This window comes from Centruroides vittatus, unplaced genomic scaffold (genome assembly GCF_030686945.1).
Source record: "Centruroides vittatus isolate TY-2023 unplaced genomic scaffold, ASM3068694v2 scaffold_435, whole genome shotgun sequence".
NCBI lineage: Eukaryota > Metazoa > Arthropoda > Arachnida > Scorpiones > Buthidae > Centruroides > Centruroides vittatus.
Genome location: NW_027122708.1, coordinates 4397596 through 4509206, shown reverse-complemented (window position 1 = coordinate 4509206; position 111611 = coordinate 4397596). Strand labels below are relative to the sequence as shown.

At 31.1% G+C, this 111611-nt stretch overlaps 1 protein-coding gene across 2 annotated transcripts; it reads left to right on the top strand.

Moving 5' to 3' along the window:
* Window positions 1-806: 806 nt before the first annotated feature.
* On the top strand, window positions 807-88964 carry LOC136989053 (dymeclin). 2 transcript variants are annotated; one of them, XM_067287139.1, is made up of 16 exons: window positions 807-917; window positions 2128-2271; window positions 14936-15082; window positions 16733-16848; window positions 20429-20522; window positions 35174-35296; window positions 42168-42286; window positions 47225-47416; window positions 61612-61793; window positions 63180-63305; window positions 64852-64965; window positions 65925-66019; window positions 69628-69733; window positions 74468-74650; window positions 74793-74906; window positions 87861-88964. In XM_067287139.1, exons 2-16 carry the CDS (start codon window positions 2132-2134, stop codon window positions 88008-88010), a joined length of 2001 nt encoding a protein of 666 aa, XP_067143240.1. In that variant the 5' UTR covers window positions 807-917; window positions 2128-2131; the 3' UTR covers window positions 88011-88964. The 2 variants fall into 2 exon arrangements, with proteins under 2 accessions (XP_067143240.1, XP_067143239.1); XM_067287138.1 differs by having other exon boundaries at window positions 16733-16860.
* The last annotated feature ends 22647 nt before the right edge of the window (window positions 88965-111611 follow it).

Here is a 111611-nt window from a genome sequence, read left to right as displayed (position 1 = left end):
TAGTAAGTGAAAAAGTGTGATAACATTTTTATTTTTCGTCTCCGGTCCAAAAATAGGGTGCCGTTGAACTCGTCTCGGTCCCCTGAGTTCAAATATATAATCAAAATCCTGAAATTCCATAGGGAGTAATCTATAGTACACCCTAAAAATCGTATATAAATTTATTATTTTACGAATTTATCGTAATATTTCGTAAGAAACCAGTGTAAATACTCTGTCAGTAGTTGAAGTTTTCATATGGACAATGTCGGAATTCAAAATTAGCATTTCTGTAGAGCGGCAGGATCTCACCATAATCGCTCGTGATCGGCCGAGCGATTATGGTGGCAGCCAGTCTCTTTGTTGGGGACTTGAAATCGAATCCAGACAAGTCGATAATTTTTTTGGGATTAGTCTATCCGGATATATCGGATCCCGTCCCATTTTTGTCCTGGCCGAATCCATAATCGGCTTGCTAAAAAGAAAAAAAAAAAAAAAAAAAAAAAAGGTTTTCTAACTGCCCACAAAGCGGAAAGAGTTAAAAAAAACTGCTTTAATGAGAAGAAACAAAAACAATAAATCATTTTTCATTTCTTAAAAAATATTTTAAGATTCATATTAAATAAAACATTTTAATCAACAATTTCAAAACTCGACACACATTTTTATTTATTTTTTTAATGGAAACGAAAGATAAAATTAGTTTATAAAACGTTTATTTTTTCAAAATTAATTATTTTAAAATTGATTTATTAATATAATATTAATATTAATAATATTTTAATATTTTTTTTTTTACATTATAATTTCGGAAAAATGTGTTGCGCCGATTATCGGCTGTTTGATATTTCCGAAATGAATTGGCAATCAGATGTGAATTATCTCGTATGGTAGATTTATAATGTAAAATTACGTGGAAATTTTAAACTGAGCATTTTAGGTAAGAAAAGCGTTTATATAATCATACCATTGTATTTACTACAATTTAATCATTACTGTATGAATTTACGATATGTTAATTGAAGTAAGATGATATTTGTTGTTCTTATTTATTTTCTTTGGGACTGAAATATCATGTTATGTGAGAATAATTCGAGTGATAAAAGAGTACACAGAAAGTAGAAATGAATTTTTTATTTTTTATTTTTATGTTTGATAATGTTGGAAGATAAACATTGAAAGTGAAGGAAAGTTTAATGTTTTGATGGTGACTTAACATATAATTTACATTCTTGAAGTTTGTAAGTAATAAATTTTACAAATTACAAAATAGATGAATAATTTCGAAGCTCTACATTGACATAAAAAACTTTGTTAATCAAATGATATCAATGTACTGTCTGAAGTTATAGCAACTAATTTTTTTTGTATGCATTGTGGTAAAATTGCAATGAGTGCTGAATGAGGCAGTTGCAACCCCTATCAGAGCTCTACTTAAATGCCTTTAAATGTAAAAAAGTCAAAGGAACTGATGGTTCCGGATAGGCTGATTTTGGGGATTGTATCTTGCAAAAAATCACATGTAGCTGATTGGTTCTTTTGCCTTTTTTTACTTCTATGGGTAGGCATTGTCTATGGCAAGGATGGCGAACCTTTTTGAGTCCGTATGCTATATTGTAAGCATACTTAGCTTTAAAGATGTTAATGTGTGCCAAAGTCTTAGACTTCAAATAATGATATTTAAAGAAATTAAACAAATACGCTTTAATTCGAATAAATGTAAAAAATCTGATTGAAGAAAGGATGATTGAAAAGGACAGAAATCATATGATACATTACGTGCCAGATGATTTCTCGTACATGCCACTTTGGGTGCGCGTGCCATAGGTTTGCCACCCTTGGTCTATGGCCCTGGTAAGGTCCCAACTGCCTCATTTAGAGCTGCAATTTTACCTGTATGATATTCCTTAAATTATACTTCATTTGGAAGATACTCTAGGATATCAATAAAGATGTATACATTTCTTGTAAATCATATATAAAATTCAATAATAAGTATGAAAAATATCAAGAAAGATTCTAAAAGTGTTGTTACTTGTTGTACTACGGGTAATAGTTATTTAAAAATTCTTTGTTATATATTGTAAGAAATTATTAGACATTAAAGGCTTTTGAAGCTGAATAATGAATTGAATAATTATTTTTGAATAGGATGGGGGTTTCAAGTAGTTCGTTAAATGATCTTCAAAAGAATGAATATTTACATCGATTTTCGGGAAAAGAATCTATTTCTCCTAATGACCCATTTTGGAATCAGTTTTTGTCTTTTACTTTTACTCCACCTCAAACATGGTAAGAACTTTAATCAAAGGTCAAATTAGTAATAATTTTAATATCATTTAAAGTATGGTCAAACCTTGGTTTTTGAATGGTTTGTATTTTGAACACATCGGTTTACAAACAGAATTTCAAACTCAATTGCACTGGTTGCCTTGTGATAACTGTTGTTAAACAAGCTATTCGGCAAGAGCTGGCCACAGATTAGAGAGAGACAGATGGTCAACTCCCTATAATTCCTATGTTAAAGAAAGTCAACAGCTTGACAATGACAAGATTACTGATTCAGAAGTTAGTGGTGCAGAGATCACCTTGCATCATTAGATGTCGTGACATGAATTGTCGATGACATTGCTATTTAAATCAGACTTCAATGCACATTCAGGAAAGATACTAATTTCATTTTTCGGTATGCACTGCAGTTGAATTTAAATCAAATTAATTAATAAAAACCACATTAATTGACATTCATGTATTCTAAATGTCATCTAAGAATTTGTGTTTAATGGTACGAAAGTCAAATTAAATAACAAAAATTTATTATTAAATATAATTTTGTTTTAATTATTTCTCATTAATACACAATTGGCATTTGGAATTATATTTAATAATAATAATTAAATGCAATAACTTTTAATGAACATCTTTTAGAAATTACAAAATCATAGTTACTTAGGATTAATGAACAGGTTTATTATACTCCCAGCATATTTAATTAACCTTTCCAAAATGCATTTTCACCTTACTGGCTGTTTTCAATTAGATAACGTACAAAAAATTGTGTATGGTGACTATCTCCAACATTACAATCTACCATAATCCTATAATCCAAGCTATGATCCTAGTAATAATTACAAATTGTTACTAGGATTATAAATTATATCTAGGTCAGTTATAATACAATACTATACAAGTCTAGTAAAAAAAATCCATGGGAAAGTCCTAATAAGTTTGTTAAGTAGTCCTAAGTAACTATATTTTTGTAATTAATTAATACAGGCAAGAAGCTTTTTAATATATTATATCTTTTATAAAGGTAACGAATACTGCTAAAAAGGTAAAAAAAAAGTGTCTTTATTTTGGGGGTCAGAAAGAGATTAATCCAATTTATATTGTTTATTATGGAAAAATTTTTTTCGGTTTTAGAAATGAATTGTGTTAGAAATAGAAAACCAATGTTTGACTTTTATATGAATGATAAATTGTCTATTGATGTTCATAAAGTATATGAATGCTGATGGACAATTTGCTTTATTCTTATAAATTATATGAAGAGAAAGTATGTAAAAACATTATTTTTTATTATTATTATTTTTCAGTTGCTTTTGAATAATTGAAGCTACATATAAGTAAAAATTGAAAATAGGTTAGTTTAGTTTACATTGCATTTTTAACATAATTAGGATAATTTAATTTCATGCAGATAATCCATGGGTTAGGTGAAAGTTATACAGGTTATCTGTCAATTTTCATTTGCAGTTATGAGTTCATCAATATGTTCTTTTGTCTAAATTTACTATAGTGTATCTGTTCAATCTACAAAAAATTTTTCAGGTTTTCTAGACAATTTTCAGATTTTTTTCAAATTTAAAAGAGATGCAGTTTTTTTTAAGTTCTTATTAATTAAAAAATGCTTAGATTGGTAATTTTTGATGTTACTATTTTCATAACAGCATATAAGATTAAAAAATAATACATTTAAAATAGTTTTTATATAAATTTCCTTGAAATACAATTATAAAATATGTTAACACTTCAATTGAAGGGACTAATTTGGGTGAGGGGGTGTCTGTTAAAACCAGAAGTCTGTTATATAATAGGATAGGTTTTCTGAATGCATATATTAAAATATAATTAATTGTGTATTAGAAGTTTTATTTCACAGAAAAGTTTTCTATATATATTATTGCTTAGGGGCTGTCCATAAATTACGTAAGGGCGATTTCGGCCATTCTTGACCCCCACCCACCCCTGTGTAAGAAACTGTAATATTTTCTTTGATCCCCCTCCCCTTCCCTATCTTATGTAATATTTAGGCATGATTTTATAGAAAGATTTTAACAAAAATATTTTTTTATGAAACCCTAAAAACCTTACGTCCAAAATATATAATTATTAATTAGTTTACTAATATGTACTATTATTTATTAAATACTTTGTGAACAAATTTAAAAATATAAAAATTTAATAAATTTGAATGAACAATTTATTTTAAGAACATTATTTTTTAATTATTAACAATCTCTCTATTATTATCATCATTAATCAATGTCATAAAATTCATTTTTATATTAATTTTAATATTTACAATGGGACGCAAAAATCTTTGACAAATCGAGTAGCTAGTGCACATGTAAACAGAAACATCATACAAAATAAAACAAGAGAGAATACAGAGAAACCACATTCCATTGACATATTTACATCTTGGCTAACTTGTAAGGCCAAGAAAATAAACTATGTGCTGATAAAATGTGCTAGGTGCACCTGAGGACTAAATCATAAAGCTTGTAAAACTCTATATAATGGGGCAATACAACCAATGCTATTTTATGCAGCCTCTGGCTGGGATCATGTAGCTAGTAAAAATTCAGTAGCAAGTAAATTACTCTCTTCAAAGACAGTTTGCCCTCATGATTTCAAAGTGCTGCAGAACTGTCTACTAATGCCTCTTTGATTCTAGCAGAGCGCCTTCCTTTGTCATTATGTATTATAGAAAAGGTTCAAAACTACTACATCAGAACTACAAACATTGAGGCTCAACAACGGTCTCTGCTCCTATCTACGGCTGTTCATATGCAATTACCATATCTCTGATCATCACTCTGTAAACAAGGTTAACCCCAGGGTACATTTGGTGTCATCTGTTTCCTCCATGGATAACCATGCAGACATTAATATCTACCCAGATGGGTCCAAAAGCCCCCTTCTTGTCAGCTGAAGTATCTGTATCTTCCTCCAAACTAACATATTTCGCCCAAAATATGTTAGAAGATACCCCCACATATCAAGCTGAAGAAGATGCTGTCTACCAAGCTGTTCAGTGGGCCACTTCACTACCAAACAAAACTCTGTCTATCAGAATTTACAGTGATTCTTAATCTGCCCAAAAAGCTCTATTAGATCCCAATTGCAATAGCAATAAAATCACATATATCCAGCACCGTATTAAAAATCTTATAAATAAGCTAACTTTTATGTTTGTTCGTGGCCATACTGGCATACCAGGAAATGAAAAAGTTGACTTTGAGGCTAAGTCAGCTGCGAAGGACACTGACTTGGACTACACTCACAACCCTCTCTCACGCAGCAACCTTAAAAATTATATCTATGACAACACTATGCAAAAGTGGAATCAACAATAGTTGAGCAGTAAAACTGGTAGAATAAGACTTTTTCCTAGTGTTGAATGCAAGTTCTCATCACCACTTAGAGATTTAATGTTTGCTACTGCTCAACTACTTACTGAGCATGTATAAGCGGGCAGAAACTGCCTCTTGCTTTTGCTCTACAGAAAATCTAGACACCGTCAACCATATGATTTATCATTGTCCAATTTACGATCAATATAGACTTATTCTGAAATTAGAAATCTTTATGCTTGGTTTCAGGTGACCATGTCCACTCGACATGCTTGTTCAGAAGCCACTGTTTTAATGCTTTTTACAATTATGTTTAAAAATATGGAAGAAAAGACTTTATAATTTCTAATTTCTAGTTTTACATTTTAGTTTTCACTAAAAGCTAAATACTAATTTTATGTTAATTTCGGTTTATGTATTCTTAGTGTTATACACCCATAGGAGTGGTGCACTTATTCTAATAAAAAAAAGAGAGAGAGAGAGAAACCACCACACGTTCTTAATAGAAACCGCCAAATTGAAGCCTAATTCAAAACTCCACCACTCAACGAGATCAAAAAATAAGAATATTATGTAAGACGAGATCTAATATCCCCCTACCCGAGTAAGAAATCGTAAGAAATCCTTGACCCCCACTCACCCCAAAATGCCTTATGTAATTTATGGACGGCCCCTTATGTACTCACTATTCTGTGACTATAAGAAACAAGTATACAGTTTGAATTGAATTAATTAAACAAACATTTTTTGGAAAATACACTTTATGAATGGTGAATCATGAGTTTAAAAAAGAAAACCTGTCAATTTAATTACATATATTAATAAAAAGCATTTTAATATTAACGGGGTGTTAATTTTCACCTATTACATAGGGTCTGAAAATTTTGTATGTTAAATTGAGGTTTTTCCATATGTATTATTATAGTTATAACCAATTAAATGTATTTGAATTTATAATTAGATACAATATTTTAAACAATGTTTAAAACAATTCAAAATTGGAAAATAGAAACATTCCTTTATAACAAGATTTTACAGAATTATATTCTTTTTAAGTAGTTAGTTAAGTTTTTAAGTGTTAGTTAGTTTATTTCTGGTTTGTACTAAATGTTATAGTTTAAATCTCCTTGGAATACAATTATAAATAATTTATGCTTAGTTATAACACACTCATTGACAAAAAAGTTGCACAACCAGAAAGAATTGTCCAATTACAGCAAGACTGTATATGGCTATGTCCTAGATAGGTATGTAAATGTTTACTGTTGTGGTCTGATTGCTTGTCAGGTAATGCCACCAGAGTGCCTTAAAATTGCTATCCCAGTATCCTATAAAATGCTTGCAGAGGCTCACTGTGTTCAGAATTTTTCATGTATTTGTTGTTTGGAGATCTTTGATTACCATGCATGCCTATAAGATGCAGTCAAAGATATTATGCTCAGCTCACAGTTTGAGAAAGGCTCATCATTGGACTGAAGGAAGTAGTATAGTCATTCTTTTAAATTGCCCACTATCTGGGCCATTCTGACCTGAATATGAGTTGTTGAGATAGTGGATATTAGATGGCACACCCACAGAGTTACAGGTTTTGGAAGTTCAAGACATACCATTAGAAAAGATGATTATGAGACAAGCATGAACAACTGTAATGGTGTCTTTGTCCACTACCTAGTGACAAGTGTAAGTTTTGCTACAGAACTCCATCTCTTCCCATATCTTTGACAGATGATTAGTAGACACAAATTTGCATTTGTGAAACTACTACACATCCTGCCATTAGCACTCCAGTATTGTTGGCTTCATTTGCATTTGCTGTGACAGAGAAGCATGGAGTACTAAGGAGTGCTAGCAACAAATTTCAGTTCTATTTAAAATTTATTTTGTATACTAGTACTTTCTATATATTAACAGGACTTATTATACTGGAAATTATGGATGCGGATATTTAGTCTTACAGATCAAAAATAATGTTCTTTATTTAGTTCAACTGAACACATACACTTTAAACATGTGTTTCGGACTTGTTCGTCCCTCCTCAGCAGGCCTTTAAATGACACTTTAATTTCTGTATTTTCGATCTTCCTTCCTTCTTATAATGGGGGGAGGAAGAGGTGTAAAAGATGTGATGGGAACGTATTAGAATCGAAATTAAGTAGAAACGAATAAACAAAAGAAGAATGTGTAAAATTGTATGGTTGCTGTGGATCGTGAGTTTAAGTGGAAATGTAGAGAAGATCGGAAATACAGAAATTAAAGTGTCGTTTAAAGGCCTGCTGAGGAGGGACGAACAAGTCCGAAACACATGTTTAAAGTGTATGTGTTCGGGTGAACTAAATAAAGAACATTATTTTTGATCTGTAAGACTAAATATCTGCATCCATAATTTCCAGTGTAATAAGTCCTGTTAATATATAGAAAGTACTAGTATACAAAATAAATTTTAAATAGAGTTAAAAAGGACACAAAGGCATAATAATTAAATTTCAGTTCTGTTTGGGAACAGATGACCATTATGTTAGAGTATGGAGGACCACTGGTAGCACTTCAATCCTGCCTTTACTGTTGTGTGACACACTGCCCTCACTGTTGGCATGCTTGGTCTGGGAAGTTCTATGACAGTTAGTCATCTTTAATAGTGGTACAATTAACATTGATAGCATAGTGGTAAGTTCAGGAAATCTTGCACCCTAATATGTTGTCTTTTATGGCAGGGCTGCAAATAACTGTTTTTTCAGAAGATAATGCTTAGCTGCACACAGCTAGGGTTTCTTGGTAATGTCTTTGTCATGTTGCATACTTTCTTGTCTACTTAGACTCCAGAGGTGCAGAATATATCCAATAATGTGAATGAGGTTCAGGAGAAGTTAAAACAATTCTGGGGAAATTTCCAGTAGTAAAATAATATGGAAATTGCTGCAAATATGTTACAATAAACTGGAGTAGTGTCTTGACTAAACCTATAGACATTAATTAGAAAAATTTGCAAAAATGCAGGGAAACTATGTTTTAAAAGTAAAATTGAAGTATTGTTTACTTTGTTTTCGATCAGTTCAATCACTTGTTACATCACTGCTTGCTTACACAATTCCATGCTTGCAGTAAGGATGAGTCATCTTAGGTAAAGAACCATTTTTGGTTTTTACAAAAAAATAAAATTAAAACAGAGCTTTAAAAATAATCAAAAAAAGAAAATCTATTTTTATTTCAAAAGTCTTTTTCAATGCTATGTAATGAATGAAATTTTGTGTTCTCTTCAATTAAAATACAATATTTACTTGTTGCCTGCACGAAAAATCTTAAAAATAAATGCAGGTATTCCTTGCTTAATGCAGGATTTGATTAATGCATGAAATTAATTGCGGGAATTCCTTTGTGTGGGGCAGAAGTTTTAATTAATGTGACTTTACCAGCTATCTATACTTAACGTAAATACCATGTTTGATTAATGCAATATTGATATAGGAAGGATTAATTAACTGCATTAATCAAGGGATACCTGTAAATTGTGTTTAAAAACTTTTTCTGAATTGTTTTGATTAAACAGCTAAATAGAAGTTTTATCATCATTTTATAAACATTATTTTTTTTTTTAGTTTTTCACAGATTTATTATAAAACAAACAATATTAATGTAAAAATATGATTATTTACAAAGTAATAATAATGAAGTCAGTCAAAAACTCTAAAAATGTTTCCCTTTTTGCAAAAACTAGGTGCATTTCTTAAATAATATTTTTAGAAAAAGTTGCATGACTGTTGTTGTCATAAAGAAGTTTTGTATTTTTTGGACATTGAAAAGTCCATCAATTATCACCTCTTGCTAAAAATATATCATTCATGGTAATAATCTAGTTTTAGCAATGATCATGAGTCAGTAATGATTTCAATTTTCTTTCTCTTAAACAACATATTACACTAAATTTATAATTAAATATGCTATCCATGATAATGACATATGCTTAAATTAAAGTGCTCCTCTAATTTACAAAATTTTTACATTAATTAATCAATTTAGTGTTTTATGACAAATTATACAATAGGCTTATTTAATTATTTGTATAATTGAATTTGAATTTTCCAAACAACATAGTAGTAATTGTTAATTTATTCATAAATTGTTTTATTTTGTGTGCTAGTATGCAATAATTCTCAGGGAAATTTTTGGTTTTTAAAATATTCTGCATTCCTGCTGGTCTCCAGATTTGACTTCTGTTGGGCATTTGTGAGACCATATAGGATGCCAGCTCTGACCATCTATGAGTGTAAGGGATCTGGAATGGCAGTTGCAACATCTGTGAGAAAATCTGTTGCAGGCTAGCATATTTATGTCTGTATGCCTGACCATATTGTCACATGTATCCAAGAGTAAGAGGCCTTATAAGACACTAAAGGTTGATTTAAATTGTACCATTGTTCCACAAGAAAAAATGTCCTTTTGGTATGATATTTTTAATTACTTATTAACCACTGTTATTACATTTGCACTAATAAAGTTTCATTCAGTTTTAACACTTTCTTCTTGGTGTGTAACTTTTTTGTAAATGAGTGTAATTAAAATAATTATAATTCAATAATTATATTAATTGGAAATCATAATATAATTAAAGAAAAAATGATATTTTTTAAAACTTATAAAAAGTAAAACATTTCTGAACAAAATATTTTCATAGAACAACAATACAAATCACATTATCTTTGTCAACTTAATTAAAATGTGTTTTTCAAAACTGCAGTTTAATCTTTAAGAACTGCAACTTCATTGTGTACATTTTATAAAACCTTAAGATGCTTAGTTTTAAGTTGTTCAATCTCTCGAGCTATTTTCTTCTTTTCAGAAAGTAGCCAAGCTTTTTTGAATTTTTCCTTTTTTTTTTCTTGTCATTTATTTTTTCCAGTGAGTATAAGCATTTCATGCATAATAAGATTTTTTAATATCTATTCTGCTCTACTACAATGATTTACAATTGTAGCAATTTATAGCAATGCAATACAATTTAAAACAAATTGTATTAATAGATCTGGAATTTTGCAATGATGGAATTTTCTTGTATATTTTTAAAAAAGGCATTCTGAATTTATTGAAAATTTGTTTTAAATTTGCATTCTCATGAAAAATTCAGCATGAATACAATTTTGTCTCATCAAGAATATGTGACAACGTTGTAAATTCATTAAACTCTACTGGTGACATTTTCTATCCTGTTGTATGCAGTTTCTTGCTATATCCAATAATATTTTTTTCTGTTATGATTTTTAGGCAAATTGACAGCAATTTGTCTAAGTATTTTTTTGCTAAACTTAGATCTGAAACTGCTATTCTGGAATCAAGAAAATTCACAATTAGTGTAAGTTGGAAAGTTTAAGTTAATGCTTTATCAACTTTAAAACAAATTGTTTCATTGCTTATTTACAGTTGTCAAAAATATAAATGTTTCAATTTTCCATAAAACAGGGCAAGAATATAAATTTAAAATTAAACACACTAACCTTAAGTTTCTCCCCACAGATATGAAACCTTGTGGGGATTCAGATTTTTTCACTAATCTGAATTCAGTTCATTTGTATTGTCTTCCTTCTTAATTTTTTCATTAAAATCTTTATTATTTGTTAAATTGATTTTGATGTTTGACTAAATTATATGCCATATGCTTTACCAGGATCCATAAGTCCTCTCCTTTGACAAAAAGATATAGAACTCTATTCGGGAGCTAAATGCATAATTTTAGCTGGTGTCAGAAATCATAGACAATAGGAAGCTCAACTGATCTTCTTTAGATAAAAAATTGTATAATTCCATCCACTGACAATGTGAGAAGGTCTCACGAGTCCGACTAGGTGAACCAAGAAATGGACTTATCACCGCGGATTCTCACATTACATTTCGGTACAAAGTTGTATTGTTTCTCATTGTCTAAGTATTTTGGTCTCATTGTTTGGTCAATTGTCTCATTGTTTTTACATCATCTACAAATTTCTTTATTTTTTAGCAATGTTTTTAGCTCTGATCAATCCCAGTATTGTCAAATCATTGTATTAAGCAAAATTTCATAGAAAATACTTTAGATTGTGAATAGGATATATCAGGTGGACAAAGCCAAATCTTGTCACAATAGGAGCCAAATATTGCTTATTAGAAATACACGAGAGCCTCATCCTCTATGGCAGGGGTCGGCAAGCCATGGCCCACTGTCTGTTTTCAATCCAGTCTGCAGGAATGATAGGAATTACTAACTTGGAAGTCCAGTATGATGAAATACTGTCTCTCAAGAAACAATTTCATTCTTCACATTAGTAAAATTTTCACCATTCTATAATAAGTTCATTAAAAATGTTTTTATTTGTTTTTAAGTACAGTCAAACCTGTTTTTTATGCGCTTTTTTTATGTGCGATTTTTATTTGTGCGATTTTTTTAATGCGAATTTTTAATTTGTGCGATTTTTTATTTGTGCGGTATAGTTGGCGACTAGTCTCGTGCAATTCGTCATGTCTCACGTTGACTTATTATAGCTAAATAAACTTATTATAGCATAAATGCACTTATTATAGTAATATTATTGCATGAATATGCGAAAAATGAAATAATTTACTTTTTAAGTCAACAAAACACCACCTGGACAAAAATATGTAAAACAGACATAGACCAGACGATGCAGTCAAGTGCTGACATCTGTTGTCAATAAATTCTATTTCGTACGGTTTTGAGTTATTTTCTATGTGAGACTTTTTTTATGCGGTCCCTGTTGACTGCATAAAAAAAAAATATTTTTTAATTGTGTTGCGAAAACTATTATTTACAGCAATTCGTGAAGTTTTGTGAGATTTTTTTTAATGCGTTTTTTTTAATGCGGTCCCTATCCACCGCATAAAAACAGGTTTGACTGTATTAGCAATAATGTGTATAAATATTATGTATGTAAAAATATCACTTCCTAATAAAAAATAACATTTTTCTGTTTTTGCTTTATGAGTAGAAGTACCTATTTAAAAATATACCTATTTGAGTTTGCAACCTGGCCTGCCAAACCTGATTTTTTTTATGATCTGGCCCTTTTCTGAAAAAGTTTGCCGACTCCTGCTCTATATGTTACGTAATGTTATTTTTATAGTTTTAACTACTGTCTTATCCCCTGTAATGCTTCATAATGCTATTGCTCCTACCCAATCCAAAAATTACATAATGCATATCCTCAAACTTTTAATTGTGCTAAGGAATGTATTGTTTAGAAATATTGTTAGATATGTCAAAAATGTTCAAATTCAGATGGAACAGTTACTTGTGTACATTAAGAAGCTGAGGCTGCCCTAAAACAGGAAAAAAACATGTCTTCTTGAAAAATTTTAACAGTTGGCTACCTGAAAGTAAGCATTTTATAAAGATAACAACATGTGAGGTAATATTTGAATAATACACAGCATGGAATATTGAATGTTACATTATTTTATTAATTATAAATATTAATTATTGCATACAAAGCAGTGACATAAACAGTATGGCTTCCTATGCAACACTTCAGAGACAAAAATGAATTATTCTGTTATCCGAGGGTTGAAATTCTAGCATTGTGTAACTTTTTGTAATCATCTCACTCTTGTGACACAGCATAATCATTATCTGTACACACCCTGCTGCATCTGCATTACATAATTTATGCTCAGCCCCTATTGAAATGGTATATTATATTACACTAGCAGTAGAGCTGTTATTCCTCATATTTAAAGCTTATAAAACAAATTAAAGTAGATTGGATTCAAAAAGTTGAAACTTTAATTAAAAATAATGTGTCACTATGAGCAAATAAGCTTTGGACATTACTGCACATGGATTAAAAAGATAAGTCTGTTTTAAAAATAGGATAGCATATCTGTAGCAGTTTTTTAATGTTAATATTATGCACCGTTTTCTCATATTCATGTTTGTTACATTTCAAATATAATAATACAATCATATCTGAAAATAAATATGAATGAATAAATTATTTTATTTAACGACACGAAAGAGTTAGATCTACAGAGATGTCATTTTTGCTAAACAGGGAATGACATCACAACTTTTAATTGCTAATGATTTTCACAGGCCCATTTTTTGGAAACACTTGAGAAAAGGGTTCTGTTGTTTGTACAAGGAGCTATTTGTGTTAAGGGCTACAGGGTTCCTTGTGAAAATTAAGTCATTTGGATTTCTTTCTGGTCCTGTAGACAGTTCCCCTTTAATTTCTATAGTGAACAGACAGACACACACACACATTTAGAAATGTATATACAGTTGAACCTGTCTACCTCTAATCTCATGGGAATGAGAAAAAAAATTTGAAATACAGATTTCAAGATATAGAAGTTTGTATGCAGTAAACAGTAATAGGCTTGATTTGTGATATGGTGTTTTATTAATACAATGGTATGTACTGTACAGTACATACCTGTATTAGTGTTATTTTTACCAATACATTACCTGTATTGGTAAAAATAAAACTTTTTTAACATCCATTAGAAGAAATAGTTGGTCAATAATTTCTGATGCCTGACTTTTTTCACTAGACAATTTTTTGAAGGTAAGCAATAGCTATGAATGCATTTTGACTAATATATTCCTGACATTCAAGGAAAGTTCTCAATGTTTCAATGGCCTTTGCTACTGCTTTTGTGGTAATAAATTTAGGTGAATCTATCCAATCCTTTAATTCATTGTTGTCATCAGAAACTTCTTATGCATTTTCCACAATCTCTGTAGCTGTCAACATTTTTCACATTACTAGAGGATCATCATCATTGACATCCAAAAACTCTCCAAATGAAATATCTAAATTGTCTATTCTCTGTAACATATGAATTATTTGCTTTTATGTATTATAACATTTTACTCATTTTTGAAATATAATTCAATGTTTCTTTTGTTGTTTTGTTAATGATATTCCTAATTTTATTTGAATCAGAATCTGATTGAAATGTTATTCTTAAAACTATTTCTTAGCAAGAGAAAAATTTTATGATACAAATTATATCACTTTTATATAAAAATATAATAGGTAATGATTGGATTATGAATATTATAAAAGAATATTTTAATAATTAATAAATATTTTAAAGTTTTTATCATTTTTATTGGTAAATAGTATTGTTCTAGTACTGTTCTAGTAGTATAGTATTGTTTCTTTTTTGTCTTCATTCAAAGTCTGTTTTATTGTATACTATAATTTTTATTAAATTGTTAATGTATTAAATTTCATATAAATTTTCAGCCTTATTAGATATTCTTCTTGTTAATATTTATGAATATTTGAAAATTTTATAGTGTTTAACTATTTATTGTTAAATTTCAGTGCTGATTGTCGCCTTTTGGAAGAAAGTGTTCAACAAGTATTAAGGAATTTACTTACTAATAATCTTCAAACAAGAAATTTTAATTCATTAATTAAAGTGTTTCTTCTTCATGCAGCTGAATTGAAAGTATCTACACAGTGTGAGAAGTATGTATACAATATGTAATACATAATTAATAAATATTTATTTTAATATTATAAATAAATAAATTCTTGAATGCACAACTATGGCAAATTAAATTTTTGTAATATGAAAAATATAAAATGTAATATTGCATTGCAAATATGACAAAGTGAATAATTTTTAGAAGATTTTATACTAAATGAAAAATAGTTTACATTTTTTTTTAATGATAGGGCTAGATGCTTTACTAGAAACTAGCAAAAGATATTGTATTTTACCATTTTTGTTTATTGAATATAATTGAACTTTTATTTTTTTTTAATTATTAATTTTTTTCTTTTTCTCATTACTCAGATAAAATATACTTTAAACAGGTTTTTAATTTATCTAGATTTTTGTAGATTTGATATGCGTTGTTTACACGTTTCGGGCCTTATGTTGTCCCTCTTCAGTCAACAAGTGTTAATTTTTTCTCCGAAGCAACAACATATTTTTCCAGCCTCCAATCTCCCAATACTCTATCTGATACCATTGATTCACATCATTCCAATAAACGACAGAAATTCACTTCTGTCACTGCTGCTTTGGAGAAAAAATTAACAGAACTTAATAACAATTAACACTTGTTGACTGAAGACGGGCAACATAAGGCCCGAAACGTGTAAGCAATGTGTATCAATTAAATAAACAAATAAAAGGATAAAAGGATTCCTAGTGTTCGATTAATTGCACTTTACAGTGGTTAAGCAACAAAAAGTTATTATATACTGTAGGTAGAAGTAAGGGAATAGAACTGCCAAACATTCTGTTTTATGACATTTGTATTATTTTTTTATTTTGTTATTAATTAACAAAACTTAATACAATTATTTAAATATTTTTTTTACTTAAATAAAAAAAATTAATATTGATTTTAAACTCATGGTTTCTTAGGAAATATAAATACAGTATATAAAATACATATGATAAATTTAACCCAATTATCTATTTCATATATTTCAAAAATAATATAAAAAAGAAGCTTGATGTATTGTCATTTACATGTTAATATAGCATTTATAGCATTAAATTTCTCTTTGATTCTAAAAAATGATATATAATTGTTCTAAGACAATATAGAACCTATACAATAACTTTATGACAACTGAAGTTTTTTGATACTTTTACAATATGTATTGAAAGAAAGTAGATAATTATGGAAAGAAATTTATATTTTATTTTCTCATTGTAAAACTTATGCACTTAATCACTTAGTCAAAGTTTATAGATGAATAATCAGGGATCACCTGCCGGTCTTATATTAATTCTGTCAATACTTAATGACCAAGCAAACATCAAAAGATCTGCTAATTTTACAATTATATATTCAAAGATATCTCTGGGCATAAGAAAAATTTGAGCTTTTAGTTGGAAAAAATATGAAAATTTACAGAACTTAATTTCTTAAATACCATGTATTCTTAAAATTTGTTTCATTATAATAATAATAATTTTTTCTATAATGTATTCACTTTAAAGAAAGAATACACAATTGAACTAGATTCATAATTTCCATTCTGTTGTGTATTGTTTCATTAATTTTGAGTTTATTATTAAAACATAAATTCTTTAATTAATGAAAATATTTTAAAAATGAAAATATGAACTGAATTAATATTTAATTTTTTTTATAGTTCAGTATTCACATGGCAAACATATAATGCACTTTTTATACTTCGTTGTATCATCAAATATTTTATTGAAACTATAACGGAGGAGCATGTTATTAAACAGTTTCAAGTTAAATCAAGTATGAATATTGGTAAAAGAATTTTCTATCACATATTATATATGTATATATTATTATATATTGCAATATTTGTAAAATTGAACAATTTTATATATTTCGTTATTTCAAAATATTTTGGTTAGTTTATTTTATCGTAAAAGTGTGTTTTGTTTGAGTCTAGGCATTAATGACATTTTAAAGTCTAATACATTTACAGGAAATTTTGTATTGGTGATTAATTATTTTTGTGATGTTATTCTAAAATTTATTATTTGATGTTAGCATTTAATAAACTAAATATATCGGTAGAGAATAATTAAATGCAGAAACAATTTTGATTTGAATACTTTTATGAAATACTTATCTTGAATAATTAAGGAAATTACTGTTACAACAGATCAATTAATATTAGATTGAAGTTTAGATAACTTTTCATCTTTGAGATTAGATTTGTACTTTTTTTTCTGTATATCTGATATTTTTAGCATTTCAGAATTTTTCAGATAATATAAAACTGAGGAAAGTCATAAAAACTAATTACATGTTTCTGCCTCCTTAAAAACCCATAGAATTTTTATAGTTCTTTAAAAAAAATTCTTTAAAGACTTTCCATTATGAACTGCTTGAAAATGAGTGCAACTTAGTCATTAATTTTGAATGGTAAGAAATGGTATTAGAAGATTCTGATAATAGGTGTTAAGAAATTTTGAGGTGGCTCATTCTTTAACTTTTTGTAGATTAAATTTTCTAATAAAATGACCAACTATGAGATTATTTTCTGCCAGAATGTATTTTTTGCTGGAATGAATTATATCAGTTTATTTGGAAAAAGATATATATTAAAATAAAATAAAACAAATATACCTTTGTAATAGTGAAATTCTATCTGAATGTTTTAGCAAAACTTTTTTAAAAGAAAAATAATAAAAAATAAAGAAGAAATTATTTTTTACAAAATAATGACTGTTAAATTCTTTAGCATGATTTCTTCTGATTTTTTCCACAGAAAATTTTTTTAAAATAGTTGTTTTATTTAACCCAATATCTCAAATTTGGAAGAATTGGCTGGTACATGTTTAGTTAAGCTGCTAGATGATGGGTTAAGTAGTCTCCACTTTTAAATAAAAATAATTTCATTGTTTTGATATGCTATTATTTAGACTGATCAAAAGTTTTAGTTAGAGATGTTATAGAATTATAACTGATGTTTTAAAAGTAATATCAAATTGGTTGTATTATCGAAGCATGATGTTTTATACATGGTAAAAATAATACAGCTTTTACCTTTGCAATTTAGTCTGATAATTTTGTAGTAAATCTGAGGATTCATTTATTGGAAGATTATGGAAAACAGTTTCCAATATAAACATCGCAAAACTGATGTTATTAGGTAATGCCAAATGATACCTTAAATTTTAACCTTATTGGGCTATTTTTCAGCTACATTAATAATTAAATTTTAAGTAATTTGTTACTAGAGTGTTAGGTGTTATCTCTTATTTAATTTAATAATTATAATAAATTAATATTTAATAAATAAATTAGAATATTCTGGAAAAAAGAATCAGCCCAAAGTTGGACTTGAATTTGCAACTTCTGGTTACCATGCAGATGTGTTGCCAGTTGTGCTACACGAACCCGTGAGTGATTCTTCACTTCCAGACGTATTTAATCTCAGATATAACCATCCACAGTTATTCATGGTGCCAACTGGGGACAACTCCTATGCCCACAGCCTTATAATCATCCACTCTGGCACTTAGCTGACTACTGCTTTACCTCAGTGTGGTGTATATGTACTGTACATATATAAACATCTCAAAACTTGAGATGCTGCCTATCATCTACTCAGTAACAAAGTGCTTAAAATTTAATTATTAATGTAGCTGAAAAATAGCCCAATTTATTACAGTGTTGTTTGGCATTAATAATTTCTGAGTTTTTAATACTTAATTTAAAATATATTTTTGTATAACATAATCTTAGTTTGGTTTATTTAATATATAAATATATATTTATATATTTCATCAAAGTAAAGAAGTAAATATATCAATTTTAAAATATTGAATTTCTAATGTATATAGATTATAAATAAAATCTTAAAAACTTACATAACTCTCTTTAATCATTACACAGGAATGCATATAAATAGCAAAATAAAAATACAAATAAATTTATTTAGTCTGCAATTTAAAAATAAGTTTATTTGTAATTATTATTCATGCGGTTAATACATAACAATTACGTAAATAGTTTTTATTAACTCCTTAAATAATACATTGTATAAAAGAATTATTTAAATTACTAAGATTATTTTCCATGCTTTCAGTACTATTAATTATAGCTTTGTAGATTTTTATTTTTGTTTCATTGATAGAAAAATCAATCTTATAATCTATATGCTTTAAAAATATGATATTTTTAAAGCATATAGATTATCTGTAATCAAACTATCTATAACAGAAATACTATACAGGGTGATTATAAAGTCTCAATCCATTTTTGTGAAAATGGTGACAATATCATTTGTATGCAGGTTGTGGGAAACATGCTGATTCAAGAAGGGAGAATTGCTGTTGTTTGTGCATATTTTAGTGGATTAATGTACACAGAAGTATAAACAAACTTCACCCAGAAATTCAGGAAGTTGTTCTTACCAAGATAAATATCAGACTATTACCAAATTCAGGTGAACAGGCAATGTACTGTGCATGATTCTGGGAGACACACCATATTGAATGAAACGATTCAACACGTAGAAACTGCAATAACACAGTCTACATTATCAACCAGAGGACTAAGCTGAATGCTCACTGCACCATGATTGAACTTCCAAGTACGGGAGATCCTTCATTACAAACTCATAAAACATGTATAGTGTGTCCCAAGTGTTACATAAACTGGAGGAGGAGAAAGAGGACTATGCCACCCTCCAAGCAATGTGTCACAATCTCTTGAAGGCTATGGAACAGGAGGATTTGATGGTACTTCTCTGTACATTAATTCACTCAAACATGCCCAAACCATAGTAATTTGCTTTTCTTGGTCAGCATACTTCACATAATATGCAAATGATTTTGTACCTATTTTCACAAAAATGGATCAATATTATAATCACCTTGTATTTATTAAGAATTCTAGAAGAAAAATTTTTAATAATATTTATTAAATCAAAAAATTTATAGATCAGTTTAGCAACTGATTTGGTTTAGAGATTGTAAAATAGTAAATGTTTGAAGCACATTTATATTCATAGCCAGTAATTTTATTCTATGGCTTTACAGACATAAAAGAAGAAAAATACCAATCAATTTAAAATGAATACACTCAAACCTGTTTTTGTGCGGTCTTTTTTTGTGCGATTTTTTTATACGTGCAATGTGTTTTGTGCAATTATTTTTGTGCAGTATACCAATTTGATTGAAATTCATATACCGCGCACAAAAAATCGCACAAATAAAAAATCGCACAAAAATAGACCGCACAAAAACAGGTTTGAGTGTAATATCTGAGAATCAATCAATATTTTTCATTTATTCTACATTTATTTTGTTGTTTATTTTTTGAATAAAATTTATAACAAAATTATTTTATTTTTTAGAGGGAAAAGATGATGATGATGCTGATGACAGAGTTGAGCTGTTAGAAAGCTTTATAAATAGTCTTCTTGAAATTATAGTTGATGTCCCTGTTATGTATGTTGAGGTTTGATATGTTAATTATTAGTATTAAGTTAGTATTTTGTATAATTATGAAAATTATTTCATAAAATAGAATGTAGTCTGATTAACTTGAATTCTCAATAATTTAAATCTACTGTAATTCAAATTTCTCCCATGAATTTTCTCAATTCATAATATACTTGTAAGTATAGTTTACTTAACTTAAAAACAGTATGAGCTGGGCAAAAAATAGCACTTATTTATTGTGACATGTCACAATGTGGAGCTGCAATTTTTAATTATCTTTTAATGTAAATTAATTTAAATACATGCTATCAATTTTAGTAGTGCATTGTCCCTGTACATCATACTTTTCCTGATAACATTTGAGTTATACCAGTGTAACCTTATTCTGGAGAAAATTTTTGAATTGAAATCACATGACCTTCCGTTCATACTGGAAGTTCATATATAGTTAATTCAGACCTCTGGCCACTAAGCTTTCAATATCTAGTCTCAGCTTTCATCTACCTAAATCTGTTCTCAAGATTAACAAAGGACAAACTGACAGACACTGGTGGGAATTTATAGCTCTATTATTTGAAAATTGCAGCTCAAAAATAAGTGGCATTCTTATTTTCAAAATCTTTGAAAATAAGAATGCCATTTATTTTCAAAATCTTTGAAAATAAGATTTTTAAAATAATCTTATTTTCAAAATCTAGTGCATTATACAGTCAAACTTGTCTATATCAGGACTTTTATATAGCAAAAACCTGTCCAATATGGAAACGAGAAGGAAAATCAGACCTTATAACAAAATTCGGCATTCTCTTCCATGGAAAATTTTCAGTATTTTTAACAGCTGTTTTTACTTAACATAGATATTTAATTATAACTGTGATATTTAAGATATTTAATTATAAATTGTGAAATTTAACTCATTATTGTTAATGTGAGAATGTATCATTTGTTTAGAAGCTTATTTTATATTTTTTATTTCACATTTTGTTTGAATAAAATCAAGTTGAAATGTCTGCAGATAAAATGCATATCAGGCATATTATGCTGTTTTGTAAAGGTTCAGCCCTTAGCCCGAGATATCTCGGGCAAGTTGTATAGCGTTACAAAAAATGGGGTCCTTTAGGACCCCTAAAAAATTTTTTTTTTTTTTGATTTTTCGGATGTTTTCTAAGTCTCCAAATTTTTTGAAAAATTTTTACCCGCGCGAAAAAATTTTATTGCGAGTTTAATTAACCTTTAATGACACGCAATTAACGCTTAATGGTTTTTTTATGGGATTTTTTTATAAAACTTTATTCATCTTTCTAAAGTTCTAGTGCGTCGATTTTACTTCGGTAAAGTTATTTAAAGCTATTTTCTGATGTCAAAAACAGCATCCAATAGTTTTTTAATTTTTTTAATTAATAGATTTTATTATATATACGTTTAATTAAGTCGGGGGGTCGGAAATTTCAATTAAAATCGTAATTTTAAAAAAATATTTAGAAATATACCGCCATCTAGTATTCACCCTACTTTTTACCCTTCTCCTCCCGAGAGTTTCATGAGAATGTCCCGCGAAAGACGACACCAGCTGTTCTCAAGGTCATCCAGCTGTGTAAACAATGACACATCGGTGTCAAGTTTCGCGCTAAGGCGAGACAAAGGAAATTATACTTTGAAGCTTTTTCTTCAAAATTAACACATTTCTATAATTTTTTTTTCGTTTTTATGTTTAACTACATTAAAATTAAAAAGTATTTAATTCGCCGGAGTCCCAAGGAGTTAAGTTTTGTAAAGGATATAATGCTATACAAACAGTAAAAAATACTTGTAGTGTGTATGGGGAAGATGCTCCTAAACTTGAATGTATCAAATCTAGTTTTGAAAGTTTCGTTCAAGCAATTTTGAACTAAAGGATACAAAATGAATGGGGTACCCAAAAACTGTTGACAAAGAAAAATTGCATATAGAAATTGTTAAAAATAGACTAATAACAATTTGTGAACTTGCAACAAATCTTAATGTCATAGATATGTATGGTTGAAACACTTCATCCACTTGAAATGGTTGTAAAACATGATGTTTGTGTTCCACATGCATTAAGTGAAAAAAATGAACCGGATTGAGTATAATTTTGTCTGACAAAGGTGGGCAGTTCTTAAGTTTTATTTTATTTTTAAATTAGTTACTCAATTTTACTCTTCTGACTCTGTTATATATAATAGAGGGAAAGTATGGCAATCAGTCAAAAAATGACCCCTTAAGATTTTTACATTTTTGGACTTTGGATCTTGAAACATTGAGAAATTCAAAAAAATTCAGGGTTTTATTTCTGTATGTATGGATGTTTGTGTGAGGGGCATGATTTTGTTCATCCTCTTTGAAGCTTAATAACGTCTGTGCTATTCTGCAAAATTTCTGAAATTTTGCAGGGAGGTTTGTGTATTAGGGAAATTGATGCTATTAAGTTTTGGTGGTTAATGGTTGATGGGGTGGGGCAATATAAAGGGGGTCATGTGTCATACCTTGAATAGGGTTGGACTTAGTGTTTTTCCTCATTATCAGCATTTACAGTTTTTTATAAAACCATCCCTACCTTCAAAATTAAGCTTTTTGTCATTTTATAATAACTAAAAATATAAAAAGTTTTTAATAATAAAATATCATAACAGATGGCACCACCAAATGTTGCTAGGAAAGTTAAGCAACTTGTTGCTGGATTTTTATCACAGAAAATTTTTTTACAGATGACAAAATTAAAGTTAAAATAAAAATATTTGTATTAACTGAAAAGTTGTTCTAGTGAGCGATGATTGTTTAGTTGATTACTGAGATATTACTATATTTGATTAATACAATTTTGATATATGTGGTAGTATTAAGGGATTAATGAATCATGTTAATCAAGGAATGCCTGTAGTAGGTAACTTGTATATAGTGGAAACCTGTCTATTATAGAAGAATTGCTTGGTCCTGTGGGATTCCATTATAGACAGGTTTGACTATTTTTAAATTTATATGTAGTATACACTCACTCTATATTTGTTAATATATCTTAATTTGAAAAATAATTTTTGTTTTGTTGTAATGATATTGTAAAGTTGAAACTATTATAGCAGTTTGATACTAAGAATAATTCTAGGAATTTTTTTGTAGTAATTAGATTGCACTATGGTATTTTTAAACATACATAGTACACACATTATCTGTGACAATAAGACTACCAAAAAAAAAAAAAAGCTAGACAGGCAAATTTGACATATGGATATTCTAGACAAAAAAACTGGTACACACAAACTGGAACTATAAACCAACAAAATTCACACCTAAATGCTAATTCCAGCAGTAAATGAACAAGTAACTTTAATGTTCGAACGTTTTCAGCCATCTTTCAGAGACCCTCCTCAGGAATGTATGAAACACACAAAAACAAAAAAACAGTTTTATCATTTGAAAATTTCTAACCATCGAATACAGCTGTGTTCCAATTTTTAAATATTTAAACGATGTACTGTACAAATACAAAAATCGTTACGTTTACAACATAAAAATTAATTAGTTTTTAAATAAAGCTATAAATAAATTCATTATTATTATAGCATTGTAAAAATTAGGGTGATGTAAACAATGTGGAAATTGTTTTCTCTTACATAGCAGAAAGATGAATACATAATTACACATAAAATTATTGGTGTGCTTTGTGGCATTGTAAATAATACTTCCACGATTGTGGAACTGTGTGGCTAAACGCCATTATTGTACAGTTGTATTTAAGTTTATATTAGAATATATTTTCCTTTTCTTTCTTCTTCCTATTACTATTATCTCCCCCTTCCTGGAATTTTCTCCCAACTGGTGTTTAATGGCGTAACAGCAGGTGGTTTCTTAAGGACAATAGGACAGTATGTGGCCCTCAGGGTAGAATGGGGACCAACAAGTCATTCTTTGGATAGGACTGGACAAGGAAAGACATGCAAAAGGGAGCTCTCCACCACGTTTTTGGAACCGCGTGGAGACGACAAAGATGTGGGAACACCGGGAGGTAGGACGGAGTCGCACCTCCCTTTTTTTCGGCAAACAGGTCGGCAAGACCCACCCCACTGTCAAGGATGGCTAAATTTTTTTGATATCCCGACTTGTCGGGATTGGGTAATTAATTGTCAGGTCAAGTGGAGGAAGTGTGTGGGTTCGACGATAAGTTTACGGCGATATTCGAATAAACGGACCCAGGATGAAAACACATGACGATTTATTTAGACGGACAAACAAAATACAGACATCTAACGCGTCCCGTCCCTAATCGCGGGAGAAAGAGTTTACACATGTTGGGGGATCATATCTCGTCTTCTGATATCTCGGTTGGAATCGAAGGTGAAATCGTCTCGGCTCTCCGGTCGTGGAGGTAAGCAGGAGGATCGGTCAAGGCGGCTCATTGGCGGCGGGCTTCGGGGGTTCGGCCCTCGATTCTCGGGACTGATCCTATGGGTCGGGCGTCTTATGCAGACCTTCAGCGACCCCGTTCTCAGATATCTCCCCCCTTTTTATACTCCAGGTCTCGTCCGCTGCGATCACCAATCGCGATGGAGGGTGATGAGTCGATCTCCGTGACTCAGAAGTCGGATCCGGAGAGGAGGGAAGCAAGTTTGACGGCGGAAGGCTGCACATCCTTTGAATCTTGATCGCTATCTCCGATTTTGATCGCTATCGCCCGAGGGGATTCGAACAATAAAATTTTAAAATTGGTCCTCACAAAGAGGTCTGAGGGAAAGGAGTGAAAATCCCGATTGTGAAATCATACAAGAATATTTTCTTTGTCCAAGTCTGTTAAGTAATCCACGTTTTAGAGAAAAAGTTAGCATTCTCCTTGAATAGGAAGTGATCCATCCAACTTATATATATCACACCGTGAATAACGCCGAAATTCTTGGGTACCCCTTTCTTTTTTCTTTCTATTCTTTATTTTATTGTTCTAAATTTATCTATCGTCCTACATTAATTATAATTAGTCATAAGTTTAGTAGTAAGATGTACATAAATTTTAATTACCCTTAGTAGACTAGTTATTTTTGTAAAGAAGGAATCATTGCGAGATTTAAACTTATGTTGGTATTCTCTTTATATTGTCGGTTATTATACTAAAATATATATCAGGTCAGTCCATAAGTTCATGTGTATTTTTATCTACAAAAAAGCAGCAAAAAATTTTAATTAAATTTTGTTTCAATCTATAATGTATTCACCATTATTTTGTACAATTTCTTGCCATCTTGATGGTAGCTTTTTAATCCTGTCTTTGTAAAATGATTTTGGTTTTGAATCAAAATATTCAGAAATAGCCTTTTTTACATTGTTCTCATCCTCAAAAGTTTTCCCTTTTAAAAAATTCTGCAAACTGCAAAAAAGATGATAATCACTGGGAGCAATATCTGGCGAATTTAGAAGATTTTATACTAAATTTTATATTACTATAGGAAAATTTTACCTCATGGTGGATGAGGTAAAATTTTCCAGTTGTAGCTTTCAAGTTTCTGTACAGTTATTTTTGCAGCGTGTGGTCTGGCATTGTCATGCTGCAAGAGAACCTGCTTTCTGTTCACTGACGGTCGATTTTTTTTCAATTTTTCATTTAAACGCTCTAATTGCTCACAATACATTTGAGCTGTAATTGTTTGATTAGGTTCTAACAGCTCAAAGTGAATTACACCTGACATATCCCACCAAACAGACAAAAGAATTATTTTTGGATGCAACCCACCTTTCGCAGTTGGTTTTGGCTGCTTGTCACAATCTATTGTCTTTTTCTTGTCACATTATTATAGAGGATCCATTTTTTGTCTCCAGTAACCAGCCTACCAAGAAAAGGTTCTAAAGCAATATGGGATAAAAGAGACATGCAAATGTTTACACGTTGTTGTCGGTTAGCTATTGACAGTTCATGTGGGATCCATTTTCCTAGCTTTGAAACTTTTCCGATTTGTTGTAGGTGTCTATGAACAGTTCCATGGGATGAATTTAAACATTCCACAATTTCATCAACTGTTAAAGATGGTTCTGCTTCAACTAGTGCAGAGAGAGCATTATCATCAAAGTCAACGGATCTTCCAGTACAAGCCTTATCTTCCACACTAAAATCATTGTTTCTAAATCTTTCAAACCACTTTTGCGCAGTCCTTGCACTAATTACAATTTGATTATGTACAGTATTTATTTTTTGGCTGCATTTGTAGCATTCTCGCCACTTAAAAATAAAAAGTATAAAACATGTCTTTTATATTCATCGGTTACTTCCATTTTAATGAAAATAAACAACTGAAATGTTCACAATTCTGAATAGTATTATATGAATGAGATCCAATTTAACACTTCAGTGTAAAAATTATCACGTTAGACTGACATTTTTAACAGCAAAACAAGATTTTTCTCAAGGTCATAAAAATGCGCATGGACTTATGGATTGACCTGATACTTGTTGGGAATAGAGATTTTATAGCTGGCATCCCACAAAATTTCCTGTATCCTGTTATGCGAATTAAAGAGTCTGATTTTAAAAATTTTTAGTTTCTTTGTATACGGTATTTGCACACTTAACAACTGGAATATAATCGGAGTTAATGCAACCTCTCTTCATGCTTTCTATATAAATCTCAGCTTCCAACGAGAGTAAGTCATGTCGGTCAAAGGCCCTGTGTAAAAGAGTAGCTTCATCCCAACATGGAGAAACCCTGAGTTCAGTAGCATTCAGGGCTAGTGCAGTATTATACTTCCTCTTGGACACATCATATTTGTGGTCCTGTATTCTAGCCTCGGAATCATGTGGATCTGATGTATGTTATCCGACGATTGAAATGTTTGTCATGCAATGGGATGCAGTACATTCCTGGCGCTTTCTTGTCATCGGACTTGTCTTTAGCATTAGATAAGAGTCGGAAAATATTCTGTTTTTTCTTATACATTAAGCGCAAGTTCAAATCTTTTGTGATTCTATTATAAATTTGGTGAAGGGACGGTTTGTAAGTATAACCACCCGATTGTGCTGTGCATCATTAACTCTCGTGTTGGAGGTAGTTATTGTAGATTGCTGGTTGGCAACGAGTCTGTCTATTAAGGACTGGTGGTACCCATGTGCAGATGCTATACATTTGACTTGTTTCAATTTGCTGTCGATATCAGAAGTCTCCGAGCAATGGGAGTAAGCCCTTGAGACTAGGGCCTGGAATGCCGCTACCTTAAAAGGCCAAGGGTCTGTTGAGTTAGCAGGTATGAAGAGAGGACTGTATGTTGGTTTGCAGCAAATAGTTGTGGTTATATTTTTATTTGTCATACTAATCTTGACATCCAAGTAATTAATCTCTGTTTGACTTTCCTGATCTAATTCTAGTATTAGGCCATAGGCATTGTTAAAAATTTTTAACACTTCCCCTATATCAGGTTTGGTTTTCCATATAATTAAAATATTGTCTACATACCATGGATATTCTACTCACAATTCTTCATATTGGAGTGTAAATATATAGTACTAAAATATTTTACAGAACCTAATTAAATAAAAACTCCAGTAAGTCATTGCCCATAGAAAAACTAATGTTTTTGATCCTCCTTCTGGATCTTCCTCGGGTCAACAGTTGTGGAATAATCGGAATGCTTTTTTGAATATTGTTGCAATTTTTAAATGTTCCATTTTTCAAATGCATGTACAAGTTTATATTCACTGTGTGAAATTATTATCATAAAATAATAATCAATAATATGCACTAAGTGCAGTACATAAATTTCCAAGAGCACTTCTTACTGAGTACTCTTCAAATAATTTTGTTACAATTGCATTGGGTTATGGTTTTTAAAGTAATGTCTGGTATGCATAGGACTACCATTTCTTGCCATTGAAATTAATACTTGTTTTTTAACTTTTTAAATTTCTAGTGCTTCCAGAGCCCTGATGCTATCCAGTTGCCTGCTTTACCTAATGATGGAGTTATTCTGTAGATAAAAAACATTAGTCTTTCAGAGTAATGACTTACAGGAGTACTTATTTAACCCCTTGTCACCCCCTGAGTATTCAGGAATTTTTAATTTTAATGTAATTAAATATATAAACGAAAAAAACGAAAGAAATGCGTTAATTTTGAAGAGAAAGATTTAAAGTTGAATAAAGAGAAAACAACACCTTTCTTTCAAAAATTCCAGCAAACTTTAATCATATAAAAACGTTTTCAACTGATTTCATCAGTCTTCTTCAGTTATTCGAACAAAAAATAAAAAGAACGAACTAGTAATTCAAATTTACAAAATCATGAGAATGGAACGAATTTTCGCGATTGCGCAGAGTTATCCAATGAACGATTTCCAGGCAGATGACAGCCCATCTGCGTCCCTGTGGTTGATGCAATGGGACGTTAATTGTGCCCTATATATTTCTAATTTCTCCATGTGTCTAACGGCCTGTTTAGACCTAGTGGCTTTTATGATGGAAGCACTATCCCAGTGTACTGTGATCTCTTGTTGCTTAGCAAATGCTGCTAGGACTGTGCTGTCAATGGTCCTATTAACAGATTGCTTATGTTCTTTTATTCTCTGTTGTAAACTACGCAAGGTGGCCCCTATGTACACCAGATCGGACTTAAAACGTTGGTCCCTGATTGGAATCGAGTACACTCCCGTTAGTTCATTTGGTTTCTCTTTCCTCTTATCATTCCTTAATAGACGGTATACCGTCGGGTTGCGTCTATACACTATGCGCAAGTTCCTTTCCTTGGACACCCTCCTAACAATCTTGTTAATAAACGGAATATAGTCCATGACCACTGTTTTTCGGGGCTCAGTTCTGTGTGGTTGTTGTTTACATCTCTGCATACTCGTAATTAGCTGGTTTACGACCTTTCTCTGATAACCAAACTGTGTTGCTATACTTCTTATGTACTCCAACTCCCTGTATGTGTTGCAAATATTTGAGCAATGTGTGTAAGCTCGTTTTACCCATGCTCGCAAAGCCGCTAACTTAAATTGGTCAGGATCTACGGAGTTTCTGGGTATGATGCTAGGTTGGTATACCGGTTTCCTGAAGATATTCGTCTGTGTCGCCCCATCTTTACAGGTGATCGTCAAGTCCAAGAAGTTAACCCTAAAGTCACTCTCCTGGTCCAACTCCAAAGTGAGTCCGTACGGGTTGTTGTTGATTGTATTAAGAAAGCGACGGGTATTGCGATCATTATTCCATATGATGAATATGTCATCTATATATCTGGTATAGAAAACTATGTCTTCTTGGAATGAAGGTAATACATTGCATTCTAGGTTTCGTAGGACCAATTCACAGAGCATCGCTGATATGGGACTTCCCATCGGGACTCCCCTTCCCTGCATGTACGTTTTCTTGAATTTAAAGCCTTGTATCCCTTGATAAAACTTTCTCCGTGCTTCTGCGCCTTAAGGGACTTCTTATTTAACAACATCGTGAATTCATTCAAATACAACAGGCACATTTTGGAATTAGCTGATCTCATCTGCCATTCTTCCTTCTTTGAATTTCAAGAGAAAACGTACATGCAGGGAAGGGGAGTCCCGATGGGAAGTCCCATATCAGCGATGCTCTGTGAATTGGTCCTACGAAACCTAGAATGCAATGTATTACCTTCATTCCAAGAAGACATAGTTTTCTATACCAGATATATAGATGACATATTCATCATATGGAATAATGATCGCAATACCCGTCGCTTTCTTAATACAATCAACAACAACCCGTACGGACTCACTTTGGAGTTGGACCAGGAGAGTGACTTTAGGGTTAACTTCTTGGACTTGACGATCACCTGTAAAGATGGGGCGACACAGACGAATATCTTCAGGAAACCGGTATACCAACCTAGCATCATACCCAGAAACTCCGTAGATCCTGACCAATTTAAGTTAGCGGCTTTGCGAGCATGGGTAAAACGAGCTTACACACATTGCTCAAATATTTGCAACACATACAGGGAGTTGGAGTACATAAGAAGTATAGCAACACAGTTTGGTTATCAGAGAAAGGTCGTAAACCAGCTAATTACGAGTATGCAGAGATGTAAACAACAACCACACAGAACTGAGCCCCGAAAAACAGTGGTCATGGACTATATTCCGTTTATTAACAAGATTGTTAGGAGGGTGTCCAAGGAAAGGAACTTGCGCATAGTGTATAGACGCAACCCGACGGTATACCGTCTATTAAGGAATGATAAGAGGAAAGAGAAACCAAATGAACTAACGGGAGTGTACTCGATTCCAATCAGGGACCAACGTTTTAAGTCCGATCTGGTGTACATAGGGGCCACCTTGCGTAGTTTACAACAGAGAATAAAAGAACATAAGCAATCTGTTAATAGGACCATTGACAGCACAGTCCTAGCAGCATTTGCTAAGCAACAAGAGATCACAGTACACTGGGATAGTGCTTCCATCATAAAAGCCACTAGGTCTAAACAGGCCGTTAGACACATGGAGAAATTAGAAATATATAGGGCACAATTAACGTCCCATTGCATCAACCACAGGGACGCAGATGGGCTGTCATCTGCCTGGAAATCGTTCATTGGATAACTCTGCGCAATCGCGAAAATTCGTTCCATTCTCATGATTTTGTAAATTTGAATTACTAGTTCGTTCTTTTTATTTTTTGTTCGAATAACTGAAGAAGACTGATGAAATCAGTTGAAAACGTTTTTATATGATTAAAGTTTGCTGGAATTTTTGAAAGAAAGGTGTTGTTTTCTCTTTATTATACCAGTTCCAGTAACTGGTTATTTTTATTTAAAGTTGAATTTCCTTTGTCTCACTTTTGTGCAAAATTTGACACCTATGTGTTATTGTGTTTACAGCTGGATGACCTTGAAAACAGCTGGTTTGTCTTGGGACATTCTGTTAAAAGCTTCAGGAAGTGAAGGGTCTAAATTAGGGTGAATACTAATTGGCCTCTATTTCTAAACATTTTTCAAAAATTATGTTTTTTATTGTGATTTCCGACCCCCCCGACTTAATTAAACATATAATAAAATGTATTAATTTAAAAAATTAAAAAACTATTGGATGTTGTTTTTGACATCAGAAAGTAGTGTTAAATAACTTTACTGCAGTAAAATCTGTGCACTAGATCTTTATAACGATGAATGAAATTTATTAAAAATCCCATAAAAAACAATTAAGTGTTAATCACGTGTCATTAAAGGTTAATTAAAATCGCAATAAAATTTTTTTGCGCAGGCAAAAATTTTTTAAAACAATTTCAAGACTTAAAAAACATCTGAAAATTGAGAAAAAAATATTTTTTTTTTTCGAGGGACCAAATATCCATTTGTTTGTAACGCTATGGAACTTGCTCAAACTGAGTTTGAGCATGGCCAGAAAGGGGTATGTAAGAAGATTCTGTAAAATGTTTTAGTATGACATACAGATAGTTGAAATTACTGAAAGGGAGTTTTCTATGTCAGTTGTGCATATTAATAAAATATGTATCATTTGTTAGAGGAAAAAGAATAAGAAAATTCATATTTTTTTCTTTTATCTGTCAGGTCAGCTGTTTTCAAAAAATATGGTTGTAAAATGTTCTAATGTAATTCATATAGAAATATAGCACTAATGGCACATGATGGTATTGTAGCTGGATTGGGCATTTTCATATAACCAATTACGTGCTTTTTTTTTAAAACACATCTTAATATATACATGGCAGAAGTCAGAATATGTAACAGAAGAGAACATTACTAGTTTTTCTAATGTTATTGACATATATTTTACATTTTCAAAAACAGTGTTCATTAGAAAATTGTGATAGAAATTCTTTCATTTCATGTGTTCATTGTAAACAATTAATTAGTCTTAAACAATGTATTTTACCTTTACATGTACATTAAACCATAAGTAAAAATCAATCAAGCAGAATCAATCCCTTGGTATTCCCAGTCTGGCCACAATGTTACCACTGCACTGTCAGTACTATATTTCTATATGAATTACATAAAACGTTTTGGAACCGTATTTCTTGAAAATGGCTGACCTGACAGATGAAAGAAAAATTATGAGTTATCTTATTTTTTTCCTCTGTTGAACGATATACAGTGGAACCTCAGTATACGACCTTAATCCATTCCTGATGTTTGGACTTGCACCGAATAGGATGTATACCAAACCAACCTTTCCCATAAGAAGTAATGTAAAAATGATTAATCTGTTCTCATGTAGAAAAAACCCCTCTTGATATGGTATATTAATGGGGTTGTAAAATAATTTAAGCACTGTTTGAGCACATTAATAAAAAAATAAATTTTATTATAAATTTTTAAAGTTATTACAGTATATTGTATTATATTATTTAAATCATAAAATCAAATCAAACTCTCCTTAATAGTAATAATCTGTTTAGAAATTGATTTAACCCCTTTCGCAACGTTAGCAGATTTAATAATGTCTTTATTTCTCACGATTGTCGATATCGTCGTTCTCAGAATACAGTATGCAACAGTTAAATCTTGACACCCATGCCACCTTCATATTTCTCAACAATCTTTTTTTTCAGTTCCATTGTGATTCTAGTCATTTTTTTAGTCATTTGCCTTTTTGCAATTCATGATTAATAAAAATAATAAAATTTTACTTACAAATTAAAATCAGAAGAAATTTAAACAAAGTTATAAACTGTGGGACCACAAACATCTAGTCTGATCTAGTACACTGATAGTGCTACTTGTTCATAGATGGCATGTATAATTGGATTAACTCGTATACTAAACAAAAGTCATATACCGAGCAAAATTTGTTTCGTCGAAACAGGACGTATTCCGAATTGGACGTATTCTAAAGCAGACGTATACCGAGGTTCCACTGTATATTTTATTAAAAATGTAAGACTGACATGAGAAAACCTTATCTTATGAGTATTTAACCTTTATTATTTAATTTTTAATAAGAGAAACTTTTATTGTTGTAAATAGTGTTTGTTGTAAATATTTATTCTTAGGTTGTTTTTAAAATTATTAATTAATTTTATATCTCTAATTTGTTAATAGAATTTTTCATCTGTTGATAGAATTTGTTGTTGTTCCTTGTCTACCAGACTGTAGGTTGGAATATTGTTTTAAACATGAATTACTTTAAGATGGATATAGTATATATACTGAATGGAGATTAGACCATATCATAAAGAAATGTTTTCAAATATTAAAGCATATATTTTGTTAATTTTTTTATTCAGTAAACATTTTAATTACTTTATTAGTTGTTTTCATTTTATACAATTTCTTATTTAAGATAAACATAAACATTTAAACAACTGATATTAGCATATAATTAATTAATTGCTGGATTTTTCATGCTATACTTAAATTGGTAACTAATTAAACAAATTAAGTAATTTGGCATAATGATAAGTGGTCAGCAGTTAGACTGCCATTGTAAATTTAATAAGACGATAGTCTAAGCACTTTCCATACCATTATGCCAAATTACTTGATTTGTTTTTTAATTTGTAAATTACTTAATTATACTAAATTACTTTTTGTTTAATTAGTTACTAACTGAAGTGTAACCTGAAAACTCATGCAATTAGGTATTCTTACTTTAGAAGCTGCAAATTTTTTTTTGTAAAATATAGTATTCCATTCCAGTACTTTCAAATTATGGCCAGATTACTGAGGAGTTAAGATACCTACTGCTCTGGGGAACTCTGTTAAGATTATTTAAATTTTGTTTAATTTGTCTTGTGAAAATGAAAGCAAACAAATTGCATTTTCAACACTTTCTTCTTTTCTTCTATTGAAAAGGCAAATATGTCATATGAACAACAAAAGAAATATATGATTGGTAAGTGAATCTCATTGCTACACAGTGTTTGAGATTCATTTACCAATAATCTTTGAGACAAGAAGCTTTTATATACATAATACATGATGTTTTTGGTGAGGGTGCTGTAGCAAAATCAACAGTTTGAAAACAGTTTGCTAAATTTACAGCAGATAATTTCAACCTTGAAGATATTTCACGCTCAGGAAGACCGGCTGATATTGAAGGGAACCAGATAAAATAATATTAGATTACACCCTCGTTACACAATTTGAAAGATAGCAGACGGTGAAGTCATCAAACATTGCTATATTTTAACATCTAAAGAAGCTTGAATATGAGAATTATTATTTGGCTGCAATTTGAAAAAATTGTGGCCCTATAAATTCCCACTATCAAAGTAAGTGTGATCACAGATCCAAAATCGATAAAACATTTATTCTATAGCTAATGTTTCTGCAAAATAAGTAGCCTATACTTTCTGTCAGAACATAAAATGAATATAACCAAAATTTCATCTGGATTGGACAAAAATTACAGGAGCTATAAGGAATTCACACACAGACACACGGAGATGACAGCTTTTATACTGTTAATAGGATTCTGATAAGAAACATTTGAAATATAACATATAATGTGTATAATAATAATTGAAAGATTCAAAGTGATCTATTTTAAAATAGATTAAATTTCTGGTTCAGAAAAAACATGTTGTGTCCAGTTTACAGATGCTAGACTGAACTTAAAATCTTTTATTTACTGAAAGAAAAAGTTTTAAATAAATTATTTTGAAATCTGAAATAATTATTAAAGTTGAATTTGAAAATATCTTAGAGTTTTTAATCTTAAAATATTTTTTTTCTTTTCAGAGATATTACTTATGCTGTTACTGTTGAAGCTATAAATACACTCTTAGTTATGTTATCTGTGCAAATGTTTTCTAAATCAACAACAAAATCTATAATTTATAAAACTATAATGCAAGGAAAATGGTAAGAATATCTGATTTTTGTGAAATACTAAATTAATTTTTAAAAATTAAGTAAATTTTTTTACTTGTCCAAAAATTGTTAAATAAATACATTTTTGTGTCAGTAAAATAAATAAAATTTAATCAAATAAAACAGTTGTAAAATATTTTAAAAAGCTAAACAAATGTAATTTATGTTAAATATTTTGACTATTTATTTACGAAAATTGAACAAAAATTTTAGTTTATAACAAAACAAAAGGTTTTCAATCTTCATATCAATAGCTTTATTATCCACATTCAAGCTTTATTCAAATTGTAAGACAAAAAATGATGAATAATGTGCATTTAACTATTTATAGAGTTTAATGCTTTCTATACCAAATGACTCTTCCTTCATTACTAAACTCTATAAAAAAAATATAAAACAGCAGATGTGATGCATTTTGAATGTATATTAAGAAATCACATTTGTGTATTCTATGCAGATTAATATATGTACTTTTTTCTTTCAGATAATTTTCTTTCAGATAATTTTCAACATGCTTTTACTATTTTGACATTGAAACCTTTTCTTTTCTATTTTCTCCCATTATTCTAGAATTTTATTGCTTTTATTGAATTGATGTCTTACTAATGATATTCTTCACATCACTTGATGTAGGTTTTGAATACCACTAGGAACTGGTATAAGCCAAGCAGACATTTTACCAACACCATAATAAATGACAGAATAAGTTCAAAAAAGTTAAGTAGGAAGCATTTTCATTTTAAGCTTATATCATATACAGGGTTCCTATGCACCTGGAAAGTCATGGAAAATCAGGGATTTTCATTAGTGTTGAGAAAAGTCATGGAATGTCAGGGAATTTTTTAAAAATTGTCAAAAAGTCAGGGAATATGCTTCCTTGCCTGCCTTGTGATTTTTTTTTTCTGACAATATGTTTGTTTGACTAAGTGTCTGCAAGCAGCAAGAAGTAATGTGGTGCAATACAACTTATTAAAAAGGGTGCAGAATATTTTCAGGACACAAAATTTCTCCTCCCAAGTTTGCACAAAATTTTCCCAAAAATTTACAAAGTACCAAAATGATAAATAATTTAAATGGTATTATTTATCATTTTTTATTTTAATAATTTTGATTGCATAACAAAACAATTTCTGATTTTTTTTTTCCAGTTTATTAATATTTTTATAAAGTTCAGGAAATTTATTAAAAGATAAATTTAATAAATATATACTTCTGTATATGGATTATATAGAATTTGTTAATGAATAATAAAAAATAATTTTTTTTTTCAAAGCCTTGTAGATTTATGGTTGTGGATTAATAACAGAATTTTAATAATACATTTAATAATAGATAAATAATAGAATTAATAATAAAATTTTAATAATTCAGCAATTATAAAAAATATATAACTGTTAATTAGAAAAAATAACTAACTAAAATATTGGAGAAGCAAAACATATGTGCATAGGAAGTCAAATGCTATTTTATTTTGTCAATGTGCCATACTCTAAGAGACGTGAGGGTCAGGGAAAGTCATGGAAATGAAAACAAAAATTTGAGTAGGAACCCTGTATATAGAGAGCAAATTGCTGCAAAAAATGAAAAGAATATGTTGGCAGTGACATTCTTTTCAGTAAATTTTCTGTTTTGCAAATTACAGTTGTATTTTGGTATTTTGAACTTTTCTGCTAGTGAAAAAGATTTATTACTGTTTGGAACAATCAATTTCTGGAGATGAGAGAATTATTGCGTAGTATTACAAATAATATAGTTTCTAGTTATATTCTTACAAATATAATTTTGAAATTTTTGTTTGATAAAACAAATGAAGTAAACAAAAAAAAATTTTAAAAAATGCTGTTATTATCTTGCTTTAATGACATTTGCTGTTGTTTGCATATTATTGTGCATTTTGCTATTTTCTTACTATGAAATAGCAGTGGGAATCAAATTTACTATGTAAAAAGAAGTCAGTTTTACATTCTGCTGCTGTTAGCAAATCTGTCTGAACTAATGCTGAACAATAGAAATTTTTATACATGGATCACAAGATAATTTTGGTAATGTAGTGTTCAGTTTGGATAACAGTTAGAGAAACACTTATTGAGAATGTGTTGGTTGGATCATTGTTCTCAGAAGAAAAAAAGTATACTGTTCTACTTAATGCCTGTATGCCATGTTGTCATGTTTTTAGGTTGTTTCACATTCTGTAACCTGTTTTGCAGCAATATTTCTATTCAAAAACTCAAAAGCAAAAATTGTTTGAATATAACTAATAGGAATTGGTAAAAATGCTACTATTAATTCCTTGTTTGTTACTTTCCATACATTAAAACAAGATATTCAAAAACCCAAAGACAAGTAAAATAAATTTGGTAACTCACGCCAAGTTTTAACTGGGTTCTGGTAGAGAAATTTCACTGACTTCGGCGTTAAACTATTTCTTTTTTATTATCACAAGCACTTTCGACGAGTTTATTATCGTCGTCTTCAGGTGAAACGAATTATTTTAAAAACGAACGTGCAGAATGTTCTAAGGAGAACAGAATTTTTGAATTCAAAAACAGGCATCCGGTAATTCCGTTACGAACGCGCAAAAAAGATGTTGGCATGTTCGAAAATCATAAATCTACGGTGCGGGCGGCGCATGCGTGGAACTGACACCGCGATGGCGATACGATGTTAGGCGCGTTTCGTTGTTTAAGCGCCGATATAATGCTACCCACACTCCGGGTAGATCTAGAGTGGGGATATTACATGCTTCCGTAGTGGCTGTGAGAAGCGCTTCCCAGATGAGTACAAGCTTTCGATTGCTGCAACACTTTATTATTTCCGTTCTGGACCACAGGGGGTTGTAGCCTTGCTCGAGAACTTTTTTAGCGAGCTCTGTGGTATATTTTCCCTTTGCTACATCATCCTGATGCTCTGCTAGACGGGAAGCGAGCATTCTTGTTGTTGCTCCTATGTATCTTGTGCTAGCTCCCGTTTCCGGATTTTCTAGGTGTATTGCGTAGACTCCTGATTTTTCTAAAGTAGTTAGCTTGTCACGATCATTGCAGATGCACCTACGTAGGTTTGGTAGGGGGGTTATAGGTAGATTGTAGTTGTACCGCCGAAAGATGCGACTGATGCGTATAGAGGGTGGTCCGAGATACGGCAACGGAATCTGGATCGTGGATGTTTTTTCTTTTTTGTGCAGCGTGGTACGTGGGAATAGGGACTCCTTTACCTTGCGGAGTACATGCTCATATTTGCCACGCGTGAATCCTGCACGAGATACCGCTAGTCTGACGATGTCTAATTCACTTTTTATTGCTATCTGCGTCGACGGAAGTAATAGCGCCCTTCTAACAAGTGCAGCAATGGCGGCATTGATATATCTCGACGGTTGGAAAGCATCTGCTGGGATAATAGACGGTAACTCGTTAGATTTGTGATGAACTGCAAACTGCGGCCCCTCAACCGACTTTTTTATGCACAAATCCAAGAATGTTATTGATTCATCCTGCTCTTTCTCCCAGGTGAAACTGATCGTGGGATATATGCTTGCTAGTTGCTGCACAAATTTGAAAAATTCCTCCTCTGTATTCTCCCATATTATTAAGATATCGTCAACATAGCGCAGATACAGTGACGGATAACTGATGGCAAGAGGGGAGTGGAAGATTCTACGCTCGATTTCTCTCATAATGAGCTCAGCTAAGACTGCAGATAGCGGGGAGCCCATAGGAACTCCTTGCCTTTGCAAGTAGATGTTCTTGTTGAAAAGGAAATAGTTGTGCTCGGTGATGAAAGTTAGGGCGTCACGTATGTCTAGCACCTGTTGTATGTTAAAACCTTTTCTGATGATCAATGCGTTGGCAAGCATTACGGCCTCGAAAACAGGCACAGATGGGTATAATGACACCACATCCAATTTGTAGAAAGTATAGGAGCTTTGGGACGTTCCACTTGTGCTGGAAACAATGGCGGACTTGGCAGCCACAGATGATGGGGTAACGTACGGTGAATCTGGAAGGAGTTCACGCAAGAACTTTGCGAGCGCCTTTTCTAGGAAATATGTAGGATGCGATCTCTTATTTACCAGCGGACGTAGCGGCCAGTTTGTTTTGTGCGTTTTTGGTTGGAAAAATAGTCTAGGGCATGCTACGTTTGTGGGAGGATCGAGGCACCCAGTTAGGGTCGAGGCTACTCCTGGTGATGCTATTATTTTTCTTGCTCTTCTCAGTACTGTTGGCGTCGGGTCGTCATTTATTACCTGCGAGTGTGATTGCGATAGGAATTCATTTGCTCTAGTAATAAAATCCTCCTCCCTGCACAGAACGAATCGTTTGTCTTTGTCAGAAACTAGTAGCCTCAAGTCGTTCCTAGCTAGGAATTGCGTTACCACTTTTTGGTTCGTGTGACGCTTAGGCGCACCAGATATTTGCTTCACCACCGTCGAGATATATCAATGCTGCCATTGCTGCACTTGTTAGAAGGGCGCTATTACTTCCGTCGACGCAGATAGCAATAAAAAGTGAATTAGACATCGTCAGACTAGCGGTATCTCGTGCAGGATTCACGCGTGGCAAATACGAGCATGTACTCCGCAAGGTAAAGGAGTCCCTATTCCCACGTACCACGCTGCACAAAAAAGAAAAAACATCCACGATCCAGATTCCGTTGCCGTATCTCGGACCACCCTCTATACGCATCAGTCGCATCTTTCGGCGGTACAACTACAATCTACCTATAACCCCCCTACCAAACCTACGTAGGTGCATCTGCAATGATCGTGACAAGCTAACTACTTTAGAAAAATCAGGAGTCTATGCAATACACCTAGAAAATCCGGAAACGGGAGCTAGCACAAGATACATAGGAGCAACAACAAGAATGCTCGCTTCCCGTCTAGCAGAGCATCAGGATGATGTAGCATAGGGAAAATATACCACAGAGCTCGCTAAAAAAGTTCTCAAGCAAGGCTACAACCCCGTGGTCCAGAACGGAAATAATAAAGTGTTGCAGCAATCGAAAGCTTGTACTCATCTGGGAAGCGCTTCTCACAGCCACTACGGAAGCATGTAATATCCCCACTCTAGATCTACCCGGAGTGTGGGTAGCATTATATCGGCGCTTAAACAACGAAACGCGCCTAACATCGTATCGCCATCGCGGTGTCAGTTCCACGCATGCGCCGCCCGCACCGTAGATTTATGATTTTCGAACATGCCAACATCTTTTTTGCACGTTCGTAACGGAATTACCGGATGCCTGTTTTTGAATTCAAAAATTCTGTTCTCCTTAGAACATTCTGCACGTTCGTTTTTAAAATAATTCGTTTCACCTGAAGACGACGATAATAAACTCGTCGAAAGTGCTTGTGATAATAAAAAAGAAATAGTTTAACGCCGAAGTCAGTGAAATTTCTCTACCAGAACCCACCCAAAGACAAATTTTACTATGAAATCAACCAAAAAAAATATCATAACAGATGGTGCCACTTGCACAGTTTTAAATGCTGCTGGGAATGTTAAGCAACGAGTTGCTTAATCTGAACTAAGCTTGGCATTTTCCATAGCAAATAAGAGCTGAGTGGTCGATTCTCCATTCCCTTCTGTCATTGGATATTACAAACTTTCAAATTATTTTCTATTTAATTTTTACTGAGTTTATTTTAACACTTATTATTATTGGGCTGCAATATAAAAAATTCCTATAAGTTCCCACTGTTGTTGATTTGTCCATTCATCTGTATTTCCTTAATTTCTAGAACGGTGTTTGATAAATGAAATTCAAGATCAGATATGGAAAGCTTAGTGACAGGAGGCACCAATTAACTATATATGAACTTCCAATGCAAACCAGAAGTCACATTATTTCAATTTAAAAAATTTTTCTCTGAAAGCAGTTAGATAGATGACTAACACAACTCTATTGCTAACCATAAAGTATGATGTACAGGGGCAAGACACTACAGTACTAATTTGAAATGGAGAGCATATACAGGGTGTCCCAAAAAGATGTACTCACTCTTTGATTGTCAAATATATAAATATTTTTTTGTAAATAGACATGTCTTGACAAACACACAGTCCTAAGAAGTTAAATCAATAAACAAATAAATAAATACATTAATTTAAAACCTATTACTAAATTAAAAAAACATATTATTAATCGTCTATCAAAGAGTGAGTACATCTTTTTGGGACACCCTGTATTTTAAATTAAATAAATTAAAAATAGCACCCAGGCATTGTGACAATGTCACAATAAATAAATGCTTGTTAATTACTAAAATAGAAATGAAACAATATGATTAAAAAAAAAATTGTTGTTAAATAGGCATTTTGTATCTTTCACATACGAAGTGAATATTTACTTTTAGTATTCCTCTTTTTTGTTTCACTTGATTTATAATTACAACTACAATGAAGTGTAATAGAAAAACAATGTTTTAATGTTTGAAATAGTACTTTCTGAATTAAATACCAGTGTTGTACTTTCAATGGTTACTCTGAAGGTGCACAATATGTGGTAATGAGGATTATGCAAAAGTTTTATTTCCATTTTAGCAATAACCTGTGGTGTACATACTACCACAGGTTATCTTATGAAAATATGGTAGATATAAATATTTTGGTGCTATAATATATATAATAATACTATAATATAGTACTATATTATGTTATACAATATATAATATAACATTTTAGTACTATAATAATGAAATGTGTTTTTGAATTTCTTATAATTTATTCTATATATTCTAGCTAATCTGTTAATGTGTGATATTTTTATGTGATTGAATTATCACAAATTTATTATTATTTTATATTGAATAAAATGTGTGTAAAAATATTTCAAAAATTATTTAGTAATTTGCTCTTTCCTTTAGTGCCATTCATGCATTTCTAGTAATAAAGGTCTTATTACAACATTATTATCAACAGCAGAAATGCCCACCCAATTTTCATTCCACTTCAAGTAGTGGAAGCATTATTCTTGGCTTGGCATGTAAGTTATTAATTTTAAGGCATTAATTTACTGTAATAAAGTATTTATTTTAGACAATTTTATTGTTTTTTATGCTAAAATCGTAATTTCTTTTATTTCCTTAATGTTTCAAAAATGTTAAAGAATAAAACTAATTTTCATCTTCTAAAAATTAATATACAGTGGGTGATTGGTTAATGAACACTTTCACGAAAGATTTTTATGTTTGAACAACAAACACCTCACAGAACAAACACAAGAAGAAGTGACATAAAATAATGAATACCGATTGGTCTTCCCTTGTCTTCAGGCAACAATTCAAAACTTTTCGAAGCACGGAGAGACGTCGACATCAACGCTCAACCTGGTTGGATAGTATTCCTCCAAACTTTGAAACTCTTCCTTGTAATTCTAGCCTTTTATTTTTCTGACAGAAACAATTTTTTTATAGTATTTGTAAGACTGTCGGGCGGGCACTCATTAAGTTTTGCTTCGGTTTTTATTTTCGAAAGGTGAGAGTATAATACAAAAGGTAGAGAGTGGGCAGAAGATGTCTGATGTTACTGGGCAGTATGGCTTGAACAGGTTTACAGTAGGCTGCAGTTCAATCTTATCTAAGAAAGATACTGTATTATCAAGAAGACTCAAGCAGCTTAAGGAATAACAAAAATCACATCTGAGAAATAAATAACATTGAAGAGCTCATAATGAAAACTAATCTGATGACAGAAGAACTCTTTAATAAAGAACACCAAGAAACTCGGCAAGATATTTTTTTTTTCTGAAAAAGAGAATTAATGTCGATATCTACTATTAAACATGTTTTGAAGAAGTGGGAGAATGTCAGATCAATGGTCTTAGAATGGCATCCAAACCAGGTTGAGGTTAATAGGCTTGGGGATCTCTACAATTTCAATGCTATTAATTACTTCTGAAAAATCCTGAAGAAGCAAGAAAAGCAATTGACATTGGACAGATTTTTAACCCCCACAAATGGATAAAACATGACTAATAAAAATGCAAGACTGTATATATGTATTTTTATTATTACATATAAATAAACTTAGTAAGAAAGTATATATTTTTTTTATTTTTCAGTGTCTCCAGAACAAATTAATCAAATTCCCATAAAAACCTATGGTAAATTGATAATCGGTTAATGAACAATTCAGATAGCAAACAGTCTTGGAATGGATTATGTTTGTTAACTGATCACCCACTGTATAATGAACAAGAAACAAATCATATTTTTCAATCTTGTTTGTCTGATCTGTTTCTAAAAGGTTGAATCTGCTTGTGTAAATATTAAATTACTATAATTCTACATTATATAATCAAATTTAACACACAAATATTTGTCATTTGTAAGATACCATCAAATGGATTCAGATTCAATTTAGAAGTTTTCAATATTTACATAGAGCTACAGAATAACAGTTTTTAGATATTGAATATGTATATTAAAATATGACATATTTGTAATGTGGATTACATATTTAACTATTTATAATATGCAAATTATAAAATGAAACAGAAAAATTTTTTAAAAATAAATAACTCATGTTTTTTTTACCAAAGAGGTAGATGCCATACTGTCTAATGTACTATTATTGCTTGAGCAGAATTTTGCTTAAGACTCAACATAAGTCCAAGACAATGATAATCATTAAAAGTTTACAAAAGCCTTCACATATATAGTCAAAAAGCCTAATGGTAAACAAAAACATGTCCAGACATCCCCTGTATAATACAGTAGTTAGGTTTCAAAAAAGTGCCATGTTATGCAAATCTGTGCTATATGGTCTGATTTTTGATGATACAAAGGACTAATTCCAAAAGTTAGCAAAAGTATACTATTCTTTTTTGTAATTAAGAGAAATACATTTATTAAAACAATCAATAATTAACTAACAATTGCAAATAAAAGTATTGGATGTTAATAATAATTTTTCTCTTCACTGCTAAACACTGTTAAATGAAGATAGCAATATTTTGCCAAAAAGAATTTATCTTTTGAGCTTTCCTGTTGACCTTAATCTGAAGTATAAGCACACTTCATTTTTTTCCTACTTTATTTTCATAAAATCATATTTTCGTTCGTTTGCATTCACCTAAGAGATCTTTAATAATTTAATCCTTTATTGTAGTAACTTTTAATTTAATCTATAAAAACAAAACACAGTGACAGTTTTTAGGCTGTTGTTGGTGATTGTGCTACAAATAGCATTATCACCAACAACAGCAACATCTGGTTTATAGGAAAATTAGAATAGGAAGCTAGAACAGGAAGCTAGAACAAGGAAGAAAAAGAGTTGTACAGTTGGTTCTCATTAAAGAAAACCAAGTGAAAGGAATAAAACAACATTTTCCATGGATTTTAGAATATTGAAATTGTCAAATATGAAACAACATGCATGCTTCCTTGAAAAAAAAATCAAATGATGGTGTTTGCACTTAAAAACTGTGACATTTTGAACCAAAATATCTCCAATTTTTGAACCGTGTTAGAGCCAAACCGAGTTTTAAGAACACTGTTGTACAGGGGATTTTTCAAATTCTCAAACTGTGTTAGAGCAAAATTGTGTTGTACAAGGGATAACTGTATATGCCAACAAAAAGAAGTTTGAGGAAATGTGAATGCAATAGGTGTTATTTTACTTTGCTTGCTGTTAAGCCATGGTCACACCTTGTGATTTCCAGCTGTGCAGACAACTGCAACTGCGACGGCTGTTCTTGTTAACTAGCAAACCTCCTTTGAAAACCAGCACAACTGCAACTGCAACTAGAAACCAAAAGTTTGTTTTATTCATGTCAATTACAAACATGCATCCGATCAGCAAATGCCTTTGTACATTATACAGTGGCAACTTTAAAAGTAGTTATCATCATGGCAAAAAGTGAGAATACCGACTGGTACAGCATTAGAATTGAGGTTGATCATGCTTATTTGGGCTTACGAATACCTGTGGAGTTTTAATTCTTCATTTTATCAAAGAAAAGAACACAGGCATGAGATAAATGAAAGTCTCTCAATTGATTGCAAGTATCATTTTTAGATTTTTGATTGTTTTTAGTTTTAGTAATGACAATATTATTTTAAATGTAGCTAAAAAACTAAGTAGAAAGTACCTGATTGTTTGATTCGAAAGTTCAATGCCAACAATATTCATTCGCATTAAAGAAAAACAATATAGCAGACGAAGTGGCGGTCACGTGTTTGAGTTGCAACGCCAACAAACAATGTGACCATGACAAGACACATGAAAATCGCACTTGTTGCAGTTGCAGTTGCCTGCATGACTGGAAATCACAAGATGTAACCACGGCTTTTATATGTTCTGTTATACTAGTAGCTCGGGATGCCCCCTAGTGGGTGTTCTTAATATATATAAATATATATATATATATATTTTTATCTTAAAAACTAATCTTAATAAATAAGATTAATATATAGGCCTATATATATGATAATATATGTATGTGATAATATTACAACATATATATATATATATATACAGATTACTGTAACAGGTGATGTATTGTGCCTTATGTCTTTTTCTGCCACCCCCCTTTGCCACATGGTGGGTCCAACTCAGTGGAGTGGAGGTGTGTAAATCAGGGTGTGTATCCGGGGTTGAGTGGATACCGTTACAGACACTACAGACGTGACACGACAATGGCTTATATATATAGATGTAAACAGAAGGAAAGTATAGTGATTGGTCAAAAAATGACTCCCAATATTTTTACACTTTTGGACTCTGGACCTTGAAATGTCAAAAATGCAAAACAAAAATTGGAGGTTTTCCTTTGTGTGTGATGTATGTGGGTGGATGGAAGCACAGTTTTGTTCTCCCACTTTGAAGCTTAACTCCTATGCCATTTGTTGAAAATTTCTGAAATTTTGCAAGAAGGTTTGTGTATTGAGGAGATTGATGCTAATAAATTTTGGTAGTTAAAGACAAGTAAATACTGTATATCCACAAAATTTTGTCTAAATTGGTGGCGAAAACCTCCCAGGTTTCCTTTTAGTAAAGGAGTTAACAAAACCTTACCTTGGGATTACTTGGAACAAGAAGCTTTTGAATAGATCAAGACAATGCTTATAACTTCATTGTTATGAGTGCTTGGTCCTCAGGGAATGTTTGTTTATGAATGCCACACAGAACAGCAATAGAATGAATTTTAAAATAAAGTTTGTTCCATTACTGTTTGGATTGTTTTCTTCAAATGTTTTTTAACTGAAGAAGTTTAAATAAAGTAGGTGAAAGTACTTCTTAATATGAAAAGCTTATAATGCTGTTCTCTATATCATACACTAATTTAATGATAACATGAAATCAGTTCTACATAAAAATTGCTATCCTTTGATTATGATCTTTGATTCCTTTATCTATGAACATTCATTCAAAAACTCAATTTATTGTTAAAGCCAAATGAACTGCTGAATTATTGAGCTATAATATGGCTATGTAATTAATTAAATACTAAATGATTTGTCTAGAGGTAGGCAGTTATGCCTTCATCTCATACTAGATTCAGTAATTAAAATAAACCTAGCACAAGATAGCAGCATAACTGCCTGTCTCTAGACAAATTATTTAGTATTTAATTAATTACATAGCCATATTATAGCCTGATAATTCAGAATTTATTTTGGTTTTGATTCTTTTGAATGCAGTTTACTACCCATGTATTTATAGTATTTTTTTTTTTTTTTAAATAATTGGTATTTGTGTATAAATATTTAAAATCTAATGTTTTTCATAAATGTGTTATATAATTTGATATGGATTCTTACCTAGATCTCATTCAGAATGAATCATTTATAACAATAACTGGTTTTTAAGATTTGAATGTGGTTAGTATGTTGCATACCTGAATTTGAATGATTTAACATAAAGAATAATATAAATGTGATTATTATAGCAAGTAATGCATATAATTTTGTTTTTTTAGCTGGATTATGGAATGTTCTTACATTTGGTTATGGTAAAGGATCAGGAAATGCAGGAAAATCTGTCATGGAAGAAGCAATGCTTGCCAAACAAAGTTTACTATTACTATTAGTTTTAGTAAACCACTGTACAAATGAAAAAGAATTTCTTAATCCTTATCGTCAAGCTTTATTCTCATTCACTAATTCTCAAGGTATTTTCTATTTTAAATATAAACCTATATTATATTCCAATTATTTAATATTTTTGTTTTTACCAGAGTTTTTGCAAATCAATATAAATCATTTATAAATTTATTGATAAAAATATACACAAAAACATGGATTAATTATATGCTATTGATTTATTATATTAACCATAAACAAAATTAACTTTTAATTTTAGTTATAGTATTAAATTTAAAATAAAATTATTACTTTTAGTCATCATTAATTTCAGTTTGTTTGGTTGTTTAACTCTATTCTATAATTTGCACATTCTGTGGGGCACTTCAGGAGTCAGTGGCGTTGACATGAATTTTGTGTGAGTCTAACTTGAGAAAGAAGAAAGATTATTTAATAATAATTTTGTGGTGATCTCAGGCATATTCATTAATAATTACATGGATTTTGATTGATTTGATTGATTTTTGTGAAACCGTGTTGTATTATTCTTAGAAGTCTCAAACACAAATTCGTGTTAATAACAACCACATGGCTTTTTTCCACCTTTATTTAGTTGATACGATACACGTTTCGGGCCTTATGCCCCTCATCAGTCAACTAAAAAAATATAAAACAATGTATACAGCGTTTTTACCGACAAGTTATATAAACATTTAAACGTATATAACATACCAGTTCTTCCCCAGTATGGCACTTGTACACGGTAAGTTTGGACATTACAAACTCAAGAATAAAAGTTATAAAATTCTTGTACATCTATTTTGAGTTAAAAAGTACAACTATTTAATATAACAATAAATTTAAATTAACTATGGATAAAATCGGGACAAGTTCTTACTATTTGTTCTCTTGTACTTCTTAGTAGAGATGGTTAATGCACAGTACATTTTCAAAGGTCGTTCGAGCACTTTTGGCTCGTTTATGTTGAAACGGATTCCAGAAAATTTCCTTAAAGACAAAATTGTAGACAAACCTTTGGTATAAGTTTTAGTCTGAACTTTCCCCTGTTGAACATTGTTTAGGTTATGTGACAGTTAAAATTTGCATAACTACATGTAGGGGGTTGAAACAAAGTAAGCCCCCTGGTGGTATTTTTTGGTAAAATATTAAGATTTATTGTATTTTTAAATAAATATTAAGATTTATAATATATTTAACCAGTTTTTGTTTATATTTATACTTGTATTTTTATTTATACAATTTTCTGAGTTAATTATAGCAAAACTTTCTTTAAACTTTCTATTATATATGTCTTTTTCTTTATACAGAATTTTGGTGTTGTCTTTATCAATATTACAATTATTTATTAAGCAGTGGTCGTGGAAAACGGATTGCATCCTTTGGTGCTTCATATCAGCTATATGCTCCTTTATTCGTATTTTTAATTTCCGCTTTGTTTCTCCAATGTAGGTATGTGGATCTTTGCAAGAACATGGTATTTCATAAACGACGTTTTTAGATTCTTCGATGTTTTCATCAGGTTGTTTTTTTCTTTTATTTATTATTCGTGATTGCAATTTTTCATATTTCGGCGCTAACTTTATATTTATTTTTCTCATTTCTTTGTTTATTTCTTCATACAGTCCTTTTATGTATGGAAAACTTTTGTATTTTATATCTTGGTGTTTTATTTCCAGGATTTGTTTTTTATAGGTTGACTTTTCTATTTGTGTTTCCCATGTATTTATCAATCTAATTGGGTATCCGTCTAATATGAACTTTTTCTTTAAATTATTTAAATGCTTTTGAACATTTTCAGGTTTACTAGTTCTACTTTTAATTTTTTTGTATTCCATGATGAAGACGTTTTGTTTTATATACAGTGGTATTTGGGAGCTGTAGTTTATAGTTTTGGTTATAGCACAAGGTTTCTTGAAGGGTTCAAATTCTAGGTTATTTATATTTCTTTTGATTGTAATATCCAAGTAATTTATATTATTGTGTATACTATCTTCTTCTTCGATTTTGAACTTAAAATTATTATGTATATTATTTATGAGCGTATTTATTTTTTCTATTGTAAATGAAGTATCATATATAATTATTATGTCGAATAATTTCTGATTCTACGTTGAGTTTTATTAATTTTGGTTCTATTATGTCCATGTCTGACGGTCTGATATGTATCCGTCCATGACATGGGACATAATAGAACCAAAATTAATAAAACTCAACGTAGAATCGGAAATAATAAACTTAATAGAATTCGCTTATAAAAGCAACTATTTCGAATATGAAGGCAATTACTACACACAAGAAGAAGGCATAAGTATGGGTTCAGTTATCGGTCCAAAGCTCGCAGAAATAGTAATGATAGACATCGATGAGAAGATAAACAACATACATGGAATAAACTTTTATAAACACTACGTAGACGACATAATAATTATATATGATACTTCAATTATTACAATAGAAAAAATAAATACGCTCATAAATAATATACATAATAATATTAAGTTCAAAATCGAAGAAGAAGATAGTATACACAATAATATAAATTACTTGGATATTACAATCAAAAGAAATATAAATAACCTAGAATTTGAACCCTTCAAGAAACCTTGTGCTATAACCAAAACTATAAACTACAGCTCCCAAATACCACTGTATATAAAACAAAACGTCTTCATCATGGAATACAAAAAAATTAAAAGTAGAACTAGTAAACCTGAAAATGTTCAAAAGCATTTAAATAATTTAAAGAAAAAGTTCATATTAGACGGATACCCAATTAGATTGATAAATACATGGGAAACACAAATAGAAAAGTCAACCTATAAAAAACAAATCCTGGAAATAAAACACCAAGATATAAAATACAAAAGTTTTCCATACATAAAAGGACTGTATGAAGAAATAAACAAAGAAATGAGAAAAATAAATATAAAGTTGGCGCCGAAATATGAAAAATTGCAATCACGAATAATAAATAAAAGAAAAAAACAACCTGATGAAAACATCGAAGAATCTAAAAACGTCGTTTATGAAATACCATGTTCTTGCAAAGATCCACATACCTACATTGGAGAAACAAAGCGGAAATTAAAAATACGAATAAAGGAGCATATAGCTGATATGAAGCACCAAAGGATGCAATCCGTTTTCCACGACCACTGCTTAATAAATAATTGTAATATTGATAAAGACAACACCAAAATTCTGTATAAAGAAAAAGACATATATAATAGAAAGTTTAAAGAAAGTTTTGCTATAATTAACTCAGAAAATTGTATAAATAAAAATACAAGTATAAATATAAACAAAAACTGGTTAAATATATTATAAATCTTAATATTTATTTAAAAATACAATAAATCTTAATATTTTACCAAAAAATACCACCAGGGGGCTTACTTTGTTTCAACCCCCTACATGTAGTTATGCAAATTTTAACTGTCACATAACCTAAACAATGTTCAACAGGGGAAAGTTCAGACTAAAACTTATACCAAAGGTTTGTCTACAATTTTGTCTTTAAGGAAATTTTCTGGAATCCGTTTCAACATAAACGAGCCAAAAGTGCTCGAACGACCTTTGAAAATGTACTGTGCATTAACCATCTCTACTAAGAAGTACAAGAGAACAAATAGTAAGAACTTGTCCCGATTTTATCCATAGTTAATTTAAATTTATTGTTATATTAAATAGTTGTACTTTTTAACTCAAAATAGATGTACAAGAATTTTATAACTTTTATTCTTGAGTTTGTAATGTCCAAACTTACCGTGTACAAGTGCCATACTGGGGAAGAACTGGTATGTTATATACGTTTAAATGTTTATATAACTTGTCGGTAAAAACGCTGTATACATTGTTTTATATTTTTTTAGTTGACTGATGAGGGGCATAAGGCCCGAAACGTGTATCGTATCAACTAAATAAAGGTGGAAAAAAGCCATGTGGTTGTTATTAACACGAATTTGTGTTTGAGACTTCTACATGGATTTTACTCATTTTGGTTGAAATTGAACAAAACCCTGGGCCTTTATCACATTCTCCGTTGAAGAGAGGATTGCCTGCATTGACCAGAACTAATGCTGTTAAGGTATCTAAATCTGCAAATGTGGAAACTATGTTTCGTAAACAACCTGTATCTTCTAAGGATATAGACAGGAGTGAAAAAGTTTATGAAGAAGATAGGGAAAATAATTTTGGATCTATGTTAGTAGATTGTTTTGAGATGATGGAGGAGGATGATAGCCCAACCACAGCTAGTTTACGACAGTTGTCAAAATTAATTTAAGCCTCACATAGTTCTATAACTGAACAAATTATGGAAGTGAAAACAGAAGTTAGTTCGATACATCAGGATACTAAGGACTTTAAGACCAAACTTGTTTCATTGGAACAGAAGGTTAGTAAATTAGAAACAGTATTACTAGATGTAGACAGGAAATTGGAAGCTCAACAGTATATGGCAAATAATATCTTAATTATAACCAATCAACTTAATTTGATGGTATTTGGCTATCTGATGAATGATAATGTGAATATTAAAGAAAGCTTAATAAATTTCTTTATGGAGATGTTGAAGTTGACTGAATTCAAGATGGAGGAAATTACAAGTACTTATATTATAAAAAAGGAAGAGCCCACAATTCTAAAAATTACTTTAAGTACTGTTTAAAGGAAAAATAATATATTATCAGTCTTTTACAACTACAAAAATCTATCTTGTGATGAGAATTATAGCAATTTGCAACTATTTCCTGATCTCACTCAAGAGACTAGGGATCATAGAGCAAAAATTCTTCCATTTTATATTGAAGCAAAGAAAAAAGGTAATGCAAATTTTATTAAGAAATGATTATGTCATTTATAAAAATAAGAAAATTACTTATAGCTTCATAAAGAATTGCTTGGTCAATACTAGATCTTTTTTGGATGTAGAAATCAATTGACTAATTTATTTAGTATTGTGAATACCAATGTTAACAACAACAGTGGTAATAACTTCATCAAATTAAATTCAGCATTAGACAAAGACTCTGAGATCAAGGTCATTAATTGGAATACTCAAGGTGTTAGGAATAAGTTTTTTTCTAATTATTTCAAAAAACTATTAGAGAATTATGAAATTATAGGTTTGGAGGAGACGGATTACTAAACTATCTGTAAATGAGATAGATCTCCTCCAAGCATCATGTAATTATATTTTGGTTCCAGCAATAAAAAAACTGGGAGTTGGTAGGCTAAAGGGAGGAATTACGCTATTAATAAAAAAATCCTTCGGAAATTTGGTTTATTCACATTGGAGTACTTACCTAATATTTGTAATGGTTAAATTAGAAAATTATGAATTTAATAGGTCTCCCAATGGATATTTGGCAATTCTTGTTAATTATTGTCCTCCCTATGAAATACTCCAAACCCCATTTCAGGAAGTTGAGATCTTTTTGAACTGGTCTCATTTCACCTCACTGTGGTTAATTCTTGGGGGATTTCAATGCCAGAATTGGAAACAAATGTCATTCTAATTATAATGGGACTAATCAGGTGGTTTATGATGTAAGAAGTTCTGATAAGGGAATCAATAAGAAAGGAAATTTACTAATTAAATTTGCTAAAAGCTTTAATTTTTTTATTTCGAATGACCATATGGTTGGGGACTATCCTGGTAGACATACTTTTATTTCGACAAGAGGTGCATCAGTGATTGATTATATATTATGTTCTGAATTCATTTTGGACCATTGTGTTGGTTTTAGGGTAATTGATAATAATTTATCAGATCACTTTCCAAAACAGTTAACTATTAGATCAATTACTAAGTTACCAACTTCTAATGAGAAGACAAGTAAAGGAGTCAATTTACAAATGAAGAAATATAAATATAACATAGAAAAATTTGAGTCTGAAATAGGCGACAGAATGAAACTAGTTCAAAGGGTGGGTTTCAGTCAGTGGCATACCGTGGGCGTCAGCCACCCGGGGCGGAGGAAAATTTCGCCGCCCTCTTAAAATTTCACCCCTCCCTTAAATAAAATATGGGGAATCCCTACAAGTCAGTACAGACAGTGTAGTCAGTCACTACAATGAGCAAGATGTCATTATTATACATTCATTTAAAGAAAGGGAATTCCCCAGTTTTGTCACAGAATAAGTAATGAAAAATTCCATGCTCATTTCAATCAGTCCGAATCGTAGGTGTGACAAAAATATGAAATGAAATGGTTCAAATTTTTACAAGATATTATTACTACTTATTGTGAAAAAATGCCACCCCCTAAAAGTGCCGCCTGGGGCGGGCCGCCCCCACTACGCTACGCCACTGGTTTCAGTGAAATTTATAATGAAATAAACAAAATTTTTAATGACTATATTATTGAATTGAGCCCTCATAGAATTAAATATTTAAATAAAATGGCATCCAAGTTTAAACAGGAGTGGTTTGATTTGGACTGTTATAGGGCCAAGAGACTCAAAGAATATACTCTGGCTTTATTTTGTAAAAATAGATCAAGAGAATGTTTAATTGAATATAGTGGTTCAAAAAGAAGATATAATAACCTTGTAAAGGCAAAGAAAAGAAGTTATTTTAACCTGTTGAACAAAAAAACTATTATTAGACAAGAATAACACTTACTTCTGGTCAATAGTGAAAAAATATCATCCAAGGACCGGGATGGAAAACCAGGATCATATCGTTTTTGTTAAATGGTTTGATTTTTTCAAGGAGAGGAAATTGAATATACCAATTAATTTAGCACAAATAGATGTAGTCAAATGATATGGTGATGAATCTGCCAATACAGGCCTCTGAAATAGTAAAAATTATTAATAAACTAAGTGTGAATCTACTGCTGTTGGACCTGATTTAATACCATTTGGTTTCCTAAAATGATTGCCAATTGAAGTGGCTGAAGTTTTGACACTTAGCTACACTTATATACAGGGTGTTTTTTTTTATCTTGAGACAATGAAATAACTTACCTTTTTCTCAAAATAATGAGATCCAAGTATCTAGAAAAGTTGTAGGGCTTCGAAGGCCCAATCAATTGGTGACCTTGGATGTGACCTTAGACCTTGACCTACAAAGGTCATTTGAGGGCCAAGTCTGTTTTTTCAATGTGAACACACATTTTTGACCCTGGCAATGGAAAGAGCGGGAAATTTCACAACCAGATATACCTTTGACCTTATTGTCTAGGTCAAAGGTCACAATTATTTTAAGGTTTGAATTATAAGCTTTTTCTAATGGGAAACCATACTTTTTATTACTGGAATGGGCAGGGAGGTAAAAGTTACATTTTTTCATGACCTTATTACTTTGACCTTTAAAAGCATTCATTACTTTTAGCACTATCCAGGAGTAACAATGTGGAAGTAGTAGTTTTCTGCTCCCTTTGAGGTGCTTATTTTCAGTGAGTCCCTTTGCCTCTCACTATCGTGGTGCTTGTTTTTTGTGAGTCACCTTACTTCTTGCCAGTTGAGTGTTTTTGGGAAAAATTTTATAACAAATCTTCAAAATAATGCCCTTCCACTTCAATGCATTTGTTGAGCTGCACTTAAAATTATCACACTTGAGATGACCTTCAGAGGTCAAATTTGGGATACTCAAGGTCATGGCTGATTATGAAATTTCCCGCTCTTTCCATGTAAATGTAACTTTTATCTCCCTGCCCATTCCAGTAATAAAAAGTATGGTTTCCCATTAGAAAAAGCTTATAATTTAAACCTTAAAATAAACCTTAAAAACAAAACCTTTGACCTAGACAATAAAGTCAAAGGTATATCTGGTTGTGAAATTTTCCACTCTTTCCATTGCCAGGGTGAAAAATATGTTTTTCCATTGAAAAAAAAACAGACCTGGCCCTCAAATGACCTTGAAGGTCAAGGTCACCAATTGATTGGGTCTTCGAAACCCTACAACTTTTCTAGATACCTTTTTCTCAAAATAATGAGATCCAATTAAGTTATTTCATTGTCTCAAGATAAAAAAAAAAACACCCTGTATATGAACATGATATTTTTCTAGTGTCGTGGTGGTCGACATATTTTCGGATGATATTCAAAAGGGGCGATGGGCTAAATCCTAGTAATTATAGACCCATTGCTATATTATCTACATTAAGGAAAATCTTTACATCAGTTCTCACAAATAGGTTTGATCAATGGACAAGAGTGAATTCTTTAATATCTAACTCACAATTTGCATTTGTCAAGAGGAGTGGAACGAAAGTTGCAACCTTTGTATTACTCTCAAATATTCAAATTCATCTTTCTGGAAGAAAAAGACATAAAGTCTATGCAGCTTTTTTAGATCTAGAAAAGGCCTTTGATTTGATATCAATAGAAAAACTGTGTGCTAAATTAAAAATACATGGGGAGGATTCAATATTTATAACAGCAATAACATCTTTATCTGGTCACTATTTAGTTACAATTAAAAGTGGTAGGAATACTTACCCTCCTTTTGACTTATGCTGAGGTCTCTTGCAAGGTGACCCAATATCACCTTATCTACTTAATTTCATGATCCATGATATTGATAAACAATTGAACAGAGAAGAAGATGGAATTCCAGTGGGAAATCAGACAGTCCATTGAATTCAATATGCAGATGATGTGGTGTTAATTTCAACTACTAAAATTGGTCTACAGAGAAAATTAAATCAAATGCAGAAATATTTTTCTGAGTTGAGAATGAAGATTAACCCAAATAAAACTCAAATCCTTATATTTCAAAGAGGAGGAAGAATGGCTAAACAGGATCACGATTTTTACCTTCTAAATGACAAATTGAAAGTAGTTGAAGAAATTTCATGTTTAGGAATTCATTTTACTTCAACACTATCTTTTGGAAAACATGTCCAACAAGTACAAAGTAAAGCAAATAGAATAATAAATAATTTAATCTTTTTATTAGTGAAAATGAAAATAAATTTTATACAAAAACAATTTCAGCTCTTTTCATCAATTGTCTTAAATTCGATATGTTATGCTCTCCCAGTGTGGGGCATGGATTGGTTATCTTATTTTGAGAAAATCCAATTATTATTTATAAGAAAACTTTATTGTTTGGACAGGGCTGTACCTGGTTACGCAATTCATCATGATACTAATAGGTTACAATTGGAGCCATATATGGTTATAAGGATTGAGGTTTTATAAGAGAATGGCCAACAGTGAGAACATATTGATAAATACAATATTGAAAGTAATTAACTGAGGTTAAAAGGAATTACACAAATAATTGGTATAATAAATTTAGTCTTATGTTGACTAGATATGAGATACCACATATTTCATTTAACAATATGGAAGCCGATTGGAACTTTGGATTTGTTACTTTAGTGGAAAATATGCTTAATAACTCAGTTGACCAAGAAATGAAAAGATTACAGAATTCAAAATTTCATCCATGGTATATCAACAATTTAAACTTTCCTCCTTTGAACAATTATATTAATTTTCAAATCCCATTTAAGATGAAAAGATTTTATATGCAGCTTAGGTTGAACAGTTTATATGTAGTAGTCAACGCAAAGTATCTAAATATTAAGAATAGTCAATGCATAATGTGTCAAGATCAATTTTCTATCACTTAATTTGTACATGTAATGGATATATAAATTTTAGAGATCAATTCGGTATTTCTACTTTGGAGTGTAAATCTATAGAAGAATTTTACAACAATATTTCAAATGGGTCCAACTATGATAACTAGAGTATACAATTTTTTTAACAAATGTATTAAATTGGCAGAGTATTACAGCAGTAATATAGAAAATGAGTCTCAACTCTGAGTTCACTGATTTAACTGTGTCATCAAGTGCCATGGAAAAATTTCCAACATCATAGGAATTATATTTTTATTGTTGTTCACTTTGTTTATAGTGTGTTAATTTATTGTAACCCCCTTGTAACTGGATAAAAATTCCATAATACATTAATGAATTTGAATAATTTGCACATTCTTAGTAGAAATCATATGTGATAAATTTTTAAATTTTTAATAAAAATAACTAAATTAATTATAAGGATCTGGTAAGAAACTGCAATAGAATAAATAATATTTATGACAGTCAAATGGCCAAGATGTTTGAAGAAGCTGCTCTGAAGAATGCAAATTCAAATTTGAGGTTTTCAGATAGTCATTAGTAAGGTTAGGCATTTTTGGTGCTGTGCCAATTTTGTATTTGAATTGGGTATGAAAAAAAGAAGATAGAAAATATCATTAGTTAAGTTATAGGTTCCTAAATAGTTGAGAAATCTGTACCATTTTAGCTGTTTCAGTTTCAGTGCAATCACAGCACTCAAATCTTGGATGGGAATTCAAAAGGCAGCCACAAATCACAATTACATGTCAGATTGGGCAAAAAGTAGAAGATTGGATTGGGCTAATAAATAAAGCTATTTTTGCTATTAAATTTTTGTGTTGGATTATTTGCAAATTTTAGTCATTAAAAATTCATTTTAAAAGGCTACAAATATCATAAATTTGTTGTTGACAAGACTATGTCTTGTTTATAAAATCGTACTGCCTGCTGTCTTATCAGCTTAGAGGTATGAAGGAGTACATGTCGGGTTGAAATTTTGCACAGAGTATTATTAGGTGCCAAAATCATGTGCGCATAAAAAAATCCAGACTTGTAGGTAGTCAGGGGACCAGAACCGAAACAGAATAAAATACAAAATGGCGATATTCTCTACAAACACGAAGTAGTGCGAGATTTGCACATGCATTGCTTGTTGGTAAGTTGGAAATACGAATATCGTGAAATCAAATTTTGACAAACACGTGCGTTGGGAAGTTCTAAAAGCGAATGTTGCTAAATCGAATTTTGACAAACAAATCTTTGAAAAAACCCATTTACCTGTCCCATATTATTCCCCACATTTCTGGTCGCCACATGCTAATCTTGACCGATTGACCAGAGATATCTCATTTCATCATCGGAACTTTTTGAAACTAGATGGTGCGTTGTTATAATTATATATTAAAACTAACTTCCAAAATAGAATTATTGTTTTTTTTTACATTTATTTATATATATATATATATTTTGTTTGTGCAAAATAAAAAAAATAATTGCAAACGATACAATAGCCACTATTATTTTTTTCAAAAACGGGAAATTTTTTCCATTGACAAAAATTCAACCTGGGGCATCATGCAATGGAAAGAAATTTCAATATTTGATAGGTTAATTTCAATGAAAATGCATCATGGAAGACCTCGTGGTCATGGCTGTGGCTGGCGAAGTTTGAATGATCGTGCTCAAAACCAGCGATACCAAAGATGATTGGAGAATGAGAACGAGACCCGTCGTGAGCGTTGAAGTGATCCCGCTTAGTAGTGAGTCTCCAAGACATAGTCTTGTCCCAAATATGGCCTTGCCGTTTTACTTGTTTTTATAATGTCTTGAATGAAAAAAACTGATTTGCAAAATTTGCTATTTAAATGTTATTGGGCTGCAATTTGAAAAAATTGTAGACCTGTAAATTCCTACTGTCCATCTGTCTTTCCTTAATCTCAAGAAGAGTTAGATAGATGAAAGATGAGACCAGATATGGAAAGCTTAGGGACAGGAGTCCCTGATTAACTATATACGAACTTCTGATGAAAACCAGAAATCATGTTATTTCAATTCTAAAAATTTTTTTCCTTGAAAGATGTTGTATAGATGACTGGCACAACTCTGTTGTTAAAGGAATAGTATGATGTACGTACAGGGACAAGCCACTAGTAATTTGAGATGGAGAGAATATGTATTAAATTAAATAAATTAAAAAGATGATTAAGAATTGAAGCCAGGCATTGTGACAATGTCACAATAAATAATTTCTCATAAAATATAATTCATCTTTTAGTATAAATTATGAAAGCTCAAGTGATAAAGATGAGTATTTTGTAAAACTGTAAATTCGTTTTTTTTGGAATTATTTTTACTAAATAAAAAGCATATTGTATATAAAATTGTACACTTTGTAACGTAAAAGATTTGAAAAAATTTTGTTGGATATGAAACTATCATAATTATCATCGGTTGTTACTAATGAATTAATAATGAGTGACTTATGAGGCAAGCATATTTGCATCGATTTTGCCCCCCTTTTAAAACTTACTTTACTATTTTGTCTTTTTTTTTTTTGTCTTCAAATGCCTAACACTACTTATTAGAAATTACTCAGTGTTTTGGCTTGGGTATGTTAGGTTCCATACTTCACCATCTGGGACAGTTTTAGAAACACCTCATATCGTAAGTTGCCAGATGCAAAAAGTTGTATTTACAAAGCACATCATAAGCTATTGTATTGTAAAAAGTCTTGTAAATACTACAATATTGCTTGTAAGCTGATGTACTGGGAAATGTGGTGTTTGAGTATTTGGTTCTGTTGATAGTCAATCATTTTTTCTGATTTGTCTCTTTGAAACTTCTGAGATGTTAACAAAAATAAAACTAGTTAAATAGCCAAGATAATAATTACATTTAAAATTTATAAGAAAATGGAAAAAAATAATTACAAGAAATTAACAGAAGAAAACACAGGGTTTCTTCATCTTTCTTTATCCTACATCCTTTCCACACTTCAAGAACAGTCTTATGGTGGAATCGACCTTTTATTGTATGCTCTTATCCACCTCAATATGTAAAACGTATAAAAATTTTTCATTGGCAATGGCTAAAATTGTAAATGTGTATGTATATATTAACATTACTTATTTTACTAACTTTATTAATCTTGCAAAAATTTAAAAAAAAAATTTATTGTAAATTTTAAATGTAATTATTGTCCTGACTATTTATTAATTTTACTAATATTAATTGTTACCAATCTCTCTTGTTTTGCTGTAGTGCTATGATGTATTTTGTGAATATGAAATGTAAAATATTGTTAGTTTCTGGTAACTCTATGATATTGAAAGAATAATATGTTGTATCTTATGAGACATTCATGAGTTCAGGCCCTGGATGATATTTAGGTTTAAGATTAATTTTTCAAAGAAATTTTGTTTTCTGTAGAGACAAATGTTTTTATTTATTCAAATTAAACTTAAGTTTTAGGAGAAAGCTCAATTATGACAACTGACTATAAATATAAAAGTTCACTCACTTGAATAAAGAAAGGAAGGAAATGGCAATGAACTTTACCTTGCAGTTTTCAAATAAATACATGGATTGATAAAAAAAAAGTTCCATATCGAAAAGTTCCATATCAAAAAAAGTTTGGATATCGGAGCACTTTTTGTATAAGTACCTGCAATGAAGTTTCTAAGGAAAGCAATTGAGAGCTTGCTGCATCAATTGTGTTTGTGTATTGATAAATAAATGTGCTGATTGTCTTTATTTATTGTGTATTCAGTGTGCTGTATTGAACAAAATGGTTATATGGCCCATGCTTGTCATTCTCTGTTATCTGGTCCACTGTGAAAAGGTTTGGTCACCCCTGGTTTAGTGTGATAGCATATAATTGTTTTTATTATTTGACTATTTATTTATTATTTGTGGAAATTTGATTATCCAAACTTCATGAGTCCAAGAGTCTTTCAGATAAACAATAATTTCAGATAATCTAGAAATTCATTTGTTTTTGTTTTGGATACATCATGAAATTTTAAATGCAAAGTGCTTGAAGCATAAATACTGTAATGCAATTACTGTAATTGAAATGAACTTAATTTACTAAAATCTAATGTAATGTTATATATATGGCCTAGTCTTTTATTACTATAAACAGATGACATAGTAATTTCTTGTTATGTGGAAAGTTTGGTCTCTGTGGTATGTACAGTAAAGTAAGTACATCACTATGCATTCTAGTTTTTTAAACTAAATTGGATATTTGAGTTTCTAGTGTATTAAAATTAACAAGAAATTGCAATATATTTACCCATTATTATTATATACATTGCAATTTCTTGTTAATTTTAATACACTAGAAACTCAAATATCCAATATGGTTTAAAAAACTAGAATGCATAGTGATGTACTATACTGTACCACAGAGAATAATACACAGAGACCAAACTCTCCACATAACTACAAATTACTGTGTCATCTGTTTATAGTTTATTATCTGTCTATTATTATAAGTTGATAACTTATAATAATAATAATAATTTATTCAACTTATTAGTAAAGAAAGTTATTAACTATTATTTCCAAATGAAAAGTAGTCCAAATAATCTGGTATAAATTTTGTTATATTCAATTGTATTGAGAAAAAACTTCTGAATAATATAAGTATTTTATATTTGATTTTTAAATTTCAGATTCGTCGAATACAAGTCTTTCAGTTGCAATTCCAACTTTCAAGCTAGATTATACTAAACTTTATTCAACACTTTCATCGACATTAAGTGATGATCAAACCACCCTTTTATTATATTTGTTACTACATCGCAATATACAATTTAAAAATTTCATTTTATCCAGGACTGATGTGGATGCTTTAGTAAGTACATTTTTTCTTTGAAAATAGTTATTAAATTCTATAATTTACATATTAATTGAAACTATTGTATTTTGATTTAGTTGTGTAAAAAATGTTAGATTTGGAAACTATATCCAGGGCTGTGTAGACAGTACACATGCTTTGACTCCAACTTCAAATCCTTGGTTTATGGTCCCTTTGACTCTGATTCATTCATTTATATATCAATATAGGATATAAATAATAAATATACTAATTATTTATTTTTTACATCAATTGAATGCAAGATGCAAGGCATTGCATCACTGTCAATATGAATCATTAGACTACTTGTTAGAATCATAATCTGTTAAAATTTGGAGTCAGTCTACTTTTACTGACTCTAACTCTGACTCCACAGTTCCATTTATAACAATGGAGAATAATTTTCTTATTTCAAAAATGGAGAGATAGTAGTTGACTTTCCAATTTTTAAAGTTAAAACTATATTATTACAATAGAAACTTGATTATCTGAAACTCTGGATATACAAAATGGTTTTCAAAAATTCAATAGATCATGTCTGAGAAAATGTGGTGTTTGCAGTATTTGGTTCTGTTGATAGTCAATCATTTTTTCTGATTTGTCTCTTTGAAACTTCTGAGATGTTAACAAAAATAAAACTATAAATACAAAGATAATTATTCATTTAAAATTTATATAGAAAATGGTAAAAAAATAATTCAAAGACAATTCAAAGAAAAAGTTTGCATTCATCATTCAATCAATCTTTCCACATGAAAAACATGTCATTAGCATTTTGTAACTCATTTATTTTTTTAAATAACCTTAATAGTGATTAAAAATCCATCAAAAGTAACAGAAGAAATGGGAAAAAAATAGATTTTTATGTAAACTATGTAAAACTTTGCAAACCTTATTGAACTATAAAATTTCTTTTATCACAACATTTTGTATAAGGACTTGTGTTGTCTCTTAATAATTTGTCCTATTCTGAATCTGAAATATAAACTTTTAAAATTTTTACTGTTACAGTAATGTAATCCTAGCTTATCCAATTTTATCAATTTTTGAATTTTGCTGTGCACCATCTGGCAAAATTTGACTTGTAGAAAATATCTTTCACCATGGGTAACTTTATTGAGTGAATTTTGTTAATGGTGAATATTCAAGGTATAATTTTATAATAATTTTTGAGTTTTGATTCTCTTACATTTAAGAAAATCAATTATTTCTGGTGCTATGGCCCAAATTAAAATGAACTAAAGTGTACTGCAAAGTGCATTATACTGTATTAAGTTTTATCAAATGATAAGAAAAATATAATTAGAAAGTTTAGTTTTAATGTACAGTATGTGTTATTCTAATATGAAAATAATTTTTTAAATGAAATTTTTTTCTGTTAAGGTTATACCAATATTAAAAATATTATATAATGCTCCAGAAAGAAGTTCTCATAATATTTATATGGCATTGATAGTATTACTGATTCTTAGTGAGGATGATTTATTTAATGAATCTATTCATGATATTGTAAGTATTTTTATTTAATAATTTTCTTTTAAATTTTATTATATTATAATAAACATTCATGTAATTGTTCTTGATAATTATTACTAAGTATTATCACAAAATTAACAAGTTTAACTCTAATTAGTCATGAATATTTGATAATTAAAATAATAAGGCATTATTTCTAACCTGCATATGAAAGCAAAAAAAAATTTTATTTTTGATTATAAAATGTTCTTTTATCATTTTATTTTATTTACTTTTATTTTTGTTTTCTTGTTGAATTTTAATGTTAGAAGAAATTTTCTTCTTTTTCTTGAAAATGGCATTGATTGTATTTATATACTGTTAAAGTTTTAATGTGTGTTTATGAAAAAACTGTCTGCTTGATATAATTTTAACTTGATATTAGAAAAATAATTCAAATTGAACAAGAATCAAATTTCAAAAATAATTAGAAGTTGGCATAAAATGTAACATTAATATTGATAATGATTATAAGAATTTAAATTGAAAAATTATGATATCCAGAAAATTTTGAAACAAGTAACATTTAAAAATCTTATATGAAATTCTTTTAAGTTAGTACTTGTTTTTCACATCTTAGGATTTTTTTTTACAATATTAAGATATTGCAAAAAAATGAAATGTTTTAATAGATGTGCACAATGATTCCAGTTGAAACAATTAAAGAGTTAAATTAGCTCATTAAAAAATGATAACCTTATTGATAACCAATCTCAAAAATTCAATAGATTATTTGCATATTTTTATAAAATATATATTTAATTTAGTTAATCACATCAGTTTCACGAATTTTTACAAATTTTTAAATACTTAATTAATTAATTGATTTATTATACTATTTTGAAATTGTTCAATAAAAGCTTTTATTTTAGTTTGTATTGAAATATTATTTAAATTGAGATGCAATTTGATATATTAAATAACTAAATGAATTACATGAAAAAAGATTGATTTTTCAAAATATTTAAATCAATTACATCAGCTTTATATGTATTGCCAAGTTTCTTCTAGTGACCCCAATATAATCTTTTGTCACTCCCAATTGCTGATTCTCAAAAGGAATTTTATAGACCCCAGCTTTATCTTGCATTCTTACTTCATCTTTATCATTCCTTAGCAGTCTGTATAGACGAAGTAAGAATGCAACATAAAGCCGGGGTCTATAAAATTCCTTTTGAGCACAAATATGATGTGAATAAAGGACATAATAACACCGTTTTGGCAGTCATGGCACATCAGCTTTAACCAAATCACTTTTTAGATTAATTTAAAAATTTTCATTAACTTTAATCATATAAATTCTGAATATGTTTTTGCAACACTGGATTTATATTCTAGAAATTAATATAAAATTATGTATTAATAATTATTTATTAAACCTTAAATAATCAGTAAAAATTTAATGTTGAAAAAATCATTTTTAACATTAATCATTAAAATTAAATTTGAATATGAAATCTGCAGACTTTTATCAGAACCAATTTTTTTTATTTAAAATGAAAGAAAATTAATTAATAAACTTTTATTTAATTTTAATTAGATATTAAAAAATATTAGCTGGTATACTGAAAGAACAATATCAGAAATTTCATTAGGAGGACTCTTAGTGCTGGTAGTGATTCGAACAATTCAATATAACATGACAAGAATGCGTGTAAGTAAAATTTAATTTTAAATTACAGTTTATATTGTGGAAATTTACTTTTTTCGATTGTTATAAATAAACTATTTTTAATTACATTACATATGAAGTCTTAATGAAGTTCAAAAACTTCAGAACATAATTTCAGTGCTTTTATATTTCAAGTTTATGAATTGCTATATAATTTATTTCTTATGAAAAGCTTTATCTTATCTATATCATTTTTTTTACAAAAATGAGGTAATACCATTGTTTACAAAAGCTGAGTACCAAATATTTCAGTTTTTCTTTTCATCCTTCAGCACTAAAAGGACTTTTTTCATTTCCATTATTGGTTCAGCGAGGCCCACAATGAAGCCAATTAAGTGGTGGGGAGAAGATCCAACATATTTGGATCAAATTACCTGTGAAAATTTGTATTAATGTTAGTTTTTAGAATAGAGAAAGGATTAAATAGCATATCTTGTGTTTAATTTCATGTAAAAAGCATGGAGACTTGGCCTAATATACTTATTTTATATTTCTTTTGGTTTTTTTGTAATCAAGCTATGTGCTTACTTAATATGGATTGAAGGATTTTTGACATTGTTGTCTGAAACATTTTATCTGATGATGATTTTGCTAAACCTTAAAAGCACTTGAATTATGAATTTTTCTGAAGAAACTCCAGTAAAAATTATTTTGTTTTCTTATATTTGATTACTCTTTTACTGTAATGTTTTATAAAGTATTTTAAGTAAATTTGATTGGTAATTTGAAAATATTGTCTTTTTAATATAATATTTTTTTTTACAATTCTATGTGCTGTAAGCTAGAACTTCTAGATAATAATAATAATAACACCTTTCTCACTTTTTCTAGCAAGTTTTAATAAAATGAACTAACATTATTATATTGATAATTTTTTGATATATGTTTTAAGTCTGCTTTGTTTTGTCTGAACTTTATTTTAATATTAAAAAATTTTTTAGGATAAATATCTTCATACAAATTGTTTAGCAGCTTTGGCAAATATGTCAAATCATTTCAAAAGACTCCATCCATATGTATGTCAAAGATTTGTTAGGTAAGTGTTAATAATGATGATAAATGAGTTAATATAATCAGTAAAAAACTTTATTGATAAATTTATTGTTAGATAAAATGAAAACTATGAAATAATTATTTGCAAAATAAATGTATGATGATACATATTTGTATTAATGTATAATATGTAAAATGAATTTAAAAATAGTATTTATACTTTTATATGTATATACAGTCAATTCCGCTTAATTGGGACACGTTGGGACTAATCTATTTTGGCCCAATTAAGCAGCTGCCAAAATTAAATAAACTAATAATAAATTCTAAACTAAAATATGTAATATGTAGGTAAATAAATAAGTAGGTAAAAAATAATAATTAGGTATCTATTTTAATGCTTTATTAAACCAAAATACCAAAAATATTTGTACTCTAAATTATCAGACTCATGATAATAGATAACTGATTCGCATCATGCTACTGTTGCCAAATACAGTATTAGTAGTGACATACACAAGGATTGACTGTTCAATTTGTTCCTGATCAAACAATTTTTCCTTTCTCCCATTTTAGTTAGAACAGGTTCTATCTAAAAAGGGAGAAAGTAAAGGGTTCTTAAGAGTTCAAAAGACACCTTAATGGTTTTCCTTTGAGCATGGTTTCCTTTACTTGGAAATGGGCCACTTTGGTGGGAGCATCTGTAGAATTCTCCAGCTCCATATGCTGGTCTCAACTTTCAGATGGCTGCTATCCAAATCTAGACAATCATGCATATAATATCTTCCAAGGGAACTCTAGCTGTCTTCCAACTTAGTCAAGAGACCTCGAAAAATTGTCTGGGGATCTTTGTCCCTTCGCTTTTAAGGGGATCATTCGTCCAATCTAGAGCAAGGTCAGTAGCTCACATTCAGGTCCACCTCAGTCCTGGTGTGATATGTCCCACTATGCTGACTCCCTCTGAAAAAAAAAAATGAACTGCCAAGCGAAAGATAAAATTGCTTTGTCTCTGCCAACCGTTAGGCCTACACAACATTAGTGTATGTAGTGTTGACATATTTTTGGAAGATCCCTAAAATATATCAAAAATTGTTAAATTCCTTTTCTGCTACTGCACCAATTAAGTGAAAAGTTGTCCCAATTAAGCAATTAAATTATGTATTAATTTATTAGTTTGGTTTCTGTTCTTTGACATTTGTGGCCCAATAAAGCAGCTGCCCCAATTAACCGGTGGCCCAATTGACTAGACTGATATAATCAATAATAGTATGATTATTAATAATATTGGATGATCAAATAAAAAGGAGCTTATGAGAAGTAGAGTAAGTGTTTGGTGAAGTCTAACTGACTCATCCCATATCATCACTGACTTTCAAATGTATTGTTATTTAAATTAAATATTATGTAGAGATGAATTATTATCAAAAATTAAGGTGACTTCTCTCTCTTTGTATGTATGTATTATATATATATATATATATAATTATATTTTTTAACATCCATTTCACTTCATATATATATAATTATATTTTTTAACATCCACCATTTCACTTCATTACAGTTATCTTTTGTAATTACATATGTAATTACAAAAGATAACTGTATATATCAGGTGTAGCCAAACTTTTATCTCTTAGGGGCTACTTTTTCGGTAAAATATAGTCTGTGGGTGACTATGAATATGGGCAAACAATTTTAGGATTTTTCAAATTTTTCATAGATATTTTAATAAATAATTAACAAGAATTTCAACTAAAAAAATATTATGGCAAATAAAGAAAACAAGTAATTATATTTTTTTATTTTATGAAGCACAATAATATTTATTAAATTTAAAAAATTACAATGTAAAGAAATAAATACACAAAAAAATTTTAGCAAATAAAGAAAAAAATGTTAATTATAATTTTTTTATTTTTTGAGATGAAATACTTATTAACTTAAAAAAAAATACACTGTGAATAAGCAAATGAATAAAAATGTTTAATTGGACGAAATCTGACATTGCATAAGTGCAGCAAGTTTTTCAAAATTTGGCGATTGCCATTTAGGTTAATGTGAGCCTAGGTATACAAAATGGCGGCGCTTCCGGTCGCCAATAACCTAAACGTGCTTATATTTAAACTTTTTTAAAACTAAAACATTTTTAAAACGTAAATTTGCTACTTACTTTTTCCCCTGCTTTTGGTTACTTTTTCTACTCTTGGACCAGAAACGAAAAATAAAAAAGTCACCATACTACCTATAAATTCAATCGATGCATGGACGAAGTGAATTACGAGATTCTATACGTCAGTGGTTTGAACAAAATTTGCCTGTATTGTACATAAATTTTACTCCTCTTAGGAACTGCAGTCTTACGATTCACATCTCTCGCCTTTTCATCTACGATAGGCAGCATCTCCATAGAGGGTGCACCTGCAATCCACGGCCACCTAGCCTTCCATGTGTCATTCACGTTGACTTTCGGGTCGGAAATCACTATTACATATCCTTGGTTATGACAAATTTAACTCGTTTAACACATTTGCACACTTTAAACTCACAATTGAACCACATATAAACCCTTTACAAAATTTTTACCTCACTTACACAATGTTAACACACCTTTAATACACTTTTATGACATTTAACATGCATTAAACACATTAAGGACACGTTTAACATGCATTGAACACATTAAGGACACGTTTAACATGTTAATTACCATTGATAAACTTTCCTCCTCGATAACTTTAGACTTTGAGTAAATTGTACAAACTTTAAAAAAACATACACTTTTAAAAATTTAACAACGTGCATAATCTGTCTACATCGTAACCAAAATTCGAAACTCACATTATTCCTCATGTTTCCTGAATGGAATTTTTTGATGGATATTTGCATATGAAGGCATCATTACTATCAGCGCCATCTACATTTCTTTTCTAAAAACACTTGCCATCGAGGTTACCGGAAGCGCTGCCATTTTATATACCTAGGCTCACATTAACCGCCATTTATATGCGCATGTGTTGCGACTACAATTAATTTAAAAGTTAACATTCATTTGCATTGTTCATCGGGATAAATACAAACAGTATGGGTATGTTGCACAGACAGTCTATTATTGTAAGAATAAATTATCGAATTAAGATTTTTAAACATTAATTTAAGTGAAAGCAAATTCACCTTTAGCTTCGCAGGCTACTTTCAAAACCTTTGCGGTCGACCAGTCGATTGCGGTCTATGTGTTGGCCACCCCTGGTATATATGCTATATAACTATATATATAATTTTATGATAACTTTTATTCCATTATACTTTAATAGATACACAATACTATTATAATATTGATTTTATGTGTCCTATAATAATCAATATTTTCTGAGTAAAAAAATGTTTTATTATGTATTATGAAAAATTTGTTGCATTTGTATTATTTAATATAAATTGCTAACAAATTGTTCACATTTTATTCAATAATATAATTATTTGATAGAAATGGATGCTTTCTATATATAGGAAGAAATTTTTCTTTTATCTTGCATGTAATGTATGAAATTGGGCATTAAACATTGTATTTTTTAGTCTAATTTAATGTATAATACAATGAATGAAAAATGAAAATTTTATATTTTACATTAGTTTTGTGCATTATATATATTTCAGTTTATTTGAAAACCTAGCGAAACGATTGTCAAGAATAATGTATCAATTTAGAACTAGTAATGAAAGTGCTAGGATTGATATAGATGATAATTTCTCAACAGATTTGGTATGTGCTGTTTTTATAATTTAAGATTTTATTTTATTAATACTTTTATTAAATGGGAATTTTTTTAAAATTAATATTATCAACTTGTTGCTGAATTTATTCATCAAGAAATTATTTTCATATGCACTTATATGATTATATTTCTCTCAAATCAGTTAATGAATATATTACTAATTATGCTTTCTAAAGTACATATTTTTATTGAAGTTAAATTTGTTCTTCATCAATGCAGATAACAAGAAATAAGAATTTCTTTCCTAATACTACAGACTGTGGAAAATAAAAAAATATTAATTTCTGAAGCCAATTGTTACATTAAGCATATTATCAGTCTTAAACATGTAACTTTCAAGAAAAATATTTAGTATTTTATTATTTTTAAAATTATGATATCAGAAGGCAATTTTATATTAATTTTCAGTACAAGAACTGATAAATTCTATTCATTAATTTATTTTCTAAAAGCTGATGCACATGGACAACAAAATTAATGTTGCCTTAAACATTGAACATCAAATTTTTATAACTTTAAAGATCATCATAATAAAATAAAAAGTTTGTTTAAATTAGTACAATATTCTTCACCTTTTATAATGGAGCAAACAATATTCTTCACCTTTTATAATGGAGCAAAATGATAGAATAGAAATACATTCAACGAACACATGCTATACTGCATTCAAATAGTTAGATATACAATATTCAATATTTAAATAAGTAAATAAACAACAACCACTGATCAAACTGTAATAACCTGGTGCCACAATAATAAAGTTTACACCTACCTGGAAAAAATACAAAAAAGTAAGTATTATGCATAAGGATAAGCAACAGGTTGTCACAGTCTTCCACTATTTTAATTATCAAGGTCAAAAAAGATGGTTGATGGGAATAGTTGTTGACATTCAATGTTGCTTTTATTTTGTTTCTTAAGATGCCCTGACTAGTTTCTTTAAGTTAATTGTCATATTGGCCTCATAATTAACTGTCCTATAAATAGAACACTGGGCAGATACAATATCTCATCAATATTCACAGGTGAATTACAAGTGATGAAACAAGTCTGCTAATGTTCTTGTTTCTAAACTTTTTTATTTTATTTTACAGTAATATAAAAACAAACTTTATATAGTAAAAAAAACAAAGAAAGTTAATTATTCTGTAGAGAAATTACCTTTTCAGAACATTATCTCTCTCAAAACAGTTTGAACACAATGTCACATCACATTTTTTACAATATATGAGAGGTTTACTTTTACAATTTTTATATTGGCATCTCCTTCATGAAATGGTATTTACTGCAAACCTTATTTCTGGAAGTATGTAATTATGTTTCTGATATCTTGGATGTAGAAGGTGATTGATACTATCTTTTCTATTTTCCTGTAAATCTGTAAAGCATTGACCACAGCCATATCAATCATTATCATCATCAGACACCGGTATCACTTTTTTCCTCTTATTGGTTTTGAATGCTTTAAGAGCCAGTCATCACTTTCCCCATGCATTTGTTGTAATTGAATAATATTCATGGCTGATTACACTCAAATATTTCATTTGGCACCATAATTTCAAAATGTCCTGGGTCATCCCAAACATCAATTTCATCAATTTCAATTTCATCGTTGTCAGTAAGTTCCTCAACACCTGTGGGATTGCAGCTAATTCAGCTTCCAATTCTTCAGAAAATAAGTAATCAACAGCATTGTCCAAATTTACAAACACCCTTCTATTTATTTTCTGCAAAATTGAAAGATAATCTAAAACTTATATTGTTGTAGGTGTTGTGTTTCATCCTATACATAGGATGCTAAGTTTGAGTGTAAATAAAATAAACTGAATATTTGTGTACCATAATGACCATTTACAAGTATTATTATTACATTACCAATAACATATAGTGGAAAAACCATACTTACCAGATATTTAATTATTATTTAACTGTGAGGGACTTCATATTTTCTGCAATTTTTAATTCATTTACAAGCATTTTAATTTTTGACTTTAATTTTTAATATTGTTAAAGTTCTAATTTCAAGGTTTTTAATTACAAATTATAGTTTTACATCTAAAAATGTCTTAAAAATTTTTTCAAATATATAGAAGGAATTTTGAAGAAACTTGAAGCATATTCAGCTATATTATTTTTGCTGTCATTATTTCATTGTAAATATATTGATTGTCGCCAGTTGTCTTTTGTGTTTTAGCCCTTAAAAAATCTAGAATTTTTACTTTTTTTCAATCACTAGAAGTCTTTAAATTAAATTTGAACTTATCTCATCTACTAGTTCTTTATCAATTAACAGGACTTATTATACTTGATTTATGGATGGAGCAATTAGGTCTTACAGATCAGAAATAATAATGTTTATTTAAATCACCTGAACACATACACTTTAACATTGTCCCTCATCAGCAGGCATTTAAAAGACATTTTCTGCAATTAAAATAAATTTTGTTACAATCATAAATAAACATAAAATTCTTACAAATTCTGGGTTTTTAAACACATTCCTAGTTCCAAGCATATTCAAAATCAATATTAACCAAACAATTCCATATGTAATCCTGTTTTTTAAAACATAAATGATTAAATTAAATAAATTTATTGGTTTACAACTTACACTGAAAACTTACATCATTGATTGTTCACATTCACTTAAATTTCACCCCAATCCATTCCAATCCTTACTTTTATACATCTCCCCTCTCTTCCGCAAATAATTCCTCTCCATGATTGGTGTATCTCTCTTCCAGTATTGTTATTTATTCTATCCGTTTGTTTAATTATATTGATGTGTTCATATAATTGTCTTTTATAATTATTTTCCTCTTTTTTCTGTATTATCACTGTATTCAAATCAATTTCGCAACCTTCTGAATTACAGTGTTCAGCCACTGCTGAATTTGCTTATTTTCCCCTAATTGCTTGAATATGTTCACTTAATTTTATTTTTAATTTTCATTTTGTTTCACCAATATGTTTTTTTTTTTTTTTTGGTTACAACTATCAATTAAATGAATACACCACACCTTTTTCTTCTGTTATGTCATATTTTTTTTTGTTTCTATAATACAGATATTTTTTAGTTGAATTTATTTTTTCCAGTATTAAATTAATTCTACTTCTTACTACTTTTTAAATTCTTTCAAATAACTTTGGAACATACCTTAATTTAACAAATTTTTTCTCTTTATCCATTAATTTTAATTGTTTATCATCATTTTCTAATTTTCCTATACATTTATTCAGTAAGTATTTTGGTTAAGCCAGAATATCACCAACTGCCGTAAGTAATTGGGCTAACTTTTGGATATATACGATTAAAGATTATAAATAAATTTATTTATAATCCTAATCGTATATATCCAAAAGTTAGCCCGATTACTTACAGCAGTTGGTGATGTTTTGGCTTAATGTTATCGGGTTTAGTGAGTGTTTATTTGTATTTTGGTTAATCATTTAAAATAAACATTTTAATTATTTCTTCTTCTTGTTTTTGTGTTTCAGTCTTGCTTGTCCTTTGTCTTATTTTATTCATATACATTTTAAATATGTTATATTTCATACTAACGAGAATGACTGATTTGTAATTAATTATTTTGGGAATTTGTATAGGTTTATATAGAAATAGAAAAATTAATCACTAGTAGTCTGTTTCTGGCCTTCTATATTAGCACAGAAAAAAAAACTATAGCACATTCCTTCATTGATTTAAATCCCTTAGCACTTTTATGGTTAAACATATAACTGTGATCAGACATTGCATGAAAATAAAATGCTATTTTGTCTGCATTGTAGATATTCCTTGCTGAATATTCAGCAATGCAATTTTGGCTGTTCTGGCTTTATCCATAATTCAGCTAATGCATAATCAGAACTTCTCATTATGAGTGCATCTGTACACAATGTTCTCTCATTTTCTCCACTGGTTGAACCATCTACTGCTTGCAATAAAATCTTTCTTTTTCACATTTTTAGCTAATTCTTCTGCTTTATGTTGCATTAGCAACCCATTAATAGGTGCATTTATTCACAAACATTACTAAAGCAAAGCTTCAAAGCTAATTCAGCTTCATTTACTTTTTTTGATTGAATTTCTTTTGTGAATCATCCACTTGCTTTTTTTCCCCTAACATTTCAAAATCTTGTACATAATTGGCTATGGAATTTTTAACTGTGCAGAAGCATTGCATTGACTCATTTTTGGCAACTTATCTTAGCATTCCAAAATTTTGTTTATTTTTAAAGAACAAATCTTTGAATTTTTTATTTTTTTCTGCCATTATGCTAAGGGGTATAGTACAGTACTATACTTTAAGTAAATAATAATGAAGATTGATCTTCAACAACAGGAAACAGCTAACCTATGAAAAAAGTAACAAGTATTATAAATTGAAATTTAAACTATAGCACTGTATACAGTATTGAGTGCAAGATAAAATAAATGTTTAACCTACTAAGAGTAAACATCTTATTTGATTGGATGATTTAAGTTGATTTATGTTAATGTTTTTATTGGGATGATGCAGCTTGTAATTAACTGTTTTCTGTTTTGTCAATTGATCATTATTAATCTAAGTAAATTCAAACTTATCATTAGTAACATAATGATAATTATGAGTGAATTTCTGATTACATTAAGTGAAAGTTTTGTAATGTTGTTTAATTTTTTATATTTTGGAACACACAAATATAATATACAAATCAATTATTATATATTATATTTTCAGATGCAAGATCTTTCTATTTTAGAGGAAGTATTACGTATGGTGTTAGAAATCTTAAATTCTTGTTTAACTGCTCAACTTGCACATAATCCAAATCTTCTGTATACTTTATTATATAAACGTCATGTGTTTGAAATTTTTCGTACTCATCCAACTTTTCAAGATATCATTCAAAATATAGATACAGTATGTGTTTTTATTAAACTTAAAATCTTAGTACTTAATATACTGCTTGGAATATAAAAAAGACAAATATATTTTTTTGAATTTTTAATGTAGGAAAAGAAAGCATAAAAAGTAAATTTTAAATGTTATTTTTCTGTTTCAGGTTTTAGTATTCTTTTCATCAAAACTAGAAACAGCTGATAAAAATTTATCAGTAGCTGAAGTTTCTGAAATTATAAAACAGGCTACTTTACAATGGCCTTGTGATAAATTAAAAGTAAGAATTATACTTATTTTGAGTTTTTATTTAATATTAGCTGCTAAACACAAGTAGAAAGTTCATTCAAAGCCTAAACAAGTTTTTTGTTGAATAAATACTTCTTAAAAGAAATTAATATTTTTCATTCAACAAAAAAAATTTTGAAAAATTACTCATTTTCAAAAATTTAATTTCTTGAAATTCACAAATGTTAACTCAAGATATTCATGAGCTAATACCTATTGAAGTATATCGTAGGCATGTAGTAGAGAGAATGTGATTTTGCTTCTACTTTCATTAGCTGTTACATAAAATATTGCTATACTAATGAAATATAACAGTAAAAAAAGGCAATCTTCTATTAAAAATGAACTGTTTTGGCTACATATGATTATGAAATCATAGTTGATCAAAAATGATTTTATAAATCTGTTCCTATTTGACAGAATCTTTTGAATTATTTTTACATTTAAATATAATATTATTTAGAATGTTTGTTTTTTTAATCTTATGTATTTTATTAACAAAAATTTTTGTTTGAGGAATAGTTAGCTTTGATGATTCATAATTTTGAAATTAGTTACAATATATGGAACCTAATGTAGTTATCATGTTAAAAACCAAAATGTTAAATTTATGCAAAAATTATAAAAAATTAGACATAATAAAATCAGAATAAAATTAACATTATCAGGGCTGTAGTAGATGATATGTAATGGTATTTCATATATCCTGTCTTTTTTCCTAGAAATATCATATATGTCTAGGAGTATGCTTTATTTATGTCATCAGAAGATTATACTTTCCTGATTATGTATATAATCAGTAAAGAATAAATTTAAATTTCAATTAACTATACAAACACTTTTATTTTTTTTATAAGTCTGTACTTTTTTTTTGTTATATATTCTGGCGAATGGATGTCATAGAGACTAGTATGTACACAAACGTTATATCTCTTCAATATCTGTTTTTTTTTAAAAGGAACTAAGACCATTAAGTCAACTTTAACAACCTTTAATGCTATGCATTTTGGATGGGAAAAAACATCTCTCTTTGGGCTTTTTTTTTTTTTACAGTGAACCAGTTCATTTTATTGCTTTATTGATTATGCACATACAAATTATCATCTGACACCACTTCACTTACAACTTACTACAGTATACAGTAGCCAGAATATGTAACAAGATTATACATTGCTTCCATAACAGTTATTTGAAATCTTTTTTCTAATATTAATTTAAATGTTGAAGGAAAATATTCCAAAGTTAAATTGTAAAGTATCTTATTCTGTTTGTTTGTTTGTTTGATGCTAAAGATGGCCAAAATTAGTCAAAAATTTTTCATATCTACTATATAAAGCTGAAAAAATGGGCAGTCTCTTTCTATCACGGTATGCCAAAAATGGCCACGAGGGGCACCCTAGCTATTATTTAAATTAACAATATAAATTATTTTATATTGTTAATTTAACACGTTGACTGCCACGTGAGTTTTCAGGATTTCGGTGTAAAATGCCACCTTAATTTAATTATATTATATTATTAAAAACTCTAATCAGAGTACATTTTAATAATCAAAAAGCATATAGAATGCGTTTAAAAAAAAAAAAAAAAGATTTTACGAATTATCTCGTAGTTGGCTTATGTAACAGAAAGCTCTTCCCTAAAGCCAAACTACAAGTTAATTCGTGCACAGACACGATTTGTCCTGTCACTTTGCTACAGCCAATCAGAGATGTGTGCCTAAATTTGTTAGTAATAAATCAGATACAGGTACTCCTCACTTTACGACCAAGTTCCGTTCCGACGACTACATCATTAAGCGAATTGGTCGATAAGCGAGGAGCTTGCGTCAGGAATATAGGATCATTGTAAAATTATACAAATTATGCAACAAACTTCAAATTTATTCATAAAAAGACTATTATAGTACGCTATTAGCCTATTATAGTACTATAAGACTATTATAGTACGCTTAGTGCACATGTCACCATCCGTCACTGACCAACACTCAAGCTGAGAAAGGGGATTCCCCGAATTGCAGGTCAAAACTTGATTGGTCGTAAGTGCGAGTGGTCGTTAAGCAGATAGGTCGTAAAGTGAGGAGTACCTGTATAGAGTTGAGCACATCACATTTACGTCTTTTTTGAGTGTGTTATTTTTTTTACTTATTTTTATAATCAAATTATAGGTACCTCAATATGAATAAGAAAAGTCCACTGACTAGAATGTTCAATGAAACAGAATATAATTTGAGATTACAATCATGGAATCTCTGGCATTGATTGATCAGATCAAATGCTATTGTACTGCACAGCTCTAAGAAAGACTATTAGATGGCCCAAAAAGGTTGCATTACATATTATAGAGATATATATACACAATGTGCACAAACTCTTTTAAAAAGCAACTTCTTCTAAAATAAAACTTATAAAGTTTAGAGAAGCATTCATCGAAGCATTGATTGGAAAAGAGATTCAACCAATTTTTAAAAAAATTAGATTGCAAGAGCTTCACTACTTACAGAGTATCCTACCTACTGAAAAAAAACAGCCTCCGACAAAGCCATGTCAAATTTGTACCAAAGCTAAAAAAATGCCGAGAAATGCGTTATTTCTGTCCCATCTGTCCAGAGAAGCCAGCTCTTTGCATGGAAGATTGTTTCAAAAATTATCACAAACAATAAAAATATTGTTTTGCTTTTGATTTTGAATGAACTTTCCAGGATTATATTTTCTGTTAATTTATTAATAAATGTTCTGTTCATGTAAGCCAAACTTGATTTTCTGTTCTTGCCCCTGAGGCTATCTATTCATATTTACACTGATATACTACGAATTACATCATAGCTGCACAAATATGGCAAGGAAACAAACTACAATATAACTCGTAGGTGGCATCCTAGGCAGTAACGTAAAATACGAGTCATCTTGTAGTTGGCAGTAAATGTGTTAACAGTATATTTTTACAGTATAATACTCAGTATATTATTATTTTTATTTGTAATTTAGTATGCCCCAATGCCTGCATCAGGCCTTTCAACTTGTTAAATACATTTTTTGTTAACTTGAAAATAAGATTTTTTAAATTAATATTTTAATAATAATAATGTAAAATATTAATGTAATTATTTAAATTGTTATGCTTTAGTGATTTTTAAATGTATTATAAAGATTGGAATATTTATAAAATTTAAATAATGTTGTTATATTCACTTTGTAATATTGAAATTGCCTTTGCTATATTAAATTAAAAAGCACATTAAACAACTTTTAGAAATTTTTATCATTATCAGATACTCTAAATTTTGAGAGAGAGATTTGAGGATTTCAGTTATATTGAATAATAATCAGATTTAGAACAAAAAAGGACATATTTTAATTTGAATTACTTCATGTAGATAAATGATACAGTATAATAAATTAGAGATCTAAAAAATTAAATTTTGATTAAGAATTGAGAAAATATACTTTGTCTTGTTTAAGATTTACTTTATGAATTTAGATTGTGTTTTATGTTCAAAAACATAGTGCCAACATTTACTTGTTCAAATAATATAGAAATGTTGAATTGGTTATATGGATAGTTGAACGTGGTATTGAATGTTTGATCAATGTTCAAATAAGTTGCTGTTAGTAACTGAACTAGATGGACAATATTTTTCATTGTGTTGTAAGACATTCAATTTACTTTTGCATACAAATTAATAAGAAATGGATAATCCATTTCTTATTTGGTAAATATAATCTCTTAATTGATATCTCTTACTCATAATTTCCCTATATGTAACAAATAGTGAAGAACTTTGTATAGCAATACAGCTTATAGAGAAGACTACTCATTGATTTTAGGATATTTTTGATTTTTAACTGTTTTTGGGATCAGTCAATATTAAAGTTCTTTATCAATACCACAGTTATTGATTAAATATCCAGATTTTAAGTTGTTTGTTTTACTTGTCAGCAACTTCCAAGATGACCATTCTTATCTAGATGAGGGCATTCACTGAGCATATTCATATTAATTAGACCTAATTCATATTAGTCTAGAGAGTTTTTATAGAGTATTAAAATATAGATTTTATCTAAAAGTTTGATTACTATTTTAATTTAAATAAAGAGATCATTACAGATGCAAGTTTGTTTATTGTTTACGAGAGATTTTAGATTTAAGAAAATGATGAATATATTTTCTTTAATATTTTGGTGGATTTTATTAAATTTGTGTTGTGATTATTGTACTTTATATATATAAAATAATAAGATTTAAAATCATCACAACACTTTTCTGTCATGAAAAAAACAAAATAGAAACAGTGGTACTGGGAATCATCACAAAATTTTTGAACAAGTGAGAGAAGCAAAGGCGAGTGGGCCAAGCAAAGCAGGGTAATGGGGTGGGCCAAGAGAAGAGCAAAGATAATAGTGTGATAGTGATAGTGTGCGAAAGAAATGGCGTACCCAGGGGTGTTGCCAATAAGAAAGGGGGGTGATAGAGAGGGTGAGAGAAGGATGGGGGAAGGGAATGGGATGGGGAGAAAAAAGGGGGGAAAGAATAGAACAGTAGAGCGATACGCAGGGACCAATTGGATGGGATTCTGAAAATAAAGAGTGGTGCTAGCAGTACAAATAAGCGTGTAGTAGACAGAGAAGAGTACGCTCTGAAAAGTAACAGTTGTACAGTAAAAAACAGATGTCCGCCCACTAAAAAACAGGATTGATAAGCTGGGGCAGATTGGAGCAGGACACAAAGGGGCTAGCCCTTATAATGTAAGCAGTAATAAGTCCGACAACTAGACTATCATTCTGGGTCCGTTGTAAAAGTTCATTAATGGAAGATGCTTACAGAAGTTTTTTAGTCCATGGAAAATCCGTGCTGAGGAGAGGAGGACACTGAAGTTACAAGGCCAATGATGACCTTCCGCTTGCACTACGTTACGCAGATTTCCGCGGTAGGAGGTGTACTTAGGGCAGGTGAATAAAACGTGGAATGGATCCTCTTCTTCTACGATGTCACAATTGCACTTACCGTTTCCTTTCTTGAGGAAACGATTAAGGTACGCCCGGAAGTTCCCATGCGCCGTCATAAGCTGAGTGATGGCATGGTTGGTGTGGAAGAAGGATAAGTTAAGACGTGTGCTGACACTTGGGAGAAATTTGTACGTGTGCCGGCCGGTGGTGCCTGTATCCCACTCTTTTTGCCAGATGGTAGTGAGTAGTTCGTGCAGTTCTCTGCGAAGAGTAGAGAGAGGAATGGCCTCATAAGCATAGGAGTCAGCTATCTTGTGGGCATTCTTAGCCAGCCTGTCGGCCCTTTCATTACCAGGATTCCCAGAGTGACTCTGAACCCAATAGAAATTGATGTTGGCTGAGTTATTGATTTCATTAAGGAGGTTAAGACTTTTGTCAACGATGGGCAGTTTTTGGTTCCGATTCTTTATCTGATGGAGTGCCACACGACTGTCTGTAATGATGTTGACAGTTTTTCCCGAAAAGCAAGAGATATTTTGATTGATATGCTTCAGCGTGGCAAGGATGGCCAGGGATTCCGCCTGGTTGTTAGAGCATTGATTACGCAGGCGAAGAGCAGTTTGCCAATGATGTTTCTTAGTGCTATCGACCAGGCAAGCAGAGGCGCCCACAGCATCCCAGGTTTTTGAGCCGTCAGTGAAGAAATTTACTCCAGTAAGTGAGGGTGGTAAATTAAAGTTAATCCTATTGGTGGGAGAAATTGCAGGGTGGAGCCGGTTAATATTGCAGTTGAGGTCAATCCCGTAGTTAGAAATGTCATTAATCAATTTGTTGAAGGAGTCGGGGAGATGCATTTTGGAGATCAACTTTCTTAGTTCAGGTTCAGTGATGTTACGAAAATGAAGTTTCATAAGTAGATTCCTTAGATACCTTGCAAGGATTACCAGGTGAATAGGAAGGAGCCCAGCGATGACCAGGAGGGCATTGGTTGGAGCGGTCCTATAAGATTTGGTGATTGCAATCGCAGCTTTACGCTGTGCGGAGAGCAGTTTCTGTCTGATATGGATGTTGTTGGCTGCGTAGCCCCACTCCTCGCTTCCATAGGTTAGAATCGGTTCAATTGCACCCGTATAGATGAGCTGGCTGGTTCGATGATCAAGCCCCCAGTAGTTCCTGGCAATACTCCTGAGGGAGTGGGTGACACGAATTGCCTTATTGTACACATATTGAGTGTGATCCCTCCAGGTCAGTTTGGGGTCAAGGATTACCCCAAGGTATTTCATACTATTGACACATTGAATCCTTTGGCCCTTGATACGGATGGTCGGTTTTTTTACGTAATGGATTCTCTTTAGGAAAGACCATACAGTAACTTTTATTATGGTTAATGATGAGGTAATTGTCCTCACTCCAGTTAAGAATACTTTGTAGGAGATTGTTAGTGTGCTGTTGAAGAACCTCATGATTTTGGTGAGAAAGCAGGACGACAGTGTCATCTGCATAACCTTGCAGATAAGGATTGCCAGGGAAGTCAGAGGTATTGATAGAGTTGAGAAGCCCATCGTAAAGAATGTTCCATAGGGGAGGTTGCGTTGAGTGAAAAGAACAGCAGTGGGAGGGCTGGGCTACCCACCCAATGAGGGATAGAGCAACCGTCTACAAGGAACCACCCCAAGGGGGTTGGTTCCTTGTGGAGGGTTGAACATCACAATTTTTTGTTATGAATAGTCTATATGAGATATAAGTGTTCCAAGCAAGTGAAGAGTTAGGCCATCATAGACATTAGGGACAAAGCCCTGTAGTATATACGAGGTATATATATATATAAATGAGGATCTTTGTTTGCTATGCATTCCTATGCCATTCAACCAATTGCTACAAAACTTGGCAGTTATGTTTTTTACATACTTCTAACTTAGATAATTTCATACATTCCACCACAAAATATCTATTGGATTTCTGTAAATCAATTAATTTCTATCTACATTTGATTTGCCGATTTACACACAGCACCATCTATTGGCAAAAAATTTTAAAAAATAATAAACTAATTATAATTCTTATAAAAAAGGATATAATTTTAAAAAATATATAATATATTCACTTAATTACTGTGACAATGATATAGTATGAAATAGATGTGCTATATCATTACTGCAACAGGTAGCACATAGCACTTGCCTGCGTGGAATCAAAAGTGTAATCCTATGAAAAGTCTATAAGTATTTAATTTTCCACATCTAATCACTTGGGTTTTTTTTTATTTCTGAATGGTACTTTCTTAATTCTAATAAGTGCCTTCCAGTAGCCGAGTGCATAAAACCACCAAACTCTGGTAGTTAGTTCATCGGGCATGGCCATATGGAGTTTTCTGGGTTTTCTTTATTTTAGTAACACCTATATAGAGTTCAGCTTCCCATAAAAGTCTTCCTGAGATGCATTTCCCTCAGCAGATTGCTCACATGTCACATTGCTGTAACCAAATAAACCAAACTATTTTTAATGAGCAATTGTTTATTAACAATTAACAATTTTTTTAGTGGTAGTCTTGCCCCTATATGTCATACTTTTCCTGTTAGCAATAGAGTCATGTCAGTCATCTATCTAACTCTGTTTGGGGGGAAATTTTGAATCAAAGTAATGTGGCTTCTGTTCCAAGTTGGAAGTTCATATATAGTTAATCTGGGCCTCTTGTCCCTATGTTTTCCATATCTGGTCTCAACTTTCATCTTTCTAATTTCTTTCTTAGGATTAAGGAAGGACAGACAGATGGAATGACAGTCAGAATTTATAGGTCTACAATTTTTACAAATTTCAGTCCAATACTTTCTCTATAAATGCAGTTTTTACAAGAGCATACTTCCCATGTAGTTTATACAATCTGTTGCCAAAATTTAATCACTATTATCACATAAAAGCAATTATTCTAGCATTTTTACAAGATTTTGTAATTTAAACAAGTTTTATATGATACCTTTCGGATGTTAAGGTTAGCAACTTTGATCACATGCGGGACCACCACAACCTGTCTAACATATAGGGTTTGTTGGTTTTTAGAATCCAGTTTTGAAAAACCGGCTTTTTGAAGAAATTTATATAATTTGAAAACTGGGTTTTCCCAAATAAAAAAATTTGTTTTTGAGTCTATACTTAAACATAAAAATTAATTAATTATTTGATTAAAAACATCAACATTTTGACACAAAATAGTCTCTGGCATAAAACAGGAATATTGTTAAATACTAAGTTTCATAAAACTAACTACAAAAACAAAAAATCCTCCTATGCCTAAAAAGCAGTCCAATTCTCCTACAATAGGGAGAAATCTTGCAACAATGAAAAAACGATAGAAAGATTTGTGCACTTAAAAGAATGTGTTTTTTTAGCTTTGAATGACATTGGTGCTTCTCACATGTGGAATGAAGCACAGTATTGTAAAATTGTAGAGATCCTTAAAGTTTTAGGACCAATACGTTTAGCAGCTGATGCCTTAGGACAACAAGATTTGCATCTTGTCGTCTTATTTATTAACGAGTGAAGGCATATTTGAATTTCTGTTATGTGAATTGAAAAATTTGAAAACTGAAATTAGTTTCAAGTTGTTACATGCTGTAGAAGTACGAATTCAAAAGAGAACACACTGGGATTAGTAACACTTCTCCTTTATTTACAAAATCCACAGAACATTTGGATAGTCTTCTAGCGTATTTCTTCCACTAGCTGCAAAATCTGATATCATTTAGTTATGTGGACAAATATTATTGAGATTATATCCAAATTGTTCTATAGAAGATGACTGCGATGATTAAAAAGTGGCAAAGAAGAAAATCAAGCCAGCTTTAAAAAATGCTATGGCAAAATCAATATATAAATACACTAGTCTACATGATTTTTGGAACAGATACATCAGTGATTTTTTTATAATGTATTTTTCGTGCTGAAATGGAAACGGAAAGTGTGATCAGAAATGCTCTATCACGTCACGTTATTTAGGTTTTTGATTTTAAGGGCAGTCAGATGTTCAATCCCAGCCCATGTAAAAATGGCAAGCTTTGACTTGTTCCTTTGACATTATGACACATGCTACTTCTGTTTAATAAACATCAGAGGTTTCTCTGCTAAAAAATGAAAGTAATATTGTGTATCCAAATATTCCATTGGCTATGAGTCCAGTTCATCATGGAGAGAATTTACCTATTCCCACAGCCCCAGCTTCTTGGCAGGAGATTTCTGATTCTGAAGAGGATTGTTCTGATGCAGTGGCACAAGGTTCAAGAGACGAAGATTTTATACCAGAAAAATCAAATAGTGAACCACATCTCATTTCACAAGTAGAACTAAACGATTTGGTTCACGACTTGCATTTACCAAAACAGCAAGTAGAAGTGTTAAGGGCATGTTTAAACCAGTTGCAATAAGGATACCAAAGTTTCATTTTTCAGACACAGAAATAAGGATTTAATGAAATATTTCACTATGGCAGATCAGTTGTGTTCCTGTTGTGATATAAATGGTTTGATGTCTGAGTTGAATATTCCTTATAAAGCTGATGATTGGCAGTTATTTATAGACTTATCAAAAATGAGCTTAAAAGCAATGCTACTGCATAATTCAAACAAGAATTCTTCTATACCAGTAGCACATGCTGTTGGTTTGAAAGAAACATATGAAAATATGTCATTAATTTTAAAAGCAGTCAATTATAGTGTTCACTTATGTCATATCTGTGGCGACCTAAAAGTTATTGGTCTTCTCAGACTGCAAGGTGGCTTTACAAAATACTGCTGCTTTTTATGTCTGTGGGACAGTTGTGCAACAAGTGAACATTATGTGGTTAAAGATTGGCCTAAAAGAGACACTTTCACTCCTGGGCAAAACAATATTAAGTATGTTTGTTCCATTAGTCAACCCTCAACAAGCAATTTTGCCCCCCTTTACATATAAAATTGGGGTTGATAAAAAATTTTGTTAAAACACTGAATAAAGAAGGACCAGGATTTAAACATGTAAGCCAAGTGTTTCCTAGGTTAAGTGAAGCTAAATTAAAGGAAGGAATATTCATTGGACCTCATATTAGAAAATTACTTAATGATGAAAATTTTGACGTGAAGTTGAATAACATAGAGCTAAAGGCATGGAAATCATTTAAGGATGTAATCCATGGTTTTCTTGGAAATAACAAAGCACAAAATAGTGATATTTTAGTAAAAAATCTCCTGCTGAACTATAAAAATTTAGGCTGCCAGATGTCCTTAAAAATTCATTTCTTGCATTCTCATCTGGACTTTTCCCCACCAAATTTGGGTGCAGTGAGTGATGAGCAGGGTGAACAGTTTCACCAGAACATATTGCAAATTGAGCAGCGTTACCAAGGGAGATGGGACGAATCAATGATGAGTGACTACTGCTGGTTTTTGCAAAGAGAAGATCCTACCCTACACAAAAGGAAGAAGTGATTATCCGACTCCAGTTATAAAAAAATTTCAGGTACTTTTTATGCCTGTTTTAGTTATGTTATACAACAGTTTTTTATGTAATCAGCAAAATATTAGAATTTGAAGTATATTAGAAATTGAGTATTAGAATTTATTTAGCATTGCATGAAATTTAATATACCAATAAATTTGGTCACTGTGGGAAATTCAAATTTTTCATCAATGTTTTAATGGTATATAATAATAATGTGGTGGGTCTGAATCTGAAAAACTGGCTTCATTTTCAGATTCAGCAAACAAAATTCACTTATTGCTGTTTCTGTTCCGAAATTTTTTTTTCAATTTGTAGAGTAGGGATATCTTCAAGAACCTGAAAAAGTAACTTCTGTCCAGCCCTAAGACACTAAAAAAGGAGTTTTCAGTATTAGAGGGTACAAACAGAAGAACGAAAAATTTTAGATTTATTATTAAATGCTTTAAAGACCAGCTCAGTCACAAGTGAGAGAGAGTTTTTTCTATTTCTGGCAATTGTGTGTGCAAAATAAAGACATGGTTGAGCAATAGATCTATAGATGTTCCTTGCTGTCTAAAATCACAGTTTCAAAGGAAAAATGAAAGATAAAATATTTTGTAGGCATTCATTGTTATTCGTTTTTCTTTATGGTTTTCTATGGAGTAAATTTTATAGTTTTATGTGATAATATAGAATTTTTTTTTTTGTTTTGTTTTGTGTAGACGTTTATTGATTTTATTTTGTTATATTTTCGAAATCTTATAAATATTAAATAAATTTAAAAGTTTTAAAATAAGTTGTAAATATCCTTTATCTCTATTTTTTGGGGGGTTGAGATTCAAAAACCGGTTTTTTTAAAAAGTCGGTTTTTGTATAAATCCTACTAACACAGATCACTTTTTAAATATTAATAGTAGACCAGTATTAATTAGTAGTAGTTGAACATCCTCTCTTCTAGGAGGAGGTCAATGACTACTTTTGGTCAAATTACTTGGACTTCCTCCTGCAACAGATCATTCTTCCTGTCAGACCAGTGGTATGGTGGTATTCAAATAGGAAAATTACATAATACAAGATTACCGGTGAGCACAAAATGTTTTAAGAGGTTTTTGAGGATGCCGAGTTTAAATATTTAGTCCGTTGTTTGTGAAATTTGATTGGTTGGCAGATTACCATTTGATGTTCGGCTTTGAATGGTACAATTTCATAGAGTTAACATTAGGAAAAAATATGATATTTTAAAAAATTTTAAAATCATATTTTCAATTGGTGTCTACTTGACCTATGGAATTGTCATTTTGTACCATTTAAGTTTTGCAATAAATGTGACAATGATAGGCTGAAATAACCAAACTCTTTATATGGTTTTTGTTTTAATGTTTGTTTATCATAAAGGTTATCTTATGTAAGGGTTTTTCACACCAAGTGGCCAATCTAATACATTTTAAAAATTTTTTATTCCTCTACTGTATACAATTTAAATAATTTTTAAAATGTGTTAGATTGGGCACTTGGTGTGATAAACTCTTACATAAGATAACCTTTGTAAATATAAATCAAATATAATAATATAATATAATAGAAAGGTTAGAAGTATGAAATATTCTAATAATCTTGATCTTTGCTGCTGTTATTTTTTGCCCGAGCAGTGCCAGGCTCATCTACTAGTTTATTTTATTTTATATGTTATGGACAAAGTGATTAATATGGGTGTTATGAATAATAACCAACAAAATCGGGGATTGTAATAAATTTCAATAATTTATCAAATTGACCAGTCATTATGAATACTGCTATCATCTAGTTGGGCAAAGTGATGATAATATGTTGAGGAGTGATCATCCAAAATACACTAGCCAATCAGCACTTGCATCTGAGTTGTGCGTGTGTATTGCATTTACTACCGAATTTGGCAGCGGTCTCAACTGTTTGTGATCTCAACGGATTCCTCACAGAGGGGAGCAGCCGGCAGGCCGTTGATTGTTTAACACCACTAGTTATTTATTCATGGTAGTTCTTGAACACACATATCAATAACTAGTATGTATCAATATCTAGTGACTATCATCACTTTGCCCAACTAGATGATAGCAGTATTCATAATGACTGGTCAGTTTGATAAATTAATCAATATTTATCACACTGCACACCCTTTCTGGTCATTATCCATAATGACCGGGTATTATGAATAATGCCCGATTAATCACTTTGTCCATAACATATATATATAAAATTTTTTCATTTGTGGTTCCTCCTGCCCTGTAGGCATTAAGAGGGATTTTTTTTTATACTATTAATATTATGGGCTTGGCCAGGACCATAATACGTGGTAGCTGGGTGGTGAGGAGCAGGACCAAAATATTTGGGATAGACTGTCCACAAAAAATTCTTGGGACTTTTCACCCAGATTTCATTCTAAATTCCCAAAGCAGCATTTATATCTATTTTAAAAAATTGTTTATGATGCAATTTCAATGTCTCAATGTCTTAACAGATTATAAAAAAAAATTTACTGAAAGGTTTGTAAGTAAATATATATATATACATTTCAGAAATTTCCTGAGTTGAAGTTCAAATATGTTGAAGAAGAGCAGCCAGAGGAATTTTTTACTCCTTACGTTTGGTCATTAGTATTTCAAGCTTCAAATTTATATTGGAATCCACAGCATATAACTTTGTTTAATCCAAATAAAGAAACATGAATGAAATTGGATTATATTATTAAATTACAGAATCTAAAGGACTGTTAAAAGTTAATTCATTTATCATTTATATATTTATGATAAATCTTAATTAATACTGTTATTTTTATATAATTAATATTTAATTCTTTGGATTACTAAAAGTAGAAGGACAAGAATTTTTTTATTAAACAACTTTAGTAATCTACATTATTACTGTAATATTAATACAGAAATGTTTTATTAGTCTATGTATTCTAAAAATTAGATCAAAATAATATATAATGCTTTTATATTTCTGTAAATAGCTTACATTTTTAAAAATTCAATAAAAAATTATATTTTTCTCTTTTCTTTATAAAATATTGTTTGGAATAAGTTTATTTGAAGTTCTAATGAGAATTTACAGTATAATTTACACAGGCATACTTTGAAATAGATTATTATCCATGTGTGTAAGTTAGAGTTTGGATTTTTAAATCAATTTTTATTTATTACATTGTACTAATGGTAATAATATAAAATAAAGTACTACCAAAATTTAAAATATTGTTAAAAATTTGGTATTTAAACATTTGTAAATTAATAAAATATTTTGTTAACAATTTTTTATAAAATTTGTTGTTAAATAATTAACGCATTTAAGTAATGAGAAAATCCAAACATATTCAAGATGTGAGGTAAGGTATTAATCTAATATAAATTAAATGTTACATTATATACAATATATCCATTTTTAAATTAGCTTTGTTTCTCCTTTTGTAATAAAATAACTGTTTTTAAAAAGAAGTGCATTTCAAACTGCAAATTATAATTGTTAATTAAGACAAGTAAGCATTTTATATTGGATAGAAAATAAGTGAAATCATATTACATGAAATGTAGTTTTTGGAAGGTATCTTTGATATTTGATTTTCTATTCTGATGCTATTCTGAATTAAAGGATCCAAGAATAAATTTTTATTAAAAAAAATACACTCTTTTATACAGAGTAGTCTATTTAATCAATCCACTGAAATAACAAAAAATATGCATCCTACAGAAAAATACATTAAACTAAAAATGTTAGATTTCAAGGAGGCCATAAAATAAGGCTATTGATTTTATCATAGATCGAAAGATGCCCTTATCAGAAGTTATGAGCAGTTGAAGTTTTAAATGCCATTTCACTAAGCATGCATAAATCTGAATATTGATAAAATCACTGAAAAAAAAATGCTAAAATATCATATCATTACAAAACCATTATTTGGTGGAATCATACAAAACTAGTGTCACAGATTATTAAAATCATCAAGCTTGTGATAAAGATGATGATCTTGATTCCATTTTGGTTCTAGCTGTCACAAGCTGCATGCATTGGTACTGTAGGAGTTTTGAATGTCACTTTCAATAATAATTTTATTTCTTACTTATTGTTGGTTCGTCAGCTCTGAACTTTTCAGGATTAAATAAGAAGAGTTTTTTTAAATCTCTGCCCTGTGGGCACTAAGAGAGCCTCTTAGCAAGCTCATTATGGATTCAGCCAGGCGCACAATGGAGCGGTCGGGTGATGAAGGACGGGGCCCAACATATCCGGGTGGACCCCCCGAAAAATTCCTGGAGATTTTTTGACCCGTCCAGATTCGATCCCGGGTCCCCAGAGAGATAGGCTGCCACTCTGACCACTCAGCCATTATATGAAAAGGTTAAGAATGTTTGGTTTCCCAAAAATGAAAAAAGAAAGAAATGGTTAATTAGGTTTGTTTGCCAATGTGTGGTGTTACCATAAACAATCTGTCAAGGGGATGCTGCCTGAGATGATTTACTATGGGAAACTGGCCCCTATTTAGATGTTTAAAAAATGTGAAGAAAATCCAGAAAACTCCATGTGGCCAGCTTGTGAACACACGACCAACTACCATTGTTCAGTGATGGCCAAGCGGCCGGGGTGGCAGTTAGGGATTGCAATCCAGCAGTGTTTTCAATCCAGCTGGATTTTTGCTGGACCAACATCATTCCAGCTGGATCCAGTGCAGATGTATTTTTGGTGCAATAAAGTGTTATCTATCTATCTCTATCTATCCAGCAATTTATGGTTTTTTTAAAGAAATAAAACATTTTTTTCTAAATGCTTAAGAAACTTTTATTATTTAGACTGGTCACTATAAATCAGTAAAACTTACACATTTAGGTAGTAAACTTCAACTTTGGTTCGGTTTATCACTTGAGATAGAGATAATTAACTTTAGATTATAATTATAATGTAAACATTTAACTAATCTTTAAGTTAAATAATAGCAAAAGTAATTCTACTAATAAATTTGTATTAATATAATATAATGTAAGGACGGATAATCAGTGGCTAAGTGGCTATCAGTCTTGCCAGTTTTCTTATATAGGCTCTACATATCAGTCTGTAGTTATTTATAAGTAATTTAATTATTAGTGTTAGTAAAGTAGTGAGTAAGTAATTAGTTGTTATTATGACAATCATGAATCATATACATTAATATCATCATATATCTAAGATACTGATACTCATTAATTTAATTAACAATTTACCTAACTAGGTAGTCTGTTTCTCACCAATTTTCACAATAAAATTGCCTAGCCTAGTCCACTAACCACTTATAGAATAAAAGTTAAAAACTCCTACTTAATAGAATTAGAGTCGAAGTTATAAAATATTAGTCTAGTCAATCACTTCTGTTATTATTAATATTTATTTATTTATTTTTTTTTTGACTTTTCTGGACGTAGGATCTCAAGAAACAAATGGTATTGATGGTGTTGTCTCCCAACCTATTCTTAATGAATTGCATATATATCCCGCTGCGGAAAAGGCCCTTTTTGCCTCTACGCTAGTTGGTTTTATGGTCATCAAATAATCATAAATCGTTCCGTCACGTGATTCATTGACGTCACAATTGACCGTAAATTAGAATTATGCACCAGGACTAGTAGAGGGATTACTTATTTTATTTAGCGAGAGCGGAAAGTCAACTGGCAATTAGATTCGCAGAGGTAAAAGGGCGGGCGGTGCGATGTAGTGAGGAGGTGTAGCACATGCTGCACTGAACGGCAACGTCACTCTCGCCGCCGAACGATAGCGCACGCAGTAAAGCGGCAACGCCGACAACGTAGACTTTTGCACCATTATGTAGAAAGTTAATTGAGTATTCGCGGATCCGCAGCGCTGGATCCAGCTGGATTGCTGGATGAGGGATCCAGCAATTGCAATCCCTAGTGGCAGTCTACCGTTCTGAGGGACCCGGACGGGTTGAAAAATCCCCAGGAATTTTTCGGGGGTGGTCTGTCCGAATATGTTAGGCCCTGTCCCTCACCACCCGATCGTCCCATTGTGGGCCTGGCCGAATCCATAATGGACTTGCTAAAAGAGGCTCTCTTGGTGTCCACAGGGTGGAAAGAGTTAAAAAAAAAAAAAAAAAAAAAAACACTGTTCAGTGGTTTTATCCACTCGGCCACTGATGGATTGAAATGGTTAATATGTCTTGAACCAATTCGTGAGCTCTGCGGGTAAAATCAAATCCGTGTTTAAGAAAAAAAAAAAACGAAAAATATCTAGTCCAAAAGTCACTGAAATTTTTCATTTGTTACTTCTTCATCCTCGAATACGTTTATTTGGATCGGACCAAAGTAGATCGCAGTAGTAATCCCCTATCAGATATATCAGCAGGTCTACGAAGAGATGCGGCTTAATCCTCCGTGATGATAAAATGTCTTGTCTTCCATGATAACAGCCAACAGAAAAACATTTTAAACTACTTATAAATACTTTTTATATTTTTGTATTAAATTTCTGTCGGTGTTCTTTATGAAATCCGTAAATTCCACTGTAAAACCACTTAAAAGGAGTTTCTTTGGACGAATAAACTAAAATGTTATGTCCGACGGTCACCCGAGTTCAAGAATTATTCAGAAACAATTAATTTCATTTAAACCCTAAGATTTGTAATTGTCTTTTAACGGAAGGAACGTATTTGATTTTATTAACAAATAGAAAACATTGTTTTAAACGACACTCTTCCTCTGTCGACAGTGTAATCTCCTAAAGAAAATTACTTTTAGGTGAAAGGCCACAGAACTCAAAAAAACACAACCTGTTTTGGTGCTGTCCGAGAATATTATTAGATATCGAAGCTTCCGTCGAAATATTCACATATTTTGGTGGGAGCTTCGATTCCTAAGAACATGGATTGACTCAAAAATATGTGTTTAGAAATTAGCCTAAACACAGTGTTTGAATCTCTTCTGTAAGTGGGAACTTTCTCTTGTTTGGAAGTCATCGAAATATGCAGAAGACGTGATAAAATGTCACCAATATTAATGTTGTTTGTAAAATTTGAGTGACGATGCTATAATTAGATTAATTTTAAAAATAATGAATTTTCAGTATTGTTGATCATCATCATCATCGAGAATCACGACAATGGCTTTGTACCAAGTAAAAAAGTCATTGACTGACTGTAGGCTTACATACACGAACCATGGTTGCCAATTTTCGGGGATCGATTTCTCCGCCCCAAACGCCGATTGTAATTCTGAATATCTCGTTCGAATTACGATTGTTTGCGTAGGTAGTGTGAAAAATTTAAGATTGTTCTATAAAAGGGTTGCAAAAATATAAGCAATCGAAAAGTGCAAAAAATCTGTATTATTTTCTTCTTTTCTTCACCCGGCGCTTTAAAAGCAAAATGTAGGAAACAATAAAAAAACTTGTGAGTACCGCTTCGAAGCTCCAAGCTTATCTTTACCAAAACAAAAAACTAAAAAAAAAAAAATTTGACTGTTATCTAAATTGTCATAAGTTTTTACTTGGCGTAATTTTTTTTATTTCTCAGACGTTTTGTTTGGATTAAAGTACAGTAGCCTATGTTTATGGCATAATTGGTACACTCCGAATTTAATCTGCGGATTGATTATTTATTCAAAATTTTAAATAAATTTTATATTTGACGATGATAAATGTTTTGTCAATTTGTAATATTGTGTATATAAGGGGATGACGAAGCAGTTAAAGTGGCAGGACCATGGATCAATTCGGACGGGTCGAAACACCACAGGAATTTCTAGAGGAATGGTCCGTCTGGATATGTCGGGCCCGTCCTTCACCATCCGGCCGCACCATTGTAGACCCCGCGGAACCCGTAGTAGGCTTTCTGTAAAAGGCCACCTTAGTGCCCATAGGGCAAAAAGAATTTTAAAAAATTGAATATACTTTGAATATTTAATAATCGTGAATAGTTTAGAACCGCATAAACAACCATAATTAAGGAACAGAATAAAGTATTAATAAAATAGGACTCAAAATTCATAAAGCAGACAGTATCGATACCGAAAACCATTTTGGTATCTCACTCGCCTTCGAGTGATTATTGAAGATGAAGTTTGGTGTTTCTTTGTAAGCACTACAGAGCAAACACATCTTGCAAACAGAAGCCCCCTTTCGACATATATATCAGCCTTTATATGGGTCTCTGTGGACTTGAGACAATTTTTTTCTGTTTTGGTAGGCAGAGAAGGTTTTGTCTCGACAGATCCAAAGAGAAAGAAACGTTTCTGGCTTTTTTGATGCGAAGGCTCTGGTGTACGCTATAAAAATGAACTTTTCACAAATAAAATTTGCTACGATATAACATTTCCAAAACAATATTTTTAAACTTTTAGTATCGTATTGTTCATTTATTCGTAAACTCCTGATTGTCTATTACCAAGCCGATTTTACGAGGAAAATAGTTGTATGCTGTATTCAATAACAAAAATTGATCCTTTATATTTCACACGTTAACGGAGATTCGGGGAATGGGTGAAAACACCATCAAAAATTATTTGTATTTTATAATTCTAATTTTCTTTATTTATTCAATTGTTCATCTAGGTTTCTGAGAGAACTGGAGGACCTGGATTTACCCTTCTGGTTGCTGAGAAAGATCCAGGAGATATTTGAAGCCGCCATTTCTACTACCTATCTAGCAGGGGAGAATTCTCTGGGCTTGCTTAGCATGCCCCGCATGCCCCGCATGCTTAAGAGAGTTATGACTGTCAATATATTTTTTTATATCAGAACAAATATGCCAATAATAATTTATTCTAACGTGTAAACTCTTTTATCATTTGTGTTTGCTTTTACATTGGCAGCTAGCGGCTAGCCGTTTTAAGTCAGTGCCATGCTTGCAGAAACTCGAACGCTTGCTCGTGTGGAGGTTTGCCGCGGCAAACAAGTGCGCGCGCTCGACGTCATTCGAAACATTTAACACAGATTGTATCGAAAGCTTGCGGTACCCAGTCAGCATACATGTATTGTGTACAGGGGCGGATCTACATAGGGACTAATAGGGCTTAAGCCCTGGGCCACAAAAATTAAATTATCATCATAAATTTTAAAATTTTTTCAATATAATATATTTCATGTGTAGATATAATGGGCTTTATAATAGTCCATACTTTTTTATTCACACCAAATAATGTTTCTGCCTACTGCTAGAGATAGGCCTATTATTCTTATTATAACTTTCAGCACACCAAAAAGTCGCTCCTGCTATCTAGCAAACTTGCTTGATTCACGGTTTACTGGCGAAAAACTATCCGGCCGAGTAGATTGATGATGTCATTAGTTTTTATCCCCAATCCATGCGATATTATTAACTATCGAGCAAGAGCCTTTCAAAAATTACCTCTTTGGGAAAGTCCTTACTATATTTGTCAAGCCTCTGAACTGGTGGCTTTCCTTGCGAGACTCGAATCCAGAAACCTAAGCTCTCGTTACCCAGCTACAAGTTCAGTAGATTCATCATGTTTAATGTTAATAAAACTTTGTTCAAAACACTAATATATTGCTAAAATATATTTCAAAAAGTGTTGTACTATGTTTTCTCATTATCCTAATTGTATTCTTAAATGTTAGTTTTTGTGTTAAGTGTTCATTAATCAATCATTCAATCGATAATCATCGTCATTTGTTAAGTTTTTAATAAAATGTGTGTATATGTCTGTGTAAATAAACTAAATAATAGTCTGTGTTTAACAAATATTTAAACATTATAAACTAAATAATATTGTACCTAGAAAATATACGGGTATTATTGATTTTTTGTAGTATACTGTATAAAGATACACGCAGGCTTGCTAAGCTATGAATACTGTAAGTTAATTTTAAAAAATTTTTTTGTTAAAATATTATATGTACTATTCTGTATAATGTAACCCATATCTATCTCTTTTTCTTTTGTAAATTCTGAGGACTGAAGAGGGGTCATTAAGATTCGAAATGATCGAGGGGTCATTAAGATCCGAATTCCTTTAATAAAATATACATAAATCAACTGTTCCTTGTGTGATGTGTTACTGAAGAAAGAAAGCCACTAGCTTTTAATTCTTTAAATGCTTATTGCAGTGCCGTAACTAGGATTTCGGACGCCTATAGCCAAGAATAAAAATGGCGCCTTTTTAATTTTTGTTATTAAATAAAAATAAAAATGGTGGTTTATTTCTGAAATATATGTTGGTAGAAATTGCAGATAAATACTATATAAATATAATTATAGAAGTTTTTTTGTGTTATTAATTTCGAATACATATAATACCGAAACCTTCTCGTTGGCGCCTTTATTAAATCGGCGCCTATGGCGGAAGCCACGTTGGCCATACCTTAGTTACGGCTCTGGCTTATTGTTATTTAAAATACGTGTTTTAAACTTAAATGTTTTCGTGCTTGTATTTTAAACATTTGTTTTACAATAAGCAACCTTGATATTTCTCAATTTTTTTTTCTTTTCTTTTCCTAAACGAACGCTAGATAATGGGAAATTTCAAATTACAACTTTATTTACAATTTATTCAATTATTCATTTAATACAGATTTATTTCTCATTTACCTTTATGTTCAAATTTATACTTAAATACATGCTCTAACGAAGAAACATTGGAAGTTGATAACTGGCGAGCTCTGGCTGATAACCATCGTCAGGATTTCATTCTTGCATTTATAAAGCTTTATGCTTTCTCGTATAGCCATATTAATCTTTGTGCATTGGAGTTTTTGCACTCTTCACTTACATTATTTGCATAAAGCTATCTTACAAATACCGACCGACATCTTAGCATAAATAGCTGACTTATCGTTACGTTGTAGTTAGAAACTCGGCCATTTTAATGAAATAAATTATATTTGAGATAGAATTTGAGTTTAAATTATCCCTTTCTATGATTTAAATTTTGTTTTATTCGACGATTTCTATTTGCATCTCTAAATGCTTGAAAATTCCATAAATAGATTATTCCAAAGTGACATCATTGCGTATAAGAAATGATGATAAATAATTCTCTATAATTGAAATTGTTATTTGGAATGTATAAATTTCAATGTACGAATTACTTTATAAACGATCGCTGACTTTCTTATGAAAAAATACGAATTACAATCATATCCTTTAATCGACATCATCTACATTGGTGTTGATCAATGGTTCTCAATGGTGTGCGCATATTACTGTGCCCCAAATTTCACATAGAAATGCCACGTAACTTCAAAAAATAATTTGGAATGCCAATTATTTCTCTACTTTTTAATATTTGTTTGTTTTTATATTTTAAAAGTGCAGATCTTTAATGTCACCTTTCGTTCATACATATAAAAGTATCTTTGCCATCGACAGACTGCTCTGGGGGTATCGAATCCGGGCGAGCAACCGCAGAGATTTATCCTAGATATGTCAGGCCCCATCCTTCACTACCCTAGGCTAGTTGAACCCATGATGGGTATGGAAAAATGCCCTCTTAGTGCCCACAGATCGGATGAGTTAAAAAATGAAGAAAAGTTTCTTTGAGACGACACCGACTCGTTAGTATGCCATCAAGAATTGTGTAGGCCTTTATTCAAAAAGATTGAGAGCCGCTGCAGAATGGATCCTCAATAATCATGAGTACAGTACATACTGTATGTAACTTTCTATTTCAACGTTAATAAAATGAAGACTAGCATATTGATACATTACGGTCTGTGGTTTTTTGCACTTATTAGTAAAATCAAATACCTTTATAGAGTGAAATTATTCAAAAATGGACGACAAGAAACTCGTTAAATTAAAAAATATTATTAAGTACATTTTTCTCCTTTCAATGAACTTTTTACAAGATAATAGATTGCAGTTTTTGAGGAAAACGATTGCTTTAAGCTAACTCTTTCAAAAGATTACATTAAAGTTTTCAATGGAAAAATTCAAAAAAATGAAATAACTAATTTCTGAGAAGCGAAATCATCTGTTTGCTACTTTTAATCCGTATCAAATAATCTTAATATTTAAATGTATGGATTTGATGTCTCTATCCTCAACCGCGTTATAGTCTTTTGGATAATTTATCCAAGGCGTGCACTGTACCAAATCTGATGTTTCAAGATGTCCTGAGTGCTGGATTATTCTGAGTGTTCGAATAAGAAGGAACAGTTAATTGGCCGAATGGAAGGACTGTGGTTTTAGGAAGTTTGAGGGCTTCTTCGTATGAAGGTGGAAGATCTACTTCCACATTGTAGCTGATAGAATATGGATAACTTGGTGGGTCTGTTTGGTTTACATCCTGGAAGGAAAGAAATAAAAAGTACAAATTAGACATCTTTCATTATTACGAATGAATGATTTTATTAAAATGGAATAGATAAACAGTCGTAACTATCTTTTAGTGCAAAAAGTTCTGTGCAAGAACTCTTTTTTGGGGGGAGAAATAACAATAATAAAACAATTGTTTATAGGTAATTTTTACGTGCACAAGAAATAGGCAATAACATTCATGTGTATTTATAAACAAAAATACCGTATTTACTCGCATATAAGGCGAGGTTTTTATCTATTTTTCACTGCTTCAAAAACCTAGGTCGTCCTATACGCGCCAGCGAAGGATTCTTTGCGTTTTTGCAATAATTTTTGCGAACCGTGTGTTCGCATTTTTTACCGGATGCTCACTTTCTGCTGTTTAAAAACAAAAATATTTCATCTGGGTCGTTTCAATCGTTCTTGTGTATTGTCAGGAGTAAAGATGATGGAGTAAAGATAATTCTTTGTGAGGAGCAAAGATGAATAGCAATAAGAAAAGCAAAGCTTTTGAATTGAATTTCATAGGTTTTAATCCATTCCCACGTGAAAATAGATGATTATTAGGAAATCAGAATTCGAGGAAACTCGTAAGAGTAATCGACGGAGAGTGGATTCGACTGTTAAGAATTGGCAAAAAAGGTTCCCGATTTCCCGATTGTCCAGCTTTACGTGAACAAATTATGTCGATTTTACATGATTTTTCCTTAAAGTTTAAAATGCCAGTAACTTTTGAGCGACAATGTGTTCATTTACGTGCATTTGACATTTTATTTGTGATTAAACGAAATAAAATTAAATTGTATTAATAAATCTAATTTTCTTTATTTTGATCTTTAAAGTCACACCTCCTCCTATATGCGAGATCGTCTTATAAGCGAGTAAATACGGTATTATTACAGTGTATTTAACAATTATTTTTCAGTTCTATTTTGAGGCCCCTTTGTCCCAAACCCTGTACCTGTATACCTGCGTTAGTTACGGCACTGGTGAATAATATTGTCTGCTTGAGTTGGTGAGAATTTTAATTAATGTAATGCTAGATATTTATAACATTAAACTTGAAATACTTAACGAAGTGATTGAATAGTATTTTCCAAAAAGTGGAGTATATACAGTATATCCGAATTATCTGACAATACTTCAAAAAAAAGGCCAAGAAAATTTTTACACTAATGAAAATATTAAGATTTCGGAAACATCCAAATTAACCAGACACAATTTTATGGGTATGCGACAGTTGGGCTGTGACAATGACTCGTCGCATTCTGTATATAAATGAAATTGTCGGTTATAAATCCTTTGTTCGGTTCTAGAATGTTCCAAAGCCCATTGTTGCGTGAAGGGGCAATAAGCTGACGGGGAACAGAGAGGTCGTATATATTGACACGTGGCTGAGAGAGGGACTCTCATTTTCTTGTCGGTGTCATCACGTGAGAAGTACGAAAGCGATCAGCGACGAAAATGTTCTGCAATGGGAGAACTACGAAAGTGAACGGACTCAGTTCCAATAAACGAATCGACTAAGACAAGACAGCGATTATGTAACATGGAGTTTAGAAGTGTCTTCTCTCTCCTTTGTCTGACTGTGTAATGACGGTAGGTAAGAAAGGAAATTCGCGGATTAGGCTAATATGGCATTTGTGGCGATTCGATGAATTGAATGATTGTAACGGAAACCTGAAGATTTTTATTTTAGGAATACCCTCTGATTATTGTTTGTATCGAATTGGATGGTAACACAACTTCTATAGTTGAGAAAATAAAAATCTTACAGGGCAATCTCAATGGGTAATAGTGAAGTAAGGAACGGGTTATTGCTCGAACGTCATTTGGTTGACAGAAAAATTTTTACACGCTCAGCAAGCATACGATTTGGCTGGGTTTTTTGTAAATATTGATAAAATACATATAAATATAAATCACAAATCGTCAAATTTATGGATTTTTAAAAATGGACTACGAAAATTTCAAAAACCATATGATGTTGATTAGAGTACCTAGATATCAGAGTAGCGACACACGAGTCATCGCCGCCACGTTCTGGCGACTGTCATCACGTGGTCTATGGGTTTACATTAAGAAATGACGAATTTTTTTAGTTTAATAAAAGCATTTTTACGAATAAAATGCTTTATTAAACTAAAAAAAATTCGTCATTTCTTAATGTAAACCCATAAACCACGTGATGACAGTCGCCAGAACGTGGTGGCGATGACTCGTGTGTCGCTACTCTGATATCTAGGTACTCTACTAGTATTTAATAAATGGCAGCTCGTGCGTCACCTGTTTTATCGGAGAACATAGCCAAGAGGCTAAAATCTCCATATCAACCCTCAAACAAGACAAGTCAGCTGTTCTATGCTGATTTCTAGCAGGAGGCACCTGTAAAACACTTGTAAAAGTTAGAACACGCTAAATAATTACAAGACTGGTAGAATAAACTTTTTGTGTGTGGCCGTCGGCCATGATATTGTATATTTTGTATATTTTATATTGAATTAGTCTTAGATTTTCTTTGTTCCTTTGTCTAACTCTTTCTAGAACTTTCTTTGTCTAACTCTTTCTAGAACTTTCTTTTGTCTAACTCTTCCTAGAACTCTCTTTGTCTAACTCTTTGCCCTTGGGGGAGGATTATCTTTCCCTCAATAGTAAGAACAAAAGAGGGAGTGAGGCCCTGAAGCAAAACAGACAGAAAGAGTGCCAGTCTGGGTTGGAATCCCGAAGAGGTAGGAGCTGAAAAGGAGTGCTCCAGAAAGGGAGAAGGGTGATCTAAGAGGATAAAGTGCAGAGAGAGATCATCGAGGAAAGACGACTCAGTCTGAAAGAAAAAGATTATAGACGAAAGATCTATAAGGAAAAGGGCTACAAACGTAACAAAAGAGAGAGATCCGAAGTTGTTCCCCACCAAAAGACACATCGCAAAGAAACCCGGGTATTTCTACTACTTTTCTTATCTTTCCTTATTTCTTCTATTCTTCCAATTTCTTTTAGTTTTAAGTTAGTATAAGTTAGTGTAAGTGAATACGGTCCTCGTCAGATTGTCGCGTGTGTGCAAGATAACTGTTTTTTTGAGGACAAACATTTAATGCCTATATATATATTAATTCTGGAAGTTGTAAAGTTGGGATCCTATGTAAAGAACCTGTTCAGAGAGAATAAAACTACTTTGTATTAAGTTTTATTTTGTACCATTTCGCTCGCGGGATCGTGTACCTCTTGTTACGAACACCACATGTGTTTAGAAAACTTACTATAAGAAAAGTATACTAATTATTGTAAGGTAATGTAAGGTATAAATTTTGTTGTAAACGATAATAATTGTCACATTGTATCCATGCAATGTGAGAAAAACAGTAAAATCCAATTGATTTTACTGATTTACTAGTCATGTCTGATGTTAATACCATAATCACAATCAAAACAGAACTATCTAATTTCCAACGTACATTTTGGGTTAGTCCGATCACTATTGATCGGAATTGCACAGTCGCGTTCGAAAAACTTTGTAATGACGACGAATGTAATGATACCTGCCATCTGCAAGACGTGTGACATTTGCATTCTATGTGACGACGAGGGGTTGACAATGAACTTGTGTACAGGTATAACGTGTTCAAATTGGGCACGTGCATTCTGCATGGGCTTCGACGTATCCGAGAAGTGTATCTGAAACTTCTGTCGGCAGTGATAAATATACGGAGTGAAAAAAGTTTTTTTTTCTTTTTTCTTTTTTTTTTTTTTTTTTTGCTAATCCAAAACACATTCATGTGTTACAAGTAGATGACCAGAATTATCCACGTCGAAAGAAATCCAATAAACAGTGTATTTGACGAAACAGTTAATTTTCAATCTGCTTAACTGATATTTGTAGCCATATAGATCTAAGTTTGCTAATTATACCTATACAGGATGTCTCAAAAATGTACCAAAAAACTTTTAGGGGAGGTAGATAACATTTAAAGAAATGAGAATTGCATAGGAACCCATAACCGGAAACGTCAGGGGAAAGTAGTAGTAGAGGTAGAAGATCTGAAAAGGCACAGGACAGTGATTAATGGGAAACATTTATTGGACATAATTAGTACAAATGGCATAACAGTTCATAATGTTACAACAGATGCTCGAAGTTTCCACCATCAGACGCGATGCATGCTTGAAACCGACGGAGCATTGATTGCCGGACACGTTCGAACACACCGGGAGTTTTTTTTTTTTTTTTTAAACTCTTTCCGCTCTGTGGGCACTAAGAGGGCCTCTTTTAGTAGGCCCATTATGGGTTCGGCCAGGCCCACAATGGGGCGATCGGATGGTGAGGGACGGGGCCCGACATATCCGAACGGACCACCCCCCGAAAAATTCCTGGGGATTATTCGACCCGTTCGGATTCGATCCCGGGTCCCCCAGAGCGGTAGGCTGCCACCTTGACCGCTCGGCCATCCGGCCTGACCGGGAGTTTCTTTGATTGTAGCAGCAGCGCAGACCAGTCTTGCCACGATTTCAGACTCCACAGGCGAGTCATACACCATAGCCTTGAGGGCCCCCACAGAAAAAAAATCAAGGCTTGATAAATCAGGTGAGCGTGGGTGCCAGGGAACTGGTCCACCACGGCCAATCCATCGATGCGGGAAAGACCTGTTCAAATGCGCACGAACATCCATTCCATAATGGGGAGGTGCCCCATCACGTTGAAACCACATGTGTCTCACATTTGCTGAAACATCTTCAAGTAAGGCCGGTAGAACCAGTTCCAGAAAGATCAGATAGTTCGCGGCGGTCATGCGGGATGGCCGCCTATTGACTTACGGTGACGTTTCCGGTTATGGGTTCCTATGCAATTCTCATTCCTTTAGATGTTATCTTCCTCCCCTAAAAGTTTTTCGGTACATTTTTGAGACATCCTGTATACTTTTTGCAATTACTTGTTACGAATTAATTTTCCTTTACTAACATTTACCATCTAAGTGATCGAAATTCTCCCCGCTTTATCTTATACTGTAATTCATTATACAGAAAACAGATTTAGATGCATGTATACATAGTTTATTTCAGCTTCTATGCAGCTCTTTTAGATTCCTACCCATTAAAACAGCAATCCTATCCTTCCAAACAGAATTTAAAAATGATTTTTTTATAAAAATCAACTCCAAAACATGCTTCGCGACACAAAATACAGATAATCCACTTTTATTTTTTTTAACTGAAAAAATAATAATGCTATCATTATTATGTTTATTTCATCAAGCAAATATTTAAATGCCTCAGGAAAGAAACTTTTAGTAATCTCAATAACACGAAACTTGAAAATATTCTTTTAAGTAGAAAAAATATATAAATTTTGAAGTTTTTCGGGAGATGGTCCGTCCGGATATCTCAGACCCAGTTCCTCCCACCCGGCCGCCCTATTGTGGGCCTGGCCGAACCAATAATAATCCCTCTAAAAAGGCCCTCTTAGTGCCAACAGGGCGGAAAGAGTAAAAAATACATTTTCAAGTTTAAATGAAGTTAATAGTTTCTTACTATCAAAAAAGCATGTGTCCAAGGTTGCAAGGATTGGAAAATGGATTGACGCTTTGGATTACACGGGATTAAATATGAATGAATCAGGACATTCCGAATTTTTCGGGACTGTTGGCAATTCTAAATAACCTACATCCAATAGAATTCTATTATAGACGCAATTTGCTCATTCGCTAGCATCGCATTCGGTATTCTGGACAAATACTCAGTTGAAAAAAATACGTTTTGTTTCGAATTGAAATCGAAGACAGAGCAAGTATTTTCGTGTAGAATTACAATAAAGTTTACAGTATTCTCGAAGAATATAAGAAATCGAGAGGCATTCTTTCGGAACCTCAGCAATAAATTGATTTTGAATTATAATTTGAATGAAATTATTGAAGGACTCACTTCGTTTGCGTGCGTGAAACTCCGATTGTCATTCCCCGTTGGTCTCCTGGAAGGAAGCCGAAATTCGCTTTTGTTAAGCAATATTCTCCAACAAATGACCAAAATCCAAAAGACAAAGTTCAGAAGCAGAAGCACTATGAGTACACTAAAATTACAAATTCGTGTTTATATTAAAATAAATAGAAAATTATTCTTTTATTAATAAAAAATTATAGAATATTCATTTAAAATATTTCAGATCATTTTAATTTTCTCTACTAAATTATTTATTTATGGTAATAATAATTTTACCATTTATAAATTTAAGAATTAATTTTTTTAAAATATAATAATAATAATTATTTTTCAAAAACTTTAAAGTCGAAAAACAATGATGACACGCAATAATTGTTACAATATTTTACATGATTAAGCATTTTAATGTAGCACTTGACGACTTGTGATCGTTCGACAAACGCTTTATTTATCTCGTTGGTAATAAACATTTTTACGATATTTTATCTGAAATGTGTTGACAAAAAAGTCATTTAATGTGTTTACTATTCGTAAACAACCATCTCGACGGCAGACGGATAGGGCGTCGTCCTATCGCTCTGAGGGATCCAAGATCGAATCCTGGCTAAGCAACTCTCCAAGAATTTTTCATGGGCGGCTGTCAGCCCTCTCCCTCCTCGCCTGGCCGCCCTATTGTGGGTCTGGCCGAAAGAGGGCCTTTTTATTATTATATCCACGGTGGGCATGATTTAAAAAGGCCCTCTTAGTTTCCACGGGACGGAGAGTCAAAAGATAATTTTAAAAAATAAACTACCGGTCTTTGTTCCATTCAAATTTATATCAACGGGAGACACGGAAACTTGAATTTTAATTCGTAAACTCTATTGAAATTTGTAGAAATTACAATTTTATTATATAAAATTTGCTATCTTTCGGTAGATTTGTAATTTCAACGATAAAACACGTATTGGGAAATTGATTGAAAATTAATTATGAAATCAAATATAACAAACAGGGTTATATCTTTTAGTAAATTAGAAATATATTTATAATATTTAACAAAGACGTCTGGATGGCTCAGGCAGTTAAGACCTACCGCTACGGGAGCCCGGGTTCGAATCTCGAATTTTTGGGATAGTGACGAGTCTCAAATTTGAAATCTGGACCAAACCCTTGATGGGTATAATTTAAAAAAAAATCCCCTGTTAATATCCTCGGGGAGGAAAATAAAAATTGAAAAAACTCTTTTAATAAAGGCATTATATAATAAAGAAAATTATTATATAACGTTTTATCTTTATATTACTATCTTTTGTTATATTACACTCTAATTATTCTTTTTATTTCGTTTCATATGATAATGAAAGTTCCGTGTTTTTTTAAATGCAGGGATCAAAACAAATTCGCTTCTTTATAGGCATTAAATGTTTAATTGTATATCTCAAAATAATCTGATTGATTAATCTCAATAAATTTTATATAAAAAATCTAATTATTTTCTGTACTGAAAATACTTTCTATTTGTCTGGCTTAATTTATATTCCGTTAAATAATTCGACAAATTCAAAATAACAGTTTACATACGATTTATAAATGAAACCACCCAATTTCGTGAACGTAAGTGACTCTAAATTCAGTTTTCCCAAATACAGTGACTTTATTACTTGGGCATTAATCGGCCATACGATCATTACGCGAAATAAACGAAAATTAAGGTTAACACAAGTTAGCAGAATTTATTTAGATTTTACTTACATTTGATAGTTGCCTAACAATGACATGATGCCTGTTCGTACCTACAGACTAGAATGAAACGAACAAACTTTGATCGCTCTCGCTGATAACTACTATAGATACGTTACACTCGGATGAAAATACATATTTATCTGGTTCGAATAATAAATTCGACCGATAAAATCCAGCGTAAGTATCCCCGACGAATTAAAACATTTCATTAAATTCATAATTTCGATCAAATTTTCAGTTTTACATTCTAGCAAAACGGATTTTCTTTTATTTATGCATCGCCGTTCTCCATCCTAATGTGCCTTATAATGGCTCACGCGATAGATTGTATTGTGAATCGGATCCTCCAGGAATACGTACGTCAGCCCGATCTACTTTCAATAAATCCTAATTTTATATATCAGCCATTATTTACTATCGATAATACAATATGGCGCTAGATAAGCAATCCACACAAAGTCGTATTTTTAGGTTCCGGAAAAAGATTACAAAATCATTGGAATAACATTTAAAAATAAAAGGAAATTGTATACAAACATGTAAAATATCATAAATATTTAATAAACTATTAATTTTGTGCTTGATTTATATAAACATTAAGAAATACGATTTTTAGTGCAAAAAATTATATTCAGATATTTAAAAGTAATTTCTGTATTCATTTATTTCAAATTAGAAATTCTGTCTATTTTTTCGGAAGGTCAACCAAATATTCAGTGCAAATGGTTCCTTGTAATTTATATTTGTATAAAATATATGATACATTAGTTAAGTATAGATAGACGATAACTTAAAGATGCAACCTACCGTTACGTAGGATCCGAATTCGAGTCCAGTTCGAGTCGAGTCTATATCAATCCCGAAGATTTTTGAGGCTCGAAGTCTCAAACAGGACCCGGATGCTTCCATTATTTGTGGGCATGATCGATTATTCGACCATCGATCATGCCCACAAATAATAACTTTACAAGTTGTTATTTATCGATTGAATCGATATAATGGGCGAAATTGAAAGCGATAACGTAGATTATTATAGAAAAAACTTGCAGTAAATGTTCAAACTAAAATGACAGGATCTCTAACACTAGAATCTGTTTCCGTATTTAATCTCTTCTAAATCTTTATGGCATATTTTTCCAATTAACAAGAAGCTCCTATGCGTATTATCATGAAGATTAACTTTATAATTACAAATAATTTTGTAATTATAATAAATATAGAAATAATAATCTTCTTATCTTTGCCAAAAATCCAAGAATCTCCTATAATTACGAATAATTAATTTATAATTTTTATATCTCTCTCATTTGATTAGAATTTTATGATTTATGCAGTAAGATTAGAAGAAAGGTTTCGCTGTAATTATTTTTGCATTTTGAAATTTCTATCAAAAATTTATATATAATATTTGTATTATCACATAATTTTAAAGTTAATTGACTTTTTTTAGGTTATTTAGAATTAAATATCAAGACATATTCTTTGAAAAAATGATTTTTTGTATTAATAATAATTCGATATTATAGATTAGAGAGTTTCTAGAGGATTTTTGGCGACGAAATGCAAAGGAAATCGAAAAGGAAGGAAACGAATGGACGGATTTTAACGGAAACTGGTAATAAAATTGGTCGATTTCTCGAACGGAAATTAATTACGTGCGCCATCAGAAAGAAAAGGAGACGCGAAATCCAATATTTAACTTTAAACTTACTCATCAATGTCTCAGTTCGAATTGCTTTCAGTTTCGGGCATAATGGTGCACCACCTTTCGGTATGTTATACAATTTGTCATATATGCGTTTTTATACGATTTGTGTCGGACAAAATCTAAAATCTCGAAGATAACGCTGAACGGATCGGTATTTTTCCAAACTTCCTACGCTACAATTAATTTGTCCTGTTTTAAATATTTAATTTAAAGATTTCTGGGGTGCATATACTTTTAGAATCAAACTGATCGTTCAAATCATGTATACAAGCGGATTTTAGCGATCTGATCAAATTAATCCGAGCGAAGGATAAGATCTTTTGGATCGGAGATTAAAGATGGCGACCTCCATGGCTGAATTCAAGCTTATAGTTGTCAGCAAAGAAATACGTTTAACTGTCGACAATGAAAATTATTTAAAATTTATAAATGGTAAGTAAAAACATCATTATTAAAATATCCGATAAACTGAGATGAAAAAGTATTAAGAGATAATTTTGCCAGATTGTAAAGCAAGAATGCATGGCGTGCGCTCTCCCATTTTGCCGTTAAGTGAGCAATTTTATTCGCAGAGTAAATACCATTCGATCCTTCTCGTATACTTTCGCCAACTAACACACATGACAAAGTGATCTGTATCACGTGACAAAAACTGATCCGATCTCACAGATCGATCCATCTGAAACGAAAAGTATATGCACCCCTGGATAAAATATAGTAACGTCTTCTATTAAATAGCAAAACCTGTATCTCTACACGACATAGTTATTAATTATCTCGCACAGTGCGATAACAGTTTGCACTATGCATATTGTTGTTGGAATGAGCAAGAAAATAATGGTTTGGCTCTAATTAAAATTAATTATATTATAGATACAGAAATTAAAATTCGAAGGGATGCAGTAGTCTTTTAAGTAACATTTTTTTGATTTGTTTTATGAAAATAATAATTTTTATAATTAACATAAATACGATAACGTGAAATTTTTAAGGGAAAACCATGTTAAATAATAAATTTACTTGTATTATATACATATTAGAAAAAATAGTTTCCTTAAAAATATCCAGTTGAAATGTATTGTAGGGGAGAGCGGGGCTAAAAGTTCCCGGGGTAAGTTGTTCCGATTGAAATAGCTCCACAAGGAAAAAATATATATATAATTAGTAAATATGTCATGAAATCGAACGTTTCTGCGCACCGACGGCAGCTATCTTAATCAGGCCAGTGACGTCCGGTACATTGGAAAGAGAGCCTGTACGTCGCTGATCCACATAAGTAAATATTTTCGTGTTTGATATTTTTGGTATATCTGGCGAATTTAAATAATTAGCGATTAGTTGTTTGGTATTTTTATTCAAAAATATATCGAGTAACTTGATATACTACGCTAAAACTGTATATGTCTCGTAACCTAATCTAGTAGTTGCTGTTTTGAACCCATGTGTTATCGGGGCTAGATGTTCCCTTCTTTGGGGGCATGTTGTGACCTTGGAACAACTTGCCCCAGTTCATCTGTACCGGTAATGCAGTAAAAATAATGTTTTTTTCCTTTTGCAGTATGCGGACTTATATTCGAAAAACAACACGGGGTTCTGTATCTCGGGAGTTACCATCTTTAATAAGCTGCAGATACAGTTATTAAAGATGGTAAAAAAATAAAAACTGTTGCCAGAGAATTAGATATTTGTCATATGACGTTATATAGATTTGTAAAGAAGTTGAAATCTGGAGTAGAAAACGCTGCGATTGGCTACAAAAAAGTAAGATTGGTCTTTATTGAAGAACAGGAAAACAAGTTAGCAGAGTATTTGTTAAATGTAAGCTTTACTGACGAAAGACAAATCTTGGATCAGCCAGGGTCATCAGGAGTTGTAAATTTGCCTGCAACTTCTGGTGTTATACAAGAACTTGGAAAGGATGTTCCTTTCTCCCCTTTTCTTTAAGTAAAAGTTATAAATGTTGAAACGAAAAAATGTTTTCTTTATAATAAATTTAAGAAAAACAACTAATTATTGATAAGATATTATTGATTAGTCTTTAAATACATACTTAGTTAAATAAATTATTGTTTTTTTTACATATTACACCTTCCATAGATCTTGTAACAACTTGCCCCACCCTGTTAACAACTAGCCCCGAACCGGGGTAAGTTGTTACTTTCCGACTTTAGGTATTGTATTATTAATTATAAAAAAACTTACAAAAAATCAACCCCAAAAACTGTATTTATAGCAAAGTTAGATATATTACTAAATTTTAATCTCTTAATACTTATGCTAGAATTATGTTTCCTTAACAAAATATAAGGTTGATTAAAAAACGGAACTTGTAGTCCCGCTCTCCCCTACATATCTGAACATGTAGCGCATTAGATTAACTTTTACACATATAATAGAATTTATTGTAACTTGTATCAGAAATCTGGTTTGATGGGATAAGGCAACGCAATGCATAAGCGATTCGCCAAGGATAAAGTGCCTCCCCGGAGTACTTTCTATGGGAAACTGGCTCTTATTCATGCTGAGGCATTTCTCTGCTATTAAAACAACTTAATATTTATTTGTTTTAGGTTAAGCATCATTATTACAGTTATTTTCTAAGGGCTCTAGATTCAACTCATCAATTTGAATCATGGTTTCTCATACAATTTAACACACTCGTGGTTTATCAGCATTTTAATTTAGATAGCATTCACATTTAAAAAAAATGCAAAGTAGAAGGTAAATAAAGGTCACAGGACTCCCACAGAAAGTAATTTTTCTTCCAATCCATCAGTTTCTGATCACATCGATGATTTTTCTCGTTTTAAACAACCCCTTTTTTTTCTGTGCCTATTTTTCAATGCCTTTTTCTTTAGGTTTTTATTACCAGTGACATCAAAGGAGTACGAGGGATGTGGAACGCATAGGCCATACGGTAATTACCCCCTTCAGAGGGAGGACACTAAAATATATGTATAAAATTTTTGTGCAGTGTTTCAGCAGAAAATTATTATTATTATTATTATTTTAATATCCCAGTATTGTTATCAAAATGCCATTATTACCAAATTACAATAAAAAAATAAATGTAAATACTGTGTGTATAATATTGTAATTTAAAGGTGTAATTTTAATTTTGCTAGTTGTTTACATTATTTCTATTACTTACGGGAATCACGATTTACGAGGATGGTTACCGTAAAAAAATTACTAGGGATTCTTGTTTGTTACGAAAAAAAATCCATGCGGTGATAACACGAATTACCGCACTGACACCAATGTTTATAACAATCACAATTCTTTACTTTTCTTTAGCATGACACCCGGAGTATTATTATATTCTTTCCATAATACTTTCCGGGTATTTTTTTCCCCCTGTTTGGAGAAAATCTCATTTGGCTTTTTATTTTCCAGTATTGTCTTTATTTCCCTACTAATTCAAACAATACTTCCTTTTATAGAAAATGGTAAAATTACGTGCGCTGCTTTCTATATTTTGTATTTCCGTCATTTCTATGCAGGTGTTTGCTTGCAACCAATCTAGATGATGCTTGCGAAAGATATATATATATATATATATATATATATTTTTGCATTTATTTTCTAATTATTATGTATTTTACAAAATGAAATACCGGTATTCATTATTAATTTAGAAATGTAGATTTCGGTCTCTAAGCTCTTATAGTCCTTCCATCGTTAGACGACAAACCAGTCTAAACCATTTACAACCTACTTTATTAGTTGTAAATTATTGTTTACTGAAGCTCTGGGGCATTTGGCTACCCCTTTCTCCCCAACAGCCGGATGGCCGAGCGGTTAAGATGGCAGCTACCGCACTGCAGGACCCAGGATCGAATCCGGACGAGTCAAAAAAATCCCCATGAATTCCTCGGGGAGGTCCAACCGTCCCTCACCACCCGGCTGCCCCATTGTGGACTTGGCCGAACCGATAATGGCTTGCTAAAAGAGGCCTTCTTAGTTCACAAGGCGAAAAGTTTAAAAAAAAAATAATAAAAACCCTTTTCCCTATAAATGGTTGTTTGTTTTGACAACTGCGAACTTGTGTAGGAAGGAATATATTTTTTTAAATCTTTTTTAATTCTTTTCGCCTTTGGTACTAAGTTGTCTATTTTTGTGTTTATCATGGTTTCTACTAGGCTCATAATATGGCGGCCACACGATACCGGAAGAAGGTAGTACATTTCGTGTCATCCGCAGTAAAGGTGTCAGCTTTCCGCTCTGAGTCACGAATTCGAGTCCAGATCAAGACCCCGAGAAATTTTTTATGGATGACCTATCCTCATTCTTTATCGTCGTGCCATCTCTATTGTCGCTTGGCTGAACCCATGGTGATGGGCGTGGAAAGAGTTAAAAGTGAAAATAGTCGTAATGCTATGAAATTATGCATGTATTTAATGGCGGACGACTTAAATATATCTTTTAACACTGAAAAATGCTAGAAAATTATGTTTTTTACGTAGCATAAAAAAAGAATTCAAAGACACGTCACAAATCGCACAATCTTATTAGATGGCAACAAAAGATGTATTGGATATTTCAGTTAGAATCTGTTGTACAGTACTGTACATTGTATTTGTCTTGAAAACTACATCAAGAAATGGAAAGATTACAAAATCTATAAGGGCCATATTCTGTAGATTTAGTTAAAGAGTTGACTATATCCAATTTAGA

What these genes read in the sequence shown, in the direction of transcription:
- LOC136989053 (XM_067287138.1), top strand. Translation starts at nt 2,132, where the DNA reads ATGGGGGTTTCAAGTAGTTCGTTAAATGATCTTCAAAAGAATGAATAT. An exon ending in GGACTGATGTGGATGCTTTA is followed by an intron (nt 61,794 to 63,179) that starts GTAAGTACATTT and finishes TTTTCTGTTAAG; the next exon opens with GTTATACCAATATTAAAAAT. An exon ending in TCATTCAAAATATAGATACA is followed by an intron (nt 74,651 to 74,792) that starts GTATGTGTTTTT and finishes TTTCTGTTTCAG; the next exon opens with GTTTTAGTATTCTTTTCATC.